The 144,179-nt window shown below is 36.6% G+C and overlaps 4 protein-coding genes across 7 annotated transcripts; 2 read left to right on the top strand and 2 right to left on the bottom strand.

Annotated features, from left to right (window-relative positions):
• Nucleotides 1-22,236: 22,236 nt before the first annotated feature.
• ihha (Indian hedgehog signaling molecule a) lies at nucleotides 22,237-28,393 on the top strand. Its single transcript, XM_030124058.1, has 4 exons — nucleotides 22,237-23,153; nucleotides 24,014-24,171; nucleotides 24,320-24,423; nucleotides 26,801-28,393. The coding sequence occupies exons 1-4, from the start codon at nucleotides 22,848-22,850 to the stop codon at nucleotides 27,544-27,546; spliced, it is 1,314 nt and encodes a 437-aa protein (XP_029979918.1). The 5' UTR covers nucleotides 22,237-22,847; the 3' UTR covers nucleotides 27,547-28,393.
• Nucleotides 28,394-31,055: 2,662 nt separating this feature from the next.
• Nucleotides 31,056-61,991, bottom strand: bin1a (bridging integrator 1a). Of its 4 annotated transcripts, XM_030123993.1 has the most exons (20): nucleotides 61,654-61,991; nucleotides 59,012-59,092; nucleotides 57,769-57,823; nucleotides 57,552-57,646; nucleotides 54,883-54,978; nucleotides 53,357-53,467; nucleotides 53,180-53,272; nucleotides 51,880-51,965; nucleotides 51,682-51,757; nucleotides 50,566-50,621; nucleotides 48,731-48,775; nucleotides 45,985-46,054; nucleotides 43,092-43,214; nucleotides 41,771-41,854; nucleotides 37,499-37,519; nucleotides 35,197-35,634; nucleotides 34,584-34,643; nucleotides 34,391-34,468; nucleotides 34,183-34,284; nucleotides 31,056-34,099 (listed from the first exon to the last, which is right to left on the bottom strand). In XM_030123993.1, exons 1-20 carry the CDS (start codon nucleotides 61,738-61,740, stop codon nucleotides 33,998-34,000), a joined length of 1,959 nt encoding a protein of 652 aa, XP_029979853.1. In that variant the 5' UTR covers nucleotides 61,741-61,991; the 3' UTR covers nucleotides 31,056-33,997. The 4 variants fall into 4 exon arrangements, with proteins under 4 accessions (XP_029979853.1, XP_029979856.1, XP_029979855.1 ...); XM_030123996.1 differs by lacking the exon at nucleotides 35,197-35,634; XM_030123995.1 differs by lacking the exon at nucleotides 41,771-41,854.
• A 3,189-nt stretch (nucleotides 61,992-65,180) lies between these two features.
• Nucleotides 65,181-126,078, top strand: tmem198aa (transmembrane protein 198aa). The gene is made up of 7 exons (XM_030123997.1): nucleotides 65,181-65,330; nucleotides 92,987-93,247; nucleotides 106,072-106,310; nucleotides 109,325-109,537; nucleotides 114,142-114,265; nucleotides 120,830-121,128; nucleotides 124,940-126,078. Exons 2-7 carry the CDS (start codon nucleotides 93,109-93,111, stop codon nucleotides 125,090-125,092), a joined length of 1,167 nt encoding a protein of 388 aa, XP_029979857.1. The 5' UTR covers nucleotides 65,181-65,330; nucleotides 92,987-93,108; the 3' UTR covers nucleotides 125,093-126,078.
• A 5,530-nt stretch (nucleotides 126,079-131,608) lies between these two features.
• desma (desmin a) lies at nucleotides 131,609-139,663 on the bottom strand. The gene is made up of 10 exons (XM_030124390.1): nucleotides 138,967-139,663; nucleotides 136,825-136,885; nucleotides 136,579-136,674; nucleotides 134,828-134,989; nucleotides 134,611-134,736; nucleotides 134,415-134,525; nucleotides 134,028-134,137; nucleotides 133,834-133,886; nucleotides 133,197-133,288; nucleotides 131,609-132,484 (listed from the first exon to the last, which is right to left on the bottom strand). The coding sequence occupies exons 1-10, from the start codon at nucleotides 139,548-139,550 to the stop codon at nucleotides 132,443-132,445; spliced, it is 1,437 nt and encodes a 478-aa protein (XP_029980250.1). The 5' UTR covers nucleotides 139,551-139,663; the 3' UTR covers nucleotides 131,609-132,442.
• Between the last annotated feature and the right edge of the window lie 4,516 nt (nucleotides 139,664-144,179).

Below are 144,179 nucleotides of genomic sequence, written 5' to 3'. Positions count from 1 at the left end.
AATCTAATAATGATATTTCACATCATGTCAACTGTTTTCCTCCTGTCACACCCAATGCACAGCATCACACAATTAGTGTAAAGTTAATAAGCATGCCTGTGATGAAATGCTTTTTCTTTTCTTTTTTTTAAGTATACAAAGAAGGGTTTAAATGTCACAGATGAGAGCAGTATATGGATGGAGAACTGTGCATATACTGTATATGTTTGGGTTGAATGTTGAAATGCACTGTTTAAAAAAGCCAAACATGAGTCTGTTTTCTCTGGCTTGGCAGTGATTAGATATTCTCTATTTTTGCAAGTCTCAAACACAACTGTTGACAGCTAATAAAAATGCCAGGATGTTTACTGATGCTGTAATTCATGCTAATACACTATTTGTCTTGCATGAATTTGTTACGTTTGAGTATTCTGTGTAAATATCATTAATTTATGCTTTACTGCTTAAATCCAATTTTCTGACTATGTGAATTTTCATACATTTAGACTCTCTGTGCGTGTGTCTGTGTGCAATAAGGCTGGTCACGAAGGTCATAAAGAGGAAGTCCTTGTGGTCAGTATAAAGGAGCTCATGTTTTGCTCCATGTCATAGTCTCCATCCTTCATTTTCCTCTCCTTCATCCATCTATTCTTGACTTTGACAGGGATGGAAAACTCATGCAGTTTGTCCAACTCTATTTAACTGCCATAACAAAATGAAGTCTGGAGTAGTTGGTCAGTGTTGTACGCTATTGTGATCTTTTCCCATGAAAGATTTACATCGTCACCTAAAAACAGGCGAGTTGAATTCAGAAGTCCAATTCTTAAATCTCAACTCCTCTTGCACTTTGGATCATCTCAGTTAATTTTAATCTTTCATCCAGGCACAGCAACACGTTGTTCTCCCTATGTTACAGCAAGCTCAAACAATACATTTGGTGGATCTTGATTAAAAATAACACTTACTGTTAACTTAAAAAATTTCAAAATAAACACGTTCAACTCCAGTGATACAAAAATACACATAAGTTAATAACTGATTTTTTCATCATGGGCAAATTACCTCATGGTACAAATGGTATGGTATTTACTGACTGATGATACCTGTTCCCATATATATGAACAAGTAAATGCATACTTACAAAGTATTTATTGTGGAAACATTACATAGTCAAAGATCTGATCCTAGAAGTAGATGAAAGTGAAAGTGTGAGATGACAAGGACAGGTATTTTGAGATCACTTAAATTTTTCTAATCTTTATTTCTTTATGATAATGGAGACATACCCATTATTGTTTTGACACTTATTGCCACTTTTCTGTCATGTAACTTGTGTTGTCTCCTTCCCATTTCTTCTAGACTATATTCAATTTTCTTTTTCTCCCCCATCCATCACCAGGGTGTTGACAAATTAAGACATGCAAGTCTCATTGAACACTTCTCTGCATGACTGATGCTGCTTTCCAACAAGCTAACTCATGCACACATGCATGTGTATGAATCTACTGGATATGGGCACCAGTCTCTCACACACACATATGCATACACACATGCAGAGTGTGAGCAATGCAGTATAATAAGCAGCGTGGCAGCGATGTGGTCAGCTTTGCCCCATGTGCAATCGTTGAGAAGCCACATGAAGGTTTCTGGGTATTAAAGGACAAGCCTTGGTTGGCTGGGAGGGAATCTGTCATGCAACAAGAAAACTGTGTTTTTCACCATTTCTTCTCTCTTTCCTTTTTTTAATTCCCTTTTTTCTTTACTCCTTTTCCCAAGTTCTGTCTTTCACCAAATTCTCTCTCGGTCTCTGCCCACTTTTTTTTCCCCCCCAAGTTCTTCATTTCTTTCATTCTGTGGCATATTAGACTCAGTTGTAATACTCTCCAGCTTAAAATGCTTAGACCACTGGAATGCTCCGTCAAAGAGGTGGGCGGAGCCCGGGGGCGGGACAGACCAACATAACCAATTAAGGAGGAGATTGAGGTAAGACGGACAGCTTCTAAATGGTGTAATAACAACCTACTAAAATGTAATTACAATGAAATAGCAATAGACACTTCTAATGACAGGATGTATATGCCAATGTGATTTCCTAATTATGGCTTTGGCATAATGGGTGACTGTTAACATGGCGTGGAGATTATAGAGAGGTGTCTGAATGCAGAAATTTAACCACAGGGACTTGTAATGCTGCTGAAGGGCATAATGGCCACTCAGAACCAAGTATTGATCAGAGCTGGTAGGCGAGCAAGAGGCGGCAAAGTGATTGAGTTAGTGTACATTTGGATGAGTGAGCGTCAGCCATCTGCTTCAATCATCCATCCATTTTATTGATCCAACAGCAGTCCACCTAGCTGTTTATCCAGGTGTATGCTCTTTGTTTGTCCCATTTCTATAACCTTCTGTCTCTCAGTCTGTCCATATGCGATGCTGCCATCTACCCATCTCTTCATCCATCCATCCATTTCTTTCCCTCCATCCATCCTTCCATCTCTAACAAGAGGAGTGGCGTCCATTATTACAGAGCATCCCAGAATAGATTCTCGTTTTATTACAAGTCCCTCTGGTCGCCGTGGCTACCCAAATTACAGGCCAGCCTTCTCACACATAAAAAAGGTTGCGCTGCCGAAAACCAGCCACCTCAATAAAGGATGGATTAGAAAATCCTTTGCTTTTTTCTCTTCCTTTCCTTTTTGAAAGGTTTTCTGTACATTTTTTTCCCTCTGGTGTTTTGTTTTATGTTGGGGTACAGCGGTCTTCTTCAGTGGTTTTGCTCCCCGACCCTGCGGCGGGAAAATACGCTCACTTGTGGGTTTCTGGGAAGGCAGTGGTGGACGAAACATCTGCTGGGAGCAAGATGTATGTAAGTGTGTGTATGTGTGTGTATGTGTGTGTGTTAGTGTGAGTGAGTGTGTGTAGGGACACTGCCCTGGCATCCTATTTAAGTTTACAGACCTGTTAGAGTGATAGTAAAATAGTAGTACCTAGTGAGAGGAATATCTCTTTTTTGAGACATTCATATAATATATGGCTCTTTAATAGGAGTGAACTGTTGAAAAGTAGAACACATGCTTTTCTCTGTTAAAATTTCATCCACATTTCATTTTAACTGAGCCTGAGAGAACCGACACAATGTGCTGAGAATGTTCCGGAACAATATGCTAAACATGGCCGGTGTGCAAAAATTCTGGTGTCCACATTTTAATTGGATACAGATTCAGATGAGGCAGGGATGAGCCAAAAATGTTAACTTTGATGACATGGAAACTTGTAGACAGTATAATGCCATCTCTGCATCAATAGTGAGTGACGGATCTTGCCACTTTTAGTGTTTTTTCAAAGTACATATAGACTTCAGAGGGCACGAATGTGGAAAACACTTTTTTATTTTACTAAAAACACTTGCAGGACTGTCTATCTAAAGGCTTAAAAAGATAATGCTTGATGGAATATCACGTTTTTCTTTGTAATCCTTACTTTTAGTGATTTATAGCTCAACAATTATGCAATTATGGTGCAGTTAAGTGAACAAATTTCTAAATGAACCAAAGTATTCCAATCATCCGTCATGTCCATCTATAATTACTTTCTCCACTCTCCTATTCCTTGTACTGAATATGTACCCGTGAGCTACAATCTCAGTTTAATTACATCTTGCTGAGACTGTCAAAAGCAATCCACCTTTACAACTTACCACTACCTCATCATTCTGTACCAGCCTTGATAGATTTATGATTTTTCAGCATTTTGTGCAGATTTAATCTTATGTTTTTTTTAAATTCGCCATCCCTTTAGGCTCAAAAACAGTGTTCCATAATAATTTATATCAACCCATAAAGACTCAGTGCTACTTTTGTGTACTTTTTCCTCTATATTTACCCTTTCTTGTGTGATTTACCACCATTTATTGTAATATTATCCTCTTTATTTTGTGTTTCTTCAGTAAAATCAGGTATTTTTCTATATTTAATTCACTGATCATAGAGATGTTCATAAAAGTTTAGAGTAAATTCAAAGGTTATTATGTCAGAAATGGAGAAAACTGAAGAAAAAGTGACATTTTCAGCAAAATATATTAATAACTGAACATAAACTAAGTGTCTCCATCCACTGTCATTGATCAAACTCCATTCGTTTTACTGGTGAATCAATGTTGTAGAAGGTGACAGTGTTTCCATAGTAACTACAGAGCCTCTGAACATCCAAATGGGTGATATTTGATGACCATGAAAAGATGACAAACTGCATTTTACTGCAGTTATTTACATGTATTGATAGGATTAATGGATGAACAGGTATTAAACGTTTTACATTAGATGGTTTTGGTCAACGGTGGATGTTTGTGTCTTTATGGGTTAAAGCATAAAAATTGTAATACAAACTGTTCCCCATAAAGTTGGAATAATTTTGTTTTCAGACACATTCCTCTTTTTATTTCTATTTATACACATCCATAATCACCTTTGACCAGGAGCAATGGTTACATAGTTGCTCCTAGTTATACTTTATTTCTTAAGAATAGATTGCATTGTCACAATCATTTTATGAAAGGGAGTAAAAATGTTCTATTCCAACTTTATAGGCAACAGTGTAATTCATTCAACCCTTTAAAGTCAAGAGTTTATTTCCTGTAATATGTTCAGTCATGCTTTTATTCTCTTTGTGTTGTTTTGCTGCCATTTGAGAGACAGATTGGACCGATTTTTTTTTTTTTTTTTTTTTTACTAATCAAAAACTTCCTTTTGGTTCACCATAATGACAAGTGGAACTTTCCGAATAATACGCTAGTGTATTTCAATACCTATTGTGTCATGTTCATCAGTCATGCTACATCAATGTTTCTGTCATCTCCATGGTAACAGGTTGCGGTAATATCTCAGAAGAGAAAAATTACAGAGGTTTGGAGAAAGAAATTAAAGCGAGAGTCTGGAACTCCTTGATGATGAGAAAAATGATGGGGGAGTTGAAGAGATCTGCCACCGATAAAAGGGGATGTTTATGGCAGTTTCTTCAACATCTGCCCTTAAAACCAAGAGAAATATAGCCTTGGATGCAGGCTCATTAAACAATATGAGGACTCTTTATCATGTGGCAAACCACCGGAAGCAAGCTTGTGACCCATCTCGGGCTCCAATCCATCGTTTAAGAAGCCAGGATTTTACGGGAAGTGTGAATGTGGTGTGTGATGAAAGGATGGGATGAGGTGTATGTGTGTATGTCTGTTTCTTTATGTGTGTGTGTGTGTGTGTGTGTGTGTGTGTGTGTGTGTGTCTGCAGTGCACGCTATTATTATGTTGCTGCGGTTGTAATGATGTAAGACTTACAAGAGGGAGTAAACAAGAGCAGCACGCTATCTACAAACAACACTAAATATGAAAACATTATGCTCTGTCTGTTCTAAGTGATTGAGAAATCTTAAGAGATGGAGATAAAAACAAAAAGCTTTGAACAGACTCTAAAAATAAATAATATAAAACATTTTTTAGGATGTGGGCATTTATAGCGCAGATTATTTATTTAAATAAACAATGAGATGTCATAATATTAAAATAGTGATACATTAAATTGCTCTGAAGTTATGGTTTTGATTATATGATGTGCAAAAGGGTTTTGGTTTTTTTTGGTGTTTTTTGGTCTATATCTATCTTTTTTAACTAATAAATTCTCCACTGTGTTAAGAAATCAGCTCCTAAGTTTGTATCCCATTTGGCATTCAGAAGGTAAAACTAGGGAAAACAGGGTAAAATACATGGAAATGAAGATTTTTCAACACATGCAGTCTGTAGAAAAACCCTGAAAAGTGAAAAAAAAAACATAAGAAATGGTAAATGCTGAAATACATTCACATAGTGGTAACTTTCACTTACCAATATACTATATATACTACAAATATATACAATATATACATATAGTATATATATACAATATATACTACAAACAAACAATTAAGGATATTTTTAATTTTGGGCTATTTTTTTCAGTTCGGATTCTTGCACAGTACTTTTTACTTTTTTGTGTGTGAACTGAATTGAAACACAGTTTTTTAAAGATCAGACATAGTTTTATTTACAAATGGCAAAAATGACACAAAAAAATGACAAAAAAAAAAAAAAAAAAGAAATATCCTTAACTTTTTGTTTATAGTGTATGTCTTGTCTGTGCGTTCATTTATTTTATTTATTTATTCTACCTTTATTTAACCAGGAAGTCCCATTGAGATTAGGAATCTCTTTTGCAAGGGAGATCTGGCCAAGGTAGCAGCCATACAAAGTCCAAACAACATAAAACACATACATGATACACAAATAACAACAAAACACAACAACTATTCAACCATAATGGCATCAAGAAAAACAGTGACATTCCTCCCTCACTGCATTCTCCATGCAGTGAAGGAGGAATGTTTTGTGTATTGACTGCACAATGAGATGTGCCATACATAAATATATAAAATTGTTAAGGCTTTGCAGGCATTAAAAAGTCAAACCTCAGTGGTGTAAAAATCAATAATATAGTAATACAAACATATGCTTTATGTCCAGTTTGAAGTGTCCTGCAAACAGACAAATCTTTGACAACAATGTCTTTAAGGCAGCGATTTTTTTGTTGAAAGTGACTACTTTGGAGGTAGAAAAGTTGTTTTCTGTAAACACTGTATTCAGTTGACTTATAGTGATATATCCATAGAGCCCTGGGTGCAGCTTTCTCCACTATTTAGACTGTTTTTGTCCAGTTGGAGATTCTGCTGCTGGAACAGGAGCAGGGTTATATGGTCTGATTCCCTATAATTAGTAAAATACTGCAATATTATGAAACGTGAAGTATCATGAATTGCAAATGTACCCAGTAATGATGCAAATAAGTCAGATAAGTCATAAGTCTACATGCGTATATGTATTAAAAACTATGTCAAAACCTACAACAATGTGAGATAATAAAATAAACATGAAATCCAGTACAGTTGTTCTCAACTTAGTAAAGACAAATATGACAAAATACAGAAGTCAACAACTAAAGAACAGTATCATAAGAAAAGGTATGATATGTGCCATATCTTAGATAACAATAATTTACCTCATAATAATTGTCCCAGTGCATTATGGGGAGGAAAACATCCTTCAATGAAAACAGCAAACCTTTACGTCCAGAGTGACTGATGAAAACTGTGATTAAAAAACTTGCGCTTACTAAATGATAAATGTAATGGCTATTATATATACTATTATATATATATATATATATATATATATATATATATATATATATATATATATATATAGTTTTACTATTGTGTTTTTACTATTGTTTTTTAGTTTGTGATACTGCTGGAACCTGTCAATTTCCCTATGGCATCTATCTATCTATCTATCTATCTATCTATCTATCTATCTATCTATCTATCTATCTATCTATCTATCTATCTATCTATCTATCTATCTATCTATCTATCTATCTATCTATCTATCTATCTATCTATCTATCTATCTATCTATCTTTTTCTTTCTTTTTTCCTTCCAACCACTTTATCTTTCTTTCTTTCTTTCTTTCTTTCTTTCTTTCTTTCTTTCTTTCTTTCTTTCTTTCTTTCTTTCTTTCTTTCTTTCTTTAATTCCTTCCAACCACTTTATCTTTCTTTCTTTCTTTCTTTCTTTCTTTCTTTAATTCCTTCCACCTCATCTTTCCTTCCTAACGCCTTATCCTTCTTTCTTTCTTTCTTTCTTTCTTTCTTTCTTTCTTTCTTTCTTTCTTTCTTTCTTTCTTTCTTTCTTTCTTTCTTTCTTTCTTTCTTTCCACCTTATCTTTCTTACTTTCTTTCTTTCCTTCTTTCTTTCTTTCTTTCTTTTCTTCCTTCCACCTTATCTTTCTTACTTTCTTTCTTTCCTTCTTTCTTTAATTCCTTCCACCTCATCTTTCCTTCCTAATGCCTTAACTTTCTTTCTTTCTTTCTTTCTTTCTTTCTTTCTTTCTTTCTTTCTTTCTTTCTTTCTTTCTTTCTTTCTTTCTATCTATCTATCTATCTATCTATCTATCTATCTATCTATCTATCTATCTATCTATCTATCTATCTATCTATCTATCTATCTATCTATCTATCTATAATGTTGGGGTAGGGTGGACGAACATGTCTTCCAAACTAGATCACTGCTTTTCACCCATGTTAAGTCCACAGACTGTTACCTTTTTTTGTGTGCATATTTTATGTACAATGGAACTGCCTAACCCTGCTGTTTTTCTTTATTCTTTTGTATTTTTTTGAAAACACAATGACAATTATTTGAAACGCCAAAACTTGCAAATTGGACTTTGAGTTGAGATTATTCAGTTACAAACAGTGTGCCAAAGGTCAATAATGAACTTTGATACAGATAGCCAAGTTGAGTAAATTCAGCCAGTTGGTTATTGGAATGAATGAATTAGAAGGAATTAACAACGGATAACAGGAATGAATCACTCTCTATCTGCCAAGGAAGTTGTTCTTTCAGTACCATTTTTTTTTTTTTTTTTTGTACTTTTCCTGTCAGACACATTACACAGAAACTAAACCACCAGTTTAATAATAATAATAATGGACTCAATTTCTATTGCATTTTTAAGGCACCCAAAGCACTTTACATTATTGATCCACTATTCATTTGCTCTCACATTCTCCCTCTGGTGGTGGTAAACTACATTTGCACTAATTTGAATGAAACTAGGTGGATGAGTGCGGAAATATGGAGCCAATACATAAAAATCTTAGATATTAATTAATTAACTTTATTTTTCTAATGTTGCACACTTGTGATGTATTATTTATATAACTGAATATTAGAAAAATATTTTTAGATTTAAAAACACCTACATCCTTCAATATATTTAAGACCCCCACCCCTTCCCACAGGATACTGTTTCTATCCAGATTAAACTGTGTCTCTCTGAGTCTCTCGGGACTGCTTTTACTTTTGCTCTTTTTCTGCATTATTGGTCCCCCACCCCCTTCCACCCTTCTGCCTTGTCAATCAGAAGAAGGAGGAAAAAGTCATTAAATCTCTCTGTTGGCCATACATGTAATTACAGTCTGCCTGTATGTTGCTAAATACGCCCCGGCGCTAGTCTGGTCTCCCTGGTCATGTTTTTTCCTCCCACCGGCGTTGTTTGAAGCCCTTATAATTGGCAGAGGCAGCGTGTCAGGATTAGAGGCTGCTGGTTTGAAACCCCCAACACCCCTCTTTTTTTTCCCCTTGTACCCCCTCCTCTTCCTCCCAAGCAGTCAGTCTTAGACCCTTATCACCCTCATACATCTCTTTACCGCCTCTGAAGGGGAATATGATTCACCCTAATAAAAGCAGATTTTATTTCTGTAGGTAAAAGTCATTCACAGTGGGGTCTTTGAGGGATCTTAACTTCCTGTCTTCCATCCCACAGAGAAAACAGTGACCACAAAACATACATGTATACATTCGTCATCCCTTCGTCTCATGTTGTGTTATATCATGTATGTAAACCTATCATGGATCACATTGTTAGCCTTGTTAAAGGGTTTTACAAGTGTTAGTTAACGTTGGTGTATATTTGACTGGTGCCTGCAGGACGCCTGTGGTCAGTTGTCTACCTCTCTCATCTCACACTACAGTCCTCTTATTCATGACAACAAACTCCATGTTGGTCGTCACAGCTAGAAACAACAAAATTAGCAAACTTCCTTCATATTTTTAGACACTGCAGAGTCATTATCATTAGATCTTAAAACTGGAATTTTGTTGCACTAATTAATAGACTTAAAACCTGCATAAAACTGATTTGGATGCTTTTTTTTTTTTTTTTTTTTTTTTTTTTTTTACAGTGCTACAGGGCTACCCCTGTCTCAGTGGCAATAGTAAAACCCTTGTGGGTTGAGACAAATGAAGGTTGTTTAGGGCATCAAAGCATTTAAAGTTAAAATGATGGAGCTGATGGTCAGTGATGTCAGTAAAGATGTTGACTTTGTCTGAGTCAGAGCAGTTTCTGGTCAGTAGAGCCCCTAATTTTTCGGTCTGTCCGTCTCTGTCTCTCTGCTTCAGTCTCTCTTTTAACCTCTCATACGTTCGACTCTCACATCATCTCAGCCTGTTTCTCACTCTTAATCTTCCCACACATAAAAAAACAAAACAAAAACGACTGCTCTCTCATCCAGATCAGTGTATTTTGATGAGAACTGAGTGCATTAATACATTTTAAATGTGCATTATAGCCACAAATGGACTTGAACGCAGTAAATTTATGTTACTGATGTGTCTGCTGAATTCTAAACTGTTCATTTGGTTTATGCAGTAATCACTGACTTGTCAGCTTTGAAAGTAATAGATACTTTGCTGTTTTGTGACACTTTTATAGGCCCTAAAATGACAAAAAGCTCCGACTCACAGCGCAATAAAGTAAATATGAAGTATGTATATCATAATTTCTGCTGGATATGCCTTTTTGAATCAAAATGTCAAAAATTCACATAACTGTCCATGAACCACGAGGTTTTGTGGTTCACTGCAGCAGCTATGCTAATTTCATTCTCCATTTTTGGGCCATAGCTGTGTTTTGCTGTGCATATTATAATGCTGTGACTGTACTTTGTCTGATCAGACCCGAAAATAGCCTTCCCAAGTTTTCCTAGAAGTACGCTATGTTTATGCTGCCATAAATCAGTTTTATTACCAGTGAATTTAAACTAAGACTGAATCTATCATTTGGAATCTTGTAATTTTGCAGTCGTCTACAGGTGTATTAATTCAAGAAAAAATCATTTGGAACACGCTCTTATTGCTTCGATGCTTAATGGAAATGGAGAGCAGATGTTGTAGCTGGGGGAATGGATGTTGGTTAAGGTACTGTGTAATTATGGTAAGGTAAAACGACGCTGTTGATGGCGAATGAAGTCAAATGAAGACGTTGTTGACTGGGGTGTTATTTTCAGTGAGGCCTCTGTATGTGTGCAACACAGACATGTTTTTGAACAGAAGCAGGGGGAGTGGTACATGCATAAACCTGACACCAACATGAACACATTTCCATAATAAGGAACAAACAGAAGACACCACCATGTGCATAAAATATTGTCTGCTCCTTGCAGTTGGTCTTGATAGTAGATAGAACTTGCTGTAGCTTTGTTTGGGAAGAATTAACAAAAAATGATTATCAATATCCCGGAGCTGCCTTTACTCATGGGGTGAAGTAAATCAGAGGATAACACTGTTCTATACTCCGCACACACAAACGCACATATGCAGTATATGAGGGAAATCCATCAGATGTTTTCAGCACCTCTTCACACACACTTAACTCACCTACTCACACAAACACACACCCTTCATACACCCACACAGGTCATGTATGTTCCATTCCTTTACTGCTGGCTCACTGGGTAAACATAAAGCACATGTGCAGTTAACAAGTCAACACATCCAGCTAACCTTAACAATCTCCACATCAGTAAATTCATTCATTCGTTCAATAAGCTTCCTCTGTAGAAGAGCTGTGGAGTGGCACCTTTAATAGAGCCATCCTTAACCCATAAAGACCCAATACTTTTATGGTGGCTCCCAAATGAATTTCTCTGTATATTTAACCTTTATTAAGTGATTTATCACCATTTATTATAATATTAGCCTCTGTATTTTGTGTTTTTCCAGTGAAAATCAAGTATTTTCCTATATTTAACTCACTGATCATGTAGATGTTGATTAAAGCTCAGATTACAGTTGAGGGTTATTATATCAAAAACAAAACAAAACAAAACAAAAAAACCTGAAGAGCAAGTGACTTTTTTCTTTCTTTCTTTTTTTTTTTTTTTTAAGAAAACTCTATCATTAACCCTTTCATGCATTAGTGGTCATTATAGTAGACAGCTATTCCACAGCTGTTCTCTGTATATTCATGGATTTTGTTGTTTTAGTTCCATATCAGCCAACACAGTGGACGCTCATGCATTATCCCGTACACTGCAATTCAGACCATTAGTGTAACTTTGCTGTTCTTCATAAACCCGATCTGCAGTAACATGTTTGAGTGTAAATCAATTGCTTGCTATTGTTATTAGACTGTAATTAACAGGATTAGTTTTTTTTTTTTAAGTTTTTTTTTTTCTGCATATTATCTCCATGAAGTGAGTAATGACTAGTATTAGTGTATGTAAAAATGTGAGAAAACATCAGATTAGCTGCATCGAAAATGTTTTTATTTCATAGTTTTCACACAGTATATCAGTAAATACGTTTCTTTGCTTCAAAAAATAAATGCATGGTGTCCAGCTGCAACTCCGTAAAAGATAGATTCATAAAAAATAATAATAATAAATACAAAAAAATTCAATTGCATTGTTTTATTAATGCTTAGAGGAATAAAAACACTATTCCTACTATATCAATCTTGATTAAGCCTCTCATAACTCATGGGTGTAACGGTTAATTGAACATAAACCCAGTGTCTCCAACCACTGTCATTGATCCAACTCCAATGGTTTTACTGGTGAATCAATATTATAGAAGATGATGTTTCCACGTTCACTACGGAGCCTCTGAACATCCAAATGGGTTGTATCTGATGACCATGAAAAGATGATCAACTGTATTTTACACCAGTTATTTACATGTATTGATATGATTAGCAGATCAACAGGTATTAAACAGTTTAGATCAGTGGAAGCTTTTGGTCGATGATGGATATTTGGGTCTTTATGGGTTAAAAAAAGTACTCTTGTATAGTGGCGACAACTGCCTTTGACAGGCTGTAATGCTCATCGGAAAGAAAGTAAAAGCAAATGGCAAATATGATAGCATTATTATCCGTAACATAGAGAATTTTGTAAATACTGGGCATATTTTAATGTACAGTCTCCTATTGTGTCGATTGCCATAAACACCGCTTTGTCTGTATTTTACATGAGCTCGGAAATTCATCAGTAAAGTACATTTTGTAGTTTTTGCAGTTTTGCATGGTTAATATAAGGAACTACTAACGTCTTACATTTTTGCTGTTGGATACTCAAATACAAGCCAAGAATTATTAAAAAGAATTATCTGGCATCATAGCATCAAGTGGGAACTCACTTTGACGACTGCAACTTGCACTACAAAATTTGAAGTTGCACTCATCATTGCATATGTATCTTGTAAACTTGTCTCTTCATTTAAAGATTTCCAGTTCAGTAGGTTTTTTCTTTTGCCTGTTTTTTGTGTGGACTTTTCACCCTTGTTGTCATGTTCTGGACGGCACGTAGTCTCTCTCGAGTGTGTTGAATGGATATTATAAAAACCATTGTAGCCATAAGAACAATGCTGAGTAGCTAAAAGGGCATTTGAATGGCCATGTCTTCATTCAATAAACAGCTGAACAATAAAACACTATGTAATTTCCTACTTTATGTTTTTCACAGAATAAATATTTCTTTGTCTTTTCACAGTGAATCTAAGGGGTGGACAAATGGGACCAATAAAGGAATCTGAACATTTATGTACCACAGGGGTTTATTAATTTCATTTTCTAGTTTTATTTCTGTGTTTCTCAGCACTTATTTTAATGTAATGTTACAATTTCATCTTCGATCTGATTCTTTACCTAATTCTCAGACATATACGTCTTTATTCTTGGCTGTTTTTTTGTGGTTCCTTCTCTCAGATGACCTACTCTCGTCATCGACATATCTACATCTCTCTTAAATGCCCGTCCTTAGTCTTTCCACTTGTTCAGTACAGCCCCTCACCCCCTCACGCTGCCTCTGAACATTCAGGAATGAACAGGAATAAAAGAATTTTAACATTTATATCCCACAGGGGTTTATTAATTTCATTTTCTAATTTTAATTCTGGGTTTTTCAGCAGTTCTTTTAATTTAATGTTACAATTTCATCTCTGATCTGATTTTTTTACCTAATTCTCAGACATATACGTCTTTATTCTTGGCTGTTTTTCGTGGTTCCTTCTCTCAGTTGACCCACTCTCGTCATTTATACATCTACATCTCTTTTAAATGCCTGTCCTTATAGTCTTTCCACTTGTTCAATACAGCCCCTCACCCCCCCCCCCACTGCCCAGAGGCCAACCCCCACCCCAGACAGCTGTCTCACCGCAGCACAGAGCTATGATGTGACACTTTGCTATAAATATAAGCACACAGACACACAAACACATATACGCACACACACTATAAATACCATCCCTGTGCAAAACACACTGCTGCAGTATAAATATTTAAGTATAAATGTGTAATGAATTTATTGATATGTTGCCCATGCCAGCAGGCACTGTTTGGAGCCGCAGAGTGGTGAACCAGTGTGGTGGGATTGAAGTGGTGCTGAGGGATTGTGGGAACGCATGTTCCGAGTTAAGCAGCTGACCAATCGGTGGGCTGGAAGCTGGAAGCCGCATCACAGAAAGAGCTACTGATCAGTACCAGTCTTCCAGCCATCCATCTCTCATTTTTCCATTTTTTTTTTTTTTTACTTTCTTGCTTTCTTTATCTTTCGTCTTCTCTCTGACTTGTTTTGTTTATGAACACTATCAACTCAGATTCTTCCATAGCATAATTTCGCTGTTGGAGCCAGCTTTTCTATCCCATTTATCTCCTTGTCTTTGTTCAGACTTTTATGCTCTTGCAGGAATTTTATCAAGTATAGTGACAAACAAGATCAACATGAATGTGAGGAATGAGGTTAAGTAGCTTAGCTTTCCAGCTTCTAAACCTTTCCTTCAGTTTAGTCTTGTAACTGTAGATTTTAGCTAGTTTTAATCCCCCAACGAGAAATAGTTGTTTGTATTGGTTTGCTACAACATTAAACTTTATCATTGATTATTTTTTGATCAAGACATTTATTTCGCAGAACGAAAATACAATAGAACTGTGCTTTTACTATGCAGATGTGACTTCCTCTGAAGTATGAAGCAATGTGCTTCTGAGAGAGAGAAAAAAATAAACGAGTACAAAAATTAACTCTCATTGTTTACAATGTGGCTATTGTTTTCTTAGTTTTATTGGGAGTTGCCAGTATTGCTTCCGTTTGATTATAATCAAGATTGACTGTGCTGTTTGTCCAATAAAATTGTCCTGATTTCCTTCCTCAGTATTAGCAGTAGCTGTAGCCATAGGCTTCATGGGAAAGGGAATCTGATACTGATTTCTGTATATATGTAGTGTTACAAAAATTGTTGTCAGATACTATGGCTTGAATACAAAGTAGGTGACCTCTATGTATCCGAAAACATTCTATTCATGATAGCTCAGAAAAATAAAATGGTGGTACCATGGTCTTCACTGTCCTCCCACAGCAAGAAGTTGAGAGTTGTGTCCATTAGAGTTGAGTTTGAAGGTCATAATGCCTGTGTTAAACCCCTCCAGGTCCTCTAGCTTTCTCCCACAACTCAAAGAGGTGTAGATTGTTGAGAGACTTGGTGATAATTGTGATAAAATCAGTGTGATTAACAGTTTAAATGTCTATTTGTCCTGTCCAGGGTGTAACCTTCAATCAGATGTGATTAGCTTTTACCTCTACCACCAGTGTAATGTTCACTTTGGATTTTGGCAGCATCATGATATTTCTCCCTGATGGTAGCACTAATGAGGAATGTAGCACTATCAGCTTCTTACTTTGACTGCTTTATTGATTGAGAAAAGTCAGACATTTCTTGGACCACTATCAGTCACTTAACACAGATCAATGACTTACAGAAACTTTCCATGGGAGAACTCCACTGTGTTCTGCTCTCACACACATTTCAACCACATATATTTAAGTGAACTGAACCATTTTCAACGTCACAAGACAAAAAAGTTCTAATGTATACGTAAATGTCGGGAAGGACATGCACAATTTCTTCCCTGACAGACATGATTTAAAGCTCCACCCTGTTTCTCAACTCAACATGACTATGATATGGATATTGCGGTGATGTTAACTCACAGAAGAAAGCATCTGACTGTAACTTTTTATGACATATGCTATTATAGAGAAGTGTGCAGCATTATGTACAATATAATACAATCATATCACACATTACAGTCATTTCCAGAGGCTCAGACCAGCACCGATCCTCAGAGGTCAGTGTTGTTTTTCTCTGAATCCACTTAGCATCTCTGTAGTCATGACTGTCTTCATATGTCTTGCTCTTCTTGTTAGCCCATTTCTGCGTATAGCTTTGAGCTCTCAGGGTAATCATATTGTCAGAGGCAATTTCAGGAAGCCCACTCAACTTCTCTCCAACTTCTATGCACCTTTATACGCTTGTTAAACTTTTTCACTCATCTCTTTTCCCTTTTCTTTTTTCCCCCACTGCATTGTCTGCTCTCCCTTCATGTCTTTACCTGTTTTTTTTCTTTTCAGTCATTCTTTTTGCCCTTATCCATTTATCTGCACCTTTCATTCCTAGCACTCGCTTTTCTCTTACTTGCCCTCCTCCCCTTTTGCTTTCTCTCCCTCTTTCTGCCCAAAGTTCTGCAGCCCAGCTGGCATGGTTTTCTGGTGGTGTAGTAAAATATAAATATAATAAGGACGTTTTTGAGCTGGTGAATCCATTCTGAGCAGAGAAACATCACCACAGAGCCCACATATGTGGCACACACTCAGCAGAGAGAGAAGGATGGAGGGGGAGAAAGGGAAAAAATCCCTCATTTGACATGGAGAGAGTACAGCCAGAGCATTATTGTTGGCATTAACAAGCTACCGGACTTGTTATTAGGACACTTCATACAAATTTGACTCAAGTCACCAACAATCTTAAAGCCTGCAATCTTATAAACATGAGTCTCACTCTGCATTTAAGTCTCTTATTATAAGACTTGGACTTTGACTTTTAAAAACTGTCCATATTAAATTAATAAGTATGCTATTCAAGAGCATTTATAAGGTAGTAATTTGAGTTCCCATTTCCAGCTGCAGTTAGGATACAGCACTGTATGTACTCAAGTTGACAAATTGGCTTAATTTCATTCACATCAAGATTATTATTCACATGTTAAAGCCTAAATACCCCCCAAAAAACTATTGTAGCAGTTTTGATTTGTATTCTTTATTGAGGAAAGAAACTTTTTTTTGACAGTAGACGCTTGCACATGTTAGCTGTTAGCTTGGATAACTCACTTTTAAACATTCCTAGATTATTTTTGCATGTGCAGTACTACAGTGTGTGCCTGTTTATGTGCATAGTGACCTATGTCTTGTGGCTACCTGCATGCCTGTGCATATTGCGTTCATGTGTGCCTCCATTGCTCCATGCCTATGTGTTTAGTGTTGGAGCACAGAGTACTGCAGTCCCCCTGGGCAGCTCTTTGTTTGCTTTAGCCATGTGGTGGCTAGCCTAGGCCGCTAACTCCAAGACACATTTAGCCTGTGCTCCACTTTTATATCATCCTGCTTTTATTTTCCTTCTGTCTGCCCTCTGACCAAACACATAGCACTGAGCTGGCCTTCAGTAAAACTGGTGTTGGTGCCACTCTGTACCATTGATAGACAGATTTGGTCATTGTGGTTTTCACTGGCTGCCATGTTAGTCCTCTCCTAAACTGCTCTCACCGGCAAAATTGCCCTCGCCGCCAAAAATGTATGGCGAAATGTGCGAAAGCTACAGTTAAGCGTATCGCACCGAGGAAGGCATTTGGCCCCTTGTCTCGGAAGATTAAGGCTTACAAGGTTTCAGGCAGACCCACTGTGATACTTAGAAGACTGGTGTATAAAGAAGCAGTGTTAGGTGTTTATTGTGGTCTGGGGTTGGAAAGCTCGACTGTGTGAAGGGACAGAAAGAGGAGGAGGAGAAGGAGGAGGAAGAGGCTTGGTGGTTTTAGCCACCAGCTGTTGTTACCTTGAGCATAACGTCCTTTAACCCCCATTACAGCGATCCACCACAGGCCACAAACACGCTAGCTACCACTGACTGCAAAACAACCAAAACTCACTTGTTTACCAGCTAATGTGCCATGTATTCACTGTCAGATTTAGTCATTCATTTGACCACTTCTCCTTCTGTAGTTAATTTCCGAAAGTCTGTATTTTTTTTACAGAAACGGTTGTCTCTTGAGAACCTTTTTCACCACTGAGGAAAGCTGTTTACCTTATTTAGTGGCAGAAATAAGTTTGTTATATATATAGATCAAGTCATGTGAGTATTAAGTTGTTGGGTTTAAATTTCCACTCCTGTGATATGATCGACTCACAGCTTGTGTTGTTTTGAAATTCATGTGGTCGCCCAATTATTTTGGCCAGTAAACTTAACTGACTTGACTTAACCCATAAAGACCCAAACATCCATCACCAACCAAAACCATCTGCCGATCTAAACTGTTTAATACCTGTTGATCGACTAATCTTATCAATACATGTAAATTATTGGTGTAAAATACAGTTTGTCATCTTTTCATGGTCATCAGATACGACCCATTTGGATGTTCAGAGGCTCCGTAGTTACCATGGAAACACCGTCATCTTCCACAACATTGATTCACCAGTAAAACCCATAGAGTTGGATCAATGACAGTGGATGGAAATGCTTGTTTTATGTTCATTTAATGACAGATTTTTCTGAAAAAGTCACTTTTTCTGTAGTTTTCTGTGTTTTTGATATAATGCCCCTAACTTAAATCTGAGCTTTTATAAACATCTTCATGATCAGCAAATTAAATATAGGAAAATACCTGATTGATACTGATAAAATACAAAGTACAGAAGACAATATTATAATAAATGGTGATAAATCACTTAAGATAGGTTAGATATAGAGAAAATTCATTTGGGAACTGATACAAATGTAGCGCTAGGCCTTTATGGGTTAAATTGACATCTGCCCTGTTTGGTCACAAATATGTTTGGTTTTTGAAGCCTGTGTCATATATTTTGATATCACAAACATGACGAAGAGACTAAGAACTTGCAGTTGGATGTACCAGTCCATTTATTTTTACTCACCAAAAGGAGAAAACAACATGAAAGAGCCACTACTACACATTTAAAAAACACTGCACCTCAATTTACCCCACACTTTTGGCAATTAGTCATACACTTATGAAGTGCACAGCCCAACCCTCGACGCCACCCTCACTTCTTGAAGTCGGATCCAACAGCCCTCTTTATTTTTCATCTTTCTCCTCAATCCTTTTGTACAATTTTCTCACCCTCTCTCATTATCTCTGTCTTTCTATGTCACCAGTTTCACATCCATCTCTTTCGCTGTATCTCCCTCTTAACATTTTCTTTCATCTTCATCTTCCTTCTTTTGCCCCACTCAGAGCCTTTGTTGGTTAGAATCCTGGGTATGCGTGGGTAACCCCGATGCCCATGTGAAAGCCCTGTGCTGTGGACTCATAGAGCCCCAGTGTCAGCAGATGAAAGAAGAGAGAGATTCTGGGGCTGGCACCCATCTCCCTCTGTCCTGCCACCATGGCCTCTTATTTCACAGAGAAAATTAATAACTTTAACAAACATCAATGAGCGAGGGCCTGATGCTTGGTTGGGCTGTCGGCTGGCCTGGTGTATGTTTGTGTGTGTATCTGTGAGCATGTGATTTGCGCTGCACACAGATGCCTGGATATGTGTCTCTTTGCTCATGAGTTTGTGGGTATGCATGTGTGTTTTTGTGTTTGAGCTCATACCTTACAGGATTTGGACCATTTAACTGGTGCTGAAAGATGCTGACCAAAAGAGCGTAAAAAATAAACCAAAATTGACAGACTGACGAATAGTACCAGAAAAAGATTTTTTTGGATGAGTGTAGGGGTGTCAGGCTCGAATCTGATTTGGGCTGATCAGATTGTTGCCTGCTTCAAGGACCGTAATATCTTTTCTTGAGGCAAAGAGGAACTGAAAGACGAATGCACAGATGGATAGATGGATAGATGGATGGATGGACGATGGATGGACAGATGGATGGGAGAATGTGACCACTTCTGACGCATTGTCAACAGCCACGCTGAATAGGCAGTGGCCTGCCTGGAGCCACGCCCGTATTTATGATCTTCAAAGGAAGGATGACACGCACACACACGCATGCACACCCACAAATCTTGATAGTTACAGGAAACCATATGCTTGTGCAAAAACATGGGTACACACAAATTTGCATAGAAATTTTGGTTCACATGTTTATGCTGTTAAACACAAATCCCCATACACAGGAGGATCAGCACTGATAAATGAATACTTACATTTATATATGTATAATGGACCACAACACCTCTACAAAGACACAGAAAGACCACCTGAAAAACTATTATTTCACTTTGTAAATGATTTATAGCCCAATTACCTTTAACTTCACCTCTATGCTCACACTGACAACTGCTTTGAATGCCACTTAATAAAAGTTTAAGGGCATTTCTTGTATTTTTTATATGTACTTCTTGGATTTTTTTATTTATTTTTTTTTTTGCCACTTGTGGGCAAGGAACCAAATATGGTAACTTCATTGACCTTGATTTTCCACATAATAATAATTTTTTTTGAAAAATGTCACAAAAGTACTATCTTGTTATGTCTTGCCATAACACACTAAGGTGGAAATTTTGAACTTCAGAGTATTTCTATGCGCCCTGTAAAGGGTTAAAGGCAATTTTTAACCTAAACTAATGGAGGTTTTGCATGGTTGCAATTGGGTCATAGTAGTTGTGTACACTCTTTCAGCGTCTTTTTGTACTCTTTATGGCCGTGCTACTTACCTCTGTTTCATTATGGATCCACAGTTGTGACAGCGAGCAGTTTCTCGTGGCGCCTCCCTTTGTTTTAACCATTATTGATTGTAATTTCTGCCAAAACAGTCTCAGACAATGCAGAGGGGAAGATGGTGAGAGTTCAAGCCACCTTTTAAAAGATGGCAGGATCTATTGTTTTAATCATTTAAAAAGATATATACATGCAAACATCAACTATGCAAACTATAACTGAAAGGTTTTTATACAAGGTAGAGGATAACCACACCATTTTCTGAACGCAAGACTAGACAAAAAATATTGTAAGAGTTATTAATCTGTTAGAAGACCTCCCTTTTCTAGACAGTTGGTGCTCAGTTACTTCTCAAAGATGAGTGAAACGCTATTATTAGGCCCTTGCAACCTCTTAAACGTAAGATAAATCCGCCGAACACTGACACCTCTATTACACATTTTGATTTTCTTTTAACTGGCCTGTATGTTCCATACCAGAAAAGCTCTAATGGCTTTAGTGCCGGTTGATGTTCTATTTCAGCTAAAAGGTAAACAGAGCTATAGATGGCTGTTTGCAGTGTGTGAATCTCTCTCTTTGCTTTTCTGTGTTCAATCAAGAGACATGAAAAGTAGTGGTGCAGCAAAAATACTTTACGGTGTTTACATTCACAAATAATAAAACATAAATTGTGGAAACCCTCAGCCTTGTACAGTTCAGTTCATTCAAAGGAGCCTGCCCTGGGAAACAGGGGTGAGACCACTGATTTTCTGCTGGTAAATATTTGAAGAGCTAATTTGGAGGGGCTGGTTTGCTGGTGTTAAACACTGTATGTATGTGTGTGTGAGAGGGAGAGCGAGCCACACACAGCCAAGCCAGTGAGCCAGACAGCCAAAGGTTGTTGAGATTTGATTTACGCAGTTTAGGAGAAGGGTGTCAAGAAATTAATCTGGCAGATTAATTAGGACAATTGATTGAGATTAACTGGCACTGTTGTCGATGGTTACTGCACCAGGCAGCCTTACGGGCAGTGGGCCAGTTGCTCATCTACCGTTTAGTTGTTTTGTTAGAGCTCTATGGGCAGTCAACAAGTTAAAAAAAAAAAAAAAATCTGATGGACTTTCAGGGAGTCAGACAATCAATTAGCTAATCCAAGAAATCCATCAACAAGAGAGCTGCCAAACAACCCAGGCAATCAGTCTGTCAAACAGCCAGTAAATCATCCCATTACCCAGTCAGCCAGTTAACCAGTGACCCATTATGTTTGATTTTGGAAGAGAGCCCGGGGGAAAAAAGATTTTAAAAAATGGTGGCTGCATACTCCAGGAAGCTTAAATTAGTTTAATTGATTGTGATTGCTGTTGTTTACAGCCAAGAACAAAACACCAATGTGTCTGTAAATGCACAGGCTGTCAAGGACATAGAGAGACAAAGATAACGACTGGAAATTTGAAGTGGCAGTAATAAAGGGCAAACGCTTATGTTTGCTGCCTGCCTGCTTGCCTGCCAGCACAGTGTGGACAGGACTCTCCACTGCGCCCTGTGCCCAGGAGGGGCGGGGTGGGTGGCAGAGTAAGGACAGAGGGAGAGAGGAGAGAGGAGGGCAGGACTGGCAGGGTGCGGTCTGAAGTGGCAACAGATCGTTTTGGATCACTCAAATCCTTCAATTCAACTGGAAAGCTGCAGCTTGTTGCGCGCCCGCCGCATATGGAGAGGGGAGCCTTAGGTCCAGAAAGCGCACAAACCAACAGCAGGGCAGGCGAAAGTGGCTGATGGTGTGACAGTTCCCAGAGTCAAAGAAAGAGAGGGACAGAAACCACAACACTGCAACTTGGATATCAGCAACCGCTCTCTCTCCCTCTCCCTCTCTCTCTCTCTCTCTCTCGCTCTCTCTCTCTCTCTCTCTTTGACGCACCAAATCGACTTTGAACCTGTTTGTTTAAATACACGGACTTTACTGCCTGCACACTTACTGTTGATTCTGTAAGGCGGAGGGAACGAAGTTTCTCAATTTGGGTCAAATTTTTGGAGCCGCTACAAAGTTTTGTTTTTTTTTTTTTTTCTTGGTGTCTTCATGGTGCCCGGAGGTGCCCGACGCACTCCATGAGCTTCTCCGGGTCCGAGTTTATCGGACGTGATGCTGCGAATGTCACGGACGATGGAATCGATAACTGAACCGGGGAGGTACTGAAGACATCTCTCTCTCTCCCCCCACGGGAGAGTCCTCCCTCCCCCCGGGGCGATGCGGATCTCTTTCCTCTTCCTCACCGCCTCTCTGTGTGCCTTGGTCCTCCTCTTCGCACCTGCCTCGGAGGGCTGCGGACCGGGGAGGGCGTACGGCAAGAGGCGGCCTCCGAAGAAGCTTATTCCGCTGGCGTACAAACAGTTCAGCCCCAACGTGGCCGAGAAGACACTGGGGGCCAGCGGAAGACCCGAGGGCAAAATAACCCGCAACTCCGAACGCTTTAAAGAACTCACCCCGAATTACAACACAGATATCATCTTTAAGGATGAGGAGGATACGGGTGCCGACAGGCTCATGACCCAGGTGAGGGGGACGCATGACGCATGAGTGGCTTCAGGGCGCACAGGTGGAACAGTCTGGACCAGTGACCCTTTAGACTATTGGTCAGGAAAGTTAGAAAAAGCTACATGGACAAGATCTGTGCTGACTCAAGCAGACTTCAGTGGACTGGTGTTCAGACACAGTTCCATCCAGATGTCTGCTGAATGTTTGCAGTCAGTTCAATGTTTAAACCAAAATGATTGATTTCATTGACTCAGGTCTTCATTTCAACTATGGATCTTAAAGCTGCTGTTAATGCAACCTTAAAACTTTATTTTGCTTCTAATTAAGGTGTTTTTTTGTTTTAAATATGTATCTGCTATTTATTTAGCCACGGAGATGAGACAAAAATAAGATTTAAGGAGAATGAGTCAAACTGTTGACCAGTATTTACATTTATTTCAGTTTCATGTGATAGTTTGAGTGTTCTGGATTATAATAAGACGCCTCTTAACACCCCAAAGTGTTCTAGAGCTCTTGTTGGGTGACATTCATTCATTCATTCATTCATTCATTCATCAGCATTAACTACTAAACATCTGTAAATTCTCATAATAACGAGAAGATATAGTAGAAACAGCACTTTAACTCCTTTTCTGACACAGTTACCTAAAACAATTGTGTTATAATTGTGTGCATTTATTTGAATGTGTGCACTTCTACTTTTCCACATATGACTGTTTTTACACTGTTATTCCATGTCTCTCTGTAGACACTTCTTGTCTTTGTGTGGTTTTCTCTCTCTCTCATAGTTACAGAGAAGTAAATGTAATATTTGTAATGGAGTAATAGTAACTAACAGAATGTCTTTTCTTTTCTTTCTTGTGCTGCATCCTTCTCAGCGTTGTAAAGACAAGTTAAACTCTCTGGCCATTTCTGTGATGAACATGTGGCCTGGTGTGAAGCTGAGGGTGACAGAGGGCTGGGATGAGGACGGTCATCACTCAGAGGACTCACTGCACTACGAGGGCCGGGCTGTGGACATCACCACCTCAGACAGGTTGGCCTACAGTAGAGGGATTTTTTTTTTTAATAGCAAAGTGAAATCATGATAAACACTGAAACTGTTGTAGGATTTTTAAAAATAGTGTCCAGTGTAATTCTTTATTTGATTCTGGGGTTAATAATCTCTTTATTCTTCTTCCTAGGGACAGAAATAAGTATGGCATGTTAGCCCGACTGGCAGTAGAAGCTGGATTTGACTGGGTCTACTATGAGTCTAAAGCCCATATTCATTGCAGTGTTAAATCAGGTAAGAGATACGACAGGTTTTGTGTGTATTTTTTTTTTGCATATTCTTGCATTTATGAGCAACAGTCCTGACTTCTAATGAGGGTGATGCTAAATCCATAATTTACTAATGGTGTGGCAAACTGTAACGAGCTGGTTGTGTGTTTATAGTTTGACTAATAGTCCCTTTATCCTCTGTTTCTGTCACTCTGTGTATCTGTCTGCTTGTGTGTTGTGTGTCTGTCTGTTTGTGTGTCTGTCTGTTTGTGTGGATGGCCTACTGGGAGCCAATCAAAGCAGGGCGTGCACCTGTGCTCTTTGTGTAGTCAATCTCACCAAATTGTTGATCGCCAGTCATATTCATGGAATATTAGTTATTGTACCGTATCATTTACAGGTGGTAGAAGTGTGTATTTAGTATGTATGGGGTTTTACTCTTTTACTGAGTTGATGAATATAAGTCTGTTATGGCACAGTTCTACCCGGAAACTAGTGGACGTGATGGGTGACTTAATAATTAACCAATACAACACCATTAACACAATATTAGAACTATATTCACTTCACTCTACTTCCCTTCTTGCATTCCAGGAACAGATTTTACGGTTTCTCTTAAATTCGGCTGTTACTTATTACATTACTCTAACCCACATACCGTTTAAGAAACACAAATCAGGTGTTAGACCTTTAAGCAAACAATACTCGACCACATTCCATCTCGAGCCTCTCTAACTTTTTGAGACATTTTAGAAATCCATTTACCCATGTCTGGTACCACCAGTTATTTGATGCCAGACTACATTCTAACAGTCTTCTGCATTTAGTAGGCTGTGAGATGATTAACTCTCTCTTTGTTTTGCTGCTGCTTTTTCTTCAGTAGGTTTCTTTCAGATCTCTTATCTAAGTCTTATCACAGCCCGGTCACAGCCCTCCTTCTCTGCAGCCTTCAGGCTTACAGACACACACACCTTGGACAAATATTTGGCTGCCTTGAGACTGAATTAAGACAATCCTCCCTCACGCATACATTTATAATGACAAAAGGTGGTGGAATTTTTGATTTTTTACAGATTTCTTTTTTTTTTTTACTGCAGCAGTTAAATCATATTACAATCCAAGTCCATTCTATTCTATTCTATTCTATTCTATTCTATTCTATTCTATTCTATTCTATTCTATTCTATTCTATTCTATTCTATTCTATTCTGTTCTATTTTATTCTATTCTATTCTATTTATTGGCCTGATTTGTAAAGTTTTAGTCAATTTCTTCTTTAAAAATGACCACGTAACTCACAAAATACCAACCCCAGCTGTAATCCAAACAATATCTAGACTCTAGATTTCTAAGCTCGTGTACTTTCCTGCTTCTCTGACCCCAAGCCGTGCTCTGACTGTGGTGATACAATCAGCTGGTTATCCATTAGCTCCTGCTGACTACCTTTTCTTGCCACCTCGTCTCAGTGTGTCTTAAAGGGCCACCTTATTCAGAAAAAATTTGAAACAAGGTGAAATGTGACTTCGGTGGCATGTTTGGCATCTTAAATATGCAACTATGGCTTTGACAAGACACATGGGAGAAACACTAGTATATGTAATGGATTACATCAGATTTATAGGCCTTTATTAATAGAATATGGAGGATATGGAAATCTGTGATGATGTGAAAGCGGAGCAAAAGCGGTTAAGTACATTAAGACGTACATATTTCTAAAATGAACAGATTAAATGTGGATGGGGTTACAACTAATCTGCGGATAAAGCGGTATAAGTAAAGCGGGTGTAAAGGTCAGAGAGTCAAGGCAGACAGAAAAGACAGCCAAAGACAAAGTTTGAACATGAGTCACATCATATACAGATGTTAACAATCCGCTGAGATAAACTCGTCCTTGGGTCAGAGTCAAAGTCTCACCTGTTTTACAGATATGTCATTGACCTACAATAACCTGCAGCTTCAGCCATTGTAGAGTTAGAGTAGGAGAAAGAATTCTACCTGCTCTCTTCCCTCTATCGTTGGGTTTTCACATCAATTTTATGTCATGATAAAAAAAAAGTGTCAAAGCTGTTGTAGGCAATATTATTTTGGTGTCATTAGGGAAAAGCTCCATAATCACCTTTCTGCTCCTCCTCTTGACTTTGTTTTCAGACTGCAGATGGGAGATTTTTTGCCATCCATTGGTATTTTTGAGTAGGTGATTGACAGCCAAAATGACCAATCAGTGTCAGGTCTTTAGCAACTGACTCTTTGACTGCCACAAATGAACCATGGCTTGTATCGTTATATTCAGTCATTGCTTAAGAAAGTGAGAAGAGAGGTTCAGTCCTTGCATTTCTGCCCATAACAGCTTCAGTATTTATCTAAAATAGCTAAAATATGTTTTCGTTTTTCTGTCTGTTTAGAACATTCTGTAGCAGCCAAGACTGGTGGCTGTTTTCCTGCCAATGCTGAGGTGATTCTGAAGAGCGGGGCGACTAAACAGATGCAAGACCTTCTCCCTGGTGACCTGGTCTTGGCCTCCTCAACAACAGACGTCCAGGGCCCTCTTCTCTACAGCCCAGTTGTGTCCTTTCTGGATCGCCAGCCCAATGCAACAAAGATCTTCTACGTCATTGGCACCGACACAGGACTTAATATAACACTCACAGCAGCACACCTGATCTTTGTGTCCGAATGTCCTGGTGTGTTGAACGACTCTCGGTGGGAAAAGACAGCTGAAGGGCCACTTTTTGTTTCGCTATGGGAGGAAAGGCCTAGCTGGGAAACAGGTCTGAGGACAGTTTTTGCCAGTGAGGTCCAACCAGGACAGTGTGTACTCACAACACAAGGCAGAGCAGGGTCAAAGCCAAAGTTGTCAGTCGTGACCTTTGTGGAGGTGCAGAGTAGTACTGGTTTGTATGCACCGTTAACGCAGCATGGCTCAATAGTGGTGAACGGTGTGTTAGCGTCCTGCTATGCTGCTGTGAACAAACACAATCTCGCTCACTGGACCTTGGCCCCACTCAGATTCTTCTACCGCTTCATGGTACCTTCAGAGCCACAGACTGATGGGTTGCACTGGTACCCGAGGCTCCTACAGTGGTTGGGGCAAATGCTACTGGATGCTGGACACTTCCACCCCTGGGGGATTGAGCACGGGCAGACATAGGAGCGACAGAGACAGGTTTTACACTGATTGCTTCATTCAGTTTTCTGTATTCAGGAGCGCCAAAGCACAGATCAAGCTGCGCACTTAAGGGACTACCAAAGACTGCTGATTTTGTTATGTATGTGTTGTTTTGCAAACTACTTGCCTGTATTTGCTGTACTTCAGAAAGTCCTTTTTGAATCACATGTACAAATTGTGTGAAAGACAAAGACTGAGATTTCTTTTATACTTTGGTAAATTCAATCACATTAATGGAAGCAGATTTAGAAGATCACAGAGACTAAGACGTGACAGAGACAGCTTTGTTCTTGGAAAACTCTCCGATCTGAGTGCCAACAAAAGCACTCACAAACATCTCCCTTCTACTCACTATATTCAGCAGATTCTACAATGAAAGTAAATGTGAACTGTCAAATTAAACTAAACCAATGTGTTTCACTCACTTTGTAAGTTTAAGTTAAGACAAAGAGAAAGGGCTGAGTCTCACAGTAATATCTCAAAGTGACAATCAGGTTTGATCATTCATTTAGACTGTGTTCAATGATAAATATTATATGGAGGCATTTGAAACATGAACGTTGTCTTCAGAAACCAAGGGTAAGATGAAAACACAAAGGGAACATTTGATGAGAAAGAAGAGAAACAGTGTGAATAAAAGACGGTTACTGAACAAAATTCTACATTTATGTACATAGATATTTATATGGTTAAGTAATGTTAAGAAAAATTAACAGAAGAATTTTGTTTACTTACAGAATTATTGCAGAAAGTACAGTGATTCTGTTGTTTTCCCTGTAGAGCCTATACTGTATATTAGAACTGATCTACAAAATTAATGATAAACTGTTAAAATTACGATGTTGATGTTTTATTTACTGAATGCAGTGTTGGATTGTAGCTCCACATCTAAAAAAGGCTTTGGAAATATAATGAATGACAGGGAAAGAACTGGCATCACACTTCGCATTGTGTACATGTAAAGTTGTACTTCTACATTTGTGAAGTATGATGCATGTTCATTTAATAGCCTCCATGTCAATGTTTTTTTTTTTTTCAACATGACTGTCTCAGATTAATTTACACTGCATAGTTCAAATTTATCAGGTATTTTATTTAAAAGGTCTGGACATGTTTGTCATTGTTTCATGTTTTCCATTTTCAGGTCAGTACTAGTATCTAGTTAAGGCATCAGCAACACTCAGGCTGTATTCAACTACTGTATTATGCAAATTCTATGTATCATATAAAGTAATTATTTTAATCTTGAAAGGTAAGAATTTATTTATACCTTTGCATGGTCTTTTTTGTGTTTGATCTATCACTTAAGACATATGGCCAGGATTGGAAAAATTACAGAAAACCTGAATTTTCAATACAGTGGGAAGTAGATCTACTCACATTTGTTGAATATGTGTTCAAACATTGGAACTCCACTGCATTATTCTACATACCTGCTTAAATATTTGTCAGATATGTACATTAAGCTATTGTCGGAGAAACTATTTAAAGATTTATTTTTTAGAAAATATTGTAAATGTATTAATATTTTTGGCAAGTATGTGCATACAATTTGTATTTGGAACATAAAGTTTTTGTTAGAGCCAAAACTACTCGAGTTCATACTTTACTAATCTGTAATAAGATGTTATTTTACATAATAAATTCAGGTTTTATTTTGGTCATGATGGTTCTGCTAAAGATGTCCTTCGTGTGCTACTGAAGTTGGTGTCACACATGTTCACAACTGCTGCGTATTTCTATAAATCCAGAAGCACAATGTTAATACTGATGCTTTGTATGAACAGATACAATGTGAATGCAACATGAATCGCTGTGGTTACAGGGTGGGCTACTAGTTGGTTTCAGTACCACGGACAGCAGCTTTCAGCAACACCCCTCCTTCTTCCTCTTGATGCCCAAATGTTTTTTCTCTTCCAATGATGAACAACTAAAACTTGAAACCAGCACCCCCTGCTGGAGAACAGAGTGATTTTTTTTTAAGAGGAGTTCACCACTTTAACCCATAAAGACCCACACATTCACCTCTGACCATAGTCGTCTACTGATCTATAATGTTTAATACCTGTTGATCCATTAATCCTATCAATACATGTAAATAATTGGTGTAAAATGCAGTTTGTCATCTTTTCATAGTCATTAGATATGACGCATTTGGACATTCAGAGGCTCCATATTGAACATAGATATGCTGTCATCTTCTACAACATTGATTCATCAGTAAAACCCATGGAGTTTAACAATGGACAATAGATGGAAACACTAGGTTTATGTTCAATTAATGATATATTTTACTGAAACAGTCACTTTTTCTTCAGTTTTCTCAGTTTTTGATATAATACCCCTCAACTTTAATCTGAGCTTTTGTGAACTTCTACATGATCAGTGAATTAAATGTAGGAAAACACCTGATTTTCACTGGGAAAAAATGCAAAATAACAAAGATAATATTACAATAAATGGTAATAAATCAATTAAGAAAGGTTAAATGTAGAGAAGAATTCATTTGGGAGCTGTCATAAAAGTAGCACTGGGTCTTTATGGGTTAAGGACATGTCTGGTCTCCTTAACCACCTTTAGAGGGATGAGAAGTCAAACTGAATTCAGGAATGGCAGGGAAATCCCCTTGGGTGGCCTTATCTCCTTCTCATATAACATATTTATTGTGCATAGTCACCACTAAATAAAAAATAAAGTAAATTTAAAAAAAATAAAAATACAAAAAGTCTTCAGATTTAACCTTAACAGCCACCTGACCAAAAGCATCCACTGATATAAAATATTTAGAAGCTTTTAACAATTAATCCTGCTAATGAGACCCATTTGGACATGGAAACACAATCATCTTCTGCAACATTAATTCACCAGGAAAACCCATGTAGTTTGACAAACAGCAAATGATGTAGATGCTTGTTTTTATGTCCAGATGATGACATATTTTGTTAAAAAAGTCACTTTCTCTTCAGTTTTCTCCATTTTCATATAATAACCTTTGGGATTACTCTGAGATTTTTTGAACAATATATTGTGGACAGTGAATCAAATATAGAAAAATACTTGATTTTCACAGAAAAAAGCAAAATGCAAAGTATAACATCATAATAAATGGCGATAACTCACTTGGGGAAGGTTCAATGTAGAAGAAAATGAATTTTGAAATCATCACAAAAACAGTTCTAGGTCTTCACGTATGGAAGCGATTAGCTACCATAATCTAAATTAAAATGCATTTTAAGAAACGCTTTTTCATTTTAAGAATATGGCTGCATTATTTGACTCATAAATAAAATTATTAATACATTTTCCAATCTGAATTTTCATTTTCTTATTCAAGACCGCTCATTCTTTGACTTAATTAAAAAGAAAAAAGAAAAACACATTTGAGATTTAATTTTCAAAACATGCCCCAGCAAATAGTTACCAAAATTCAATTTGAATTCACAGAGGTAAGTTAATTACACACAAAGAGCAGCAAGCAAAAAAAAAAAAAATAGATTCTATAATCTTTATTGTTATTGGTCAGTTAGGTACAGGAAAAACATTTTTTTGTCATATCCCATAGCTCATTGCAGGAGACCGATCAGTGATGACACAGACAGAGATCCAGACCCAGGTAAAACACTCACCAAATTGTATATAATGTTTAAAAAAAAATTAAAATGTGAAAATTTAACCTTTACGTGCAGGTGATGTTCTCACATGTCAGTTCATTTAAATACATATGAAAATATCATGCACATTTCAAGAAGGTAAAATACTGAAAACCATTAGAAAATCCGTCCACCTGAGTCTGGTGGTTTGTTTCTGTGTCCCGTCTCCATATAATCATGATTATTTCTGTTTGGACCATGATACTACAGCAACATTTTGAGGCAAGGCAGGAAAAAACATACAGCACGTAACCACCGTCTGCTCCCTGATTAAATAAAGAAAATAAATTAAAGTATAAAAAAAAGATAGTTTCAACTGCCTCAAAAGTGACCCAAGTATCATTTTCGTCAAATTAAGGGTGTTCACACAACAACACATGGGAAGTCAGCATGCTCACAGTAACTCACATACAGATATGAATGTCATTATAGAATATGTATCTGTCATCACAGCTTGGCAAAATTACACTTATACACAACAAATGCACAATAACACCTGGAACCATAATACCAGCCAGTGAGGAAAGACTCAAATATGTCTTTGTCCAGTCAGAAAAGCTTCTTGTAAAGTGGATGATCTCATCCCCTGGCAGGTTGTGGTGGAATCATCCAATAACAACAGCCTATAGATAAAGAATTTATGTTCAAACGACCCATAGACACTCATACTCAGCCAAACACACACACGTTGTCTCTTTCACACTTACTACATCTTGATAAACATCATGAGAAATGTGAGTCTCCTCTGAAAAAGTAAATGGATGGATGAATTAATGTGAGATAATCTGATCTACTTATGTGGCTATGTCGAGAGCAGTAAACCTGACAGTACAAAACACCATAACATCCTCAGTTGGCAATAATGTTGACATAGTTATATTAGGCTATATGTAATCATTGCTTGGCAGCATACAAAAATAAAAGGAGTTGCTCTGGTGCATATTTTGAATCATCTGCATTGGAGTTACGTACGTTGTCTCTATGCAAACGGAAGGAATTGTTTTCGGCACATTTCTTGAAAATGACTGAGACTTGCTCAGTTTTAAATATATATATGTATATATATACTATATATATATATTAGATTAGAGTGTAACTGTTTCTGACTTACTATTATACTACCATTAGCAGCTCCATATTGGTGTCGTTTGTTGGCTTGCTTTTTCATTAGCAAGCCTGCTAATGCATATTTGGAATCTGTTGTTACAAAACGGGAAAAGGATTTCTTACATGCTTGCTCCAGATAACTCCACACAACTTTAATTTGCGCAACAGATAAAAAAAAAAAAAAAAAAAAAAAAAAATCCCACCACTCTCAAAAATGTTCTTGCTGTTCTCAGTAGGACTTGCATTTCTCCTTTTTTTTTTTTTTTTTTTTTTTTAGCTCCAGCTGTCACTTGAAATAGGTTGGGATGTTTACAACAGGTTTGAACTAATTATCCAACCATAGGATCCAAACTAGCACAACAATCACAGGGTCATGTTCCATAAGTAAATGTTGGAAAAAAGGGCAGGCCTTGTATCACTAATATTGTCACCAATCTGAGAACCTTAGGACTAATTAATGTGGTTGAAGTAGTAAATACTGGTAATCTGTGATGTCGAAAACCTCCACTGATACACCTCCAGCTTCTGCATCAGAATTATAGCCAGCTATTGAAATTACCAAGAGGCCCAGGTGAGGGAAAAATGTGCATACCAAAGGAAAATTACACTTCATGGCTACACATGTGGCTAACCTAACTACTCTCAAAGCATTCTGTACAAAATCGGTGTATGTTTTAATTGGATCCACCATTGACAGGCCTTTTTCTAACAGTGGTCTACACAGCTTGGGGGGGGGGGGGGGTTTGCATTGTGATCTGCCAAGAACCTTTTGAGGATTTCAGAGTCATTGTCAAAAAAATACTCTAATTTACAATTTTCATGCCACCTCTTTCATAGGTCTGTGAAGTTATGATGAAGGTCTGCATCACTCTGGTCTTTTTTAATAAAGCCAGATTTCAGGATGATTTTTATGTGTTGTTAAAGTACATCCTTCTAAGTAGATTTTTACATTTTTCCACTGTGAGAAAAGGGTCTTGTAGGAGTTTGACATGTGTTTATGTTCTGTGTGAACATTTGTACAGCATCACTCTACCAAGTGACAGATCCTTAACAGCACTATTCAGTTTGTACTTAGCTTCCAGTCTGATCTTAATAACACTTCACATCCCAATGAAACAGATTTCAGGGCTTATAGGAACACTCTGCTACACTTGGCATGGTCTAGTTTTACATTGTCTTCCACTTCTTATGGTCAGATGAACAAAAGCAGATCTTAACTGACATTTTCTCTGTTATGGTGATGGAATATGTCTTGGAGAGTTTAACATGAGACATAATGTTAAAACATCACGATGCAATTACAGTGGTAGCCATTGCAAAGGTACCCTATCTTTGCATCTATACTATTAAAATCAGGGTTCTCTGATCACTTCCTCCCATGAGGGATGGAAATAATATAGCACTAGTGCAGAAAGACAGTAGAAAGTGGGACCTGTGTAATGGCTATATTTGTAATTTGTAAATGTTGGCAGAAATCTGCAGAAATGCCAAGATCCACGTTTAGCACAGTGTAGCAGACCTTAGAAATGCATGATTTCAGCCAGGGCTGTGACAGCTCTGCTTCTATGGCCAAAGTCCTAGTAAAGATACAGTATCTGAACAAGATAAGGAGGAAAGGACAGAAGGAAGAGGAAAGAGACAGAAAGAAGGAAATTGGAATGGCGTCCTGTCCTTTTTCACAGCCTCTGGGTAAAGTTTTCAGGGAATACCCCTTTAACTGCATTTTCTTTGTTTTGCTGCCAGTCATCCTGCTTTATTCCCATCAGCCAGCCATCATCCTGCAAACAAATACATACAAATAACATTATTATTTCAGCGTCGAATGCAGTGTGTGGTGCATACAGTATTTAGCTGTGTGTACCTGTTCTTCTGGGTTGTCAAAGGTGAGTACGAGCACCACATCACCAGCCTTCATCTCCAGTTCGTCTGTGTCATTTGCAGCATAATCATGCATCACCTGGACCTGTTTCACATACACAACTCTGTCATTAAATTCATATAATTGGGTCTAGCGAATAGTCTCTGCTATTTATATTTTTCTGCTACCTCTCTTCTGATTCACATCTTACTTTGAACAAGAAGCCAGGGGGCATTTCTGCAGGCTCTGGTGCTACTTCTGTCGACTCTGCTGCTACTGCGGGTGGTGTCTGGGAAACAAAGACGGTGTGCAACATGCATAAACCAAGAAGTACACGTTTTCAGAACTCAAATCAGCACAGAAGTTGAGCTGTTTCTGCCATTAAAAAGAGAGCTTCTACTTACAGTTACTTCCTCTGTTGCTGTTTCAACAGGTGAGGCTGCAGAAGCTGCTGCTGACTCACTCTGTGAGCACAGGAATAAAAAGAAAATATATAGATTGGTTAGTCAATGAGCCAAAACAGAGACTGAAATAAGGTAGGGGGGGAGGAGAAAGAAGAACAGACAGATCAGACAAAGACAGACCAAAACACAAGTAGCACTGTGACAGCCTACACAGCAAACACATAGTTAATGCAGCCATGTTGAAAAGTTAGAGTTAATATTTTTGAACAGCTGCTCTAAAATAAAGCTTTTGCACAGCTTACTACAGTGTGTATATGCTGCTGTGATTAGCAGTGACTATCTTGCATTAATTCTGTACACTGAGAAGCAGATGTCTATACTCTTCTCCTTCCTTCATCAAGTAATTTCTTTCTGCGTCACAGTTGATGCATCCATGCAGCTGGTCCAGATGCATCCTAAATATTCTCTGTCAACATTTCACCACCTTTCCTCATTATCTATCTTGGCACCACTGCTTTTTTCCCACACCCCATGCCCAAAACCTCCTTCTCAAGAGTCAATGCATCCACCAATTTCATCCGAATGCATCTCTCCATTTTCCCTCCTTGGTTACCTGACCCTCTTCATTTTCCAACGGAGCAGCAGCTGGGGCGGCTTCCTCTTCTTCAGTTGTCTCAGCCGGAGCCTCAGCCTCAGCCTCAGCCTCAGCCTCAGCTTCAGCCTCGGCTTCAGCCTCGGCCGCAGGTGTTTCATCCTCTGCGGCCGGCACTTCTCTGACTGGCTGACTCCCATCGTCGCCCCAGCCCTCCTGGGCTTCAGTAACGTTGTCATAATGAGCTGGCTGGTTATCATCAGCCTCCCATCCCTCCTGAGCCGCAGCTACAGGGTCATAGCGAACCGGTTGGGTTCCATCATCCCCCCAGCCCTCTGTGGCAGCAGCTATGGGATCATAGCGAACCGGTTGGGTTCCATCATCTCCCCAGCCCTCTGTGGCAGCTGCTATTGGGTCATAGCGCTCAGGGGTCTCTTCATGGGCAGCACTGTCCTCAGGCTGAGGGTCAGGGGTCAGATTTCAAGGAGTCAGAGATCATAGATAAGTTTGGAAGTACATGAATGAAGAAGTTTATCAAAGTTTAAGGGGATGTCAGTTAAATAAAAGGGGGATTTAAGGGCAGATCGATAGTTAAGGTTTTAAACAGAACAGGGTTGAGAATTAAATAAAATTCATAAGATGCAGGAATAGGAAACTGATGATAGTATTAAATCAAACTGAAAGGTTCCGTAGGGTCTCAATCAGGGTGGTAGGGAATATAGAAATCCAAACTTCCCATGTGATTTTGCATGTTTTAGTACATAAACTAAATGCACTCTACTCTCTACTTTATAATTCATTTTCTTAGTTTAATTATTAAATTGCAGGGACATAAAATGCCGTGATCTTTTGATATTACACGTCTAAAAATGTTTCATAGACATTTCCTTAAACTCATATTAGTGCATGATGTCACAGCTATGATAATGTGAACAGGTTGTAGGGTTCATTTATAAAAGGATTAGTAAAACTAAACCATGCAAAACCCATGAGGCTGGTATTTTAAGAGATATTTATGGGGATGAAGGTCTTAGGATTGGGGATTTGGCAGCAGTCATACAATAAATGATTTAATTTTCCCTTTTTAAAGGGATGACTGGTTGCTATGTATAAATAGCAGCAGGGCTAGAAAAGATGTCATGGACACCGATGGAAAGAGGTCCTTAGTAGATGTCAGCAAATCATCAACATCATCATCATCATCATGATCACCATCATCATCAATGATGCAGAAGGAAAAACCTTTACAGAGAAGGTTCCAATGAAATCAAAAGACAGATGAAGATAAGGAAAAGTGGCAGGAGAAAGCGGAAAAGTAAAAAAATCATCATCCCATCAGAAGATAGATGTCGGTTCTTCTGTGTGTGGTTGACAAGCACAGTTTAACTTCCCACGGCTATGTTCAGATGGAGAAAACGGAAGGGAGCTTTGTAAGAGGAGAAGTGTCATTCCTTTCTGCGCTACACTGCTTTGCCTAAGGCTGCTCTATCATACAGCAGAACTGCATGATTTTGGAGACACATCCCTCTTACAGTGATCAGAATGGTTAAAAAGGTTAGTTCATGGTCAGAATGCCAAGTTGCAAGCAAGGTTTTGTGAAGCTGCTCACTAGTTTTAATCAGTTTACCAGCCTCGTGTGAAGTAAAAAAAACAGCCCCACAGTAAAGAGACGTGGATTTCTCAGCCCCAGTGAGCAGCTTCACTCAGCAAAGAACGTAACTGTTCCCTGTGTGTCACATGTTCTGTTAGTGCGGAACATGTGATCATACAGGGATACAAGGGGAAACAGAAACAAAAGAGGTCAATTCAGCTACAAACATACAAAAGATTCCATTTAAACCTAAATTTGCACATCTGTACTTATAATATTTTTCTTAAAATCACTTATTATTTATCGATTTTGGATTTCCACCTGATTGCATGTTACCATAAAATGTCTGATACTGAATTGACTCAAGGTTCTTCCCAAGTTCTATTTTTGCTCTGCAACAGTTCCTTCAGTTTTGCATTGTTATTACACCAAGCACAGACAACGACAAGGCACAAACAGAACTGGGACAAACAAATAAACAAATGCATTTCTGAAAAAGCTTATTTACATACAGAAATGACCATTATTGAAGCCCATATCCAACATGTCATTTATTTGAATCATGAGAGAATGGGACTTCTATAATGGTGTCAGAAGTATAAATAATGGAAACTTAAGTGATGTTACTATGAACTGAAATTAAATTATGCTGATAAAGATGATGATCATAATGATAATTATAATATTTGTTCCTGTTATTCAGACAAAAGAACATGAGGATGATCTGCTTACCCATGAGTCCCAGTTTGCAGGCTGTGGAAGAAAGAAAACAACACAATGAGAAAAAACAGAAAATAAAAGTTCTTGGCCAGGTCTGTAGCATTCAATAAAACATTTCCAGTGCAGGTCCCATGCTCTAAATCTACAAGCCCATTGCATTAAACCAGAAGAACAAGAGTACAGGTCTGAAGTCACATGTTCAGGTTTATATTTGGTGTATTTTCAGTCACCTCCAGAGGGTAGTTAAAAGAACGGTACAAGGAAAAAAGGGATGTACAATCAATGTCTATTTAATTATCTAATGTAATGTTACTGTGAGCCTTAAAAGCTCATCGATTCATTTTTCTATTCACTTCTAACCATTAATAATATGAATCCCTCCTGTCAGATGAGTCTTTTGGAACACAGAGCAATATTTTACCTTAAAATCTTTGAACCGAGGAAAGTTACAATTGTTGGGCGATATTATAAAGGTCTAAAGGCAGATGCTTTCTTTAAGTCCACTGTAACAATTGTTGTCTGTACTGAAACAGTTTGAAATAGGATAGAATGTCAAGTCCTTTAGAGGATTCTTTTAACTCAGTACTGAAAGGGCCGGATCTACTAAGATCCTAATTTGCATGTACTAATTTGCGTGCGCAATCTAGAATTTTGCGTGTGGGGTTGAACCATGGTTTGCGTATGATTTACTAAGACTGCCTGTGCAAATGATAACAGGTGCAACGTTTTGGAGACCGGCCTATTTAACCCTTTCATGCACAGTGGTCACTACAGTGGACAGCTGTTCAAAGGTGTTCTCTTGTATATTCATGAATTTTGTTGTTTTAGTTCCATATCAGCCAACACAGCGGATACTTATACATCATCCCATACACTGACATTCATACAATTACTGTAACTTTGCTGTTCTAGATAAACCTGATCTGCAGTAACATGTTTGAGCATAAAAATTTGCGAACTGCTAAACAAAAAGTTGTTTTTTTTTTGCATATTATATCCATGCAAGTATGTTAAAATGAAAACATGAGAAAACATCAGATTGTCAGCATTTATTTCATCGTTTTCTCACAATATATCAGTCCAATCACTATAGTATATCACTCCATGAAAAATAGGATCATAAAAAATCATTCGCATAGTTTCTTTTTTTTTTTTGGTTGTTTGTTTGTTTGTTTTTGTTTTTTCATGCTTAAATGTCTAGAATAAAATCTTGGTTAAGGTTCTCATAATTCATGCATGAAAGGGTTAAATGAGGATTTTGCTTTTGCTACTGGCTGTTGTCATGGAGACAATATGCTGGAAAAACTGCTCTGGGTGTAAACACGCAGCAACCAGTAAATCTCAAAAACCACAATTAATTTCGGATAATGAACTACTGCCCCCAGTTTCGTTTTCTTTAAACCACCTTGGTACTATAAATCTCCAGGTATCTGGACAAAAAGCTGCGTGTTCTAGAGATTTTTTGACCAACGGTGGCTCTGGACTTCTCCATTTTAGGCTGCCTCGAGAGGGGGGTTGCGTAATTTAAATTAACTCACCAGTTACGTTTCGGATGGAAGGAGCAAACCAGGAGAAATGAAGAATTCACCAAAAAGAAGGGATTGAGGTTTTAAAAAGTTAACGCAAAGCTTGATTTATTGCTTCAGGCAAAAATAGAAAAAGTTACAAAAAAGAAAGAAGTCAGTTATCAATTAGTCTAGCATCAAACACACTATTCGTCTCTTCCCTTCGTCTCTCCCTTTTTTTTTTTTCTTTTTTATAGTCTTCAGTCACTCTTTGAAGACTTCCATATTTGGTACATGGTCTCAATGATTGGTCACAATTGTTGCTGGGTAAAAACACATCAGACATACGTCAAAACTCTCCACGTAGGTCAATTCCAGGGAAAAAAACATATTTGAAAGATCACCTGAGTTTAACAAGCGCCCTGGACACCTGTCAATATAGAAAAAGCGTTCTCTGCGTCCCGTTTCATCATTTTGTTGTCTTCTTCTAGCGACAATAACCGCAGCCGTGTGTGCACAATTATGCATCCAAACTGTTTGCACCTCCCTTTGAGATGTGTTAAAGCTATTCCTACCGATGTGGCATTTCTCACAGCACTTAGTAGAAGTTTGAACATGAACAACCCGCCTCTCTCCAAAGCCCCGCCCCCTTCCCGCTGCCTGAGCTCTGAGGCCCCTCCTCCTCTCTCCTCCTCTAATCTGATGCGCGATGAAAACAGAGGAGGAAGCAGAGGTGGAGGTCCAGTCCGTTTTGGCGTGTCCGCGGACCCCTCCCTCAGTAATCAGATGCATCATCCACCTGCCACGGGCCCGCGGCTCCTGTTCCATCAGTAGACCTGGTCTGTGCAGTACTGGGTCAGTGTCTTCACTGCAGTGCCCACGGGATGGGTGCGCGCACTGTGAACGCGCGGCCTCCGCGAATTTTCCGTGGACATTTGAAGTTTCATAGTCCATATAATTATCATCCTACATCATCTTACATGTGTGACACCATGTACATGTACCTGTATGAGTCCCACCGTCATAAAAGCTGAGCTTTATGCAGACCTGTTCAGTCCAGTACAGCTGACTTCCGGACTTTTATCCCCATCCTTCATTCATCAGACTCCCGTTTTTTCCCTTCAGTTGTCGTTTCTGTTCATAAATCTGTTTAATCCCTTCCACATGTGCATGTCAGTTCTATCCAAACACATCCTAGACAGGAGACTGTGGTCAGTGACAGGAGGAGCAGCGCGAATGAAGCGTCAGATTCAGAGGGACACATATCGGATGTGAGACGGTGATGATGGATCGGATGCTGGACGGCCGTAATGGATGATTGACAGGAGGCTCAGTCAGGTTCGGCCAATTATTTTATTCGGACCGACTAAAATGATTGGTCAGACTTTTATTAGAAATATATGAGAATTAAACATTTTTGAGTTTCAATACCTGGTGGATTTCTTTTACATTTTAGTTTGACACAAACTTATTAGGAGCATTTTAAGATGACAAAAGAAAAGTGTAAAAATGCCACATCATACGGTATAGCTTTAAATATAGACGCAGTTCCTATGAGCAAAATTGCTTTTGGGTTTGATAAATCACTAAATTAATATGTTTACATTTTCTCCTTCCAGTACATGCACAACTGTGTGTAAACGCCCCATATTGCATAGTCATTGTTGCAAACGTACTAACTGTATCCAGATGCACTATTTTGCACCTTTGGAAGGTGCAACCCTTAGTGCGCACTGTTAGTAAATCAGTTTGTACATTTTTTTTGCGTGTGCGATGAGTTTGCACACGTTTTTATACACGCAAACCTTTAGCAGATCTGGCCAAAAATGACTAAGAAAAATGTAGCTTATCCATCATTTTCAAGGCAAACATCCCTTTTCACATCATGTGACCAATATAGTGTATAATTCTTTTAATTAAATGATATTGTACACCTATAAAATGAGCATAAATCTGATCATATCACAAGTACATGTCATTTTGATTGTGATTAATTACAGTAACATCCGAGCAGCAACTTTACTGATACACCTGTGGTATTTGTTGTTGAGAATGTACATTTTACATCTTGCTTTGACAGTCCTAGATTAAAAAAAAAAAAAAATCTACTGAAAATATTGAAATAAGTGAAGTTACATGATCTAAACCTACTCAGTTTATCTAACCCTCCATTTAAATCCATATCTCTACCTCACACGGGTACACATAATGTAATTTCTTTATTTCTAACTACATTCTGCTGTACTTTTGTCCAGTTCAGAATAGAGAAAATTCAGAGCAGAGCAGGGAAAAGGTCTACGTTTCATGCCATGAGTGATCTGTGGATATAGTGCTGAAGCAGGAAGAAGTGGTCACTGAAAGCAAGTTTCTTTCTACAGATCATCATGCCATCATCCATCTCTCAGTTGATCAACTGCAAAGAAGCAGAGCAGGTCACACCTCAACATATGCCAAGCTTACCAAGTGATTTCATCTCGTATCCAGACTTATCAAGCTTATTTCAACATATTTAAAGTCAAATTACTGTACCAGAAAGTGCTTCATTGTTAACTGTAAGATATAAAGATAATCCATGCAATAGGTTTAGTTTGAATGGCTCATCATCATCATCATCATCATCATCATCATCATCATCTGACACTTCCCAACAATGTAGACTTAAATATTATGAAATGAACTTAGATCCCTTCTGAATAAAATATAAAATCTCTTGCAAAGCTTGGCATCTTTTGCGGTGTAAGTCTCTACAGTCTATATGTTCATGCCATGAATCATCCACCTGTGTGACCGTAGGGGCTTTGGCTGCTGCACTGAATGAGTCCAGGTCCATGTCCAATAGGCTGCTCACTGCAGGACTGTTAAACTGATAACAACAGGAACAGGGCGGCTCAGTGGCTAAAAGGGAACATTCAAGGGTAGGGGCAAAGGATAGAATAGAATAGAATAGAATAGAATAGAATAGAATAGAATAGAATAGAAAAGTGGAGTAGAGTAGAGTAGAGTAGAGTAAAATAGTGTAGAGAATAGAATAGAATAGAATAGAATAGAATAGAATAGAATAGAATAGAATAGAATAGAATAGAATAGAATAGGAGAGGAGAGGAGAGTAAAATAGTGTAGAGAATAGAATAGAATAGAATAAAGTAGAGTAAAATAGAGTAGAGCAGAGTAGAGTAGAATAGAGTAGAGTAGAAAATAGAATAGAATAGAATAGAATAGAATAGAATAGAATAGAATAGAATAGAAGAAAGTAGAGTAAAATAGAATAGAGTAGAGAATAGAATAGAGTAGAGTAAAATAGAATAGAATAGAATAGAATAGAATCCAGTCGAGTCCAGTCGAGTCCAGGCAAGTTGGATAGAATAGAGTAGAGTAGAGTGGAATAGAATAGAATAGAATAGAATAGAATAAAGTAGAGTAAAATAGAATAGAGAATAGAACAGAATAAAGTAGAGTAAAATAGAATAAAGTAGAGTAGAATAGAATAGAATAAAGTACAGTAGAGTAGAGTAAAATAGAATAGAGTAGAGAATAGAATAGAATAAAGTAGAGTAGAGTAAAATAGAATAGAATAGAATAGAATAGAATCCAGTCAAGTCCAGGCAAGTTGGATAGAATAGAGTAGAGTAGAGTAGAGTGGAATAGAATAGAATAGAATAGAATAGAATAGAATAGAATAGAATAGAATAGAATAGAATAGAATAGAATAGAATAGAATAGAATAGAGTCCAGTCCAGTCAAGTTGGATAGAATAGAGTAGAGTAGAGTGGAATAGAATAGAATAGAATAGAATAGAATAGAATAGAATAGAATAGAATAGAATAGAATAGAATCCAGTCAAGTCCAGGCAAGTTGGATAGAATAGAGTAGAGTAGAGTAGAGTGGAATAGAATAGAATAGAATAGAATAGAATAGAATAGAATAGAATAGAATAGAATCCAGTCCAGTCAAGTTGGATAGAATAGAATAGAATAGAATAGAATAGAATAGAATAGAATAGAATAGAATAGAATAGGAGGGCCAGGCCAGAGGAAACTACACCCAAGAGTAAAATGTTAAAGGGCTATTCCATGTGTTCATGACAGCAGCTGCTCACTGACCTCTGTTGGAGATGTGACGCTGATGTCAGGTGTAGCTGCAGCATCAAACAAGTTGATGATGTTCTCTGTTTTTAGCTCCTTTGATGGGGTCACCTTAGGTGGAGGAGGCACTGCTGGCTTTAGCTAGGACAGAGAAGGACATCTGCTAAAAACATTATACTCAAGATTAAACCCAAGTACTGTTCAAAACACATTTGTGCAGGAAAAAATGGGGTACAAAAGAAGAACTTTCACAGTAGGAACGGAGCGGGTGTAATTACTGACACTCATTCTATTATCTATGGAGAGCACAGCCTCACTGCTTAAGATGTTGATAATGCACTGGATTTTACTTGGATAGGTGTAACAATATCATTTTGAAGTATTTAGCTGTATACTATAGGCTTGGTGGTAATTTCTGTCAATGTTAATCCACTCTTTACCTCTACCCCCCCACGACTCTTCCATCGGGCACATAACCCCTGTAGTTATGATGTAAAAAAAAAAAAAAAGATGTCATCGTCTGCATGATCCTTGTATATCATGTTGATTGTTGTTTTTGTCTCCTTTTCTGTGCATTTTTAGATTAAAAAATAGCTAAAATCTATCTATCTATCTATCTATACTTTTTGAATAATCTAGGCCAGGGATGTCAAACACATTTCAGTTCAGGGGCCACATTAAGCCAAATTTGATCTGAAGTGGGCCGGACCACTGAAATATTAACCCTTTCATGCACAGTGGTCACTCCAGTGGACAGTTCTTCTCCAGCTGTTCTCTTGCATATTCATGGGTTTGGTTGTTTTAGTTCCATATCAGCCAACACAGTGGACGCTCATGCATCATCCCAAACACTGCAATTCATACAATTATTGGAACTTTGCTGCTCATGATAAACCTGATCTGCACTAACACGTTTTAGTGTAAATCAGTTGCTAATTGTTATTAGACTGTAATTAACAGTTTTCTGAAACAAAAAGTTTAGTTGTTTTTTTTTTTTTCTTTTTTTGCATATCCTTCTGAGACCCAGTAATGCATTTTGTACTCTGTAGGGGACAAAAGTTTGACAGTTTTACTTTAAAAATGCTGTGCATTACAAAGGACATTCCATTAAAAAATCAATCAATAAATACAAATTATTTTAAAAATGAATCTGAAAAAACTGTTGCATTATGCAGTTTCCAATCAAGACAATTTTTTAATGTAAAAAAGCTAAAACTGTCAAATTCCTGGGTCTCAGGAGGATATTATCTCCATGAAATGAATAATAACTAATATTAGAGTATGATAAAATGTGAGAAAACATTAGCGATTTAGCAATTAGCGGCATTAAAAATGCTTTTATTTCATAGTTTTCACACAGTATATCACTTTCTGATGATGAGTTTTAAATACATGTTTCTTTGCTTCAAAAATTAAACACATGATGTCCAGCTGAGTGGACATTTTTGGAACTCCACGAAAAATAGGTTCATAAAAAAAAAAAAAAAAAAAATCATATGCATTGTTTTTTTCATGCCTGAAGAGGAATAAAAACACTCAAGAACAATTATTGACTAAGGTTCTCATAATTCATGCATGAAAGGGTTAACATAATTATATATAAATAATGTCAACTCCAAACTTTCCTCTATGTTTTAGAGCGAAAAAAGTAAAATTATCTGATGAAAATGTTTACATCTACCAACTATTCTTTAAAATATGGGTGTCAAACTCATGTTAGTTCAGGGGACAAATTCAGCCAAATTTGATCTGAAGTGGGTTGGACCAGCGAAAAAATAACCTAATAATATATAAATAATGTCAACTCCAAACTTCCCTTACATGATGAAAAAGTTTACATCTATAAACTGTTCTTTAAAACAATGTGAATAACATGAACACCCTAAAATTTGTTAAGTAAATAAGTGGAATTTTAACAATATTCTGCCTCAGTTTATCATTGACGTCATGTTCATTACAACTTACAGATCACAGTGGATCTACAAATACACTAAATATTCAGTGACAGGCAGAATATTATCTAAATTACACTTACGTCTCTTCAGACATTTCAGGTTTTTCATATTTGTTCAGGATATTTACATTTTCTGTGAAATTATAGTTTGTTTTAGTGTAAATACAGGAAAATTACATGAAAATATTTACATTTACAAAAAGATAAAATTGGAGTTGTAAGAATTTATAGGTTGTTTTGATATGTCTGATATGTGGAACCTGGACCAAAATTTAACTTAAGTGTAATTTTTCCATTTCACAAATTCATCCTGCGGGCCAGATTGGAACCTTTGGCAGGCCACATTTGGCCCCCAGGCCGCATGTTTGACACCCCTGATCTAGGCTGTTATCTCACCAGTAGATGGTGCTGTAGGCTATATTACACACTCCACTGTTTACATATAAACAGTGGAGAAGAAGCAGAAAATTCTGTTTGATGAAGTCATTTTAAAGAATGTGACAGAAGAATAATACGGTCTCGCCATAAGTCTACATGACCTGTTGTACAAGACATATTTTATCAGGATATGTGTAAGATCTGGGAAAAAGTCAGCTGATCAATCATGTGAGATAAATGTTCACTACACCAGAATTACTCTATGGATATTTACTCATCAAAAATGGCAAAAAAAACAAAACAAAAAAAAAAAAAAACACCTCAAGCAACATTTTTTGGTGAAATTCCAGAACAAAAAAACCTAATTTTGCATGATTCTATTGACAGTTTCTTGCGTGAATTTTCAAAACACCAAATAACTACATTAATAGAAATGCACCTATAGAAATGCAGTAATAATAAATCCTATTAAGGCCTGTATGGGTTTAATTCAGTGGGAGAACTCTTACACCCTGATGGTATAAAAAGCTACTGTAAAAACAGGCTTGTATTTATAAGATTGTGGGTTTCCATGTTTACCTTGGAAGGAGATTTAGGGATGGGGGGTGGTCCTCCTGGTCTGAGAGTGTGGTTGGATGCATCTCTGCCACTGAATGAATCAGAGAAATCAATGGAGGGTAAAAAGATGAAGGAGGCAAACAGATTACAAAAAACGTGCCAAGGATAGCAAGCGATGTGAAAGAGGGGTATAGAAACAGTTAAAAAGGGATCTAAAAGCTAAGAACTAAAAGCTAGGCGTATACAGTAACTACAGGGCATGCTCTAGAACAGTCCAAGCGGAAGTTGCTGTTGCAAGAGCTCTCATGCAAGAAAAGTGAGTTTCCATTCCTTTGCCCCATCCCTCCTTTCCTCTCTTTATCCCATGCAAGCAGGCGTATTTCTGTGGCTCCTGACGTGGTTCATAAGCGAGCAGTGTTAAGAGGCATTCGCTGTCATAGAGAAGAAATTCTAAAGCTGAGGGAACCAGACCCAAAACTGCAGATACTTACAAGGTGAAGCAAACCTGTATGCAGATTTGAACACGTGTGGCTTTAAACGGTAGTGAGAACGAGTGCTGAGAACTATGACCCATCCAGTATTTGTCTTATTATGTTTTCAGGGGAGAGTTCAGGGACAAACGGTACTGGTGTTAAAAATATAAAACATGGTGAATACAGGAGGAGCGTCTATCTATCTATCTATCTATCTATCTATCTATCTATCTATCTATCTATCTATCTATCTATCTATCTATCTATCTATCTATCTATCTATCTATCTATCTATCTATCTATCTATCTATCTATCTATCTATCTTTTTCTTTTTTCCTTCCTCCCACTTTATCTTTCTTTCTTTCTTTCTTTCTTTCTTTCTTTCTTTCTTTCTTTCTTTCTTTCTTTCTTTCTTTCTTTCTTTCTTTCTTTCCACCTTATCTCACTTTCTTCCTTTCCACCTTATCTTACTTACTTTCTTTTTCCTTCTTTCTTTCTTTCTTTCTTTCTTTCCACCTTATCTTTCTTACTTTCTTTCTTTCCTTCTTTCCTTAATTCCTTCCACCTCATCTTTCCTTCCTAACGCCTTATCTTTCTTTCTTTCTTTCCACCTTATCTCACTTTCTTTCTTTCCACCTTATCTTACTAACTTTCTTTCTTTCCTTCTTTCATTCTTTCTTTCCTTCCTTCCACCTTATCTTTCTTACTTTTTTCTTTCTTTCTTTCCTTCCTTCCACCTTATCTTTCTTACTTTCTTTCTTTCCTTCTTTCTTTCTTTCCTTCCTTCCTTCCACCTTATCTTTCTTTCTTTCCTTCTGTCTTTAATTCCCTCCGCCTCATCTATCTATCTATCTATCTATCTATCTATCTATCTATCTATCTATCTATCTATCTATCTATCTATCTATCTATCTATCTATCTATCTATCTATCTACCTTTTTCTTTCTTTTTTCCTTCCTACCACTTTATCTTTTTCTTTCTTTCTTTCTTTCTTTCTTTCTTTCTTTCTTTAATTCCCTCCACCTCATCTATCTATCTATCTATCTATCTATCTATCTATCTATCTATCTATCTATCTATCTATCTATCTATCTATCTATCTATCTATCTATCTATCTATCTATCTATCTATCTATCTATCCTTTCTGAATAATCTAGGCTGTGTTATCTCACCAGTAGATGGTGCTGTAGGCTATATTACACATGGCTCATATAAACAGTGGAGAAGAAGCAGAAAATTCAGTTTGATGATGTCTTTTTAAAGAATGAGACAGAAGAATAATACGGTCTCACCATAAGTCTACATGACCTGTTGTACTAGACATATTTTATCAGGACATGTGTATCTGTCTAATCAGGCATAACATTATGAACACTGATAATAAAGTGGAAATTATTGCGTATTTGCCTACTATGTGTGGATGGTCTGATACTGTTGGAACTAACATTATGAATTGCCCAGTGTTTCCTGATGTTCTAATGTTATTGTTTGGACATGAGGATAACATGACGGACAGTTCAGCTCCATTTTTGGTTATGACTTCTGTTTATTATGTATATTAATAGGCTGGAATTAAAGGGGGACTCTGAGACTTTTCCTCAGACTGCAAGACTCCTGTGTCTTTGTCTTTTTTTTTTACTCTTTATTTAGTTTTGTATATTAAAATGTACAAGAAATATTATCCAAAATGAACAGACAAACAATCAAAAAAAAATTAGGAAGAAAGAAAGATGGGGCAGAAATAATCATGCGTGTCTTTGTCATTTTTACGTCAATATTCCACAACAAAATAATGCTGATTATTTTGTTACAGTGGCGCCTTTCAGTGTGACGGATAATTTATTAGACAGCAAGTGGATATTTAGCCCTGGAAGTTGATATCTTGGAAATGGGTAAGCATATGGATCTGAGTGAGACTGATAAGGGACAAACTGTGCTTGCTAAACAACAAGGTCAGTGTGTCTCCAAAACTGCAGCTCTTGTTGGGTGTTCTCAGTCTGTAGCAGTTAATACCCTCCTGAAAGCAAAGGACGGACAACGTGATCTCAACAGTCCTTCTATCTGCAGTGTCAAAATACAGGTTTGCTCAACTCTTGGACAGATATCTGCAGCTCTGAGTGAAAAAACGCTCAGGTCAGATAAGGTGTCTGAATTCATTTGCACAACCAAGCAGTGATACCTCTCCCTGAAACTCCCCCAAAGCCTGCACACTGATTGACAGTACAGTACAGACAGCTGGACAGACAGACAGAAGTTTTGTCACCATGGTTACCACATTTGCTGCCAGTTACCTCCTATTTGTTCCTGACGTTGAGGCGCGGCCGTTACCTGTCTTTCTGTAAGGGGTTCAGGGGTTGCTCCAAGTTAATACATGCCATTTTTTGTGTCTTTTATATGTACCTTAAAATGCTTCTGATTTGTTGTTTTAATCCCTGAATTTAATATTCACCAAACAGAACAAGAGTAAAGACACCAATTTATAACTTTATGAAATTATTAGCTGTATATACCCAATACAAAGCCACTGTATATTGCACAAAAAATAAATGTACGAAAAAATATTGAGGAAAAATAATTCAAAGAACATATTAAGAGTCGCTTTTCCATTGGACATCTGCGCAAAACTTTACTGATATTTACTAAATGTCGAAAAAACAGAAGTGCATAATTATCTGTTTTTCCATTAAATCACAAATGTGATGATTTGTTTATTTAGTATCACAAGATGACACTAGGAGTCATTCCATAAACATGGTGCTGAATGTAAATGTGGTGTTGATTTACAGATATATTCATTATTATTATTATTATTATTATTATTATTATTATTATTATTATCATTATTATTATTATTATCATTATTATTATTATTATTATTATTATTATTATTATTATTATTATTATTATTATTATTATATATTACCCCTCTATCTCGTACTAAATTAAAAAATGATTGGGTTTCCTGGTGTGTCCACACATACCATGACAAATTTCTTCTTCTTCTTCGCTTGTTATGTACGTCAACATCTGTTTTTTTAATTCATCTGACTCTAGTTGCGAAAAAAGGTCTTTCTATTGCAATTTTGCATGATATACCATTTGCACTACACTCAAAAAAACCACTTCTTGCTAGTGCATAAACTTTTAATCGAAAAATGACACTTTTGGCAAAATTGTCGTTTTTCCATTAGGTAAATTTTAATGCGCAAGTTATATTTGCTTTGAGGGCCAATGGAAAAGCGACTCATTATGATTAAGTGTTTTAGGCATTCAATATGAAAGCAATTTCCTTTTTTTTGGTTTACAGTGCACAGTTTTGTCTCTGTTGCCATTACAGTCTCAAGCACAGTAATTTCTAAAAACATTAATTTTCCTTCCAGACAAGGTGATATTTTTATGCTAGTAAAAATAACCATCCCCACTGATGGATGAGTGTTAGCCCTCCCAAATGATTCATAAGTAATGTATTTCCAGGTAGACCTATGGGATTTTAAAGTACACAAGGCAAAACTACACTGCATGTTTCAGTACTGTGGAGTGTAGAATAACATTTCTGTTACAAAAATGTGTTTACATTGGTCTTCATGTATACTTCTAATCCACTGACACTTGACATAAAACTGAAAGTGTAATATAAAAATATGCCATGATAAACTTTCATAAATTGAAACATACAGTCATGGAAAAAATTATTAGACCATCGAAAGTCATCAAAAACAATGATTATACAATCAAGTACCAATTCCTGTGTGTACCATGTGACTAGAACAGACAGAAAAGAAAACATGGAACGCCTAAAAGCACTGTTTTTGTCAGTACAATGCCATAGCTATTGATGTAAGGACTTAAATTTTGGTTATTATCAAGAAAACATGGAAAATGGTTAGATATCAGCTCTGAAATGAAACTCTGATGAACTATTTTTGTTGTTATCATTATATTTGTCCAAACAAATGTACCTTTAGTTGTACCAGGCATTAAAATGAACAAGAAATTGAAGACAGCAAGGGATGGTCTAACAATTTTTTCCGCAACTGTACTGTAGACTTCATTTAGTAGCAACAGCAGGTGTTGTTATAAGATTTAAGAAATGGATCATAAATTTATGGTCATAACGTTCACTCACCTGGTCGGGTCTGTTGTCTCCAGTTTCTCCAAAACATCATGCAAATCCTGATCCAACTGCAGATGTAGAGAGAAGAGTTAGAAGAATTAGATAATATACTTGGTATCACTTAGATAACATAACTCACCAAACATATCAATGAACATTAGCAGTCACAGGTTAATCATTTAAGCTGCCAGTTACGTACAGATTAACCCATAAAGACCAAAACAGCCACTGGTGACCAAAACCCTCTAGTGATCTAAAATTTTGAATAACTTCTGAACCACTAGACCTATGAATATGTTGAAGTAATTGCTGTAAAATGCAGTTTGTTGTCTTTTCACGGTCATCAGATATGACCTATTTGGACATTCAGAGACTTCGTAGTGAACATGGAAACACTGTCATCTTCTACAACATTGATTCACCAGTAAAACCCATGGAGTTGGAAGGAGACACTTGTTTTATGTTCAATTATTGATATATTTTACTGAAAAAAGTCACTTTTTTTTCTGTTCCTGACATTATCACCCTCAACTTTACTTTGAGCTTTGATGAACATTTCCATTAACAGTAAAATAAATATAAGAAAATACCTGATTTTCACTGAAAAAATGCAAAATACAGAGGATAATGTTACGATAAAAGGCAATAAATTATTTAAGAAAAGTTAAAAAAGTAAAAATAAAAGTAGCAACAGGTCTTGATGGGTTAATGTAACTTCTCTGGATGTGCCTTCTATGAGATAATCATTATATTATGTTTCCTTTCCGTTTGTTCTGCGTTGTTCTATGTGCACTGACAAGAGAGTGTATTTGCAACAGTTGTACTTTATACAGAGTCAGTGTTTAAAGGTCTATATGTCTGTAATACTGGGAGATAATCTCACTTCAGACAGGGAAAATCCCATGTCCTACTTTTGCTTTACAGGGAAACTGATAAGAAATGAATAGAAACAGATTTTGCAAGAGATTTGAAAAACAGTGCTGAAGAGTAGCAACTTCTAACATTTGCAGATGAAGTCAATAGCGGCGCCGTCGACATTTTCTACTTGATATCCAATACCTACTTACTTTGTCTGGTCTTTATCTACATTCAGCACTATTGGAGGTCTATGAAATACTCAAGTCTCACCCGGCTCATTTCCTTGTGAAACTTCTCCTCGAAACCAGCCAAACTCTGGAAGGTGCTGACATAAAACCCAACACGACTGGATTTTTTAAAAAAAAGAGAGAGAGAAAGTGAGAGGCGTTACTGTCTGAAGCTGCACAGGAGTAAGTGAAATGCGGTTGTAATACTCATCCATCAACTTGTGATCACGCAGTACAACACCTATTCCAAAGTGACGGTAACTCCTCTTGCAAGTCGATATTTATTTCCTCAAACACCTTCTGAGCTCTCTCCAGCTCCTCCTCAGCCTGAAACACACACATGACGAATGGCGTTATGACGAGCTGCTAATACGTTTTTGCTCTGCCTCAGCTTGGTCTGACCGCGATGGTTGTTTTGCTGTCACTTTGATTTTTTTGCTGATGGAAGGCAACATGGCAGACAGACAGGGATATGCCACAACAGAACATGCCATGACAGATATAAACTGAGGACCTCCTTCTTAGGTATGTGTGTCCTGCATCATGCTTTATTAACCCTGTACAGGGCTCTCATTGAAATACTCTGAAACTCAAAATTTCAACCCTTAGTGCAGTGTTTTTCAACCTTGGGGTCGGAACCCCACATTGGGGTCGCCTGGAATTCAAATGGGGTGGCCTGAAAGTTCTAATAATTGATTAAAAAAAAAAAAAAAAAAAAAACGTACTAATAAAAGATATATGGTGAGTTGACAGAGACAATCATAATCCATAAAAGACATGACAAACTCTGAAGCTGAAACTGAAGCACTGTGGTACTGTTTATCTTTCAAATGTTCATTGTGGTCGGTTTCAGATGCTGCAGCTCTTTTATAATTCATAGTTTGAGTTCTTGTTTGTTCAGTATTAATTGTCAGCCTTGTAAATCCAAGCTGGACTGACTGTACATATCCTGACCAAGGAAAATAAAATCCTCACTTTGTGCAGTAATCTACACCTGGCTTTTCTGCCTCCATCTATAATAATATACATTACATAGACTAAATGTCATCTACAATTAATGTTTATCTGCACCATAGTATAGCAAACTATTAAATGATCAAAAACAAATTGGTTTTCGCCAAAAAAAAAAAAAAAAGCTCCGTTTTGAATGTCTGGGGTCGCCTGAAATTTGTGATGTTAAAATGGGGTCACGAGACAAAAAAGGTTGGGAACCACTGCCTTAGTGTGTTATTGGACATTGTCATCTACCTCCTCTTGCCTTAAAACATCTGAGCAGTACTCGCTAAAAAGTAAACACATGCAATAAAACAACTGTTATAAGGTCATAAACTGACAAAAACCACTCATATTCACTATTTACAGGTTCAAAATGTCCTTAAAATCTCTCTGAATCACTGTATAGTGTTCTAAAAAAAAACAACATGCTTCTGGACCTCACTGAGGCATGGCCCCATATTTAATGTTTGAAGAAATTACCAAAAATAGTCACTTGCCCAATAAAGGGTAAATATTTCATTACGAGTACAATAAGTTGACTGTACCTGACTCCTGGACAGACTGCTCTGGGCAACATTGTGGGCAGAAAGGATACCCTGAGCCCAGCCTGGAGTGGCTCTTTCCAACAAAGAAGAGGGCTACAAAAGAGGATATAGTCATATATTACACACTGTAAATGCAACAATCGCATTTAATACAAACATAAATGTAAACACTATTACCTTGGTGATTTTAATGCCCCCGTCCTTTTTCTTGGTCTTATGTGTGGCAGCATAGTTATGCCTGGCACTGTCGTAGTCAACCAGTTTCCTGTCTCTCTTAGCAATACGAGCCTGAATACAGAAGAAAAACAAGATCACACTATCTGTACTAAAATCACAAGTTTTCTTCAATTAAAAACAAGCCATTGTTTGTTAAGATACCAAGGGACAATGTGAAGAAATTTCTTTCAAGCCTTCGCTGCAACCATCGACATGTAATACTGCCAGATATTGTTATCACTGTAATTCATTATAAGGATAACAACTCCAGTTTCTTTAGACCGTTTCTGGATCTCTCAAGAAACTCTGCATTAGATGTTAATTTCCAGCGTCATGTAAAGTGTTTGATTTCCCCAAACTTTGAGTATCATCATCATCATCATCATCATCTTTATTTCCAGACTTGGGAGTCCATTTAAAAACAAGCAAATGACAAATAAAATAAATTTAAAAACACAGGTTAAAATACTGACAAAACATCATCAATATTATAAAAGACAACTGTACCAGTTAGGGGTGTGTATTGGCAAGAATCTGGCGATACAATACAAATCACAATACTAGGATCACGATCCGATATATCACGATGTATCATGATATTGTTAAAAAGGCAATTTTTTGATTGTCTCTTCATTTTTAAATGATTATTTCCTTGAAGAATTGAATTACACCAGAAATATGTACAAATACTAAACACATTTTTATTTAATCAGAACAGGATCGAATGCTATATCACAAAATGTTTCTGTGTTAAAACTTAAATTATGTTTAACAGACATTACAGTTTAAGATCCTGTTCAAATGTTCATATTCTATTAGTTGAGAACTAATATCAGAACAATTTTTTTGTGCAATCCCAACAAAGGAGCTAACATCATTTAATAAAAGGGTGTTAAATAAAAATAAACAAAAGAAAAACAAAAAAAACAAAAATGACCCTCCACAATATCTGCATTTGAATAAATACCTAAAAATATCGATACAGTACTTTTTAATATCGATGCTATATTGTGAAATGAAATATCGCGATATATTGCAGAACCAATATTTTCTTACACCCCTAGAACCAGTGTCGCCACAGGGATGACTGGTATCGCACTGAACTATGACTGAGATTTGTCAAAAGTCTAATGATGGAATTCTGAGAATCGTTCAATCGACAGATAAATTTGCACATTAGGTTTCTCATAAGAGCCTGAAAAGTGGTATCAAGTGAAGAGACGTTGCTGTCACTGCATTGGCACTAAGATGGAAGAGGGAGATAAATATATATTATCAATAGTATTTAATGGAGAGGGGGTGGGATTAAATAAATTGCACTTCCTCCCAAGCCTTTTTGGGCATGTAAATGAAACTATTGTGCTGTTCTTCAGTCTAAATTGTTGATTTTTGTATTTTTATTTATGTTTTGCTTGTTCATATACATTGTTAAATTTCATTGCATGTTCAGAATAAATCACTAAATCAAAATCAAAATCAAGTCTTACCTTGATGTCAGGGAACTGGCCCAGGTAGGTATCCATGGAAATGAGAGCATGATCGACCAATTTCTGGTGATAATCCGTCCACAGAACATCACAATCCTGCAGTATTCATAAACATACAGAAATGAAGAAAAATATCAGACTGTTTGCTCATACAGTTTACTTTAGTTTGTGGTTTTGCATCTAAAGCAGGGGTGTCAAACATGTGGCCTGTGGAACAAATTTGTGAAAGGCAAAAATTACACTAAGATATTGTAACACCCCGGAGAGTTTCACACAAGGATGAAGCCAAGAGTGATGTTCAGAAGGATTATTAAACAAAAACAAGGCACTGGAAAATGGCTCCTCTCAGGCACACATGCACAATTTTCTCTCCTCCAACTACTGTAACCTCTCCACATCAGCCCCCTCCTCTCTTCCTCACTGACTCCTCCCATCTCACTCACAACCACCTGAACCAAAATAGTGCAACTAAACAGCAGAACACAACGAACATAAATAACCCATAACGGCTAATTATTACAGATTATCACAATATTAACAATCATTTTAGTTCAGGTTCCACATTCAGACCAATTCAATCTGAAGTGGGTCAGATCAGTAAAATACTATCATAACAACCCATAAATAATGACAACTCCTTTGTAAATGTAAATAATTTCATATAATTTTACTGTATTTACTTTAAAACAAACTATAATTTAAAAAAAATATGAATAACCTGAACAAATATGAACAACCTGAAATATCTTTAGAGAGGAAAGTGCAATTTTAACAATATTATGTCTGTTATTAAATGTTTTGTGTATTTACAAATCCACTGTGATCTGTAAGTTGTAATGAACATGTGTAAATGATAAACCGAAGAACTTATTTTTCTTAAGAAATTTCAGTTTGTTTATGTTATTCACATTGTTTTAAAGGATAATTTGTAGATGTGAACATTTTTATAGTGTAATTTAACTTTTTTCACTCTAAAACATAAAGTAAAGTTTGGATTTGACATTATTTATATATTATTTGTTTCCACATGACCGTACATAGAAATTTTCTCACGAACACACACATCGAAATCAAATAGAAAACTATACATTAACCCATAAAGACCCAAACAAACTAAAACCATCTACTGATTTGAAATGTCTAATACTTGTTGATCCACTAATTTTATCAATACATGTCAAAAATTGGTATAAAATGGAGTTTGTCATCTTTTCATGGTCATCAGATATGACCCATTTGAACATTCAGAGGCTCTGCAGACACTGTGGAAACACCGTCATCTTCTACAACATTGATTTACCAGTAAAACCCATGGAGTTGGATCAATGACAGTGGACGGAGATGCTTGTTTTATGTTTAGTTAATGATGTATTTTGCTGAAAAAGTCACTTTTTCTTCAGTTTTCTCTGTTTCTCTGATACAATAACCCTCAACTTTAATCTGAGCCTTAATGAACATTTTATTTTATTTTATTTTATTTTACCAGGAAGTCCCATTGAGATTAGGAATCTCTTTTGCAAGGGAGATCTGGCCAAGGCATCAGCCATACAAAGTCCAAACAACATAAAACACATACGTGATACACAATGAACAATAAAACACAATAACAACTATTCAGCCATAATGGCATCAAGAAAAACCGTGACTTTTCTCCTTCACTGCATTCTCCATGATACTTTGAAAATCATTAACAGAAATGAATGTATGTAGTTTTACATCTACATCACAGGTGTCAAACATGCGGCCCGGGGGCCAAATCTGGCCCGCCAAAGGGTCCGATCCAGCCCGTGGGATGAATTTGTAAAATGCAAAAATTACACTGAAGATAATAATAATCAATGGTGTTAAAATCATTTTACGTCAATTCAATCTAAAGTGGGTCAGACCAGTAAATACTATCATAATAACCTATAAATAATGAAAACTGCAAATATTCCTCTTTGTTTTAGTGTAAAAAAAAAGAAGTAAAATTACACAAAAATGGTTACATTCACAGACTGGCCTTTTGCAAAAATGTCTGAAATGTGAAATTTTAACAATATTCTGTCTGTTACTAAATGTCTTGTGCATTCTTAGATCCACTGTGATCTGTAAGTTGTGATGCACATGTATAAATGATAAACTAAGGCGTAATATTGTTAACATTGCACTTTTTTTCGTAAGAATTTTCAGGTTCATATTTGTTCATGTTATGTTCAAGTACAGTTCATAGATGTAAACATTTTCTTTACAGAATTTTACTTTTTTCACTCAAAAACAAAGAGAAAACTTTGGAACTGACATTATTTATAAGTTTTTATCTTATTAGTTGTATTATTTTACTGGTCTGGCCCACTTTATATCATATTAGGCTATATGTGGCCCTTGAACTAAAATGAGTTTAACACCCCTGATCTACATGATCAGGGAATTAAATATAAAAAAAAAAAAAAATACATGATGTTAACTGAAAAAAATGCAAAATACAGAATATAATGTCATAATAAATGGTGATAAATCACTTAAGAAAACCTAAATATAGAAAAAAAAATAAAAATTTGGAACTGCCACAAAAGTAGCACTGGGTCTTTATGGGTTAAGTTTTTCTCCTCTATTTCCTGCTCCTACACTCATAGTTATGAATGCATAAATCTGTTTAATTGAGACACATTCAGGAAGAAGTTTCTGACCTCCACAATGGAATCCACTTCATTCCTGCCATACCAGTCCGGCTCATACATATCAGCCAGACATGACTGCAGATTCTTGGACGACTCATGCATAGCTGTGGACAAACACACAAAAAAATCATGAAGTACGTCACATATATCAGTGTGTATTCGAGTCTTGGATATGTATGTGTAAAAAACAGTTTTGCATCTTCACAGGTTTGTTTGTTTGTTTCACCTTTCACTGCCTCTAGGTATGCTCTTAGGTCCCTCTGTAGTTTACTGCCTTCTGCCTGAGGGGTGAACGCAGAGAATGATGTAAGGAGATGTCAAACTACAGTTCTGTGTAAAAGTCACTTGTAGCTTTGTTGTTTTTGCAGTGTTGAAATGAGCATATATATGTATTTCCCATTCTCTTTTCTTCAGATATCACAAGAACATCCAGGAAATATGTGCACAGCCTTAAAAGACAGACAAAAAACTGAAGTAAATGGATTCTAAAGGTTAAATTTAGTTAATTTCGTGTGACCCCTAAGCACATGATAAGAGGCAGGGGGGTACATCGGATATAAAACATCAGAAAACTAAGTCTCGTATTGAACAAAAGAGTTAAAGACACGTTAAATTCAAAGGGATGTCACACTTTGGTTTATAGAAGCTGTTTTTTGGATGAAATTTTTTGTTTTTAGAATGGAGGGAGGATACAAAATTATTACAGCCAGCAAGAAATCTATTACAAGAAGGTGGTTAAACCCAGATATTCAAAATGGAAAAAAATGGCTTACTCTATCAGAATCTATCAGATAAATTTTCACATATTTGGGACAAATGGATCAAGTTTGTATCCTCTAGCCACCCAGAATTTGTGTCACTCCCCTAAAAATGTCCTTTTTTAAAGAAATAGTCTCCCTGTATCTATTCTTTGTTTTATGTTTTTCTGCATAAACATGTGTAATGTTTAAAGAACCCAGAGGCACTGTAACGCTATGATTGTTTTAAAGTGAGAAATACCGAAACTGTAAGCATGCAGTTCATATGTTAGATTTTTTGTTTTGTTTTTTTACGCTTTTGTATGTATCAAATAAGAAATACAAAAAGGGCTCTAATAGATAACATCTGTATGAATGGGAATGTATTTTGTCACTCTTTTCAATAAAAACAAAATAAAAAATAAAAAAATAAGTTTGTTTTTTTTGCTGTACACATCCACTCCCATATCTTAGATCTTAATGCAGAGACTGAGAAATGCATATATGTGGTCATTAAAACCTTAATAAACCAACAAATCTAATGTTGAACTTGGACTTTTCTACAGTATATGAAATTCTGTAAACTTTGGTTAGTCCATGCAGACAGTAAACTTTAACTAAACTCATCACATTACATTCCCTCAGGGCTGTTCCACTACATAATTGGTCAATATTAAAATTGATTACTGGCTGAATTAAAAACAGGTCTCGGACATTGCTTTTCATTCTCACATATTGTTTGTTGAAGTTGATAACTCCCTCCTCAAAGGCGACGTCTTTGGTCTCATCAGCTTTTCCCAGTTTTTGGAGTACCTGTCAGTCAAACAAACAGTACATTTAACAACAGTACAAACACTTTTTCCGACGCTACATTCAAGCATAATTTCACAGAATGAGCTGCAAAAGTAATACACTGTCTTTACAGCTGACAGTGATAAACACATGGGAATAGACAATAAACGTGTTGGTAATTGTAAATATCTTAATAATGATGCAAATAAATTATGTTATATACACCGTTCATTCAAGTAATAATAAAAGTGTATATCATAGAAACATACATGTATGCATATATAAAATCTGTTATCTCATATACATATTTTGACTGCAGACTGATATGCTTTTACAGATGTATATCTTTAATCAACAGCAGGGGGTCCCAAAGTGGGGTACGTGAACCCCCAGGAGTACTTGGAAGAAGCCCAGGGGGTACTTGACATTTTTTGGGAGAAATACATTAAATAAGTCATCATGTACCAAATATAAAATAATGACAATTCATGCTGAAATATAAAACCCAATAAATACATTCATATAATAGTTTTATTGTCAATCATCTTGTTTAAGCTTTGGTAACATTTTAAGAACATTTCTATTTTATATTATTCAAAATGAGTTTATTTGAGTAGCTAAGTAATTATTTTTGTTGATGAAAGGTTCATTTATTCATTCATGGCCATTTAACTTCTTTTACTTACCAAAATTGTTTATACTTGCACAAAATTTGTTTGTAATGATTTGTTATTTTTGATATATTACAGTTAAATATGTTGTTTGTTTACAAAATTTTGAAAATATAAACAGACACCTTTGGCACAGGAACAAAATTTGCCTCATTTAAAAAAAAAAAAAAAAATGCTGAAGCGAGAGTTGGCTCAAAAAAAATGTTGCTGAGACCTAAGAAAGTGACAATTTTAGCTTTTTTTTTTTTTTACATTAAAGACTTGCCTTGTTTAGTAATTGTATAATGCAACAGTTTTTTCAGATACATTTTTGCAATTATTTTCATTTTTTTAAATGGAATCTCCTTAAAATAGACATGGGAATAGACAATACACATAATTATTTTTTTGTTGATGAAAGGTTTATTTATTCATTCATGACCATTTAACTTATTTTTCTTCGCAATGAAAAATTGTTTATATTTTGCACAAAATTTGTTTATACAGACTTGTTATTTCTATGTATTATAGTTAAATATTTTATTTATCTATAGCATTTTGAAAATATAAACAGATAACTTTGGGACAGGAACAAAATTTGCCTCATTTTTTTCAATCAAAAATGCTGAAGTGAGAGTTGTCTAAAAATTAAAATGTTGCTGAGACCTAAGAAAGTGACAATTTCAGCTTTTTTTTTTTTACATTAAAGATTTGTCTTGTTTGGTAACTGCATAATGCAACAGCTTTTTCAGATACATTTTTGCAATTATTTTCATTTTTTTTAATGGATTCTCCTTAAAATAGACATGGGAATAGACAATAAAGGAAATTATTTTTTGTTAATGAGAGCTTTATTTATTCATTCATGACCATTTAACTTATTTTTCTTCGCAATGAAACATTGTTTATATTTTGCACAAAATTTGCTTATAAAGACTTGTTATTTTTAGATATTATAGTTAAATATGTTATTTATCTACAAAGTTTTGAAAATACAAATAGATACTTTTGGCACAGGAACAAGTTTTGCCTCATTTTTATTTTTTTCAATCAAAAATGCTGAAGCAAGAGTTGGCCAAAAAAAAAAAAAAAAAAAAAAAAAAAAATGCTCCTGAGACCTAAGAAAGTGACAATTTTAGCTTTTTTTTTTTTTTTTTTTTTTTTTTTTTACATTAAATACATGTCTTGTTTGGTAACTGCATAATGCAACAGTTTTTTCAGACACATTTTTTTTTCAATTATTTTCATTTTTTAATGGACTGTCCTTTGTAATGGACATCAATTTTTTTTAAGCAAAACTCTCAAACTTTTGTCCCCTACAGAGGACAAAAATGCATTACTGGGTCTCAGGAGAATATTTCAGGGGGTACTCCACTGTAAAAAGTTTGAGAACCACTGACCTACAGCAGCTGATGCATTATGACATGAAAATAGCGCCCCCTTTCAGATATTTGAGCCATAGCGCGAAAGTGCATCAACGCATAGACGAGGCCTTATATCTTCCACGTCTATAAATTACAGGACTAGAGATTATTATTGGAGCAGTACTTGTTAAATGCGGGTAAGAGGTTTGCACTTTACTGTTTGTGCCGCAAACACTCCTTATTATTATTATTATTGTTATTATTACTATTCCCATCCAGTGCATATTATCAAATGGAAGAAACACATCAGTCATTGGTTAAATTATGAGCAGGCCTTTAGTGGAAGTTACTGCAATATGAACGCGTCCGCTGGGTGACATTGACTGAAGAAAGGCTGTAATAAAAGTGGACATCCCTATAATTAAATGTAGACCCACCACTCTTGATATTATGATGTCGTGATGCGACACTGTGCCTTGCTTGGGGGATGCGCCACTGCTGCTCCGCTGCAGACGGGCCTGGATTCTCACTATCCACACGTTATAAACATCTTTCTGCAAAATCTTACCTTTTCTTGAGCTCTGGTTAGTTTTTTCTGAACGTTGCTCGCCACTTTCCCTGCAGTCAGCCCCTTCCCCAAATTCAACTCAGCCATCTTGTAGCGTAGGGTTAGTCTTTGGATGCGGGAAGGCAAGAAATAATAAAAGCAGATACGATCGGATGGACCGTTACGGCGAATTTACAAGAAAATTCATCAATATCCAGTTAGGAAAATAATGCTGATAAATGTAATAATGTGATGTTATGGTGCGTCTGTAGGAAGATGTGTGTGCAAAAGCTAGGATGTATTCTCTAATACTGAGCTGCTGTGTGTGCGCGTCCGTGACTGAGGAGGTGGATGCTGTCAGAGATGCTCTTAAAGGCACAGATGCTGCTGCGCGTCCTCATGAGAGCACTTAATACACACATTACATTACCGTGCATTAACTGGTAAAAACACAAATACGAGCATCATTGTGCTAGTGTGTGACATGCTCTCTAGATACAACTTTAAACACCCATGCTTCAAATATAATACAGAAATTTCAGAGATAAGATGGTTTAGATCATATTTTAGTCCTAATTTCTACTGTATTCAATAAAAAAAAAAAAAAAAAACATATTTGAAAAGGTTTATACATGAATTAAAATTAAAAAAAAAACCTTTATTCTGTATATTCTTCAAACAAATAATATCACTGAAAAGTAGCTGAGCAGCAAAAGTGACAAACATTCATACGTGCAGTTTAGATGTTTAAGATACAAACTGAGTCTAAATCATTAAAGTTGGAATTGATTGATTGACATCTTTATTTAAAACATGTAAACAGTGAAATCAAAACAAAAATCAGCCAAAAAAAAAAAAAAAAATCTGGTACATAAATGGTTGATAAGTAAACAAAAATAAATACATACAAACATACATACATACATACATACATACATACATAAATAATAATAATAATAATAATAATAATAATTATTATTATTATTATTATTATTATTATTATTATTATTATTATTATTATTATATTGTATAATAATAACAATAACAATAATAATAATAATAATAATAATAAATACATAAAATGAAATCAAATTATACAAGCTTGAAAAGCAAGTAAAAAATTTTATACTCCTACCGCCAATCTCTATTCCTTATGATCACTATATAGCAATTATTATTTTATATGAATATCAATATAATAATGATAATAATGATAATAATATTAACCCTATCATGCATGAATTATGAGGAACTTAATCAAAAAATTTGTCCTTAGTGTTTTTATTCCTCTTTAGGCATGAAAAAAACAAAACAAACAAAAAAAAAGTCAATAGATTTTTTTATGAACCTATTTTTCATGGGGTTACAAAAATGTCCACTGAGCTGGACACCATGTGTTTAATTTTAGAAGCACAGAAACATGTATTTACTTATATACTGTGTGGAAACTATGAACTAAAAACATTTTTAATGCTGCTAATCTGATGTTTTCTCACATTTTAACATACCTGCATGAGGATAATATGCAAAATAAATAAATAAAAATAAAAAATAAAAACCACAACTTTTTGTTTAAGAACAAAACTGTTAATTGCAATATAATAACAATTAGCTATGCTTTACATGTTATTGCAGATCAGGTTTACCTAGAACAGCAAAGTTGCAGTAACAGTATGAATTGCAGTGTATGGCATGATGCCACTGCGTTGGCTGATATGGAACTAAAACAACAAAATCCATGAATATACAAGTGAACACCTTTGAACAGCTGTCCACTGTAGTGACCACTATGCATGAAAGGATTAAATACACGTTCACTCTTCTTATGAAATGATTGTGACAATACAATTTTTTTTTCTAAAGTGCACCTGGGACTCAGTATGTATGACTGCACCTGATCATATGTGAGACTGATGTGTATAAATAGGAATAAAAACAAGAATGTGTCTGAAAATGAAATTATTCCATCTTTATGGACAACAGTGTAGCTATATAACAACCATGAATTTAATTATAATAAACAGGCAACTCTTTACTGTGGGATTTATCATATCATAGCATGTGAAAAACACTGAAAGTAATTTACCAAAACAGAATATACCATGTTGAAGGGTTTTAATGTTAAAAATGCGGTCTTTAGTCACTCAACAGGAAGCTGCGTTTTCCGGAAGATGGTGCTATTTCTCCATTTTGGCTTTGCACGGTGATGCACTGCACCTACAGGAGCTCTGGTTTTAAGTTCTTACACTTCTTTTTTTTTTTAATCTGTGTTACTGCTGAAGGTTTACAGGAGTCTGAGTGAGGGGTGAAATTCTGCAGATGCACGAAGGGAGGTCTGTCAGCATCACAATTAAGAACCTAATGGTTGTTTTTAATGAGTCATGATCTTAATAGATGAGCTATATTTGGTTAAACATCCTTGTCTTGAAGTCAGATGGTTTATTTTTCCAGAAGTGACCCCTGGTGTTATGTTAGAATCTGTATACCCTTAACAACAGCTGCTTGGTCTTTGTGTTGACACAGGTGGTTAGTACTGGATGGGAGCTGTCCAAGGTCCTGAACCATCACCCTACTATTACTGCTGGTGGTGCTGATGCTGAGGGGACTAACAAACAGCAAAACAAAAGCATCTCCAAAGAGTTGAGGCCAGTTCTGGTGTCTCTGTCTGTCTGTATGTCTGTCTGTCTTCCTTTATGTGTGTGTTTGTCCGTCCTCACACACGGCTGTTATTTATCTCTGTTACGTAATCGTGTGAGGCGCGCGCTTACGAGAAATCCTGCTTGCATGTGAGAAAGAAAATGGTTTAGGATGTGGGGGGTTGTTATCCCTTTCTCAGTGATTCATAATCTGTTAGAACACCCACCAAGCAACTCTTAAATACATAACATGTCAAATAATGACCCTTTGTAATGTTAGACAACTTTATGTTCTCATAGGAATGTAATATTCAATGCCCCTCCTCTTTTTTTTTTTTTTTTTTCCCATTCTCTGTATCATTCCCCTCTTTCTCCTCGCTTACAACCCTCCCCACTGTGTCTTCTCCTCTTCATTTTCCCTCCACTCTCTCTGTCGTCTCTTTATCCCCGACAATAACAACATTTGGCCACGAGTCACCAAGCTCATTCGTTCCCATATAATCACATGAATGCCTCCTCTCCACCCTCTCCACCCCCCCCTCTCTCTGGATGGGAATGGTTTAACCCGTTATCCACACAGAGAGACAGCGAGCACAAAGGAAGAGCATATACTGTGCGTTTAGAGAGGCTATAACAGGATGTATGATGTAAACATGGACTAAAAAAAAGGAAAAAAAAAACAAAACAAAACGCAAGGCTATATTTCCATTTCTAGTCTCGCAGGTCCATTATTGGTGTTCAATATTAGATGAGGTAGCAGCTAACAACACCGCATCTGTCTGGACACCGACAACAGAGACACTCAAAGAGGCAAGGAGTGAATGGAAGGAAAGAGGAGTTGAGCATTATCTCCGCTCCAGGGTGTTTTTGGAGTTGTATGGGGGGTTTTTTTGTTTGTTTTTTGGGGGTTTTTTTTGGACTGAACCCTCTTCACTGAGATCATCATGTTGGGTTCTCCAAGCTGACCGAGCAGACAAGTGGACATTTTCTTCTTTCCTTTAATTTTTTTGGACAGAGGGGATGATACAAGGAAAAAAGACGTGAATATGTTGCATTTCTGAGGTGAGTGAGTTTTCTTTGTTTACCTCAAATTACAGCATAAACCCTGTTTTTTTTTGTGTGTGTGTGTGTTTTTTTTTGCTCAACTAGGTCAGGGCGCAGCGAACCAATAAAGTAGCAGGGGTTTTTTGTCCTGTTTATTTCTTCATGTCTAATAACAAACAAAGAACCATCAATAATCCCAACATTAAAACGATCCCCGGAAGCCAATTATATCCCTAAGAGCCTCATAGCCATCACTGTAATGTCCTTTGAAAATTAGACACAGTAGAACAGTATCTGAGCTCTGCTATTGTTTTCCTTCTATTGTTTTGATACCGTTCCTTTACCGAACATTTGATAGGTTTACCACGAGACCGAAACACTTCCAGACCTCTTAACGGTAGCGGATCACTGACAGGCAGATGAATCCTTCATGATGCGTGGTAATAAATAATGTAAAAGACTAAACTCTGAATTTGATACCCGTGTGCATAATTGGGTTGGACAACGTGTAAACACTGGGGCCCGAATTGATTAGCGCTCACAGAAAGTCACGTGTTCACCCCAATTGTACACACAGTCTATCTATCTATCTATCTATCTATCTATCTATCTATCTATCTATCTATCTATCTATCTATCTATCTATCTAAAAATGTAAACTTAAAGGGTGTATCTCTTAATTTACAGTATTGCATCCATCTCTCTAACAGTATTTAATCTGCAAAGCAAAAAATAATAATAATAATAACAGAGCGAGGATGAACATTTCCTTCCCTATCTGTCTTTACTCCTCCTCTGTTCTTCAGAGTACAGTAATAGCACATGAAACATCTTTATAATTAGTAGTTTTCCTGAGCAAAAAGAAGTAATTACAGGCAGCAAGGCAGTTGAGCTAAGTGTGCAGGCATTTTTTTTCTTTTATGTCTTTTGTTAAACATGCAGATGCTGTCTTTGTACAATACAGTAATGCTATATGGAGAATGGGAAAAGCTTGAACCTGCCTGTTCTTTCTCTCTCTCTCTCTATCTGTTCATTCTGCAGTTAAGTACAACCATTATTTAGATATGAATTGAAAGCAATCTTTAGTATAAGCTGCACCGCTGTCTGTATGTGCTCCATTCTGTATTATGTTTAGATAAGTATTACTGTATGTTAAGAAGCTAAAAGAGGCATAAACAGTCAAAAAATAGACTTAAGGTTCTTTATATGTTGGGTTATATAATTGTATAGTGCATAAAAGACTACAGTGAAATACATAAGAGTGGAAGGAGTAGAGAGTATGAGGCCGCTATGGTGAATCTCCTCCAAAACTGCAGATTATGAGGAACATTTCGGCCTTTTCCGAGCATGAAAAACGACCGGGTAGTGTCTGTCAAGAGAAGTAAAATTACTGAGCTCCCTTGAGATATAACACAAGGATGTGGAAGTTGTATAGCATTTGGAAAGAGGATGCTCAGGACAGGAAGATGCATGAATTAGATAAAATGGAAACTCTGTAGCTCTAGTAAATGTCTCCTTTTGTTGGGCTGAGTGCACCGGTGTGACTCCTACAAGGTAGTTCTTTTCAAGACTCAGCTTCAGTTTAATTATTTTCTTGGCTAAGCTTTGAGAATGTAAAATTGAGTGAACAATACCCGTATGTTTGGGTTAATAACTCGATGAACCAGATGTTGAAAGAGGAGAAGTACTTGGTGTTCTTATCAGATAAAGTGTCACTAACCGAGGTCTTTTTTCTTTTTCAACAACGTCGACTTCTGCAGACAAACACCTGTGTTCAACTGGTGTTCCTGCTGCAAAATGTGATGCTTTGCGTTCACAGTTGGGGGTTTTACATATTCTCCCTAAATGTTGCATCAGTTATAGATGATACTGTCCCAAATTGTCCAAAGAGTCTAGCTATTTCAACAGCAATTTTCTGGACGCAAACTTATTTCTATAATAGCCTTTGTCGCTCTGTCTGAACTATTGTATATTAACCCTTTCATACATGAATTATGAGAACCTTAATGGGTCAAAACACAGTAATATCCTGTCAGAGAGCAAACTTAAATTGATTGCCATTCCAACATTTATTTCAATAGCAACAAGCTCGTTGTTTTGGATAATCCCTAATAATCCAACTAAAGCAAAAATGAATTTAAAAGTAAAAACGTGCATCAAATTGTGTCTAAAATGTCCCATCAGAGAGATTTTTAATACCGTTTTTTGACCCTAATCCAGATATTTTTCCCAGGTGTTTTTATTCCTCTTTAGGCATAAAAAAACAAACAAACAATGTGATTGAAAATTTTTTTATGAACCTATTTTTCATAGAGTTGCAAAAATGTCCACTCAGCTGGACACCATGCATTTAATTTCTGAAGCAAAGAAACATGTATTTACTGATATACTGAGTGAAAACAATGATTTTTTTTTTAATGTTGCTAATCTGGTGTTTTGTCACATTTTAACATACTCTAATATTAGTTATTACTCACTTTATGGAGATAATATACAAAAAAAAACCTTTTTGCTTAATAAAAATGGTTAATTACAGTCTATTAACAATAACAAGCAATTGATCTACTCTCAAACATGTTACTGCAGATCAGATTTATCAAGAACAGCAAAGTTACAGTAATGGTATGAATTGCAGTGTATAGTATGATGCATAGGTGTCCACTTTGTTGGCTGATATGGAACTAAAACAATAAAATCCATGAATATACAAGAGAACAGCTTTGAATAGCTGTCTACTGTAGTGACCACTATACATGAAAGGGTTAATAACTCAGCGTTTGAAAATGCAGTTCTTCATAATAAAATTTAGTTTCAAGTAATGAATGAATAGCAAAGAAACAGGATGAGAATGAAGAGGCCGACCATGCGTTTCTGCACAAGCTGCACTAGAATGTAGACTACTCCACTGAAAAGTCAATGTATAAGTGTCTGAGAAGGCCCACGTCCTTTGCCTTGCTGCAAGTTATATAACCATAACCAAGAGCCAAGAGCCTCCGATTTAGGACCTTAGCCAAACTGACAGGCTCAGTTGATGAGAAGTCTGGCCAGAAGTCAAAAACTCTTGTCTCCTTATGGCGTTTTTCCTTTTTGAAGTTGACTAAAATGGTGAAATTTAAGTTGGGTTAATATTTCAGTTTCACGGTTTTGAGAAAGTTACCCGATGTTTTTTAATAAGTATAGGAAAAAATACCATAAATGTCTATCATTGGTTATTGCATTTGTGATTTTTGTGTTTTTATTTTGTCCAGCTACCTGTCAAATCTTTCAAAGAACTGTTTTCTTCATGACTCAAGTCAGATAAAGTCAAATGCTAAACAGACTTTCATCTATATCACAGGTGTCAAACATGCAGCCCGGGGGCCAAATCCGGCCCGCCAAAGGGTCCAATCCGGCCCGTAGGATGAATTTGTGAAATGTAAAAGTTACACTAAGATATTAACAGTCAATCCTTTTATTTTAGTGCCCATATGAAGCCAGACTTTAGTCTTTAGTGGATCAGATCAGTAAAATACTATCATAAAAACCTGCAAATAATGACAATCCCAAATGTTTCCTCTGTTTTAGTGTAAAAAAGTGAAATTCCATGAAAATGTATAAATTTACAAACCAGCCTTTCACAGAAAATATGAAAAACTAGAAATGTCCTAAAAGAACTAAGTGCAACTTTACTAATAATCTGCCATTTACTAAAATATTTTGTAAATTTGCAGATCCATTGTGATCTGTAAGTTGTAATGCACATTTACAAATGATAAGCAGAGGCAAAATAGAGTTAAAATTGCACTTATTTTTCATAATAAATTTCAGTTTTTTCATGGTTGTTGATGTTATTCACATTTTTAAAAGGACAGTTTATAGATGTAAACGTTTCCATAATGTAACTTTACTTTTTTCACTATAAAACACATTGAAATGTTTGGAGTTGACATTATTTATGTATTATTATGTTATTAATTTACTGGTCCGGCCCACTGCAGGTCATATTGGGAGGATATGACCCCTGAATTGAAATGAGTTTGACACCCCTGATCTATGTAAAAGGTATAACTCATGCGTTGCTTATGCTCACTGCGCAGTGCTATGACATGTGGTTATGTAAGTATATAACATAAGGCAAAAAGACTTAGACTCAAGACTGAGCGCAAAACATCTACTGGAGCTTCTCCATCTGAGAGAACCAGTCTGCAACAGGCCTCCTGGTTTGTTATACATCAAAGAAGAAAAGATGAAGGGGTGGTTAAAGTGAGCAGACAAAGAAAGAGTGTGGAAAGGCTATCAGAGCAATAAAGAGAGAGGGCGAAGGGAAAGGAGAAAAAGGAAAAAAAAGTGGGCAAGGATTAGACTTACAGAAAGTAGGAAAATGCGAGAACAAAAAGCTTTAATAAATCAGCACAAGTAAAGGAGAAAAGGCGAAACGAGGTTTAAACAGATCGTAACGTTAAAGGAAATGAAGCAATAGAGAGAAGAAGAGGAGAGGAAAGAGGGAAAGTCAATCGTAATCCTATTAATAAACACCAGGGCTGACCTTCCCAGTGGCGTATACTTCCATACATACACATTCTGGTTTTAAGTAGTGGTTGGATCCATTTCTGCTTATTATTCCACAGATAAATGGTATTAATGACTAGAGCAATCTAAATGTTTTCATGATGCACTAAATGTATGTTGAGGATGTTGCTAGTGTAATGAGGACAGTGTCAGGTTGGGAGCCACTAGTTTCAACCAGATCTGACTCACAGAGTGTAAAAGCCTCCAGGCAATGTGTCTTATCTGCGTGTGTCTGTGCTTGACTGTCATGGTGGTTTGTAGCTGAAAGTCTGTCCTGTCCATGTCACATTCGCTAATGTGTTACGTGGGAGACGCAAACACTGTCATGCAAAATGTATGCGCGTGTTCAGTCGCTGAACTATTATATTTATGTGCATATATTGTGTTTACTGTTACGTACGGGCTGTTGACTCGTCTAATGAAGCGCGATTAATGAAAAAAGTCTGTGTTCGGTAAGAGTCGCTGTTTTGTCGTGAGTCGATGCTTTCAAGTGAAAACCTCATCAAGGGTTTTGTGAAAATCAGTGCAGAGTCCTGTAACAGCTACAGTTGAATGCAGTAATTCAGGACAAGTCTACAGAGAGACAGAGCTGTGAGTTGCATGGCTAATAGAAGGAATGAATGAAAGAAAGAAGGATTTATACAGAGGGGCTGTGTGTACAGTTGGGTGCGTTAATGTATGGACCACAGTCTTTAGTCCTGTCTTCACACAAACTTCAGCTAAATTTACTGTGGAGTTTTTGGCTGGTAGTGAGAAGTCCCACAAGTCTGATCCTGTTTTACACTAAATGTTAAAGACCTTTATGAACACCTTTCACTGCTTTACCTCCGTTTGAAAGCCATGCTAATGAACGAAACTAAAAAAAGTTCAGTTGAATAAAGTGTAAAAATGGCAAAATTATCCTGTCTCCACCTGGATTTAATAAGGTCTTTCCATTGCAGTTTTGCGTAATATGCCATTTGCCAGCGCATAAAATTTTAATCGAAAAATGAGACTTTTGGCGAAATTGCCGTTTTTCCATTTGGTAAATTTTTATGCACAGGTTATATTTGCTTAATTTGAGGGTCAATGGAAAAGCAATTTATGATGATTAAATGTTTTAGGCATTCAATATGAAAGCAATTTCCTTTTTTTTTTGGTTTACAGTGCACAGTTTTATCTCTGTTGCCATTACAGTCACAAGCACAGTAATTTCTGAAAACAGTCATTTTCCCTCCACACAATGTGATATTTTTATGCTAGTTAAAATAACCATCCCCACTGATGGACTGATGGATGAGTGTTAGCCCTCCCAAATGATTCTTCCGATTTTACAAAAGCAGTGCATTTTCAGGTAGACCTATGGGATTTTAAAGTATACAAGGCAAAACTACACTCCATGTATCAGTACTATGGAGTGTAGAATAACATTTCTGTTACAAAAATGTGTTTACATTGGTCTTCATGTATGCTTCTAATCCACTGACACTTGACACAAAACTGAAAGTGTAATGTAAAATATAACATGATAAACTTTCATACATTTAAACATACAGTCGTGGAAACAATTATTAGATCATCGAAAGTCATTAAAAACAATGATTATGCAATCAAGTACCAACTCCTGTGTGTATCATGTGACTAAAACAGACAAAAACAAAAACATGGAATGCCTAAAAGCACTGTTTTTGTCAGTACAACGCCATAGATATTGATATAAGGGCTTAAGTGATTTTGATTATCAAGAAAGCCAAGATTATCAAGAAAACCATGGAAAATGGATAGATATCAGCTTTGAAATTAAACTCTTATAAGCTATTATTGTTGTTATCATTGTCCAAACAAATGTACCTTAAGTTGTACCAGGCATTAAAATGAAAAAGAAATTTAAAAAAACAAGGGGTGGTCTAATAATTTTTTCCGTGACTGTATATGATGAATTTTTTTTTTTTTTTTTGTGTTTGTTTCTGTGGCACAAAACTGGCATGACAATAAAACCCAAAATAAATAGACAGCATCAGCATCAACCTAAGTGTCAAACTCAAAATTATACAATTTGTACTTCGCTAATTTATATTATTGTTTCACCCACAGCATGTTGTGTGAAACAAAGGAAGATAAAAGCTGTCCTCTCTGGCACCTTGCTTTATTCGAAGAGAATTAGCTGCAGTGTTCTGGTGTGGAACTGTAAATTCACAGTTGTATTTTTATCTTTGTTTATGCGTTCTCACTTTTACTTGATGTGGTAATTAAAAGGTCATGGAAACATTGGATTGTTATCCTCTGTGCAGACAAACATCTCAGTGGTTTTGTGTTTGCATGTACTTATAGCTTATATCTCTACTGTGAGCACAATGATAAAATTAGCAAAAAACATAGCCGTAATTGGTAAAATGAGAACTATACTTGATAAATATTCATTTCTTATACTATATAATTCTATCATTCTTCCATACCTAAATTATTTTTGCAGAAATATGGGGAAACAACTACTATGCAAATATTCATCCTATCTTTTTACTTAAAAAAAAAAAAAAGGCAACAAGATTTATTACTAATGCAGATTTTTATGCACCAACAAACTCTATTTTTACAGAGCTTAACTGACTGAAAATGCATGATCTTGTTGACCTTAATACAGTGGTAGTGATGTACAAGGCACACAATTATCTTCTCCCTCGTTCCATCCAGGAGATGTTTGAATGTAGGAAAAGTCAGTATATAGCCTCAGAGGAAATGGCATTTTTAAAAAAGCTAAGGCAAGAACAAATTAAAAAAAAAAAAGTAGATGTATTTCTGTTAGAGGGGTTAATCATTGGAATGACCTGGAAGATCGATTAAAACAGTCTAAAACAAGTACAACTTTTAAAAAGATGTACAAATCAACTATTATTCAAAAATATAGAGGTCAGGATTGACTAAAGAAAATACTTGTTCAAAAGACTAAGGATTAATATTGGTAGTTGAGATAAGGGCGTGATTTACCTGAATTAAATTAAATATGTTTTCTCTTCTGTCGTATATTTAGCAATGATTACACTGAAAATGTTTTTGTTTGTTGGTTTTCATGTGGAAAAACTGTGTTAATTGTAAATAGGTTTAGGCAAAATAAGTCTGAACTTCAGCCTAAACCCTTTTGGTCACTTTGCATATGGAACAATGGATATGTTGGGTTTTGTCTGTTGTTTAAAGTAATTAATGACCGAATAAACTACTATTACAGTAATGCAAAGTGAATCCTGTGTTCAGTTTAGCAGCATTTTCATTATCCTACTTCATAAATTCTACTTACATGCAATAATAATGGTCTACGCCTCAAGCTGAGCCACTGGGTTTCTTTGCTTAAAACTAATAAGTAATCAGCATAATTGAAATAATGTCATATGTAATAATATTGGTGGATATAACCAAAACAGGGCCCATCTGGTGCATAATGTGTACTGTAATATAGAGATAATATGTTTTACAGTATGGTACTGAAAAGTTTTATTTACAAAAGTAGAAAATTGGAATAAGACTAATGTTTGCTCAACTCCTCACAGCCGCTGTGCATCGCACTTGCAAACCTCCTAAGCCTTGAAATGAAAAAAAAAAAAAGTCTTTCTCTTTGTCAATATTTTCTGAAAGTAGAAATGAAGAGGAGCCTAGTGCTTTTAAAATGCTAAATCTGGCATCCCTTCCTAAAAACATTCCAGACCCTGTAAATGCTTGACATTTAGGTGCAGTTTAACAGTTTTGCTTACTTCATACTTCTAGCGCAGGTTTCTGTCGTGATAGTGATCCTTTATTACAGTGGTTTCCAACCTTTTTTGGCTCGTGACCCCATGTTAACATCACAAATTTCTGGCAACCCCAGACATTCAAAACGCAGACATTTTTTTTGCTAAAATTAATTTGTTTTTGATCATGTAATAGTTTGCTATACTATGTTGCAAATAAACGTTAATTTTAGAAGAAATTTAGTCTATATAATGTATATTATTATGGATGGAGGCAGAAAAGCCAGGTGTAGATTACTGCACAAAATGAGAATTTTATTTTCCTTGGTCAGAATATGTACAGTCAGTCCAACTTGGATTTACAAGGCTGACAATTAATAGTGAACAAACAAGAACTCAAACTATGAATTATAAAAGAGCTGCAGCATCTGAAACTGACCACAATGAACATTTGACAGATAAACAGTACCACGGTGCTGCAGTTTCAGCTTCACAGTTTGTCATGTCTTTTATGCATTGGAATTGTCTCTCAGCACGCACCATATATTTTTTATTAGTAAATTTTTATTTTTATTTTTATCAATCACTAGAAATTTCAGGCAACCCCATCTGAATTCCAGGTGACCCCATGTGAGGTCTCAACCCCAAGGTTGAAAAACACTGCTTTATTATGTCTAGTGCACTGGCAATGACTGAGGAGGGATAATTTTATGTACAGTTTGTTGTTTGCTCTGATTTGCTTTGCTTTGTTCTGTTTTTTTGTTTTGTTTTGTTTATTTTTTTGTTTGTTTTTTTTTACTCTGGTGCTAGCTGCAATTGATTTACACCTATGCTTACTTAAGATTTCTGTCAGGACCATTCAGCACTGCACTTGTATTATACTGAAAAAAACGTCAATAAAAAGATCTTGATAGACAAAAAAATGCTAAATCAGTTTCATCTTTTTATAAACAGATCTAAAAAAATCAAATGCAATGGCCAGTATGTAAACGCTTGTGAAATTACACAGCGCTGAAATGGGACAAGTGATATGTGCAGGATTGAAGACAAATTTAACTAAAGGGAGGGCCTAAAGGGAGTCTAATGTTTAGCAAAAGAGACGAGACAAAGAAAAGAAGTGCTTGAAAGCCGCTGGGAGATAAATGATGTTGAAAAAAACGGTTGAAGAAAGAGAGACGGTGAAAGACAGAGAATGAGCAGTAATCTGATGAAAGCCTCTTTACTCTGTTGTCACCTCACCTTCAAGCCACAAGCAATGACCAAAGGCTTAGAGAAGGATCAATGCTTAGACTGCCAACATACCATGCAAACACGCACACACACATGCATACACCCTTCACTAAGACCACCAAGGCAACATGTGATTATACACATTTTATTCACTTTACCGTTTCATGAGCAGTTGGTTTCACTGGTGACTTTATAGGTGAATAAATGGATGAAAGCCAGTGATTAAACAGTCTCCGGACCTACTTTCTGTCTTGGTGTTTTGTTTTTGTGTTGTTAGATGTGGGTATCTGAAGACATCTCAATAGACTCGCAGCTCAAAGTAGAGGAAGGAGAGTGCGAGGAGAAAGTTAATGATTTCTTTGTTCCCATACAAATCACCCTGCTGTATTTAAACCTAATGACCCAGGTCAAGGCTGTTTCACCACCAGAGTCCTTCAGATAGGCTTTATTGTACAGCTAAAAAAAAAGGAAAGAAATAACATAATAAAGGCCTGATAGACTGAGCAGACAAACTGATTGAGATGCAGATAATAAATATGAACTAAAACTGGAAGCAACAAACCTCAAAAAACCCCGCCCCTTGCATGTATTGTAGTTTATTTCAGCATTGATCCAGCTGATGTCGTCATGTCAATGCATGTGGTGAATCAGCTGTGTCGATATGTGTGCTAAGTTTGAAGTAAATTGAAACAAAATCCATGTTTTTATAGACATTTGAAATTTCGCCCATTATAAGTAAATGGGTGGGGGAAAAAAATTTAAAAATTCATAAAAAATTATAACTTTGACCTATTTTTCCCAAAATATAATGACATCTATTCTGGGTCACTGGCAATCTATAAACCCAAATTGGTATGAATTCAATAAATAGTTTTGCTGCTACAGACATTTGAAATTTCACCCATTATAAGTCAATGGGGGAAAAAAAAGATTAGAAAAATTCATAAAAATTAAAACTTTTACCTACTTTTCCCAAAATATAATGACATCTATTCTGGGTCACTGGCAATTTATAAACCCAATTTGGTATGAATTCAACCAATAGTTTTGCTGCTACAAACGTTTGAAATTTCACCCATTATAAGTAAAAGGGAAAAAAAAGATTTTGAAAATTCATAAAAAATTTGAACTTTGACCTACTTTTCCCAAACTCTAATCAGATCCATTCTGGATCACTGGTAATCTATAAACCAAATTTGGTATGAATTCAACCAATAGTTTTGTTGCTAGAGTGTTAACAAACAAACAAACTAAACCAAAAACTAGAAGCACTCGGAGAGTGCAGACCTCTGCCAAGGCAGATCAGTGGGCCCCCGTGGCCCCCCCACCCCCAATCACCACCAAAATTTAATCATTTGTTCCTTGTGCCAGTATCAGCATTTTGTGAAATTTTCATCCAAATCCATCCATAACTTTTTGAGTAATCTTGCACACAGACAACCAGATAAACCAACGCCGACAAAAACATAACCTCCTTGGCGGAAGTAACAATACCCCTTGCCTCCCCTTTGGTGGGTGGGGTAAAAAGTAGTGACCAAACATATACATAAACTTAATTCAGTTTCTGAAATGCTGTTCATTTGCATATGTATTGGACAACAAAAGTATGCAAACAATTCTTTTAAAATTGCTTCTTTCATCAGTGGTTCTATGTCTTATGCAGCTTTTCAACACAAAAGTAGTTTAGAACTATTGCCCCAAGGAATGCAAATTATAATTCACTGCATGCTTTTACTGTCAACATTTGTTTACGCGTATATAACACTGAATTTTTCAAATTTAATTCCAACGCCAAAAAAAAGAGAGTATGATGTGATCAAGGTACTAAAGAAATTAAAGACTGAATGAAAGGAAATTAGTTCAGAGGCAGCAGAGGAGAAGCGTGGATTCCGCTGACTAGCATTTCTTGAACCTGCAAAGAAAAGCACCAACCATCTGTTGTTATCTGTAAACGAATGACCATTAACTGCTTACACCATTGATATGCAACACTTACATTTGCTGTACAAACAGCTTTAATGCCGAAGCCTCAGCTTAAGCCATCCAGCTGAATAAAGATGCAGTCGTGGCATTTCCAATAAAACAGTGTTATCTGTGCCTCGCTCGTTACTATGCCAACTGTGGTGACCTGAAACTAGTTCAGTGTAACTGCAGAAGCATGAAAAGAAATAGTTCTGCAGTTAATTACTGTATTTTTAATGTTTTTTTTTATCATCCATTGGCTTTTCAATTCTTAAAATCATTCATAAAACGTCACACGAACAATCATAGACTACTGCAATGCAAGTAATTGATGTTTTGTCACACAAATGTTATGGTTTCAATCACTGAATGTGCAAAATACATGGTATCCTGCACATAAATCCCTTAAAAGCTGGAATAAATTAGTGTATTTTGACCATTTAATTGATATTTGGTGTTTTTTGACAGTAACTGGCAGATGTGTGGAGCTTTACTGTACATCATGACATCATCACAGAGCTCATCTTCTAAATAAAGATTGCTGCCCCTTAAGGATGTCACGGTGGCTCTGAGATAATCCGGTATCCCAGTGGTCTGACAGAGCATGTGAGATTGGTCTCTTTCATTTTTTTCTGTCGTGTCAAATTTATCTTGAAACCTGTCTTTATGCTCTCCCAGTGCCATCACACACACACACTCAGCGTCTCACTGATGGGAGATGGGCTTGATGGAAACGCTGTCATCCTGTTAGCAATCATGACATCAGCACCACTGTTATGCATTGTCACATGCACAGGAATGCTGTCCCTCTTTGACTCCTTAAACTGGTGTCAAATCAGAGATGGGAAGCTGCCATCAGACAGAAACCATGACATTATTTCCACAGTTTCAGCATCATGCTTCTAAATCTTGCTATCACAGCTAAATATGCTCCTGCTACAGGCAATCATTAGCAATATAACAGTAAAAATTAGCACCAATAATGACGGGAGTTGACTGATATCAAGCTAGTTTTATAGTACATTTTTGCTGATATGTTTAACCCATAAAGACCCACTGCCACTTTTGTGGCAATTCCCAAATGATTTTTTTTCTCTATATTTAACATTTCTGAAGGGATTTGTCACTATTTATTATGAAATAATCCTCTGTATTTTATATTTTTCCAGTGAAAATCAGGTATTTTCCCATATTTAATTCAATGACCATATGAATGTTCATAAAACTCAGACTGAACTTGAGGGTTATTATACCAAAAACAGATAAAACTGAAGAAAACGTGACTTTTTCAGTCAAATATGTCATTAACTGAACATAAAACAAGTGTCTGCGGCTGCTGTTATTTATCAAACTCCATGGGTTTTACCGGTGAATCAATGTTGTAGAAGATGACAATGTTTCCATGGTAACTATGGAGAATCTGAATATCCAAATGGGTCATATCTGATGCTTATGAAAAGACAACAAACTGTATTTTACACTAATTATTTACATGTATTGATATGATTAATGAATTAACAGGTATTAAACATTTTGTATCAGTAGATGTATTTGTTGCTGGTAGATGCTTGGGTTTTTATGGGTTAATATAGGTCAGATACATGTAAAAAATAAACAAACATATCCATCTGACTTGGGGTGAAATAGTAGAGTAAAAATATACATATATGTTATAGGTTAAACGGTTGTGTTCGGAGATCTCGTCTCTAACATCTTGTTGACCTCTCCAGAGTAAAAGCTTGATACAGTATCAGTAATAGCTTAAGTGGCATTAGGAACAGTGACCTCTAAGACATTTCACTTAAGGTTAACTGGGTTAATTCCCTGCCCTGCTTTAACCTACTGAACTATATCCCACTGAACGGCTGCCCTCACAAGTTGAAATGCAGCACCCTCACACAAATTGTATGATGAAAAAAACTTTTGTATGACATTAGTTGCAGCCATAATCAGGTTTGTGGTCAAGTAGAAAGAGGTAAGTATTCCAAGGTACATTTAAAAATCAATATGTCCAATCTCTTTGTCATACCAGGAGAGAGGCTGGTCCATTTAGAGTAAAACACTTCAATCCATGTGCTAGCTTTCAGACGTTTAGCTTTACTAAAAGACAGATTCATCAAAATACTAATTTGAATTATTTTATGTCATTAAATGTCAGTAGCAGCCTATACCCAAATATTACCTGGACAACATTAAAGGGGTTCTATGTAGTAATGATATTTCAAACTCTCAACAACAGGGAGAAGTCTTGTATCAGAACACATTTAGGATGACCAAAAACCACCAACAGACCAATGCTATGTGGGTGCTTCTATAAAAATTGGTCCCTAAAAACAGGACATGGGGGCTAAAAATTCAAACCAGATGTAGACTAATGTAACGAAGCAAGTTTTGCAAGCACTTTGGGTCTATTTTAAATATAAATATTTACTGAGATAAAAGAGAAACAATTTTTCTGATAAAACACATTTTTGTATTATTTTTATATTATTCTCATATAAGAATCTGCATGTAACACTGTAAAAAGGACATGAAAATTACATGCTACTATTTTTTCAAATATCTTTTTTATTCTCTCATGGGTACATTTTGGGAATTGAATGAATTATAGAAGGCAGGGTGTTTCACAAAAATGACCGCTGTTGCAAAATCGTTCACGATTTATTTGTGTTTAAATGGGCAGGTTCCGCGTGTAATGCCAGTGGACACGGTGGGTTACAAACGAAACCTGGAATGAGACTGCAGAGTGATAAAAAAACCTGCATGTCTGGATTAGAAAAAACACTAGGATCCTCAAATTTAACACAGTACCTTTATTTATAGCAGTATATAAGACCATTTCAAGCCATGTTTCCCAGATCAAATGCACTGACACCTAGGTAGCTTTTCCTGTCCCAAATTTGGTCCTATTTTTGGTCCCAATATTTGATTAAAAATTCATTAATTTGGTGATGGCTCAGAGAAAGAGTATAATTTTTTGCATCTACCTGAGGTCATCATTAGGTACATCCAGGGGGAAATATGTCTAAATTTCTCTTTTATTATTGGGTTTAAAAAGCTGGTAAAATGCCAGATACCAAAATAAAACTCAGTTTCATAGAAAGACCCATGTATCCAATGACTGTATCATTCACTGAATAAAGTAAAAATCTGATTGTTTACACACATCTGTATTATGGTATCATCAAGTTTTCTTCTTCAAAGTAAAATTCATAACTGTGTATTTTGTCAGTCGGTCAAACTAACACAGTGTCTTATAATCTTAATGTGCTGTGTCTGCTGATAGTTATAGCTCTGTTAGCTTAGCTCTGTTTTTAGACGAAACAGTAAAACCACAAATCCCCTCCATTTTCTGTAAAGTTTGTGTTGTCAATGGCTGCGACAAACATTTGTTTGGAATCATCCAAACTAGTTCAGAACTGTCACAGTTCAGTCTGAACTGTGGATCAACAATCGACAACTTAGCAAAGATAATAACAACATATGATAACTTTCATTTTTCATGTGATTTCATTATCAAACTTAGTAATTGTCATAGTTTCTTAGTAGTTCTCATTCCATATCATCACTTTCTGTTACTTTGGTCAAAGGCACTGTTGTGTTAGTTTTTGTTGCCATGGGAGACCGGCAGAGTGACTCACTACTCCCTCTAGTGGTCGCCCAAGTATATGAATATATTCAGTTCATATGTGTACAATCCAATACTTTGGCATCTTTGGCAGACCTCCGAAGCTATTCATTCTAAACACTCTACTGACAATTTTACATTACTTTTTTCGATATTTGAAAATAAAAATACTACATATAGCTCCTTTAAAACTTAAAGCCGGTTTGTTTAACTTGTTTGTAAAAGCGGAGCATAGGCAAAGAAATAAACTATCTCTATGATCCTCTGATTTCTGCTAAGTCAGACCTACTTTTTTGAGTTAACACTTTAGGTTTGTTTGTTGTTTTCTACAGACACAATTTTGTAAGAGGCTGATTTATAGTCTCCTAAATTTTCTTTCATCTTTTCTTGCTTTTTCCCGTCTGTCTCTCTCTTTCCAAACCTTCCAGTCCACACCCTAGAGAGCAGTGTGTCCTCGTTCTGGTGATGCTCTGTCGCCGCTGCTCAGTGTGGGGCCTCTGAAATATTCATGCTGACACACATACACATACACCTAGAGACACACACTGACCAGAATACATTCATACCCTGCATTTTTTTTTTTTTTTTTTTTTCTTTTCCGAACTCAATTTCCTTATATCAGTAGAAGATTAGAAAATGTAATTCATCTCGGAGCAAGTTTGGGGAGGAAAAGCTACATGTCACTGTAAAGAGGGAGATGTCATTTCTGTTTACTTTTCTCTGAATATAATTAACTTTTATATTAGCATGCAGTCAGAATAAAAATATTGAGTATTTATAGATAAAGCAATTTTTTTAATGCCCTCAGTTTATATACAGAGTATAAAAGACTGGTATCTTTTCAAGCCGCTAACAACAAGATGTAAAAGATCTAAGTAGTATAAATCTGTAAAGTAAACTCACTAATAGAAGCCAGGGGAAAGTATACACTGCGCTGTGAATAGCAAATACAGGTCAAAGATACAGACTGGCGTACAGCAGAGCAAACTCTTATTACAGCACAGGCAGTGTTCAAATATGATCTGTCACCTCAGACTGTCTATTCATGTGGAAAAGAGAAACAGAAGCAAAACTCCAACAGCGAGCACATCAACGCGGAGAAAGGTTATTACACTGCCAGCAGTTTTGATATGTAACCATTACAAACATTATTGGTTTGTCGGGCCAGCAGAGGCATGCACGCAAGGCTACGGTTTATCATGTGAACTGTGATTTGTGTCAGAGGTGCTGTGGTGTGATTCAGCGCTCCGGGCTTTACACCAAGGAGGAAACGTGAGAATATGAAACAACGTTAATTCCTGGTTTCACTGCAGAGTTGAGGTACTAAAGCTGTCAAGAGCAAGCGGTGATTCAGTAAATACTGTTATGCATTACTGAATTTTTATCTTACCTGACATGACACAAAAAAATAGTAGGACTGTAGCACTACACTGGAAAAAAATAATGCTTTTTTTTCTGTAACCTTTAGAGATGCCAGCAGCACCACAAGAGCTGTTGTCTCAAAGTGGTTTTCATTTGTTAGTTTACAAAGTGACATCCTCCCACATGAGATTGTAAGCATGCTTTTATAATTCCATGGGTTGGCTTTAAATGGTTTTAACCAGAAATAGACCGATTCATTAGTCTGGGTAATTAATCTGTGCTGATAGGATGATTTAAAAGCTTTTAGTATCTGCAGAAGTAGACGCTGCTGATATTTTACTGCACAACTGGAAATACAATGCAAAATAACACTTCAAAAGTTTTTTTTTTAACCCTTTAAGAGTTAAAGTTGTATTATTGCCACAAGCAACATAAATGAATGAAACAGACCATAGCTCCACACTGCAAAAATCCAAACCTTACCAAGTGTATTTTTCTCGTTTCTTGTCAAAATATCTCATCTCACTTAAAATAAGACATAATCACCTAAAGAGTAACTTGTAAGTGAGATATAAGAACTTATTTTTAGACAACAGATCTTGAAAATCTTATTGCAAGAAATCTTACCAAGATAATTTTCACTTGTTCCATTGGCAGATTTTTTTTTTTTTTGTGTAATTCAAGATTTTTTTTTTTGCGTAATTCAAATTTGTTTATTGGAACCTCCTAAGACCCACTGTCCACGTTTGTGGACAAGAGATTCACAACTTTATACAAAAAAAAGAAAAGAAAACTGTCCACCACAAAGGACATTTCATAAAAATTAAAAAAAAAAACTGCATCTGAAAAAACTGTTGCATCATAATGTTCCCAATATAGGCACTTATTTAATAAAAAAAAAAAAAAAAAAGCTTGTACTTTGCTGACATTTCCTGGGTCTTAGGAGGTTAAGAATAAGATGAGAAAAAAAAGAAAAACACAAAGAAAACTTCTATGTCAACATGTTCAAAGTTCAATTTTACTAAAAGTTACACAATCCAATATGGCCGCCGTCATGTGACATCACATATGCAAATTAGATGAGTACATTTACTCCCATCATAAACTTTGAGTCATACTCAATATTTTTCTTATTTACAGTATAATTTGATCTCTAAACACTTCCAAGATACAGCTTTTTGAAATCTGGATATCAAAATTGAATCTTAAAAAAAAAAAAAAAAAATCCAGCACCTAAAGGGTTAATAATAACAATACAACCAATGTCTGTGTAAAGACAGTTAGTCCTTGTCTGCATTTTGTCGGCAATGAAATACATCAGATCAGTTATTACGATGTGTGTCCGAATATTTTTGTCCACATACTTTAGTTGAGGGTAGTTTGTTGTTCAGGTCTGCAATTACTGATAGAATTGTTGATGCTCAGTGTTTCAGATTTATTTATGTATTACTTTGACAGCTATCAGTTACGGATAAAATGACACAATTTCCAAAAATACATAATTCATATTGTGCTTAAACTTTGGGGTGATGATACAGCTAATTAAATGACTACTAACTTTTTCCAGCTCCAAAAGTATCATCATTATACCAGCCTTTAAAGTCAATCTCTAGTTGTAGCACCATAGACACTAAATATTCTGCACGATGAAAACTCTAAGAGGATTCTTTGGGGGTGCTACTGCTGTAATGTATGCCCCATCTACTTGCTTTAGAATTGAAATCACACGCCTCCACTTGCAAAAAATGTCGATATATTTAGGAAAGAGCAGTTTAAGTTTAGTGTTGGTTCAGTGGATTCCCTGACATATTGGTGCATTGTAAAGAGGCACTAGTTGAATAGGGTCAAAGGTCAGCACCATTTGCTGCCAGGAGCCTCAAAGAAACCCTCTCGGATTGGCTCTTAACATGCCCGTTCCCATAGAGACAAGTGACCCCCCCCCTTCCTTTTTTACAGGGTCTTTGTAGTTGTTATAGCAACAGACAGGACGTGACATTGTTGCATAATATGTTGAGTTTTTTTTTTTTCCCCTCTTAACTTATTCTGACCCCTTTGGTGGGCAACTTTTTTTTAATAATGTCATCGTGTCATCTCTGTGGGTGTAGCAGTTAGCAGAGGTAGCGTCAGGTTAGTATCAAATGTGAAATGGCAAGATCTGAATGCACTGAACTCATGCATCTTAAGATAAGTGCTGTGCTTTATGTGATATAGTTGGCATGGAGATGAATATTGGCACAGTGCTTGAGAAACTGCTGGAAAATGTTACTAGAGTAGCAGCATTATTGGCTCATTTGCACTGTGGTCTGCTTCATTTTCAAGCACAGAACATGGGTTAATTTATATCTTTCACTTTTTGCATTCAAAGCCAACTAAAATCATGCACATTTGGGAGGTTTTATGCCACTAATATCAATTTGCATCCTTTTTAGTCAGTGTTTTGCAACTAAATGACCTACTACTTTTTCAACATTTAACACAGAGATACAGGGCATACGAAAAAAAAAAAAAAAGCTTATAATTTTTTATTTTTTCTTGCCAGTATTTCTTATCTGGCAAAAACAAAATCCTCTGGCCATCATCATGCTGCCTTGCAAAGCCCTCAGGTGAATTTAAAGTTGATATTTTCAGCATTACTCCCTTTCGACTGCTTTTCAATAACATGCCACCTTCTCCCCTTTGAGAATTTTGACAAGTGAAGATGATTCTCAGAGTTCTGTGGAAGAAAAATTAAGGCAGATGGCAAGGCCAAGGATTTTGATCACATTTCCACTCAGTCATTATTCATGGTAGCAGTGCGGTGGCATCCCTTGTCATGCACTCTCTATCGGATCATTCTCCTGAGTTAGTGTGCCTGTGTTAACAGTCCTCACATCTTCTGCATATTTTTACCAACCACTAGACTGGAGATAGTCTTTTTTTTTTTTTTTTAAAGATTTGCAGATATTTTCTTTAAAAAATTTAGTGCATGACGGCTTTCTGACCAGCACTGAATTGGTGTTTTGTCTGGAACAGATACATCTACTAATATAGAAGCTCCTGCATCAGTGCTTTTCTGTATTGTTTTGCACAACATAGCTTTTATCTCAATTTTTTATTATTTTTTTGCCATGCCCATCTAGAATATTAAGTTGTTTTTAGAAGCTGTACACTGTAAAAAAAATGCTGTGTCAATATTCAGAGTCAAGATATTTTAACCTAGATAGAATATGTATGGCTCTATGGAGAGTAAACCAGCTCTAACAGTAGAGTTAAAAGTCAGTGTAAAGTCAGAGTCAAACTATTTTAACCTAGATAAAGTATGTTTAGCTCTATGGAGAGTAAATCAGCTCTAACAGTAGAGTTAAAAGTCAGTGTAAAGTCAGAGTCAAACTATTTTAACCTAGATAGAGTATGTTTAGCTCTATGGAGAGTAAATCAGCTCTAACAGTAGAGTTAAAAGTCAGTGTAAAGTCAGAGTCAAACTATTTTAACCTAGAGTATGTTTAGCTCTATGGAGAGTAAATCAGCTCTAACAGTAGAGTTAAAAGTCAGTGTAAAGTCAGAGTCAAACTATTTTAACCTAGATAGAGTATGTTTAGCTCTATGGAGAGTAAATCAGCTCTAACAGTAGAGTTAAAAGTCAGTGTAAAGTCAGAGTCAAACTATTTTAACCTAGATAGAGTATGTTTAGCTCTTTGGAGAGTAAACCAGCTCTAACAGTAGAGTTAAAAGTCAGTGTAAAGTTCTGCACAGATGCAGTGTAAAATTCAACTCTACAGAGTGATGATTAGTGCCAGTCTGCCGCATTGCATTGTGGGTACTGGCCATTTTACTCATTGTGTTCTATTTTATGTGCAGGGGTTGGGGGGGGGGGGGGGGGTTTCTTGTTTATTTAGGTTAATATGTATGTTTTACAACATTTATTGGCCTTTTTATGTTTTTTTTTTTTTAATAATGTAACAACATTAGTCAAACCTGTAGGCAGAACAATTCGTTACCTGATTGTCACCATAAAGCTTTAGTTGTAGCGGGGATAACTTTGCACTTTCAAAGGCAAAGTATGTCCTAGGGTGATTGAAACCCGTAGAGCAAACTTAAGCTCTTCATGACCCCCACCTTAGGGATCCCTGCAATTGTATATTGTTTCAATATTAGTATAGGTTGCAAACTGATGAAGAAAATAATACTGCAGAGAAATAAATATCAACATATTATAAAGTCATTTTAAAACTAAATCAGGAGTAAAAAATAGCTCTATAAAGTGCAATCAAATTATTATTAACAGTGTGAAAACGCCACACTGTTAAATATTTGTAAACATTTCATTGTTCATTTTGACACTGATTTGAGTAGAATTAACTCTGAAAATTTGACACAGACCATAGAGCAAATTTTTACTTTTTATTTTGTGTGGGACCAACTGTTTTTTCAAACAGAGTAAAATTCAACTCTCTTACAGTTATACTAACACTCTATTTTTTACTGTGTACCTCAACATTATTCACATTATCCCAGTGTTTTTCAACCTTGGGGCCTGGAATTCAAATGGGGTCGCCTGAAATTTCTAGTAATTGATTAAAAAAAAAAAAAATTACTAATAAAAAAATTATATGGTGAATTGAGAGAGACAATCACATACATAAAAGACATGACAAACTGTGAAGCTGAAACTGAAGCACTGTGGTACTGTTTGTCTTTCAAATGTTAATTGTGGTCGGTTTCAGATGCTGCAGCTTTTTCATAATTCATAGTTTGAGTTCTTGTTTGTTCAGTGTTAATTGTCAGCCTTGTAAGTCCAAGATAGACTGACTGTACATATCCTGACCAAGGAAAATAAAATTCTCACTTTGTGCAGTAATCTACACCTGGCTTTTCTGCCTCCATCCATACATTATATAGCCTAAATGTCGTCTAAAATTAACATTTATTTGCAACATAGTACACCAAACTATTACATGATCAAAAACAAATGAATTTTAGCAAAAAAAAAAAAAAAAAAAAGTCTCCGTTTTGAATGTCTTGGGGGGTCGCCAGAAATATATGATATTAAAATGGGGTCATGAGCCAAAAAAAGTTGGAAACCACTGTATTATCCATTTACTTGAGGCTGCACCTTATCTGATCTGGTCCAGATTGTAATAAATACAGTTTAAATGGAACCATAGTTCTACAGGGCAGCATTAATACTCAAATAAATTCCTTTAATTCTGTTACGGCTTCTATTTGTGAGTGTTGGTTAATACTTGACTTTAAGGATCTGAATATAAGAATGACCACATGTTGTTGTATGTCATAACACCCTCGGTTAATACTAATCAGCTTCCATTTATCTGTGAGTCATGCACTTCTAGCTTCTCCCACATGGAGCAGTACTTACACCTTGTCATTAAAATGTTTAATGGTAACTCACAGTTCATTGTAATCTAAGTTAATGCTTTTAATTCTGTATAAATAATGACAGGGATGCCCAGAGGCACTGACTCTGGTAGGTGCTGCTGACACAGAAACGAAGCTGATGAAACAAACAGTGACCAGGGTTTAAAAGTACTTTCTTAAAAGTAGGAGCTGGCATTTAGATGTCTTAAAGACTCATGGTGATTTTTAGCAGTTTTTTTTTTTTTTTTTTGTGTCACTGTTAGAGATTAGCTGCTGCCACCCACTTTATTTTGTGGCTTTGTAACATTTGACTCTTTTATTGTGGAATCACACTGTTTTCAGTCAACTTTTTGGTTCCTTTTGACACTTTTCTTATCAGTAGTCGCTTTTCCATTGGACATCTGCGCAACAGTTTACCGATATTTACTAAATGTCAAAAAAACAGAAGTGTGTAATGTTGTTTTTTTTCCATTAAATCACAAATGCGATGATTTGTTTATTTATTATCGCAAGATGACACGAGAAGTCATCCCATAAACATGGCGACGAATGTAAATATGGTGTTGATTTACAGATATATTCATTATTATTATATATTACCCCTCCATCTCATACTAAATTAAAAAATGATTGGGTTTCGTGGTGTGTCCACACATACCGCGACATGTTTCTTCTTCTTCGCTTGTTGTAACATATGTCAACATCTGTTTTTTTAATTCACCTGACTCTAGATGTGAAAAAAGGTCTTTCCATTGCAGTTTTACGTGATATACCATTTGCGGTATGCCCGAAAAACCACTTCTTTCCAGTGCAAAAACTTTTAATCGAAAAATGAGACTTTTGGCGAAATTGTCGTTTTTCCATTAGGTAAATTTTTATGCGCAAGTCATATTTGCACAATTTGAGGGTCAGTTGAAAAGCGACTGTGTATGTATATTATATCACTGTATGTATGGTTGCCTCTAATTCCTAGTTAAGAATGAATGATGACAAAATATATTTCTGAGTTTAAATGCAAGAACTACAGAGGTTTTGCTGAAAATCTTAACATCTGTGTTGTGTAGGCATGCATGTGTGGGTCTTCTGTATGAAATCCAGCATTCTAAGTGTGGTCACACCCAGCGTTTAGCTGTGAATTTATGATCAGATCACGAAATGCCAGGTCTATCTGTTATTGCCAGGTCGGAACAGGCATATATGCATGCAGTTTGAGTATTTGTATTGATGCATAGGTATAGAGATAGAGATGACAACAGGAAGAGTTAAAGTACATCGTGTACGCACTGGCATAAGATGAATGATCTGAAGGGGAAAAACATATTAAAGAAAATGAGTCAAAGAGCGTACATTTTACTACCTAATCCAATGAAACTAGAAAATGAAGTCAGTTTTAAGTGCCGGTCTTTGAGCTGAATTTGTTGTAATTGATTATGTGTCTTTAGTTAAAAGGAGGAAAGGCCAGAGTGAGATAAAATAATCTTTTTGTCTGAATCTCTATAAAAATAAAACTGAAAGGAACACATCTTGAGGACTCACACCTTTGCATGAATGAAACAGCTTCTGGAAGAGACTTTACTAGGCAGACAAAGTCCAACCTTGAAGACTTTATAAAAGATGTTGCATTTTACACATCCTGTAGAATACTGACAGCACAAGGGGAAAAACAGATTGACAGTGAAAAGATGCTTCCATTGAAACATATTCTGCCCAGTGGTGTAGTGGTCCCTGGAGAAGTGTGTATACTCTCAATTTTTGCCCTTTTTTTTTTTTTTTTTTTTTTAAAAGTAGTCCACAAAAACACCATTTTAGAAACAGCAATATGTCAGACTACTCTATTTAGTTTACCCCAAAATCCATCAGTATTATTTGCTCATGATTATAAAATTATCATGACTTGATCAGGAGCAGTTTGTAGGTTTTACTGGTCACACAAGCAGCTGCATGAATGTAAATGTATTCAACATGAGGCAAACACAGGATAGCATTAGCCCTTCATAACGTTAGCCTTTCATAACGTTAGCCTACTCACACAGTTGATCTATTGGTGACAAAATCTGTTCTCTAAATGTGCAGCCATATGGTCAGTAGTTTAAAACAGTGACTCATTCTGAAACCACCTTAAAACTTACCTCAGAATTGTGTATTCCATGAAAGTAGGTTCTCTCAATATGTGTCACTCATTTGAAAGATGTTTATTATTCTGCTGTTTTTGTTTGCATTTCCAATTGATTGATTGATTGATTGATTGATTGATTGATGTATTTATTTTGAATATGAATGTCAAACAGAAGAAAATAAATAAACAAAACACTTAAACATAAGACATATAATACATATTCGACAAGGAGTGAGAAGAAGTACAACTTATAAACTCCCACCCCTTCTCCTTATATAATTAATAACAATAATAACCTTCCTAGTCTAATGGTATCTATACTATATACCATAATATGACTGATACTTATTATTAAATAATTTGGTTTCTGGCTTCATATTATTATGAACAAATATAATATGATTTACATAAACATATAATACAATAACACATACATGTAAATACATATTCATATACAGAGCTATACACCCACACATATACACCTACACCTATATATATATACATATATATTTATATGCACACACACATACACACCTATACATACATATACACACGCTTACCACATACTTGTACATCTTTATAACACCCAGTGATACCCAACACCTCCCTCATCCCTGTACCTCTGAAAAATTGTGTCTTTGTACCTCCTTTTAAACTCTTTCATGCTTGGACATTGCTTTAACTCTATATTGAGTCTGTTCCACAGTCTCACCCCGCTGACAGAAACACAAAAACCCTTCCTAGTTGTCCGTATTAAGTGAATTTTAAAGCTAATTTTCCCCCTTAAATTATAACCCCCTCATGAATACTGAATAATTTCTGTATATTTGTTGGTAAAAGATTATCTTTTAGCTTTGTACATTATTTGAGCTGTTTGATAGTCCAAAATGTCTGTGAACTTGAGTAATTTTGATTGTAAGAATAATGAGTTTGTGTGTTGCTGGTAGCCAACGTTATGAATGATCCGTATAGCTCTTTTTTTGAATAATAGTTAGTGGCTGTAATGAGGTCTTGTAGTTGTTGCCCCAGACCTCAGCACAGTACTGTAAATATGGTGAGACTAGGGAACAGTATAGAGTGTGAAGTGACTGCTGATCCAAAACCTTCTTTGCTTTATTTATTATTGCAATGCTTCTGGAGGATTTGGTTTGTACATGTTTGATATGGGCTTTCCAATAATCGCGCATCTTTATAATTGGGCCTCGGATTGGCTCATCAGTCCTCATGCCTAAAGTTAACCAATCTAATCAGTGAAGGTACCAAGTACTAGCCAATTAGAGGCAGTGTAGGGCGGGTCATGGCTTCACCATCCTAGGGGAAAACATGGGTAACTTGGCTCAGATACTCCTGAATCATGCGCTTTAGGGGGATTTAGAAGTGGGTATACGCAATGCTGACTGAAAAATAAGTAGGTATACTCCGTATACCACCGTATACCCTGGACTACACCACTGATTCTGCCCCAAATTAAAAATAACCAATAGAAATCTGACACTTGATGGAATGGTTGTGGGTCCTTTAACCTTTAAACACTCATTATACAACTCTGTGCCCTTTATTTTACATTAAAACAATTGAGACTACTGCTGTTGGTGTTCCTAAATCTGTAAAGCCCCAGTGTAATCTGCTCCAGTATGAGCATAAAAACTGTGAAAACGACAGACTGACTGAAATTGCCCTAAGCCATCTTCAGACAATCCATGTGAAACACAGCTGACTTTGATCTTTTCTATTAGCTGATGAGGTAGACAGGACCAAAGTGGACACCCTGGGCAGATTTTCAGGCCACAAGAGTCCACTATTCTCATGTAGTGCCTCTAGGTAAAAGCAAATGATTTGGGCTTTCGGGGCATTTGGCAGACTAAACTTTCCTTTAATAGAGCCATAAAAAGACTCCCCAGTATACACCAACAACTGGCATAAAATATTTAGGTTTAAATCAGTAATTGCTCATATGTAACCACAAGGAGTTTAAAAGCGAAAAGGTCCATTTGCCCTATGGCAGCAATTACAAATGGAAGTCCTTTAACTATAATTAGTTTTGTAGGATCATAATCACACAGCAGGTAATCACTCACTGAATTAATATCAGTGTGTCAGGAAGGTTTTCCCCTAACTCCAGTGTTTTTCAACCTTGGGGTCGGGACCCCACGTGCGGTCGCCTGGAATTCAAATGAGGTCACCTGAAATTTCGAGTAATTGATTTTAAAAAATAAGTGGGTAACACAGTGGTGCAGTGGATAGCAATCGTGCCTCACAGCAAGAAGGTCCTGAGTGGGATTCCAACACCAGTCGATGGGGTTTGCATGTTCTCTCTGGGTACTCCGGCTTCCTCCCACCATCCAAACACATGCACTGATAGGTTAATTGGTTAATCTAAATTGCCCATAGGTGTGAATGTGAGAGTGATTGTTTGTCTCTATATGTTCAGCCCTGCGTTGAACTAGCGACATGTCCAGGATGTACCCCACCTTTGCCCATAGGTAGCTGGGATAGGCTCCAAGCGACCCCCGTGACACTAGTGAGGATAAAGTGGGTTCAGAAAATGAATGAATGAAATTAATGATTTTTTTTTTTTTTTAATTACTAATAAAAAAATATATGTTGAGTTGACAGAGACAATCACAATCCATAAAAGACGTGACAAACTGTGAAGCTGAAACTGAAGCACTGTGGTACTGTTTATTTTTCATATGTTCATTGTGGTCAGTTTCAGATGCTGCAGGTCTTTCATAATTCATAGTTTGACTGTACATATCCTGACCAAGGAAAATCAAATTCTCATTTTGTGCAGTAATCTACACCTGGCTTTTCTGCCTCCGTCCATAATAATATACATTATATAGACTCAAAATCATCTAAAATTAATGTTTATTTGCAACATGGTATAGCAAACTATTACATGATCAAAAACAAATAAATTTTAGCAAAAAAAAAAAAAAAGTCTCTGTTTTGAATGTCTGGGGTCACCAGAAATGTGTGATGTTAAAATTGGGTCACGAGCCAAAAAAGGTTGGAAACCACTGCCTTACTCCGTTAGCTGAATATTCTTGTCTCAAAAGTCTACTATCAGATTGTGCTTATCCTGCAGATGTTGCACTACAGTTTAGTGTTGTAATGAATGGAAAATCAATACTACTATAGTGTTTCATTTCCCAATGAGTGTTATGTGTGTGTCCAACATATTCAGGAGCACTTTATACCATGTGATCTAATGCCATCGCTGCCTCTCTAAGAGACAATACAATCACTGATGTATTATTTAGAGTAAGTGTTTGAAATATTTTCAAGAATTAGTAGAGGTTCTTCTAAAAATACTTAGCTTTGTGATAAAAATACAGCTCACAAACAGCTGTGTTCCCGAACTACAAGTTTCCCACCCCATGCAAATTTATGCAAATGCATTCTGTTGATCCGTCCATGGCAACCATTATGTGTGCACTACAGATTTTCCGGTACTAGTCAAATATTTTCAAAGTGTTCGCAACAATTTGTTGCAACTTGTTCACTGTTTATCCAAGTGAATCATGGCGGCTGAATTGCAGTTTTTTATTATGCAGTCATTTAATCTGCAGTGCTACTTGTGAGAGAGGTTGTGCTGTGCTGAGATGTTTCTTTTTTCAAAATTATAGAGCATGCTCACTGCACTGTCAGCACAGTTGAGTACTTAAAGTGTGCAATCAATAATCACTCTTTCCTCTCTCTTTTTTTTCCCCTCTCATTCATTTTCATTCCTGCCCTCTTTCTCTCCATCATACTTTGCTTCCATTTTCAGGTAAACGCATCTTCATGGGTGCAGCCCTCTGATCTGGTCAACCCTCTGCAACCCCTCCATCCCTTATCCCCGCCTTCCTTTCTTTCCCTAAGCGCTAACCTCTATCCCTCACTTCAGTCATTATGACTTCCACAAGCCGGCTGCTCGGTTTGGCGGAGGTGGGCCTAAAGTGTGACCAGGAGATTGAGAGGAGATATGAGATAGTGCCCTCAGTGGTCTGTTCCATGTGCTGCCTCTTCGGGATCATCTACTGCTTCTTTGGTGAGTAATATCATAGTAAAACCTGAGCTTACAATTTTTAACCCATGAAGGCCCAGTGGTAATTTTGCAGTAGTTCCCAAATGATTTTTTTTTCTATAGATTTAACCTTTCTTAAATGATTTAGCACCATTTATTACAATATTACCCTCTGTATTTTGCTTTTTTTTTCAGCGAAAATCATATATTTTCCTATATTTAATTCACTGATCATTTAGATGTAAATGTGAGAGTAAATTTGAGGGTTATTGTATCAAAAACAGAACAAACTGCAGAAAAAGTGACATTTTTTTGTATAATCTATCATTAACTGAACATAAATCACATGTGTCCATCCACTGTCATTGATCCAACTCCATGGGTTTTACTGGTGAATAAATGTTGTAGAAGATGACAATGGACATTCAGTGCCTCTGAACATCCAAATGGGTCATATCTGATGACCATGAAAAAATGCTGAACTGTATTTTACACCAATTATTTACATGGATTGATAGAATTAGTGGATCAACAGGTATTAAACATTTTACATCAGAAGATGATTTTGGTCACTGGTGGCTATTTGGGTCTTTATGGGTTAAAACAAAAAGTGCCTTAATTTTGGAAATTCAAGAGTGCATTCAGGAGACATTTAATGTAGTTAGTTCTTTGTGTAATGTTTTACACACCACAGCTCCCCCTGCTCCACTTTTACATTCACAGACAGAAAAATTAAGATTAAGATTAAGATATCTATAATAGAGGAAATCTACTCTTTGGAAAGATTGCCTTATTACCTATGGCTGAAGGAACATATCTTCATAAAGCGCATGAAGCTTCATAAAGTTTTTAATTTTAACCCTGTAAAGCCTCAACCATTAAATCATTGACAGAAAATTCCAGTTATTTGAAGCTGGAACCTTTATTGGCCCTTCTGAACAACCAAAAAAAAAATATATATATAAATATATATAATATAAAAAAATATATAATGTATCAAATATGTATCATATTTGATACATCTGGTCTCAATATTTTAAATATTATTATTTTTGAACAAAGAAAAACATACTATAACGCAAACATGTCTAACAAATTGGTCATTCCTTTTCCAAAATTGGCAAAATTCTTCCTTCTTCCTCATTAATTACAGTCTTGTAGTGTCACTGGAAAGGCCTCTGGTGAACGAATTCCTCCCCCCTGGTGGATTATTTGTGTATTTTATGTATCTAATTGTATACATCAGGTTTTTCAAGAAAAAAATATCACACTGATCATGTAGAGGGCGTCACAATTCATGTATCAAATATGATATGTTTGGCGTTATAGGGTTAACTGTATAAAAATGACCCAAAACTATCATCAGAGTGTTAGAAGCTCTTAATTTATGCCACAGACTTCAGTGTATTTGATTGCAGAGATAAAAAAAAAAAAGAGTATATGTCAGTGTCCTATGGTGAGGAAAACTAACACCATGGGGTCTTTGAGCAAACAGCAGAAAGTGGCCAGATGGGATAAAAGCTAGAAACTGTGTTGTTGTTTTCACCACTGGACAACACTCTACATGAAAAGAAAGAAATTAAAAGAAGTTTGATGCTGAAATGGCAGCGTTTTCTCTACATTGGTGACTTTGATTATGAGGCTTATGAAGGTGTAATGTTTTTATAGTATGTTTTTAAGTTACCATTTTTTGATCCACAGTTCAGACTAAACTGTGAAAGTTCTGACCTCGTTTTTTCGATTCCAAACAGATCTTTAGTGCAGCTGTTGACAACACAAACCGTATAGAAAATAGAGGTGATTTGTGGTTTTACTGTGGCTGTTGTCTGTCTAAAAACAGAGCTAAGCTAACAGAGCTATAATGTAAACTATCAGCTGATGCAGTACATGAAGATTATAAGACATAGTGTTATTTTGACCAACTGTCAGAATAAGTGTCCATGAGTTTTAGTTTGACGAAAACTTGATGATACCATAAAACATTGAGCTTTATAGTTTATTCAATGAGTGAATACATAGCATTGAATCATAGGTAATTTTTGGTTGCCCTAAGAGTACTCAGGCATGTGAATATCAAAACTACATATAACCCCATTAAGCTTTTCATTAATTAGACTTATAGAAGTGGAGAGAAAGGGAAACTTAAACGGACTGTTTTTACCTCAGAAGAGTTCACTTGAGGATACTAATTTGTAAGATATGACAAATCTATCAGGGTTCTCTGTGCTTTTCGGACCACAAACTCTGCACAGAGGAAGCCAAGCGAGTGGCATTCTTTCTTTCCTGTGACTTTCTTTACCATTTTCATCAACCCTACTTTTTATCTATCAATCAATCAACCAAAGTTTATTTATATAGCACTTTATAACAGGATGAAGAAGACCAAAGTGCTTTACATCTAAAACCGTGATTAAAATATGCGATAGAAACAGTTTAGTCAAATACCATAAATATACATAAAACAATAAGACAGATACAGAGTGATAAAAAAGACCACAGATTAAAACTTAATAGTGTCTCAGTGCTAAGGGTTAACTTTTATAACGGTTATCTGTACTGTGATGGTGACAAACCACGCTGCCATGCAATGCTGAATAATACTTTCTGCAGTTGCTTTATAAAAACTGCCTACCCCCAAACAGTCTGAGTCTGAGAAGGTGCAGCAAAATCAAACCACAAAAGCTCGATGTAAGTTTACAGTTTAAGACCAATCTAAGGACGTACTTGTTCAATTTTACTCTGTTTAGTAGTTAAAGGTTTGCAGAAGTGTCAAGTTACAAAGTACAAATACTTCATTATCTTACTCAGATAGAATTTTTGGTTATCTGTACTTTACTGCTTACTGCTTCAGTTATTTTTCAGCCAACTTTTTACTTTTTACTTCTACTCCTTATATTTTCACACAATTATCTGTACTTTCTACTCCTTACATTTTAAAAATAGCCTTGTTACTCCTATTTCATTCATTTTGGCTTGGTTTCATTCCGGCTTGTCATCGTTCAAATAAAAAAAAAAAAAAAAATCCAGATAAATGGCACCATCTGGATAGAGTGAATTTGATTGTGATTGGATGAGAAGTATAAACATATTCCATTCTGACACCCTATTGGTTTGTACACGATCCATCACATCTGACTTTATGCACCATTCCAATACTTATATTTAACCCGTCATCAGGCACATGCATACATAGGGCCCAAAGGGGGCTTGAGCCCCTGCCCTTTTTGCATCGTAGAAAAAGTGCCCTTTTTACTTTTAAAAGAAAACGGCTGTATAAAAACGCCACAGTTATCTACGCATTTCCTTGTTATAGCGCGTACGTGTGTTGAGTCTGATGACGCTTCTCTGTCCGCTGTCTCTGACTGAGGGGCGGGGCTTCCCTATGCTGCACGCGCACATGCATAGAGAGAGAGAGAGAGAGAGAGAGAGAGGTACAAGCCGCGGTCACATCTCCACTGTGTAGTCCCTGCACAGATGAGACAGGACAGTGGATTGACTTCAACCTTTGTGGCTTATCAAGCCCCCCCTCTCTAAAATTACTTGAATGTATTGAATTGGAAACAGGAGGAATCATTCACTCCACTTGATTTTACTGACAATTTACATTTGTTTCCAGATATTCAGTTTATTGTGCCTTTGCTGCTGTGACTGTTTCTCCAGTAGGAACAGGAAACTCAAACAGCAGTCACAGTCGGACTGTTTAATGTGTAGCCTGGACTATTTTTTTTTTTAAATGAAAGCTGCGTTAATGTGCACCTTGGAAAAAATATCATATTAGCCTTAGCTTACCAGTTTGGAAGTTATGACTCGGTTTTGGGGAGTCGGGAAATTGTTCTACAGTCTACTCTCGTTATACTGCCAACTTCCGTTCACGGCCAAATTGGTGGTATAGCGAAAATGGCGTTACAACGGGTTGCGTCCACAATGTGCATGTCTTTACTATATGATGTCTATGCTGCCTCCGTTAACCCGTTCTAATTGCGTTTCTAAATAAATCTTGATTCTGTTATGTTGTAAGGGATCATTTAAAGTGGGGAAACATTTTAAGCATTATAATACCGTGTCGGGAAATGACACCCCATCATCTTGAGGCTTTGGCTTAATCCCACGTCCTCTTCCCGACATCCTGACCTACTGAGTGTTCTGCGATAAATGAACGGTGGCCGTTCTGTAGACCTACTCGTAGCTTGTCGCGATCAGCGTCTGGCGCGTTTGTTTCAGTGCATTGTTAAAATTTATGTGTACTCGATGGCAATCACGCTGGCGGTATAACGGTCGGGAAATCAATGGTATAAGTGTTGTTTGTGCATGGAACTGGGCTGGCGGATGGCGATAGGCGGAAATGGCGGTAGCTAATGGAATAATGCATTGGGGATTTTTGTGCAATGGTTTTGGTCGGTGGTGAGCGAAAATGGCGGTGTAACGGTGGGCGGTTTAATGAGAGTTGACTGTAGTTTATTGTGTAGCTAATCTCAGGTCTCAGACTATGTTAGCTATGCTATATCAACAACAAATCATCGAGATCAACATGTTGACTGCAGTCCTGTAGGCATGCAGGCTGAACTACAGACTAAACAGGACTGTTTTTCTAGTATTTATTTCTATATTTTTGTCAATGTTTCACAGTTGAATGTTCATGTGTTACAATCTTTATCTTCAACAATATATAGCCTGATAAAAAGCCAATGTTTTATTGCTTTTTAGAACTGCAGCTGAATCGCGTGTCCTCCAATCCTCAGTATTATGATACATTTTGACAATAATTTGATGACACAAGAGAAACAGCAATTGCATCACTCACAGCTACACAATATACACAGCTATGTTGTTGTTGTTATCTATGGCTACTTTATTAATTTTACATTAAGCCACATATTGTGTTATTAAGGCCTGAAAAAAATTTGGCGCACACATACTGCCCTTTTGTGACTTTGAGCCCCTGCCCCTCTATAATCCTGTGCCCGTCCCTGCTCGTCATCATATCTTCCACTCCACGAAACACATGTTAATGCTCAGTAGTACACATATATGGTTCTTTAATATATTTGCATTAGACTAAATGCGTTTATTTTCAACGGGCATACTGAATATGCGGCTGAAACAGGTAGACTAGTGCATCCCAAATGTTTCAACATTAACATTTTAATATAACATTATTGTCATTATGGCCTTTAGAAAAATGTTCTTTGGGAGGTGGGGTAGTGCACTATAGGCCCCTGAGGCTTTTGTCCTCATGGCATTTTTTCCCCTTACTTTTACACTTTAAGTACTTTTGACACCTTTTACACTTTTACTTGAGTAAAAAGCTTGACTTGATACTTCAACTTCTACAGAAGTCATTTTAAACCCTAGTATCTTTACTTGAACCTGAGTAATGAATGTGAATATGTTTGACACCTCTGATGGTTTGAGGACGCATAACCAACTTGAGTGAAAAATAGTTTCTTTGTTTGTCATATTTCACATTTTCACATTCAACATCAGATTGTGACAGTCACAGTAGTCTGTGAAGGTTTCCATGTCATTGTGACACTGAAGTACAATCTTTACACAGCAGACTTACAATCACAATTATCAGAAAATTCAATATGTAATGGTTCTGCCGCTTCCTTCAAAAAATGTCACAGTAGGCTTTTTGTCCCCCGGATATCATTATATTTGTACGTCGTGTGCTATGATTTTCATTCATTTCATTCAAAAGGAGCTGCATGTATAACAGCACGCATTAAATGAGATAACCTGGACCGCAGCTACTTAATGTGAAACACTTTAAGAAATGGAGAGATGTATTTCAAATTGGCACAAGTGTAGATAATGATTCCAAAGCATTAACCCTTTATAGGGCACTCATAGAAATACTCTGAAATTATAAAATTCAACCTTAGTGTGGTATTGGACTTTATTACTTTTGGGAAATTTTATGTTATGTAGAAAATCAAGGTCAATGAAGTTACCATATTTGGTTCCTTACTCATAAGAGGCAGAAAATTAAAATAAATCCAAGAAGTGAATATAAGAAAACACAAGAAAAATGCATTTAAGATGAAAGGAACACATATTTTAGAACTGATGCTCTCACTGTTTTGTAATGTATGCGGAAATTACCAAAAATAGTCACTTGCCCGATAAAGCATTAAAACATGAACCAAACTGCCAGTGAAAATTCAGTTGTGATTTCATGTGGATACAGTTTTGGCCTCTCCTCATTCCTCCTTCTCTCTTGTGTATCATATTATTGATTTTACATGGAAACTGTTCTGTGTGTCTTGCTTTGTGGGTCAATAACACACATTTAGTCTATTCTGCTGCAGCTTTTAGTACAGTATGTACAAAAGTTAGGTTACACATGGTTAGATTCATGATGTGTCCTCTACAGGGTGGGGAAGCAAAATTTACAATATTTTGAGGCAGGGATTGAAAGACAGTGTATGACCAATTAGTTTATTGAAATTCATGAGAATTTATTTGCCACAAGAAAATTGACATATTAGAAAATGTTTTTATTCTATGTGTCCTCCTTCTTTCTCAATAACTGCCTTCACACACTTCCTGAAACTTGTGCAAGTGTTCCTCAAATATTTGGGTGACAACTTCTCCCATTCTTCTTTAATAGTATCTTCCAGACTTTCTCGTAATAGTTTTGCTCATAGTCATTCTCTTCTTTCCATTATAAACAGTCTTTATGGACACTCCAACTATTTTTGAAATCTCCTTTGGTGTGACGAGTGCATTCAGCAAATCACACACTCTTTGACGTTTGCTTTCCTGATTACTCATATGGGCAAAAGTTTCTGAAAAGGTATGGATAATAGTGTTAGGTATGATTATGACATCAATATATGTTTGGTTTCAAAACAATTGACGTAGTGCCTGCTGAGAAAAAACAACTAAATGTTCATTGTAAATTTTGCTTCCCCACCCTGTAGTTTCAGTATCTGAAATTTAATTCTGTCAACACTTTGGTGCTTCATTTTTGAACCCTCTCCAAAAGGATTTTCTGTCTAATACACAGCAAGAAGAGTAGAGTTCGTGTCTAAATGTCAAAACAAATTATCTTTTGTTGCTGATTAAAAAGCATGTTTGGTTCTTTCAAAGGAAAATAAAAGAATTGCGCTGTTAATTAAAAATACCAGCTATTGTTTATCACCATGTTACCAAATGTCGCAGAGGATTTGTGAAGTGGAGACTCTTGACAGGCAATGATGATGAGATTAATAAAGTAAAGCTAAGTAGGTAATGTTAACCTGCTGGTGCTTGTATTTTTGGATGCACCTTTTCACAGCTACATTGTGATAGTTTCCTTCCATCTTTATAAAATGAAGATGTTGGGTAACCCGTTTATGATGCAGAGCCGGACATATAGCCTACAGAGAATGTTAATACCATCTCTATATGCTTCACTGACTCTCCTTCTGTGTATTTGGATGCTACACATCTGCTCAGAGCTGCAACATACATCACTGTCCTTTGGAAAAATCAGCATAGATTTAAAAAAAGAAAAAAAAAAAAAAAAAAAAAAAAAAGAACACCTCAGTTAGTACCTCAAGAAATTTATCACGTTTTGCGTGGTGTTTTTATGTATATGGTGAAAATCACTTATCAGCCCCTGCAGGGAAGAGTGTAGGTACATTGCTTGGGCTGATAACACTTTTTTCTTTCAGTGCTCTTTACCATCCAGGAAAAAAAAATTACATAAATTTGTGCACATCCATCTGGTGTTGTGTGGCTCTATGCTATATTTCCATAAGCATACAGCTAAAAGGGCATCTCCATCATTTTAACTATGAAGGTACTGCAAGTACATGTTCACTTTTGCTCAGACATTGACGCAAAGCAGGAAACAGCAATAATTGACACCTATGTGCAAAAATGAGTTATTATCTGTTTGATGTCAGGAAGTCAGATCCACAAAATGCATTTAGGATTGGTCAATTTTCTGATTTTTGCAGACTCCCAGTTATATAAAATCAACATGTAATAATGAAAACTTTGTTGAAATATGGATGCAGAAGAATTACAAGGGTGAATTAGCCAGGACAACAGATGGATATTAGCTTCTCTGCTAAATCTGGTGCATCTTGTTCTTTCCATCTAATGCCAATACACACTGTCCTGTAACAAAATAAATAAATACAAATACAAATACAAATACAGATACAGATGGATAGATAGATAGATAGATAGATAGACAGACAGACAGACAGACAGACAGACAGACAGACAGATACTTTATTAATCCCGAGGGAAATTCAAGTATTCAGAAGCTTTGCATACAGCAGAAGAAGACAAAAAACAGACAGGCCAAAACAAAACAAAACAAAACAGTGGGCTAGTAACCAGGTTGATATTAAGGTTAGTAATATATGTAGATAGATAGATAGATAGATAGATAGATAGATAGATAGATAGATAGATAGATAGATAGATAGATAGATAGATAGATAGATAGATAGATAGATAGATAGATAGATAGATAGATAGATAGATAGAGCATTAAATATTTGATCTTGGTTGTGCCCCACTTAATTTTATTAAATTTGTCTGCAAGTTACAATAAGAGCAAAAGTAATAATTAAAACAAACAAACAAAACAAACAGTTTTACTTTGTGACTCGTATCTATTATTTAAGCTGAAAAATCAAGACATCATTCGGATACACCACACCATTTCTAAAATGCAGAGAGCAGAGTGAAACCATGTTGGAGCTGTGAAATACTGAAGCTGCTCTCAGCAAAAAAAAAAAAAAAAAAAGTTTTACCATTCAAGTGAATATAATACAGCCCTAATGTTAAATGCCTGCCACTATCACTGTGCTTTTCCGTCTAATTATTTATTGATTGCTCACTCTTGTCATGACTCTCTGCCCAAACTCATTAGAATAAATAATTGATCCTTATGAAATAATTGAGGCCACTCATTGAGGACAGAAATAAGTCATATTCAACAGCATATGGTCAGCAAAATTGAACCCCGCCCCCTGAAGGGGAGGCAAGGGGTATTGTTTTTGGTTCAGTTTAACACTCTAACAGCAAAACTATTGGTTGAATTCATACCAAATTGGGTTTATAGACTGCCTGTGACCCAGAAGAGATGTGGTTACTGCTGCATTCCAGGCAACCCGTAACTTGTGTTTTTCCAACCTTCTACCGGTGAAAAGGCACTGGAATGGCAGTCAAACCTGTGACTGCCCACCTGTTAACTTGTACTAGATCAATGTACTCTCTGTTCCGAGTTTTAACATCACGTAGCAATGGCAGCCCCCATGGATGCGGTGTTTATGCAAATTGTTTATTAAAACAAGGTATTGCTCTGACATTATTTTTCTGCAATTGTTCTGCAAAATCAGCAGCTACTCTAGCGTTAGCTAGTTTTCAGTCCATTGAGTGCAAGAATAAATTAATACCAAATACGTATCCAAATATCCAGACAACATAACATAAAAGGTATAACAGCCACTCTTGCCTTATGCACCGTTTTTCCTCCTCTGTTTCCCTCAAATAAGAAAAGAGCAAACACCTCTGGGATAGAAATAATTGTAAATGAGCATAACGTACAGTCCACCATGCTGGTCTGTTTGCATCTAACTACCACAATTCCTTGCGCTCAGGCAGTTTGGCATGACTTGCCTGGCACGTTACAAAGTCGTGAGTCGTGGTTTGAAGTCGTGACTTATGGGCTTAAAAAATGGCCTGGAATGCAGCATTCATTTTGGGAAAAGTAGGTCAAAGTTCGAATTCTTGATGAATTTTTCAAATCTTTTTTTCTCCCATTTTCTTATAATGGGCAACATTTCAAATGTCTATAAAAACATCAATTCTGTTTCAATTTACTTCAAACTTAGCATATATATATAGAGGCAACTGATATGCTGACATCACCACATGTATAGACATGATGACATCAGCTGGACTGATGCTAAAATAAGCTCCAATACATGCGAGGGGTGGGGTTTGTTGTGCCTGGCACCACTTGTTTAGAAATACTTTTCTTCTTGCTAGAGCCAGATATCAGAATATATTTAAAATCATAGTCACATTTCCATGACTTAAGATAAAATCATTTCTATTGGTAATTTACAGGAAATTTGATTTTTTTTCTGCTGCTGTACTGCTGCTGTCGCTGATGTAGGGCTCGGTTCCAAGGTCTTGGATACAAAAAGGTTAGCTGTCATTTACTTGATGCAGGAACACAGAGCCGGCTGCAGACATGATGAGTGATGTATAGGAACAAGATGGATTAGGCAAGAGAAACAAGAAGACAGGAGGAGCTGAAGAGCTGAGTAAAGTGCCCAATGAACAGATGGATGGATGGAAGGGTTGATGGCTGGAGGAGAAGTAAGAGGGGCAAAGAGGAAAGAATGGGGGCGAGTAGGAGGGTGGATGAAGGATGCAGGAGGGGTGGAGCAGGTGGAACAATGGGGAAGATAAAGATGAGGGAAGAGAAAGAAGCACAGGAGTAAACCAGGTGTACGGATTTGGAGGCTTAGGAATAAGAAGCAGCGAAGGAAAACTATTATATCTCCAATGTTGTTGGTTGATTGAAACTAAGGTGTGAAAGAATAATGTTATTTCATGATGGCTGCAGCTCAAAACAAATGTTCAGGTGGGTGTAGATGCTTTGGAAATGCTCCACTTACTCTGCGTCAGACTTGAATTCATTCAGGCATTCGACGCAAGGAACTGTGAAAGAAAACAGTGGCTTTAACTGCACTTTTTCATTTAAGACCAGAGCTGAAAGATTGGTAAGAAAACACATGAGAAGAAGGGAATAACGAAAGCTTCAAGAGGTGTATCAAATAAATGAGGTATGGCCAACAGGGAGGAGCAGTATTGTTCAGCTCAGATGTGAAATGCCTGATTACACAAAGATAACAATCTGATGCCAGTTCCCCTAGAGACAGTCCAGCCGGAGAAAGAAAGAAGATACGGAGGAAAAATAAAGCCAGATGCAAACAATGAACTCCGAGGCAATTTAGACTGTTGATGGGTTGACTTTTAATACTCCGCTGTCTTTTTTGACCTTTTTTTTTCCGTAATGATATCAGTTTTAAATGTTAATAAACCAGTGACAGAAAAAATAGAGAAAGGAAGAAGAAGAAAAATAGAAGGGGTTATAATCAGCATGCCTGTTGGCTAATAGATGCACATGACCTTTTGTAGTGTGATGATTATCATATTTTAGCAGTTTTATAAAGGTTTATGGAGACAGACTATCTGCTCCTATCAGTATCAACTAAAAGCTGTGTATGTGTTTATTCACTTTGCAACCCCTGTATTAAATTAGGTATTTTCTGTCTAATAAATAACCGCACTCTTTTCTTTTTAAGGAATGTTCTTACAAGGAAACACTGTAAAAGACTCAAATGCTGTAACTTTTTTTTTTTAAACCTTTATTGAAGCGACACTAAGTGACAAATAGATTTATGTACAGTATTATACAATATTTACATTTACATTACATCATCATAATATGGTGGAAGTGGGGGGAAGGGGTGGTTAAGATATGTGGCATGTAATATACAAAAGAAACAAAAAAATGTCAGTCAGTAATAAAAATCAGTGTCCTCTCCTGGTTGTGTAAATGTTCTGTGTGTGCAGTTGCATAGTGGTCCCCGGAGAAGTGGGTATACCCCCAGTTTTTGCCCTTTTTTTGTTTTTTTGTTTGTTTTTTTAAAGTAGTCCAGAAAAATGTCATTTTAGAAACAGTTTTAGAAACATAGGATAACATTTCATAATGTTAGCATAGTCATATTGTTGAACTATTGGCAACAACATCTCTAAATGTGCAGTCATATGACCAGTAGTTTAAAACGGTGACTCATTCTGAAACCACCTTAAAACTTACCTCAGAATTATGTATTCCATGAAAGTAGGTTCTATGATATGTGTCACTCATTTGAAAGACATTTATTCTGCCTTTCTCGTTCGCATTTCCAATAATCGCATATCTTTCAATGAGACTTGCAGTGACCTGTCAATCAACTGGGGTGGTACTGGCACCTGAGGCATCCAGTCAGGTTCCAGAGGTGGCCAGCGTTAAGCAGAGCCATGGCTCTGGTGCAAAGTTAGCAATATTTTCCCCGGCATGACCCGCCCTATTCTGCCTCTGATTTGCTCATCAGCCCTCATGCCTAAAGTTTACCAATCTAATCAGTGAAGGTACCAAGTACTAGCCAATTAGAAGCAGAGTAGGGCGGGTCATGGCTTCACCATCCTAGGAGAAAACATGGGCAATTTGGCTCAGATACTACTGAATGGTGTGCATTAGAGGGATTTAGAAGTGGATATACGCAATGCTGACTTAAAAATAAGTAGGTATACTCTATATATACCGTCGTATACCCTGGACTACACCACTGTGTGTGTGGTGGAGTTTGTAAGATGTGTTTGTGGTGTGACTGTTGTGATGTGGGTTTCTGAAATAAATAAATAAATGAAAATGAAAAAAAAAGAGAAAAAAATCAGGGATATGACCAAAGACAATCATTATGTAATAGAAACTAAATGAGAAGAAGAGAAAGGAAAAGGAGAGAGAGAGAGGGAAAAGAAATTTAAATAGGGAGGAAAATGGGGGCAATAAAAATAAATAAGTAAATAAATAAATGAAAATAACCAAATGAGATTAAAAGTACAATTTATCTACATTTGATGCCATTGCCCCCTCAAATGCTTCAATGTCTTTACAGGGTTTCTGAACTGAGGCATATTAATAAATGCTCCTTTATCTTTATCAAAACAGTTGCTTATAGGTTCTTTTATGGCTTGTCTCTGTATGATCACCATGTGCAGATTATTTTCTTGATGCTTGCGCTGACTTCACAGCGGTGTGTTTATCGTCTCTCCCTCAGGTTACCGATGCTTCAAAGCTGTGTTGTTTCTGACGGGCCTAATGTTCGGCTCTGTGGTCATCTTCATGCTGTGCTACAAGGAGAGGGTGATGGACACTCAGCTGAGCGTGGAGGCGTCCGTGGGCATCGGCCTGGGCATCGGGACCCTTTGCGGGCTGGTGACCATGTTGGTTCGCAGTGTGGGGCTGTTCATGGTCGGCCTGCTGCTGGGCCTGCTGGTCGGAGTGGCGTCACTGGTGGTGAGCAGAGTCGTTTCATTAGTCGCTTTTCCAGTCGACGTAAACTTTACAGATATTTACTAAATGTTGAAAAAACAGAAGTGTGTAATGTCCCTGCATATCTTCAAGAAGCTCTTGAAGACCAAATTCTTCAGAGAGCCCTTCCTGTCCTAGCACTTTCAAATATTCCATTTTGAATGTATTATTGTGTTTACTCTATTGTTTTACTTGGTATTTTTATTTCACTGTTTTTAATTGTACAGCTGTTTTTATGTCTTTTTAATCTATTCTTGTATTTTAGTCTATCATTTTGCTTTTTTATTCTTCTGTACCACACTGTTTTTTAATTGTACAGCTCTTTTATGTCTTTAATTGTTTCTTGTAATTTATTCTTTTATTTTGGTTTTTATTTATTTTTCTGTACAGCACTTTGGTCCACTGTGGTTATTTTAAAGTGCTTTACAAAAGAAGTAGAGTGAGAGAGCTAAACTGTTAATCTTCCCTGTAAGTCACTTTGGAAAAAAGCATCTGCCAAATGCATAATTGCATGTCCGTGTTTCCATTAAATCACAAATGCAATGATTTGTTTATTTATTATAAATGGTGCTGTCAAACAACTAAAATTTTTAATCAGATTAATTACTGGGTTGCTGTGGATTAATTTCGATTAATCACGATTAAATATCATTAATTTTATTCTAAAGTAATTGTGTTTCATTTTGCATGAGCGAACAAACTCAAGAAAGAAGTGAATACAGGGTGGGAAAGCAAAATTTACAATGAACATTTAGTTGTTTTTTCTCAGCAGGCACTACGTCAGTTGTTTTGAAACCAAACATATATTGATGTCATAATCATACCTAACACTATTATCCATACCTTTTCAGAAACTTTTGCCCATGTGAGTAATCAGGAAAGCAAACGTCAAAGAGTGTGTGATTTGCTGAATGCACTCGTCACACCAAAGGAGATTTCAAAAATAGTTGGAGTGTCCATAAAGACTGTTTATAATGTAAAGAAGAGAATGACTATGAGCAAAACTATTACGAGAAAGTCTGGAAGATACTATTAAAGAAGAATGGGAGAAGTTGTCACCCGAATATTTGAGGAACACTTGCGCAAGTTTCAGGAAGTGTGTGAAGGCAGTTATTGAGAAAGAAGGAGGACACATAGAATAAAAACATTTTCTATTATGTAAATGTTCTTGTGGCAAATAAATTCTCATGACTTTCAATAAACTAATTGGTCATACACTGTCTTTCAATCCCTGCCTGAAAATATTGTAAATTTTGCTTCCCCACCCTGTATATTTATATGCACTTAACGTGTTTGTCGCAAGCTGGGCGACGCGTTAACCAAAGTGTTAGCAGAATCCCCAACTAACGTATGCTTCACGTTAATGTGGTATTTTAAGATGGAAGTGCTTTGGTGAAAAGATAACTCCTTCCTGCAGAGTGTGTATAATACTTGATGCTGGTTGCCGCCTGTTTCGTCTTGGGTTTTTTTGTCCTCATATTTCCATCCAGAGGGCTAACATGTTGTTTAGCGTCTTCCATCTTTTTGGGCTGGTTCTGCTGCCTGTCACTACAGGATCAACTGCCCATTTGTTCATGTTTGATGGTAACTCTACTTGGACAAACTGCCTGAAATGTGTTGGCAGAGACGTTCAGAGTCATTCTGTGCTGCAGATGGATTAACTGTATTAAAATTTTTAATTAAATTAATCATGATGATGAATCAATTGAAGCAATGCTAGATCATAACACTGCCCCCACAGGTGTGTACTGTAGGCGCTAGGCATGATGGGTAAACCTTTTTCCATTCAAACACAGTCCAATCTTTATGCCCTCTTGCAAACTAATGATTATTTAATCCTTTATAGGGCGCTTATAGGGATACTCTGAAATTCTAAATTTTAGCCTTAGTGTGTTATTGAAGGATATAATAAGACTTTATTAATTTAGTGAAATTTTTCGAAACTTTTTATGTAGAAAATTCAGGTCAGTGAAGTTACCGTATTTGGTTCCTTGCCCATAAGTGGCAAAAAAAAAATCCAAGAAGTATATATAATATAAAAAGTCATGTAATGTGAAAGGAACATGTATTTTACAACATTAGACCACCATAAGTGCTGATCCAGACCCCTGTCCACATCCACATTATCCCTTTGAACATCATTCCTTACATTAGTACCATTACTTCATGGTACCTAACAAAGCAGGTACACTCACTTGTCATGTAGAGGTGGACCTTGCAGTCACTGTCTTGTAATGTGTGTGGAAATTACCAAAAATAGTCACTTGTCCGATAAAGGTTTAAGAAATGAGAAGCTACTCACTGCATCAGTTAGAGTTACAGAACTTGCTTCAGCTGAAACATAATCATATTAATGAAAGGCTCTTAACTATTTAGTTCAATCCATTTGGTCGGTGTAGTGTAAATAATTATTATGTAAATCAATAAAGTAACATGAAAAGTTAACTACTCTCATTTTACCTGGAATTACTTTAGATAGGTAGAAAAAAACAGAGCTCTACTGGCCAAGTCACATGAGAATCTGATATGTTTAATTCATAGCTTTTGGGTAGATCAATGGTGCATACATGTAAACAGTTTCTCTAATTAATAGGTTACCAAAGTATGGTTGAATAATGTAATAGATGACAGCTAATTAATTAATGGAGGTATTTAATTTATTTTTATTTTATAGTTTTTTTATTTTTTATAGCGCGTATGAATTAAAATACTACCGCTACTAACGATAATAATAGATGAGGTTTATGCAGAGCTTTTTAGGATAATCAAAGATGCTTCATATAACAAATACAATTTAAAAAACTACATAGAACAGTGCGTAATATGAACACAAAGTCTAAATAAAATATTACGGTATTTCAGATTTTGTGAGACAGTAAGCACAGATGTTGGTTTACTTCTTGTAAATATAGGTTTTGAGTTCTTTTTTGAGGTGTAGATGTTGAAGAAAATCAAAAACACAGTTGATATACCCTAACTCTCCCACCTCCGTCTATAAGGTCATGGAGGAGTTCTACCACCCCAGAACAGTATGGGTTCCTCTGGGGGTTCTCCTCGGATCTGGGACACTGTTCGCCGTTCTCACCCTGCAATGGCAGCGATGCTTCGTCACCTTCTCCACCGCCACCTTCGGCTCTGCCATCATTACTGTCACTGTGGATTATTTTATAGAGCTGTTCGCCTTGGTGCACTACATCTACGAGAGACTGAGGGTAAGTACATGTGTGGGTTTGTGAGTCACACAGGGACGTACATGAGAGAGCTTAATTTATTTCTAGTCACCTAAGATATATGTTGTTTTCTCACGATTCAAGGTAAGTGTAAACATTTGTGCGCCTGTATTATGTGTGTGTGGTCTATACTGTATGTTTACTTCATGGTACCCACACTCAAATATGTGCTCATCAAACATCATTACTGCAGCCCTGGATTTCATTATTGAGCTGTTTGCGTTGGACAGATTGATACACGTGTGCATGTGTGTGTGAGAAAGAAACGAATAGAAAAACACTGTCAAATGTGGTCAGACATGGTGATATTAGACGTGACTCACCTTGGTTTAATGCCTAAAAATCTTATGTCGGAGGAAGGTGTGGGTCAGTAGTTCATCTGGCAACTGACAGAGAAATATAGTGGGAGAAAATCTTGTATTTTTATTATTATTAGTAGTAGCAGTAAACATTATTTTGCCTGTGTGTTATATTGTATGTTAAATTTATAGGAATATCTGACTTATACAGTTAATTACATTTATTTAACCAAACCCAGTGGGCATTTGAGCGATGGTGGTTTGTGGTTTTTAACATTTCAATATTTAGACGCCAAGTAAACATTAGAAACTAACAAACCTCAGTGTTGTATTTTAGATTTATGCACATAATTTGTATTATTGGGAACTAATGAGTGTGAATCTAGTGCTTTGCATTGTAATAAGGGACGCATTCAGAGTTAGAAAGACTTAATTTAGAGGTATTTGGACACCATTATTGTTTTTCTCTGTCGCTTTGGTGCATTTTTTAAATCATTAAATTTTACACAGCGGTAAGTGCATTTCTCAAGACAATGTGTGCAAAATGTGAAAGTCAGTAGATTATCTGCAGAAGTTAGTGAAACTGAAAAATGTTATTGTTATAATTTAGATTTATGCACATATTTTGTATTATTAGTCTAATGGTAATGAGTGTGAATCTTCTACCTCACTTCATCCTCCTGAGACCCAGCAATGCATTTTTGTCCTCTGTAGTGGACAGGAGTTTAACAGCTTTACTTTAACCCTTTCATGTACAGTGGTCACTCCAATGGACAGTTGTTCTCCAGCTGTTCTCTTGTATATTCATGGATTTTGTTGTTTTACTTGCATATCAACCAACACAGTGGATACTTATGCACCATCCCATAATACACTGCAATTCATACCGTGACTGTAACATTCCTGTTCTTGATAAACCTGACCTCCAGCAACATATTTGAGTGTAAATCAATTGCTAATTGTTATTAGATTGTAATTAACAGGTTTTTTTTAAAGTTATGTTTTGTTGTTTTTTTGCATATTATTTGAGTGAGTAATAACTACTATTATAGTATGTTAAAATGTGAGAAAACATCAGATTAGCAACATTAAAAAAACATTTATTTCATCGTTTTCACACAGTATGACAGTAAATACATGTTTTTTTTTGCTTCAAAAATTAAACACATGGTGTCCAGTTGAGTGGACATTTTTGTAACTCCATGAAAAATAGATTCATAAAAAACAAAAATTTCAATCACATTATTTTTTTCATGCCTAAAGAGGAATAAAAACACTCAGGAAAAAAAATCTTGATTAAGGTTCTCATAATTCATGCATGAAAGGGTTAAAATAAAAGATTAAAAAATGTCCACTGAAAAGTATATATAAAAAAAATAATAATAATCTGAAAAACTGTTGCATCATGCTGTTTCCAATTAAGGCAATTATTTAGTGTAAAATGGCAAAAATGTTTACTTACTGGGTCTCAGGAGGTTATTAAAGAGTGTATACAGTTAGAAAAACTTGATTTAGACATATAAGTTTGCACAACAGTAAAAGTATTTCTCAAGACAATGTGAGCAAACTCCTAAATTTAGTAGATTACCTGAAAAAGTGGGTGATTTTCTCCAGCTGCAAAATATACTTGTCAAAAGCAAATCTTTATGTCAATGAAACTGTCAGTTCCATCAGAATGACAAGTCCCTGTGCTATTGTTTATGAACGCTGTAGTCATAATGTTTAACCATGCTGTCAATGTAACAGTTCATTCTTTATTTTATAATGAAAACTGTCAAGGTTTTTGGAAACACTGACTAAAAATGCACTGAAAAGGCAACACTGTGTTGCACTGATACAAAGTTTTAACTGTAAAGAACTGAACGATTTTTTTTTATTTTTTTGGTTTATTTAATAGGGACCATGCATATTTATGAACATTGTTGTATAAAAACATACACCCAAGTAAATATGCCAGAATTAGTAAAAAAAATAACTACTTTTCATTTGCAGTCCCTCAGCAGGTGACAGAACAAGACATAAAACAGCCAACATTGATACATCGCTCGTTCGCTGTAAATTAAAAATGTAAAAAATACATATAATGATGACATAAGTCGCTTTTCCTTGGGACATCTGCGCAAAACTTTACCGATATTTACTAAATGTCGAAAAAACATTTGTGTATTGTTTTGTTGATTTGTTTATTTATTATTGCGAGATGACACGAGAAGTCATTCCATAAACTTGGTGACGAACGTACATATGGTGTTGATTTGCAGATATATTCATTATTGTTATATATTACCCCTCTATCTCGTACTAAATTTAAAAAATGATTGGGTTTCCTGGTGTGTCCACACATATGGCGACATGTTTCTTCTTCTTCTTCTTCTTCTTCGCTTGTTGTAACGTACGTCAACATCTGTTTTTTTAATTCACCTGACTCTAGTTTTGCGTGATATACCATTTGTGCAACGCCCGAAAAACCACCTCTTGCCAGCGCAAACGCTTTTTATCAAAAAATTAGACTTTTGGCGAAATTGTAATTTTTCCATTTGGCAAATTTTTATGCGCAAGTTATTTTAGCGAAATTTGACAGTCAATGGAAAAGCGACTATAGACATCATCAAAACAAACAAACAAACAAACAGACATAGGATAATCACAGGGGCATTAGCCTATACATTCACCTCTATACTTACATACAGTCTATTTGTGCTGCAAAAGTTTTACACCACTTTTACACCTGCACAGAGGAAACAGATCAAAATGACATATTTACAGTAAGAAAAAAACAGGAATTATCCCTTGGACACAGCTGTACATGCAAACTACTGTAAAGTGTCCTCACTCATTCTGACGTTCCTGTCTACCAGCCAGATTCCCGTTGACATCACAGCAGGTGTTACTCCTATCTTCCATGTTGGACACATCATCTGTGGGAGTCTGTTGGGATGTCTTCACACGCAGCACTCATTCATCTGAGTTAAGATAAAGTTACACAAAATATAATAACAATTATCACCCAGCCTTCGTCTGTTGATAGCCGAGACAGGCTCCGGTACTTCTGCAACACTCTGGAGAACTGAGCGATTCAGAAAACGGAGCGATAACAGCAATTAATAAAGTCTGATTAATGTTGTGCAGGAAGGGAATATTCTAGAGAGAACCTGTATAATGTGTTTTGACCAACATGACAGTATCAGACAGACACAAGCTGCTGCATGGATGTGCAAAAGCATTCGGCGTTTGTTCCAACTAATGAGAAATTGCTTTTCTGATGTGCATAATTGACAAGTTGACATGGAGGTGGGGTTAGCAGAATGTTGAATTTCAATTCTGATCTGAGAAATGCACTAAAGCGACTGAGAAAAACAACTGTAGGTTTTAATTTGAGATGTAAGAAGTGGAGAATCACTGTTTTTGTGATGCTGATGTTGATAGTGAGTAAAGCATAATATGATTGTATTGCAGGTAAAAAAGACCATCCTCTCATATTCAGTAAGACAGGGGTTCCCAAAGTGGGGTACTTGGAAGAAGCCCAAGGGGTACTTGAAATTTTTTTGGGGAAAAATACATTAAATACATCATCATGTACTGAATACAAAATAAATAATGAGAATTAATGCTGAAATATAAAACACAATAAGTGCATTCATATAATAGTTTTATTGTCAATCATCCTGTTTAAGCTTTGGTAACATTTTAAGAACATTTCTATTTTACATTATTCAAAATGAGTTTATTTAAGTACCTAAGTAATTATTTTTTGTTGGTAAAAGGTTCATTTATTAATAAATAACCAATTTATTTATTTTTCTTATCAATGAAAGAGGGCACTTTTCAGTTTATATTTTGCACACAAAATTTACTTTAAAAAATGTGTTTTTTTTTTTTTATATATTACAGTTAAATATATGTTGTTTATTTGCAAAGTTTTGAAAATATAAACAGATACCTTTGGCACAGGAACAAATTTTGCCTCATTATTTTCAATCAAATATGCTGCAGTGAGAGTTAGGGTACTTGGTTAAAAAGTATGTTTCAGGGAGTACTCCACTGTAAAAAATTTGAGAACCACTGCAAAAAGACGTATATAAAAGTAATGAATTATTTTGTAGTAGTTGTACAATACAGTCATGCAGAATAAGGCATTAATATTTGCTGTATAAGTGCAACTACCACATGCACTAAGAACCAGATAATTAACAGTGGGTGTCCACCTTAATGTAAGATGATACTGATATTAATTTATTAGAATCAAATGTGTTTCTTCCGCTCAGTTTGCGTCTGTAATCTCTGCAGGTGGCACCGAAGAGGCCAGTGTGTTGGTTCACCTGGGTCATCCTGGGGGTGTGGCCTGTCCTGGCCTTCCTCGGAGTGCTGATACAGTGGAAAGTCACCGCAGAGGGATTTTCCCACACAGAGGGTGAGTGACGCTGCCTCACACACTGACATGCATTAGCACAGACGTGTTAAAGTCAGTTTATTTAAGGGGCCACATTCAGTCCAATTTGATCTCAAGTGGGCCAGACCAGTAAAATATTAGCATAATAGCCTAGAAATAATGAAACCTCAACCTGAAAAAACTGAAATTTCTTAAGAAAATTAAGTGCAATTTTAACAATATTATGCCTCAGTTTATTATTTATACTTGTGTATTACAGATCGGATCTACAAAGGCACTAAACATTTAGTAACTGACAGAAATATTGTTAAAATAGCACTTAACTGCCTGTAGACATTCATATTTTTCTAGGTTACTCACATTTTATTGTTCAATGTTTGTTCATGTAAATATTTTCATAATTTAATGTTATTTTTTTTGCATTAAAACAGAGAAAAATTTGAAGTTGTCATTATTTATAGGTAAAATATTACATATTTTTTCACATTAAAGAATCTTTGAGTATTTAGAAAAGCACTATATAAAACCGATTTATTATTATTATTATTATTATTATTATTATTATTATTATTATTAATAATAATAATAATAATAATAATAATAATAATAATAATAAACCAAGAAGAAAATGTGGAGTCATTATTAAAAGGTTATTATGCTGTTATTTTGCTTGAGATCACATCGTACTGTATGTGGAACCTGAACTAAAACCAGTTCAACACCTTTGACTGTTAATATCTTCAGTGTCATTTTTGGACTTTGCAAATTCTTTCCGCGGGCCGAATCGGAACCTTTGGAACCTTTGATTTGGATCGCATGTTTGACACCCCTGCATTAGCAGATGTATTCTTCTGCTGTGGTTTAAGAATCGTGTTTTAGAAACACTTGTTTACCACTGTTGTTGGCAGCAAGAGGAAAGGACAATTTAGTTTTTATTTTATTTATTCATTTATTTGTTGCTTTTGCTTCAGCTTTAGATATTGAAAGACATTGTTTTTCTGAAGACATATAATTTTTAACCAGGTTTTCAAAAGGTTGTAGTGTTTGATATGCAAGAATAAAACATATTGCTTTTGGTAGAAAGTAAATTTCTCTCACATAATAACCTACAAAAACAATGACAAGGCAATAATAAGAAAACAATAAGGCTTAGCTTTAAAACCCAAGGTCTTCCTTTTTCTTTTACTTTCGCCTTTGAAGAACAATGTAGATAGGAAATTGTTTTTTCATGGTTACTTAATTAAAAACAGGCCAACTGCTGTCTCTGGAAACACTTTGAGACCTCTGTTAAACACATTAGAATTCAACAATTAGCAATCCCATGGCCCCGTGTGAAATAAGTAACCTTATCAAAGAGTAGAAAAGCAAAGAGGTAAAAGTCTGGAGCTTTTTTGACAACAGTTTTCAGTAAAACATGGCACAACAAACTCATGTTGTTATGGAACAAAAAAAAAAACTTTATGTAACCTTTCTTATCAATATAAGTTGTTTGACAGCAGCAAAAAGCATAGACTGAAAGTTTCTTTTTTTTTTTTTTTTCATAAACCACTTTCAGTTGAAAATAGTGGAAAAGTAGTTCTGTTGTTGTGGAGCAACAATCAAAGCAACAATAGATATGACAGAGTTTGTATGGTTAAAAAGAAAAGGAAAAATGATAAGGAAGTGAATAAGAGTGAAACTTCATATAGCGTTTGGATTGCATGTTTATGTGAGGCCGTCGTCTACTTGTTGCCATAGATACAGACTGATTGGAATAGTCACAGAATGAGGTTAAACAAGAAAATCTCCTCTTTCTATTACAGCTACTTTCTGCTGGTGTGTGATAAGAGCCAGGTCATTATGGGTTAGTTCTGTAGTATTTAAATCCCCTTGAATTACCATAACCGGTATGTTATCATGACTGTAATTTAAAAAAAAAAAAAAAATTCTGAACAGCAGCTGACCTCCAGTCAGATTTACTGCTGAGCGCATACTTTAATAGTGACAAGCACTGTATTGATAGAGGGAGGAGGAGAAAATAGGGAGCAGGTGTAATGGGGGAAGGGCAGGAAGGGGGAGTGTGTGTGTGTTGGGGGGGAGGGTGTTGAGTGAACTGGGGCACGACGGGCAAAGGGGGGCACCCGAGTCGAGCCGTGAGCCGAATCATCTGTCTGTCAGCTGATTGAATTCAATGTAGGACGCTGGCGTTAATGAATTAGCACACACTAGTTTGGTTCTGGCTTTTTGCCCTCCCACAGTCAGCCATGTTTTTTTTTTTTTTAGCTTTTTTTTTAGCTTAGCATTTATAAAATACTTACTTCCAACTTCCCATTAAATCTAAAGTTGATTCTAACTTTCTGAACCCTCGAAAAAGAGCTGTGAAGAAGTGGAAATGTGCCAAAATCTGCTAAAACTCACCCACTAATGCAGATACACAAACCACACACACACTAGAGCATGTGGCCAGAGGGGCCTGAGGTGGGGTGAGCTGAGGAAAAAGAAAAAGGGGGGTATCATTAAGCAGTTTCCCTGGCAGATGGTGCCTCGTTAGCTGTCCGCCTGCACAAAAAAACAACAATAGAGCTCCTAACACTTCCCCACCCACATGCACATAATAACCGTGACGCATGCAGTACATCTTGTCTGCAGGGTCCTGGTACTTGTGGCATCATTTTGACCCTGTGTTGCAAACATGATACAGATCCTTGACACTGCGTTCCATGTATGTAACTGCTGACGACAAAAAAAAAAAAAAAAATGTGAAAGATAAAAAAAAACCAAACACATACACACACAGACCCAAAAATAATAATCAATGAACAGTGAGACAGGATAGATTTTCAACATCATTTTCTAGGGAGGGTGTGAAAATAACACAACCACACTCGCCCACTCACAATATGTCAGGAGTCCAAGCAGCTCAGTACAGGCAGTAAGGGAAATTATCTGTCTGCATTGTGAGTAAATGAGGAAGAGGGCATCCGTTTTCTGTTCTTTTTTTATTGTACGCCTTATGGTAAAACTCCACCAGCATTAAAAATAGAAAACTAAAACTTACAGATTTTTTTTTTTTTTTATCTGTCCTCTCCTTCACTTTTATTAACCCATAAAGACCCAAACATCCATCACCGACTAAAAGCATCTACTGATCTAAACTGTATAACACGTGTCGATTTACCAATACTATCAGTAATTGGTGTAAAATGCAGTTTCATATCAGATATGACCCATTTGGATGTTCAGAGGATCCGTAGTGAATGTGGACACACTGTCATCTTCTACAACACAGGTGTCAAACATGCGGCCCGGGGGCCAAATCCGGCCCGACAAAGGGTCCAGTCCGGCCCTGGGGATGAATATGTGAAATGCAAAAATTACACTAAGATATTAACAATCATTTTAGTTCAGGTTCCACATTCAGACAAATTCAATCTCGTGAGCAGGACCAGTAAAATACTATCATAATAACATATAAATAATGACAACTCCATTTTTTTCTCTTTGTAAATGCAAATATTTTCATGTATTTACACTAAAACAAAGTAGAATTTTGCAAAAAAAATAGAATATCCTGAACAAATATGAACAACCTGAAATGTCTTAAGAGAAGTAAGTACAATTTTAACAATATTCGATCTGTTATTAAATGTTTTGTGTGTTTGTTGATCCACTATAATCTGTAAGTTATAATGTACATGTGTAAATGATAAACTGAGGCAGAATATTGTTAAAATTACACTTATTTTTTCAGTTTGTTCATGTTATTTACATTGTTTGAAAGGATAGTTTGTAGATGTAAACCTTTTCATGATGTAAATTTACTTTTTTTGCTCTAAAACAGAGAAAAGTTTGGAGTAGACGTTATTTATATATTATTATGTTATTATTTTACTGGTTCGGCCCACTTCAGATCAAATTTAGCTGAATGTGGCCCCTAAACTAAAATGAGTTTGACACCCCTGATTTACAACATTGATTCACCAGTAAAAACCCATAGAGTTGGATCAATGACAGTGGATGGAGACATTTGGTTTATGTTCAGTTTATTATGTATTTTACTGAAAAAAATAACTTTTTCTGTAGTTTTCTTTGTTTTTGATATAATATGACAGTGTTTTTCAACCTTGGGGTCAGGACCCCTCATGGGGTCGCCTGGAATTCAAATGGGGTTGCCTGAAATTTCTAGTAACTGATTAAAAAAAATTACTAATAAAAATATATGGTAAGTTGACAGAGACAATCACATATATAAAAGACATGACAAACTGTGAAGCTGAAACTGAAGCACTGTGGTACTGTTTATCTTTCAAATGTTCATTGTGGTCAGTTTCAGATGCTGCAGCTCTTTCATAATTTATAGTTTGAGTTCTTGTTTTTTCAGTATTAATTGTCAGCCTTGTAAATCCAAGCTGGACTGACTGTACATATCCTGACCAAGGAAAATAGAATTCTCATTTTGTGCAGTAATCTACACCTGGCTTTTCTGCCTCTGTCCATAATAATATACATTATATAGACTAAATGTCATCTAAAATGAACTTTCATTTGCAAAATAGCAAAGCAAACTATTACAAGATCAATAACAAATTAATTTTAGCAAAAAAAAAAAGGTCTCTGTTTTGAATGTCTGGGGTCACCAGAAATTTGTGATGTTAAAACGGGGTAACGAACCATAAAAGGTTGGGAACCATTGTAATAGGATATAATAACCCTCGACTTTAATCTGAGCTTTTATGAACATCTTAACAGGGTGCTTGTGCAGGTCTTGAAAGTCATGAAACATCTGGAATTTTGTGTTTAAGTCTTAAAGGGGTCATATTTTGCTAAACCCACTTTTATTAGTCTTTGGTTCATTTATTTGTGTACTTGGACCCTAATAGTTCATAAAGTTTGAATTTGAACCCTCCAGGTGCTGCAAAGCTATCTTTATATTGATTTTGGCAAAAATCGAGTGGATTTGTACAACCTGTTTCAATTCCTGCTTAATTTGTTTCATCTGTAATTAGTTACATCACGACATTTGCACATATAAAATCAAGATTTCTGATGAACCTTTCTTAGAGTACACCATAATTGTTTGTCAGCAGCAGTTGTTGTCCATACTGAAAATATGTCCAAACTTCGAGCCGGTTACCTAAAATCTTCAGTTGTTGGTTGAACGGGACAGAGCAGCACAGCCAGCAACCTGGAGGGGGCGGGGCATGAAGTGGTTCATTTGCATTTAAAGGGCCAGTGCTCAAAACGACCTTTCTGGTGTCATTACTCAGAAATAGGGTTGAAGATGGACCTGTGGAGTTGAATTAATGAAGAATTCAGATCCAAGCAGAGTATTTACAGTTTATATAGACCACAGGAAAATGTTTTAAAATGCATAATTCCATTAAAAAAAAAATCAAAATATCACTCTTTTAATAAAGTATGGAAAAAAGTTTCTCTCTTAGTCGAATTTTAGAGTTCAGATGTTCAAAGGCACATAATCTTGTAAGATAAGAAATACATGAGGAAAGTATATAAAAAACTTAATATGATTTCACTAACTGGTCTGTACTGGAATAATTCTAGTGAAACTTGTTTAAGTGATATCCATGCACGTTTGTGATTTTCATATGTTTTGAAAACATTACTGCCAGTAAAACATAATTTGCTGCGAATGATGCATTCGTTCATTCATACATTTATTAAAATAAACATTTCTACTACACACAACAGGTATAATCACAACCACAAAAGTTGGCATGCAAGAATAAAAGTACATAAAGTCAAGGTCTTGGAGAAAAAAAATTGCTTTTTTTTTTTGTATCTTTTTTTGAGCAATGTAACAGTACATACAAAAAAGAGGAATTACAGTGTATACATTATACATTGCATTTTATATCATTTTCCCCCATGCCCAAACCAAACCCAAGGCCCTCCGAGAAGGGGCAACAGCAGGAAAAACAACATTATAAGAAAGTCTCTGTGCAGTAGAAAATCAATTAAGTACAAGCAGTAGCAAATCTGTGATATACAAAAAATAACTGAGCCAAGAGCAAATAGAAAACAGAGAGTAAAATAAATAAATAAAAATAAAAAAAATAAAAGTAGACATAGCTTGAAGGTATCTGTGCCTACTTTAAAATATTAGGCATTACATAGATGTATCAAACGTGCAAATAATTGGTAGACAGAATGAATTAAGACAAAAATCAACACCTAAAGAGACACAAAATAGAGTAGGGTGGTGGAGTGAGAGATCAATATGAAGGCAGTGTTTGTAAAGACTGAAAAATAGCAGTTTTGAAACAGTCTGGAAAAAGTATGAAATTTTTATTTGGATGAAGAGCAAGTACCCTGTCATAATGATCAGCAAATTAAATACAGAAAAATTCCTGATGTATACTGATAAAATGCTAAATTCAGAGGATAATGTTTTAATAAATGGTGATTAATCACCTAAAACAGGTTCGATGTAGAGAAAATGTCATTAGGGAACTGACACAAAAGTAGCACTGGGTCTTTATGAGATAACATTTTTCCTCCAGCACCCTTTCATTCTCGTACAATTACTTATCGTTTCCTTCTGTTTCCTTCCACACGCTGCTTAAACACTGATCCCGTCGCCTCCAGTGGTTCTGAGTCGACAGCAAAGGAGAGTCCAGCTGATGCGCATCCGGCAGCGAGAAGAGAGGATGAAGAAGGAGAAGGAGAACAAGAAGAAGAAGAAACGACAGAACCAGAAGCCTGAGCACAAGCAGAAGGCCCACACCCACCACCACCACCACCAGCAGTACCACCACCCGGGGACGTCGCACCCCCATCAAACCCAGAGCTCCCAGCCTCCTAAAGTACCTCCTCCTCAGACCGAACCTGGATACCACCGCAAGTCCAACCCCAAACGACGCTTCGATGGAGATGTGCTGTCACCGGTAAGATCATGTTCTGTTTAATACATGTTGATCCATTAACCTTATCAATGCATGTAAATAATTGGTGGAAAATACAGTTTGTCATCTTTTCATGGTCATCAGATATGATCCATTTGGATGTTCAGAGGCTCTGTAGTTACCATGGAAACATCATCACCTTCTACAACATTGATTCACCACTAAAATCCATGAGTTTGATAAATAACAGAAGCCGTAGACATTTGTTTTATGTTCAGTTAATGGTATATTTTACTGAAAAAGGTCACTTTTTCTTCAGTTTTCTCGATTTTTGGTATAACCCTCAAGTTTAACAAGACCTTTTATGAACATCTATATAGTCATTGAATTAAAAATGGGAAAATACCTAGAATACATGGAAACACCTTCATCTTCTATAAAACTGATTCAGCAGTAAAACCCATGGAGTTGGATCAATGACAGTTGGTTTATGACAGATTCTGCTTTTAATCCTATTAACACCAAACGTATCATATTTGATACATGAGTTTTGAAGCCCTCTACATGATCAATGTGATATTTTTTTTCTTGAAAAACCTGATGTATACAATTAGATACATGCAATACACAGATAATCCACCAGGGGGGAGGAATGTGTTCAGCAGAGGCCTTTCCAGTGACACTACAAGACTGTCATTAATGAGGAGAGAGGCAGAACTTTGCCAATTTTGAAAAGGAATTACCAATTTGTTGGAACATGTTTGTGTTATATTATGTTTTTATTTGTTCAAAAATAATATTTGAGCATTGAGACCTGATGTATCAAATATGATATAAAATTGAAACTCATACATTCAAATTGATATTTGAAAAAAATAAAACATTTTGGTTGTTCAGAAGGACCAATAAAGGCTCCAGTTTCAAAGAACTGGAATTTTCTGTCAATGATTTAATAGTTCAGGCTTTACAGGGATAAAGTCACTTTTTCTTCAGTTTTCTCTGTTTCTGATGTAATAACCCTAAACTGTAATCTGAGCTTTTTTGACCATCTACATCATCGGTGAATTAAATATAGGAAAATACATGATTTTCACTGAAAAAACGCAAAATACAGAGGATAATATCACAATAAATGGTGATAAATCACTTAAGAATGGTTAAATAGACAGAAAAATTCCATTGGGAATTGACACAAAAGCCGCACTGGGTCTGTATGGGTTAAAGACAAGTGTTACAGGTTAAATCTGAGGCTCATGAGCACATAATTACTGTATCACAATTACTTCAGCTGAACACATTTATTTTGCATAATCACAATAATCCATCCACCTGTATAAACACATGATTGAAATGAACATAAATGTCACAAACTCTCCTTCCTCCTTCACATCTCGTTGCGCCCCCTTCATCTTGAAGCACTTAACCTCTTTTGGTGGCTGCCATTATCAGGCATTTCTTTGTTTGTGTCAGTAAGAGGCTTTTTATGTTTACATCATTTACAGGAAATCTGCTTTGTGGAATTTTAATTTACAAGCAGAAATGTATTTCTGCGTATGCGTGTCAGTGTTGACTGGAAATGAAAGGCGGTTTATCTTCAGTAAGTGTGTAAAATAACCACTGTTTTTCTATTTTTTAATTGTAAACATGACATACAAAGAAAAAAATATAAATGAACACAATATCACACTGAAATTGTCCAGAATGATAGAAGAGTCATTACAACATATATTAGCAGTCCAAACACCCATGAGGTACAGTAGAGATGATGGGACTGCAACTTATATTAGTGGCATAAAATGAACTGAAAAAGACATCATTAGTCACAATTATTTAATCATATCAACACCACATTTCTTACGAGATAAGTTAACATATCATAGGTTAAATATATTTTATGATTATGTCATCATGTTGTAGTTCACAATTTGTGGATTTATTCTTAAATCTTGTTTATAACATTCTGGATGTACGCTATAAGGACAAAAGTATTGGGACACATTAATAGAGGAAATATATCCAGTATATAATTCAATTCAATTCAACTTTATTTCTAAAGCGAATTTCATGCATATCAATGGAAATGGAAAGTCTTGCAAGATTTAGGTGTGGTGTGTTATTATTTTTTCCCTATTCAGCATTTAACTGAATTTAATAACTTATTCAGTATTTAGCATGACATAAAAAGTTCTACATGAGGTTTAATGATTTTTCATATTAAACAAGTGGTTCCAGGCACAACAAACCCCGCCCCTCGCACATATTGTAGCTTACTTTGGTATCGATCCAGCTGATGTTATCATGTCCACGCATGTGCTGATGTCCGCATATCAACTGCCTCTATATACGTGCCAAGTTTGAAGTAAATAGAAACAAAATTGATGTTTTTATAGACATGTGAAATCTCGCCCATTGCAAGTGAATGGGAGAAAAAAAAAGATTAAAAAAATTCATAGAAAATTTGAACTTTGACCTACTTTTCCTAAAATGTAATGACATCTATTCTGGGTCACTGTCAATCTATAAGCCCAGTTTGGTATGAATTCAACCAGTAGTTTTGCTGCTACAGACATGTGAAATTTAGCCCATTACAAGTAAATGGGAGGAAAAAAAAGATTAAAAAAATTGCATAACAAATTTGAACTTTGATCCACTTTTCCTAAAATGTAACCACATCTATTCTGGGTCACTGGCACTCTATAAACCCAATTTGGTGTGAATTTAACCAACAGTTTTGCTGCTACAGACATGTGAAATTTTGCCCATTATAAGTACATGGGAGAAAAAAAAAGATTTTAAAAAATTCCTAAAAAAATTTGAACTTTGACCTACTTTTCCTAAAATGTAGTCACATTTATTCTGGGTCACTGGCAATCTATAAACCTAATTGGGTATGAATTCAACCAATAGTTTTGATGCTACAGCCATGTGAAATTTCGCCCGTTATAAGTAAATGGGAAATGAAAAGATTTTGAAAATTCATGAAATTTTTTTCAATTTAACCTACTTTTTCCAAAATGTAATGAGATCTATTCTAGGTCACTGACAATCTATAAAAACAATTTGGTATGAATTCAGCTGCTACAAACATGTGAAATTTCGCCCATTATAAGTAAATGGGGGAAAAAAAAAAAAAAAAAAAAGATTTAAAAAAATTAATAAAAGTTTGAACTTTGACCTACTTTCCCCAAAATATAATGACATCTGTTGTAAGTCACTGGCAATCTATAAACCCAATTTGATATGAATTCAACCAGCAGTTTTGATGCGACAAACATATGAAATTTCACCCATTATAAGTAAATGGATGAAGAAAAAGATAAAAAATTTCATTAAAAATTTTGACTTTGACCTACTTTTCCCAAAAGTAACCACATCTATTCACGGTTGTTGGCAATCTATAAACTCAATTTGGTATGAATTCGACCAACAGTTTTGCTGCTACAGACATGTGAAATTCCACCCATTGTAAGTAAGTGGGGGAAAAAAAATAGATTTTAAAAATTTAAAAAAAAATATGAACCTACTTTTCCCAAAATGTAACCACATCTATTCTGGGTTGCTAGCAGTCTATAAACTAAACTTGGCATGAATTCAACCAATAGTTTTGCTGCTACAGGCGTGAAATTTTGCCCATTATAACTAAATAATGAAAAAAAAGACTTTCAATTAATAAAAATTTTGACTTTGACCTACTTTTCCCAAAATGTAATGACATCTAATCTTTAAACCCAGTTTGGTATGAATCCAACCAATAGTTTTGCTGCTAGAGTGTTAACAATCAAAGAAACAAACATAAATGTTGCTGTATCTACTGTATCTTCACCTTGGTTTTCTTTTGGTTTCTCCTTCCCAGAGCTACATCCGGAGTTTCAGGGACAGACAGACAGACAGACGCTCATATTCCCACAGTCGGATGATGAGCCGCTCTCGAATGGCTGAACTCGACTACGACTGCGGCTCTCAAGTGCCCCTCACCGCCCCCAGCGGACCCCCAGTTCGCATCTGAGACAGCAAAAACCACACACACACACACACACATACATAAACACACATGCATCCTCGTACATACACACAACCACTTTAAACCTCTTTGTCACAGCTCGGGATAGAAAAGCTAACCTTACCGTGCCAACCTAATCGACTGCCTAGAACTCAATATGTCCCGAAGGTGGTTTGACACTGGTTTTCTCCTTTAAGACTTGTTGTAGGTCAGATTTTATGGCCTGGTTTTATTTATTTTATTTTTTTTCCCAAGTACAAGAGATTAGCTTCTTCACTGGATTGGATGAGGAATAAAAAAAAAGAGTTATTGCAGTTGGAGACATTGTGGTCAAATCCCAGACATCATAAGTCATCTCTTCAGTGACTGTACTCATCTGGAGAACGTTGAAGGAAATGGATCTACCCTAATAGAAAGGGATATTCATTGAAAAGCCACTTTTAAGGATATGTTTTTTCGAGGTTGCTTCAAGTTGTAAGCTGTAATTTCTAATATGATCGCAAAAAGGGGAAAAAAATCAGATCACGTACTTCCTCAGAGGAAGGCTGCACCAATTTTAAGACAAACGTTTAACACGGCTTTCATGAAAACACAGTAACTACTTTCTTTACTTGAATGGTGTTTACTGATCAGAGGAAGAAGGGGCTTATTTTAAGGATCCCTTTATAACAAAATAAGAAAAAAAAAAAAAAAAAGTCCATAAACAGAAGGGCGGCTCTTCATTGTTTCTTCCTGTGTGTGAAGTGACAGCACAAGTATTCTACAGCTGCAAAACACTGAATAGAAATTGGACTCAAACATCCGTCTCCTACTTTAGATGATCAAACACTACTGAGAATTTTATTATTTCGCCCACAAGCCTCTCTACGCATCATTGTCTAGAGTGAAGCTGTTTTCCAAGGCTGCATCCTACATGTCATTACATACTTGGCGGCCTCCTTTTGCCAAGTGTTTTAGCTACTGGACCTAATCAGGAGAAAAAAAAAAAAAAAAAGGGATCTATACCTCTCCCCATCTTCCCCTCTTCTCCTCTTCCCACTTTCCATTTCAACTGAAAGCATTTTGTAAGCTGTGTTGCTATTTGTTGACATAAGTGCTTCTGTGGTGCTTTTCCATTCCTTTTTTTTTACCGAATGTGTCGCAGCTGAGTTACTAACAGTCACCTTTTTCATTGTGATCTGTCCGTCAGATCGGCACCAATAGGATGTGACAGTGAAATTGTTAAACATAGTGCGTCTGTATGTGAGAGTGGACACATACCCTGTGGCAAATGATGGGTTGTACCAAATACCGGCTAAGGAGAGGGGCGGGGGGGGGGGATTCAGTTCTGTGCATGCAAAACCATGCAGTCGTTTTGTTTCACCCTCGTTCGTATGGAAGGTTATTTACACGGTTATAAAGTGAATGGCTTTGTTCGGGTGAGGTTTTGGAGGTTAAAAATGCAAAATGAGTAACCACAATGAGAGTGAGAACACAAGCAGTTGCAAAATGGCGCCCTCTAATGTTTACCACTGGACCTTCTTTTTTTTTTAATTACAAAGTTTTGCATTTGCATGTGTTTTATGTTAACCTGTGCTCCTTAAAGTGTATTTCTTAAAGCAATCATACACACTCAAAGAGGAGTTTAGCTGCTTTGTACAAGCTAATTGCTAATTTAATCCCCTTTTTTGGACTGAGACACTTTGCTGTTTCCCACTATGAACACCAACAGTAGCCATATTACACTTCCATAAGCATTAATGTTACTGTGAAGCGTCACCACAGTTGAAAGAGATACTGCAAAAATACAGAAGTGGTGCTTTATACAGCAGCTGTGTGATCCTTATATTCTGGACTGGACTCTTGAGGACCAACCACGCCACCTTTAACCCATTACTGCATGACGAGCTTTATCAAGTGTATCTGTTTTCAGTGTCAGCGTGCTTTCAATGTGTCTTTGTCGTCCTTAGATTTCCAGTGTCGTTTGCTGGTCCCAGGGTGCACAAACCATGTCCAGTATGAGCTGTATATTGTTATTTACTGTCATGGAAGGAAGTCAGTCCAGAGGGTGAAGTGCAGGAACATCAGCAGGAGGATGGAGTGGTTGTGGTTTTCAGTGACCTCACTGCATAGTCTCACTTCATTAAAGCTCTCAGAGTCAGCTGGTCCAAATCCACACACATTTCCTCTCCTTGTTTTCCTCTCCTCTCCTCATTTCCCTTCATTTCTTCTGTGGCATTTCTCCTTAAGTCATTTCTCCCCTTCTCTTATAAATTCTCCTAAATTCTGCTTGTTTCTCATTATTTCTCCTCTCCTCAATTTGTTTCTCTTTATTTGTTCAGTTTTTTCCGAAATTCTTCTAATTTCTCCTCGTTTCTCCTCGTTTTTCCTTTTTTCCTCATTTCTCCTCTTCTCATTTCTCCTCTCCATGTTTCTCCTCATTTTTCCTCGTTTCTCCTCTCCTTGTTTCTCCTCATTTTTCCTCGTTTCTCCTCTCCTCGTTTCTCCTCTCCTTGTTTCTCCTCTTCTCATTTCTCCTCTCCATGTTTCTCCTCATTTTTCCTCGTTTCTCCTCATTTTTCCTCATTTCTCCTCTCCTTGTTTCTCCTCTTCTTGTTTCCCCTCTCCTTGTTTCTCCTCATTTTTCCTCGTTTCTCCTCTCCTCATTTCTCCTCTCCTTGTTTCTCCTCTTCTCATTTCTCCTCTCCATGTTTCTCCTCATTTTTCCTCGTTTCTCCTCATTTTTCTTCATTTCTCCTCTCCTTGTTTCTCCTCTTCTCGTTTCCCCTCTCCTTGTTTCTCCTCATTTTTCCTCGTTTCTCCTCTCCTCATTTCTCCTCTCCTCGTTTCTCCTCATTTTTCCTTGTTTCTCCTCTCCTCATTTCTCTTCTCCTCATTTCTCCTCTCCTCGATTCTCCTCGATTCTCCTCTCCTCGATTCTCCTCATTTCTCTTCTCCTCATTTCTCCTCTCCTCGTTTCTCCTCGATTCTCCTCTCCTCCCTTTCCCTCCTCTCCTCTCCTCTCCTCTCCTCCCCTCTCTTCTCCCCCCCTCTTCTCCTCCCCTCCCTTTCCCTCCTCTCCTCCCCTCTCTTCTCCTCCCCTCCCTTTCCCTCCTCTCCTCTCCTCTCCTCCCCTCTCTTCTCCCCCCCTCTTCTCCTCCCCTCCCTTTCCCTCCTCTCCTCTCCTCCCCTCTCTTCTCCTCCCCTCCCTTTCCCTCCTCTCCTCTCCTCTCCTCCCCTCTCTTCTCCCCCCCTCTTCTCCTCCCCTCCCTTTCCCTCCTCTCCTCCCCTCTCTTCTCCTCCCCTCCCTTTCCCTCCTCTCCTCTCCTCTCCTCCCCTCTCTTCTCCCCCCCTCTTCTCCTCCCCTCCCTTTCCCTCCTCTCCTCTCCTCCCCTCTCTTCTCCTCCCCTCCCTTTCCCTCCTCTCCTCTCCTCTCCTCCCCTCTCTTCTCCCCCCCTCTTCTCCTCCCCTCCCTTTCCCTCCTCTCCTCTCCTCCCCTCTCTTCTCCTCCCCTCCCTTTCCCTCCTCTCCTCTCCTCTCCTCTCCTCCCCTCTCTTCTCCTCCCCTCCCTTTCCCTCCTCTCCTCTCCTCTCCTCCCCTCCTCTCACTCAAAGGGCTTCATAAATGCATTTGAACCTTTTCCCTCTTGTCCTGTTTTTATACTACATCACCTTCTGTTCCATCGGATCAGTGTTAACCCAATAATGTTTTGCAGTAGAAGCTGTTCAAGTGTTACTTCAGTTTCGCTTACACCTCAGTCCTGTTTTGGTCCTTTTTTGTGGTTTTACTGTAGTGCAATTTTACATTAACAACATAACTGAGAACATAATGATTTTTAACCCTTGTCTTGTTTGTGATCTGGGGATGAAATCAGCCGTTATTAATAAAGTGTCCGTTTTTTAATGTTTTTTTTTTTTTTTTTTTTTGATTGCCTATGTCTGCTGAATATATGTAGGGCAATCACTTGCATTGTAGATACTGAACTGTAAATACTTTTGAAATGTACAAATATTTGGTTCAGGTTTTATGTTTACACCATGACTATTTCTGTAATTTATCCAGTCGAGCATTTTCTAATGTTGTACTGTAGACTTGTTTTTTATTGTGTTACTACTGTATTGGCTTCATTTGGCTGGTGGTGGATGCACTTACTTTGTTTTTTTTCCTCATCCTGAGCCTTGATGCTTTCGACACTTATTGGTAATTTTACCTGCCACCATTATTATTATTATTATTATTATTATTATTATTATTATTATTATTATTATTATTATTATTATTATTATTATTATTATGACGCATGGATTTATATGGACCTAAACTATGATAAACATTGTGATTCTACAATATCATTGTCTTGTTGTTTCTATGATTAACATATGCACACACCATGCGTTTTTCAACAGTTTATACATGCAGTGTGTTTATTCATTATGGATGCGTCACTTCCAACTGTAGTTTTCAACTGTGATAAAGAAACAAAGCATTGGAAAAAACATCTGGTGCTGGTTCGCCTCATTGTTTTCAGCTGTCACCACTTACAATAATAACACATGCAATAACTTTTTATTTATCATTATTTTATTTAGTTAGTTTAGTTTTTTTTTTTGTTTTTTTTTTTGTTAATAAGATGTATTTTCTGAAATGTGTTCCTCATTTCCTGAAATTTTTATCAAACTTATCAAAACCATTCCATTTCCGGCTCCCATTGTAACCTGTCAGAGGTTACAATGTACTAAAATAAAATAAGCTGCAGTTTTATATAATGAAGAACTTAGAATGCGGCACTGTGATAGAGTTTTCTGTGTATTCACCTATATTTGTTCATAAATATTTATTTCTATATATTTATTCTGCTTCAGCATCCAGTCTCTGCTATGGATTAACCTGAGAGTCTCATCAATAAAAGAAGTGATGTTACACCTACAGGCCAAGTACAGCGCAGTTGTGGAAACCAGAGGATACATTTCAGGAAAGGTTTTTTAGAAATCAGGACGAAACATACAGTAGGTTAAAAGTTACGGAGGAGGATAAGGGCCACTGGACCAAATAAGTAAAAAATATTATGTCCATATATTTTTTTATTATTATGCTGAGAAAAAAAAGTGATGAAAGGCAGAATTCTTAGAAAAAAAATCAGAATTCTGAGAAAAAAGTGATGAAAGACTGACTTTTATCTCAGATTTCTGACTTTTTTCCTAGAATAATAATAAAAAAAATTTGAACCTTAATTTTGTTTCCCTTTTTCTCCAGTGGCGCTAATCCTTTTCCATAGTCGCACAAACAAATATATTACAATATATTTGCCGATGCATATATATGAGATAAAACTTTGTGTTTGCAGTAAAGGAAGAAATCATGTCTCCACAGTTATAGCAGAGAAAAACGTGAATTATCTCTCCTTACATAACACACAAGAATACGGTCAACTTGAGTTATATAAATTTCATAAGGAACTATTTTGCTTCTTCTTCTCCATCTACTTTCTGATCTTTGTGGCTCTAAAACAAAACATCTTTCATATTACTATAATTATACTAAATCCAAGTGTTTTCTTAATGAACATACACATGGTACAGACACTGATAAATGAAGGGTTTAGAAAAATGTGTCTAGGATGTATATAATTTATGGAATCACTAATAGCTTCAATGCAGTCTACAAACACTGTCATGTTTATTTGTCTTGAGTAGTGGCAGCCTGCTTTTTTTTACTATACCAGGTAAAGTCAGAGAGGACAGCATCCTTCTTCATAAAGAAATGGACAAGCTGCCATTTGTTATTGACCCAAAATGCCTGAGAATCTGTCGGCGTTGACAGCTGTTAGCACCACACAAACAGTGATGAAATACAGAAAGCTCTGACTGGCAGCATGTCTCTATTGAAAAGGCTGAGAAATGACTTTTTCCCCCCCTTTCTTTTTTTTTCCTTTATTCTGTCCAATTATCTTTTTACTAAATCTTTCTCTTTGTTTCCTTTCCCCCTGTGTCTCCAAATAACCTTTTCATTACATTTGTACCCTCATCGTTATGTTTTCTCTCCCTGTACCTCCCGTTCTGTTTCGCTCTTTCTTGCATGCTTTATTGTCTGCCGTCTCTGTATCTTTCTTTTTCTCTTTCCTCCACCACCCCCACTTTTTATCTCCGCTGACATTTTCAGTCCAGTGACTTCAGACACAAACTGCACATACTATAATTCTTGTTGCTGTGCTAATCTGCTTTCTGCAGGAAACAAAGAATGACTGGGGCCAGCTCATTAACAAACCATTGTTCACTTTCCTCTGCACCCACACCAGTCATGTTTCTGATAATTTAACAGGGGCCGCTACTCCTATTTTCTCTATAAAAGTAAATTAAATGTTAACAGAAGAGAATTACGCTTGGGTTGTGAAGTTATTACAATTTTGGAAAGCACACTCCCTCGCTGTAGATGATGAATGCAGCGAGCTAATAAAGAAACGACAGGAAAACGGCTTGTACGCCATCAGACGAATGATAATAATCTCCCACACTAGATGAAATACAAAATTCTTAATACACCACCTCTTGATTGATAACAAATGTCTTTATTTGAGAGTTTTTGGCACAGAGAAGCTGCATTGCATAGCCACCTTAACATACGACAAACACCCAGCACATGCTATTGAGCTCAAACTGCAAACATGACTGAGTTCCTCATTCATTGGATGCTGATGTTTCTGAGAACTTTCACACCAAAAACAACATCACACTTCCCTCATGTCAGCTCATATCAGCGACGCAAACACTGTATACGCTCTTCTTCACTCTAGCTGTATACATTTAAAGCTGCACAGAATAAAATATGGAATATGTGCACCGTTTCTGTCCAAGGTGTTTTAGGTACATTGACCTTTCCTGCACTTTGCAAGCTTCCCTGTGAATAACGGACAAATACATCTACAACAAAAAAAAAAAGCCTTATTTATTCACTTAAAGGTCTATGCTTTTGCAGACAAGAAATCACAGACGAGTTCTGATGTTTTGGTGTAAAGGAAAGGAAAACGAATAAAGAATAATTCCTGGAATGCCCTTTATTTAACTCAGGGTGAAGGCAGTGCACTGTATATGCGTACTGCTTCTTACACTGTATTCATTTGTATACTGGTTGCATTCACTTAGATAATTTTCTGTTTCCATTGAAATCTGCTAAAATGATTGCTTGAAAAGAAGCCAAAAAGTAAACACATGGTATGATGGTTACAGGAAGATTTATGATTGCTTCTCTTTGTTTCGAAATGGCTCTACAGTCAGCTCAGCTTATAAATTATTATTGTAGTGGTAGGAAAATGTATTTTTCTCAAGCATTTTTATTTATCGCTTTAATATATTTCTTTTATATCCTGTCCATGCTTCCTGTTTACATGATGTCTTGCTGGTGCTGTGTGGACTCGCTGACCACCTGAGGAGGAGAGAAAATATATTGTGAATTTATGAGCTGATGTTAAAAATAAAGTGTGTGTACATAGGATGGCACAGTGCAGAAACTATTTTCTTTCAATAGTGAGTGGTCATTGTACAGCACTATATGTGAAGGTACAATCAGGAGTGAGGATTGTGCAGGGAGTGGGGAGGCTATTGGCGCTGATATAACGCTGTATATTCACATACCGTGAGCTAGCGTACAGTGATGAAGCTGCTGCATGGCTCGATGCAAACTACAAGAGTTCATGGATCAGTTTGGGACAGATTTTCTATTACAGTGTGATTCCAATATCAATGTAAAGGTGCTTTTTTGTTTTATTCGCTCTCTCAAGCTTGTGTAGATTAGAAATTGAAAAACAATGGCAATATTTGACAGAAACAGAGACTAAAACAGTGCAAACACAGAACTGTCCTTTTAAATCTGGTAGTTTGCTTCAACCTGTAGTGTGCAGATGAGAAAACTTTTGATGGGATAATGGAACCAGACTTACACACTGGGCACTAGCGCCCTGGCTGACAGAATACTTCATCTGGATGAGAATATAACAAATCAATACGATTCAGAATGAAACAGACTGTGTGAGTGTTTTATACTATGAGGGTGAGAGTTTCTGTGTGTGTCTTTGTGCTGCATGTATGTGTGTGTGTGTGTGTGTGTGTGTGTGGACTGTACGGGCTTGTGCTCAAACCTCTCCATCGCGGGTCTCAATGGTCTTGATGAGAACTGTCTTCTTGGAGTGAATCTCTGATGAGCGCTGCTGCTGGGACTCAGGGCTGGTCTCTGCGGGAATGTATTTTACAGCTTTTTTCGGTATTCATACATCACAGCTAGTTGGCGCAAAACAAAGTCAATTTAATTCAGACACAGCGGCAAAGACAGCCTGCTGTTAAAGGGTTGGGTTTGAACATGATGAGATGAACTACACATTTCTGACCATACATGTGAAATGTGATTAAAGTTATTTAATTAATGGCACTAATAGATCTTGGTTACACCTCATATATCATCTTTAATTACTGCTCCTTATTATGTTTAAGCAGCCTTAAAATGGAGCTACTGGCAGTGATTAATTACAAGTTTGGACTGTCTATATATCAAGTGAGGATTGCTTTCGTGAACCAAAGGGCTTTAGGATTTTTGACATGTCATATGTCCCCACACAGTGGTCACACAGTGTCACTGCAGGTACTCTGCAATGCATTCAAAATAGCACCTGCCATATACAGTCACAGGCTATATTTAGTCTTTTGTGTCTCATCCTTGCTCATTAAAGTGTATAAAAATATTTTTTAATCGATTTTTGGGAAGGGTAGTGCTTCTCTTACCTCTGAACCCAATGGAGGAATAGGCAGACTGGACAGGAATAGTGGTTGTGATCCTGGAAAAGAAACAGATCACCATTACAAGTAGGTAATGAGGGGAAAGTGTTTACAAAAATGTCTCGCCACATTACAAAATTGTTTATTTTATGTCTAATTAAACCTGCATCCAAATGAAAAGAGTAAACACAAACACACACCTGCTCTCCTCTCCCTCCAGCAGTTTGCGGTAGGTGGCAATTTCAATGTCGAGGGCCATCTTGACATTAAGGAGGTCCTGGTACTCCCTCAGGTGGCGGGCCATGTCATCCTGTAAATTAGTGAACGCAAGACTTTTACTGGTCTACTCAAATTTAATATCAAACAATAATTAAACCAATTTCTTTTGTGAAAACACAGTTAGCACATACAGTACATCACAGGTTTTATCTATAATCACTGCTGTCTGGCCTTTTCCTGGGCTCATACTGATTGTAAATGAGCACTTTTTTCTAAATTGTAGTCGGTGTGGAATGATCTAGTCAGTGTCTGATTGGTCTGTTTTTCAAGAGTACAGTGTTTTGAGCTAAAGAGCATAAAAAAATTACCTTCATCTTAGCGATGTCTTCTTCCAACCGTGCAATGGTGTCCTGGAAACCGGAGGCTTCACGGCCCATGCGATCCTCCATATCTCTCATCTGGCGCAGGAGAGACTCATTCTACAGAGCAAGAAGTAGATAGAAAAGATTGGTCTACAAGATGACTGAAAATGGGAGTTGTAGGAGAAGGTGCGGTGATACTCACGGTGCCCTTAAGTGAGTCGATCTCGCAGGTGTAGGACTGGATCTGGTGTCTGTACTCCATGCTTTCCTGTTTGGCCTGACGCAGAGCATCGTTGTTCTTGTTCACGGCCTGGTTGAGATCAGACACCTGAGGAGAGTAGGGTGAGGTTTATTAGAGCAACAACTGAAGCAAACTCCACAGTGTGTACATGTGGTGGATGTGTGTGCTGTAAATGTACCTTAGACTTGTACCAGTCCTCAGCCTCTGCAATGTTCTTGGCGGCAATGGCCTCATACTGCATACGGATGTCTCTCAGGGCTGCAGTCAGGTCAGGTTTGGACATGTCCATCTGGATCTGGATCTGAGTGTCCTGCATCTGGCTCTGCAGCTCGCGGATTTCCTGCACAGTGAAAAGATGAAAGAAATATTCAGTTTGTCCCAGAAATGATCATAAACAAGTCATAAATGAAGAATAAAATGATGAATTTCAACAAAGCATAGTATGTTTTAATGTCAAACTAAGTATTAGAAGCCAATTTATCCAAAAAAGTAAGAAACTTTAAGTGTTAGGTTTTGCTCTGAGGTTTGAAAGCTTAGAGTAAATGGAAAAGTTAAAGGGGTGATTTTTTGCTTTGGGCTGGAAATCTCAGAAAATCCAAGTTGCACAGCTTTAAAAGAGGTATTCACAGAAAGAATACAAATATATCTTCATTTTTAATCCAGAACTTGTGTGTACAAGTGAAATTTGTGACTACTGCGAGTGTTAAAGTGAGAACTTTTTGCCTGAAGTTGAAGAGCATGAGGCTGAGTCAAAAGCATGAAGGTTAATTGATCCCTAGCGTCTAACTTTAGACGGTGGCTTATTGATACATCACTGTTAAAACTGATTTAAATGAAAGCAGAAGAGCAGGAGGCCAGCTGTCTCTTGATCTTCTGCTCAAAGCATAAAAATAGCGTTGCATCTGTTCACAGGCCCAGACTCTTTTTCTCTATCTGTACTTTTCTAACAGCCACCCACATGCAAACACAGCAGCTGACATGCTCACTTTAGCCAATTGGCTGTTCAGCATTTCTAAGAGGTCAAAGTTCAGGCGTGGAAGACAAAATAACAAGAAGGGACCTACAGTGAAGTGGCCAAATGTCTGACCATGTCACTCCTTTAGGTCTGTCAAATACCTCCGTACTTTTTTATGTGTTAGAACTAAAACGCCATAACATTTTACAGCAGGAGGAAAAGAAAACAGAAGAGTGAGGAAATTAAAATGTACACAATAAACACTGTAAAAATCAAAATCTTACCAAGTGTATTTTTCACATTTCTAGTCAAAATATCTCATCACACTTAAAATAAGACATAATCACCTAAAGAATAACTTGTAAGTGAGATATAAGAACTTATTTTTAGACAATAGACCTTGAAAATTTTATTTCAAGAAATCTTACCAAGATATTTTTCACTTGTTCCACTGGCAGATTTTTGTGCTTGAATTAAGCAAAAAAAAAAAAAAATCGTCAATTAAGCAAAACAAAAATCTTGAATTAAACAAAAAAAAAAAAATCTTGAATTAAGCAAAAAAAAAAAAAATCTGCCAATGGAACAAGTGACAATGATCTTGGTAAGATTTCTTGAAATAAAATTTTCAAGATCTATTGTCTAAAAATAAGTTCTTATATCTCATTTACAAGTTACTCTTTAGGTGATTATGTCTTATTTTAAGGGTGATGAGATATTTTGACGAGATATGAGAAAAATACACTTGGTAAGGTTTGGATTTTTGCAGTGAACATGTTTCAATGTTGACATGTGACATATCTGATCCCTGTAAAAGCGGCATTCCTGGGGTGGCTCTTATATATTCGATATTGCAGTGTATCCTTACATAGCGTGGTTATATGATACAGCCACACCACCCTACTGACATACATAGTGCACAGATGCCCCCATTTCAGACAGGCAGGCAGACAGAATTTGTTACCACATAAACACACCTCTTCATGGATCTTCTTGAGGAAAGCAATCTCCTCTTGCAGACTCTCAATGCGTCTCTCCAGGTCCAGCCTGGCCAGAGTGGCATTGTCAACATCCTGGATAGAAACACAAGCAACACACACACACACAAAATACTGTGAGTCCTACACAATCTTAATGGTAACCAAGAGAAAAAGGCTTATGAGATGCAGCAAAAACAGTTGGAAAAGGAGGAAATATGAGCTGATAGAAAAAATAAGTCATACAGCTCTGAAGGCAGACAGGTTGTTCTCGGCCTCTTCCTTCTGGTGAATCTCCTCCTGCAGTCTGCAGAGAGGCAGAGAAAAAAAATAAGTGAGTACAAGAAAAGCAAATGTGCCAGCGAGACTTTCCCCCCCAAGAGACCAATTATTAAACAGATTGGCTAGTTAGCACTTCGCATTCCTTCTGCCCTCCCCTTTTGCATTTACAAAAAAAGAACAGACTAGACAATGACACAGTGCATTCCATCATAGTCACTCACACACACACACACACACACACACACACACGCACACATATGCCATCAGTGAATCCTAAAGCTGTGCTGCAGCTGCTGTCCCACTGTTAGAGTCACACAGGTGTAATGGTAAAAAAAAAAAAGGTCTGTCCTTGGCTGGTGCTGTCTCCAGAATTAGCAGCCCACTATGCACTATGAATAACTGAAACATGCACAAAAGAAACACAAAAATATATAGATAAATACATCTGTTTATGCATATACTATAGACATTTCTGAACTTTTTTGTATAATCGATAGAGTATAAAATTTCTTCATGTTTTACAACTTTTTTCTGTGCACGCACTGGAAAAAACAGTGTATTTTTCTGATTTCTAGTCAAAATATCTCATCACACTCAAAATAAGACATATTTACTTAAATAGTAACTTTTGAGTGAGATATAAGAACTTATTTTTAAACAATAGATCTTGAAAATCTTTGTTTTTCAAGAAATCTTACCAAGATAGTTTTCACTTCTTCTACTGGTTAAGTTTTTTTGCTTAATTCAAGATTTTTTTTTGCTTAATTCAAGCAAAAAAAATCTGCCAACAGAACAAGTGAAAAATTTTCTTGGTAAGATTTCTTGAACTAAGATTTTCAAGATCTATTGTCCAAACATAAGTTCTTATATCTCACTGAAAAGTTACTCTTAAGGTGATAATGTCTTATTTTAAGTGTGATGAGATATTTTGACTAGAAATGAGAAAAATACACTTGGTAAGATTTGGATTTTTTTTCCAGTGTGATATTAAGCTTGTGTTCCTAGTGTTTCTGCAGGGCACACTTTTGCATACAGCATAGCATTTGTTGCATAATTTGTATTCCTAGATCGTATGTAAATGATTAGATAGCAAAGTGCTCTGGGAAAAAAAGAGTTTGATTTAGTTAAAGTCCTGAGGTCATTCTTTGTTTGCGTGTTTATATTGTAATTGTTGGCATGGAGGAGGTTTCTGTCTTTTTTCTTTTTTTTTTATCTCAGTGGGAGCAGCAGGTGCTTTGGTGCTTTGGCAAGATTGAGTCGGTGCCGCGGGCAATAATTTAAGAATGACTGATAGCAAAAGTGAACAGTGAGTGACTTCGTATGAGGTTGGAGTTCTGTGCATTAGTAAGTGATGTGTGTGTGGAGTGAGTGTATAAGTATGTTTTTACAGATAATCTCTCTGCTTGCTGCTGCAGCGACAGACGCTCAATTCATACAGCAGACCTCGTAGTTGTTATAAATAGACTGTTCTGAGATACACCCACATCTAAGCACTCTATGTTCATCTGTCTGTGTTCGTCTGCCCACTTCTTCCTGTCGAGCTGTTTTATGGGTTTTTGCCTGTCTATCTGTCTCAGCTTTATACAGGTCTTTCTATCTTTATTCTCTTATGTTATGTCACTTGTAAGTAAATTAGAAAGCATCTCTTCTTCAGACTTTTTTTGTTGTTTTCTTTCCTGCAGGATCGCACTAGGAGGCCGTATTTTCATTCCCCTGCTGTCCGCATGTCCTCATTACTTCTTCTTTCATTCTACCAATACGCTTTAAAAAAAACATTTGATAAAATTAGATACACCAGTAGTTTGTAAATGAGTCTAACAGGTCACAGATGAATGCCACTTTGGGTATCTAAAAACTAAAATTAAATGCTGATGCTGTAAAGGGTCACAGGCTCATGCTGATGGTTGTTCCGGCTGATTATAGAAGTGCCATGTGTCAGAGATATTTTCCAGACTGCCCTGCCAATGTGCATCTGTTTTCTGGGAATTCTTTCAGCTAAACCACTTGTTATCTCAAATTCTTCTATTACAGAGATCCAGTTTATTCCCACTCATTTTTCATGTTCTCATTCATTCTCCATCCACCTTCTGCTCTGTCTAAACCTACCTGAGTTTCAGTTTCTGGAGGTCATCAGCAAGGTTGTCTCTCTCCACCTCAACCCGGGCACGCTGGTTGGAGAGGGCTTCTATTTGTCTCCTCAGCTCCCTCATTTCATCCTCGTACATTTCAGCCACGCGCCCGGGCCCCTCGCGGCCCCTCAGCTTCTCAATCTCCACGGTCAGGGCCGCATTCTGCTGCTCGAGGAAGCGAACCTTCTCGATGTAGCTTGCAAAACGGTCATTGAGGTGCTGGAGCTCGGCTTTCTCATTGGTCCTTGTGTTGAGGAAGTCCTGGTTCATGGCGTCTGCAAGGTTGAAGTCGAGTTTCTCTCCGGCGTAGGTGCGCATGGCTGAGGAGGAGCTGTACCCGGCTCCTCCGGCACCAGCGGAAGAGACCCTGTAGCTGGAGAAGGAGGGAATACTGCTACTCTTGACCTCATAGACCCTGGAGGACATGTGGCTTGAGCTGCGGCCTCCACCAGCACTTCCAGAAGAGAAGTGGGAGGACATTGGAGATGAGCCCACGCCAGAGCCGAAGGTGCGGCGGTACGAGGAGGCGCTCTGGGCCGATGCAGAGTAGGACTTGCTCATGGCTGGTTGACTGGTCGGTTGGTTTGTGGTTTGATGAATCCGCTTGAGGTGCTGAGACCCAACTGTCCCACTGGGCAACTGGGAGAGAAACTAAGTGAAAAGTGAAGTAATGCCAGGCAGTAAGGACAGCTATTTGTAGACTTACCACACCCACTCACACCCCAGCCCCTCCAGAGGTCCTCCCTCTGTCTCCATTCACCCTGTCTGTCCTCTCACCACCCCCCCACCCCTTCAATATACCAATCATATTACAAACCAGGCCCCAAACTCAAGTCTACACTGGATCCAGTTTGAGAGATTTGGGGGTATTTTGGGGGAGTTGCCAATGAAATGTTAACAAAAGATTGAGTTTGAAGGGTTACAAAAATCAGACAAAAATCAATGTATCGAATGGTTAGCAGCAAAGTAATCTGATTACAGCTTGTCTTGGTAATCTGCTTCTCAACACTGTATCATATATATTCAACCAAACCTGTTTTTATATAACAAATTCAATTTTAATTGGTTCATAGAAATACAGGCTTTGTACAGTTGATTACGTTCCAGACCTTTCCTCTATATCCCCCTCCCCCCCTTCAGTTATTGGCTACATCCTTCCTGCAGCCCTTCATCTCTTCTCATTCCTCTCCCCTGTTACGCCTGTTGCTCGGCCTCAGTTCAGCTGTCGAAGGGGTCTGATTTCAACTACTGGAAAGGGCGGTGGCCTTATCTGTGTGGGGGTGCATTAGTTGGTGAATGGATGCATAATTGAGTGGGTGAATGAGTCAGTCAGTCAGTTTCTACATTTCAGACAGGAGTGTTTGGTGCAAAAGCATATGCCTCATCCTGAGGGAGAAGCCGCTATAGGACTCTCTCTTTCACGAGCCAAAAATACACCACAGCTTCACTACAAGTCAATCTGAAATAGCCTTGAGTGTTTGAAATAGCCAAATAGAACAGAACATGCATTTCCTGTTGGCATGTGCAACCTTCAACCTTATACCTCACAAAGAATTTATGTCTTTCCAAGCACATAAAATGATTATTTTTGTCTTGACGCTTTTTTGTTGGGAATTTGGCCGGTGTGTTTTGTGAGATAGAACAGAATAGAATAGAATAGAATAGAATAGAATAGAATAGAATAGAATAGAATAGTGTCATTGTACAGGCACAATGAAATTAAAAAAGTGCGATCATCCTAGGTGTCATAAAAAGTATAAATAATGTATGTAAAAGAGTATAAAAACTAAAATATAAAAGAAAACCTTGACGGCATAAATATCTAAAAAAAAACAAAACAAAAAAAGCAGCATAAAAAAGTGTCACTAGAAGTATAAAAGACACATAAAACATCATCATATACCCTGGACAACATTCAGCATTCCACGCAATTAATTAATATTCAGCAGTGTTCAGTGCCCTGAATACTGCCCTATAGCTATGGTACAGAAGCATTATGTTACATAAGGTTACATAAGAAGTGCTGTAACTTGGCTGAAATGTCAAGAAGGTCACCCATCTTGTAGAACAAGGACTCTTCACCATTTTAAAAGCACTGAATTTTGGCTTAATAGACCAAGTACAGATAGGGATGTCACAAAATCCAACAGTTATGCATGTGCTTTATTCTTGACCCTTTATGAGATGATAAGGAAAAGTTTTGCGTAATAGTAACTTACAGTGTGGGTTTTGGCTATTCCAATCTTTAGATTAAATTGCCAGGCCTATTGTGTTTCTTCTTAGGATTAAACAAAGCCCGTTATAAGTGTTCATATAAAGTGTCCATGTGTGAATGTGTGGTCAGCGGGTGTGAGGTTACAGGGGTCGCCATGTGTGGTTGTGCGTGCATTTGCGTTTCAAAGAGCAGTGCATGTGTGTCAGCTGTTGGTGGTGTCAGCTCTATTTTTAGCTTTCCTGCATGAACTGGGTTGTCCTGTCACTTTCTCAAAAGATCATTCTGCTCAAGACAGATGACCTCGATCAAAACTCCGCAAAAAATACATTTTACTTTTCTCTGTTTTGGAACTTTTTTTGTTTCTTATGTTATGCATCATATTTTTTTTTTTACATATTTCCACCATTTTGTGTTATTGTGTTATGACTGTGTCTATTCTGGTCTGTCCTAACAAGGGAGCAAAGATAAACTCCCAAGCGGTAAACACAACATTTTCAAATGGACATTAGTAAACAGACGTCTTGTGGTTTAATATAGTACGATGGCTCAGGCTTGGACTTCATGAAGTAGGACACTGCCAGTCTACCAGCATGAGGTTTAGATTACTCAAGAGGTATGTTCAAACTGTTGGTCTACATGATTTCCCATCATACCGCACTCATATACCAGAAATAATGCGGTGGCTACAGATAAAGGGAAGTGACCTGATACAAGCATGATATGACCTGGCAGTGCGATATCTGCTGAAATGACAGGAGCAGGCAGGTTTTTTCCTAAAACTAAACTTCCAGTCAGAGAACACATCATCAGCACAGGATGTGAAATGCATCAACAACGAGAAGCCCAACAAGCCCAGACACAGAAGCGAGTATCTTAGCGGTGGTCTAAATAAAATGCTCCTAAATTAGCATCTAGATCGCAGCATGACTGGGAAAATAGTTATCACATAGACACAGACACATGCATGCTCCAAGTCTGAAAATATCAACAGCACATAGCCGCCAAACCCTTTTCATGTCATGAGTCTATTATAAGAGTAGGATGCAATATTACAGTGTTCAAATGTTAGCCATGATTTCTTCATGTTTGCATCAGAAATGACTAATTAAATATAAGTGAAACGTACTCATATTTGAACTATTTTGAGGGTGAAATACCTCAACTGAATCATTTTACTGTCTCACAACAAATAAATAAAATGAAATCAAATAAAATCCCTTCACATTTAATGTGTACACATTCAGTCTGACTTGCACTAGAGTTGTTTCAGTCTCAGAATAATCACCAGAATTAAATCAAAGACCTAGGAATTATGTTTTCAGTCGTGTTCAGAGCCTGAGACAGTTTTGAGGGTTTTTTTTTTCCCTATTTAACCCTTACAATGTGATTTATCTCCATTTATTATATTATTATCCTCTGCCTTTTGCATTTTTCATTGAAAATCAGGTTCATTTCTATATTTAATTCATGGATCATGTAGATGTTCATAAAAACACTTTAATGTAAATTTAAAGAATATGAGACCGAAACAGAGAAAACCAAAAAAGAAAAAAAAAAACAATTTCAGGAAAAAATATTATTTACTTAACTTAATATATCTAAACTTAATATAACTTAATATATCTTCTTATCTACAACCACTGTCATTTATCAAACCACACTTGTTTTATTGATGAATCAATGTGTCAGAAATGTTTCTGAAAATTTGAGAAACCACATTTTACCTGAATATTTAAATGTATCAATAGCATTAGTGGTTCTGAAGTTATTAATCCTTTTTGATCAGTGGATGCTTTTGGTTACCAGTGGTTGTAGGTCTTAGAGGGCTAATATTTTTGTCTGTAAGAAAGACAGAGTAAAGTTTTTGATTTCAAAGTGTTCAAACTGTTAGATTTGCTTGGAGAATGAAATTTTTTTATATCACATTTAAGTGATACACATTTATTAGTCATGTGAAATTTATTTTTATCACATACCTTAGGAAACTCCCCTGGGTTGTTTGTGTTGGACTGAGGGGCCTCTGGTCTGTGGAATGCAGGGCCAGTCAAGAGCCAGGCAGTGTGGATGACACAAAATTGTTACGGTGGTTCAGGATTCTGTATTTAACCACTAGAAAAGATAAACAAAATGGACAGAATTATGTGTAACGGTGACAACGTCACAAAATCGACGTCTTGTGATAAAGTGAATACACATCTTTTATGACACTGCAGATGTTACTGACCTGCAAGAAGCATACAAAATATCAATATGAGACAAAATAAAGTGAAAGGTGGTGACATTTAAATATGACTTAAATAACAAGTGTAGGTGAGCAATGTTCAGCTGCTTTCATCTCTCATAAACACTGAAATATATGTTGCTGGGCAACCAACCAAACATGTGTACACACATGCCAATGAGTTGAGCACTCGGACAAGGATGAAATGATGACAGCAAGAAGGAGACGACAAGAGCTGCATAACCTGTATGAGTATGTGCATACGAGTGCATGTCACATGTGTGTGCAGTGTTTGCCCAACAGCGATTGCATGCAAACGTGCAACATGGAAACAAGAACTTTATAGACATCTTTTACAAGGAAAACTGTTCCAAATCTATTTCAGTCTATCTTAAGTATGATATGATATGATATCAAAAGCCAACAACCACACAATGTGCCTTAAATAGACAGCAGCAGACATCTAACCAAACCATGTGATTCATGAATCACAGTACTGTAGATAGAAAGGTCACTTCATGTTTTAACACAATCCAATGGCCCTTGATTCTGTCAATAAAATAAGTACTGTTAGGAGGGGACAGTGCTCTACTGCATAGAATTCAGTTCAGGAAAGTTCCAAAGAGCGACAACAATGATAATCCCTATGATACAGTGAGGCATTTGCTGGATGCTGACTAATGGAGGGATAGGATCACAGTGTAAATACCATTTGGTCTTCCACCACACAGTTGTAGCTTCATAAAATGAAAGG

This window comes from Sphaeramia orbicularis, chromosome 21 (assembly GCF_902148855.1).
Source record: "Sphaeramia orbicularis chromosome 21, fSphaOr1.1, whole genome shotgun sequence".
Lineage (NCBI taxonomy): Eukaryota > Metazoa > Chordata > Actinopteri > Kurtiformes > Apogonidae > Sphaeramia > Sphaeramia orbicularis.
This window is presented reverse-complemented; position numbering and strand designations above follow the sequence as displayed.

Excerpts from the sequence above, each read along its gene's own strand:
- tmem198aa (XM_030123997.1), top strand. The coding sequence starts at position 93,109 with ATGACTTCCACAAGCCGGCTGCTCGGTTTGGCGGAGGTGGGCCTAAAG. Across the intron at positions 93,248-106,071 it reads GATCATCTACTGCTTCTTTG|GTTACCGATGCTTCAAAGCT; the intron begins GTGAGTAATATC and ends TCTCTCCCTCAG. Across the intron at positions 109,538-114,141 it reads ACATCTACGAGAGACTGAGG|GTGGCACCGAAGAGGCCAGT; the intron begins GTAAGTACATGT and ends TAATCTCTGCAG.
- desma (XM_030124390.1), bottom strand. The coding sequence starts at position 139,550 with ATGAGCAAGTCCTACTCTGCATCGGCCCAGAGCGCCTCCTCGTACCGC. Across the intron at positions 136,675-136,824 it reads ACCTGTCTGCCTTCAGAGCT|GATGTTGACAATGCCACTCT; the intron begins GTATGACTTATT and ends GTTTCTATCCAG. Across the intron at positions 134,737-134,827 it reads AGGACTGGTACAAGTCTAAG|GTGTCTGATCTCAACCAGGC; the intron begins GTACATTTACAG and ends TACTCTCCTCAG.
- bin1a (XM_030123993.1), bottom strand. The coding sequence starts at position 61,740 with ATGGCTGAGTTGAATTTGGGGAAGGGGCTGACTGCAGGGAAAGTGGCG. Across the intron at positions 57,647-57,768 it reads ATACCTAGAGGCAGTGAAAG|CTATGCATGAGTCGTCCAAG; the intron begins GTGAAACAAACA and ends GTTTGTCCACAG. Across the intron at positions 53,468-54,882 it reads GCCAGTTCCCTGACATCAAG|GCTCGTATTGCTAAGAGAGA; the intron begins GTAAGACTTGAT and ends TTCTGTATTCAG.
- ihha (XM_030124058.1), top strand. The coding sequence starts at position 22,848 with ATGCGGATCTCTTTCCTCTTCCTCACCGCCTCTCTGTGTGCCTTGGTC. Across the intron at positions 23,154-24,013 it reads CCGACAGGCTCATGACCCAG|CGTTGTAAAGACAAGTTAAA; the intron begins GTGAGGGGGACG and ends CATCCTTCTCAG. Across the intron at positions 24,172-24,319 it reads GACATCACCACCTCAGACAG|GGACAGAAATAAGTATGGCA; the intron begins GTTGGCCTACAG and ends TCTTCTTCCTAG.